The sequence below is a fragment of the Hippoglossus stenolepis genome, chromosome 4 (assembly GCF_022539355.2).
Source record: "Hippoglossus stenolepis isolate QCI-W04-F060 chromosome 4, HSTE1.2, whole genome shotgun sequence".
NCBI classification, from domain to species: domain Eukaryota; kingdom Metazoa; phylum Chordata; class Actinopteri; order Pleuronectiformes; family Pleuronectidae; genus Hippoglossus; species Hippoglossus stenolepis.
The window spans coordinates 27,022,222-27,166,400 of NC_061486.1; the positions used below are offsets into that span (position 1 = coordinate 27,022,222).

At 41.4% G+C, this 144,179-nt stretch overlaps 5 protein-coding genes across 13 annotated transcripts in view; all 5 read right to left on the reverse strand.

Annotated features, from left to right (window-relative positions):
* Nucleotides 1–3,746: 3,746 nt before the first annotated feature.
* On the reverse strand, nucleotides 3,747–30,037 carry LOC118105757 (large neutral amino acids transporter small subunit 4). Of its 3 annotated transcripts, none has more exons than XM_047339695.1 (15): nucleotides 29,847–30,037; nucleotides 25,906–26,117; nucleotides 18,194–18,392; nucleotides 18,039–18,094; nucleotides 17,713–17,789; nucleotides 10,150–10,242; nucleotides 9,853–9,986; nucleotides 9,188–9,399; nucleotides 6,262–6,405; nucleotides 5,959–5,976; nucleotides 5,644–5,770; nucleotides 5,418–5,550; nucleotides 5,027–5,100; nucleotides 4,169–4,292; nucleotides 3,747–4,045 (listed from the first exon to the last, which is right to left on the reverse strand). In XM_047339695.1, the coding sequence occupies exons 2-15, from the start codon at nucleotides 26,063–26,065 to the stop codon at nucleotides 3,884–3,886; spliced, it is 1,713 nt and encodes a 570-aa protein (XP_047195651.1). In that variant the 5' UTR covers nucleotides 26,066–26,117; nucleotides 29,847–30,037; the 3' UTR covers nucleotides 3,747–3,883. The 3 variants fall into 3 exon arrangements, with proteins under 3 accessions (XP_047195651.1, XP_047195650.1, XP_047195652.1); XM_047339694.1 differs by having other exon boundaries at nucleotides 25,906–26,120; XM_047339696.1 differs by lacking the exon at nucleotides 5,959–5,976 and having other exon boundaries at nucleotides 25,906–26,120.
* Nucleotides 30,038–31,456: 1,419 nt separating this feature from the next.
* Nucleotides 31,457–89,241, reverse strand: LOC118105802 (unconventional myosin-Ic). 5 transcript variants are annotated; one of them, XM_035153658.2, is made up of 33 exons: nucleotides 89,157–89,241; nucleotides 88,690–88,974; nucleotides 54,425–54,580; nucleotides 53,261–53,376; nucleotides 50,771–50,969; nucleotides 49,542–49,622; nucleotides 48,966–49,145; nucleotides 47,665–47,763; nucleotides 46,721–46,831; nucleotides 45,506–45,577; nucleotides 45,179–45,298; nucleotides 44,516–44,589; nucleotides 43,967–44,072; nucleotides 42,847–42,927; nucleotides 42,047–42,138; nucleotides 41,771–41,865; nucleotides 40,900–40,946; nucleotides 40,649–40,729; nucleotides 40,009–40,114; nucleotides 38,781–38,898; nucleotides 38,224–38,337; nucleotides 37,899–37,975; nucleotides 37,735–37,803; nucleotides 37,504–37,588; nucleotides 37,176–37,335; nucleotides 36,836–36,919; nucleotides 36,640–36,733; nucleotides 36,496–36,551; nucleotides 36,271–36,406; nucleotides 36,093–36,163; nucleotides 35,873–35,970; nucleotides 35,530–35,629; nucleotides 31,457–34,226 (listed from the first exon to the last, which is right to left on the reverse strand). In XM_035153658.2, the coding sequence occupies exons 2-33, from the start codon at nucleotides 88,777–88,779 to the stop codon at nucleotides 34,200–34,202; spliced, it is 3,195 nt and encodes a 1,064-aa protein (XP_035009549.2). In that variant the 5' UTR covers nucleotides 88,780–88,974; nucleotides 89,157–89,241; the 3' UTR covers nucleotides 31,457–34,199. The 5 variants fall into 5 exon arrangements, with proteins under 5 accessions (XP_035009549.2, XP_035009548.2, XP_035009554.2 ...); XM_035153657.2 differs by having other exon boundaries at nucleotides 89,094–89,197; XM_035153663.2 differs by lacking the exons at nucleotides 88,690–88,974; nucleotides 89,157–89,241 and adding an exon at nucleotides 84,410–84,793.
* Nucleotides 89,242–98,252: 9,011 nt separating this feature from the next.
* Nucleotides 98,253–108,659, reverse strand: ywhae1 (tyrosine 3-monooxygenase/tryptophan 5-monooxygenase activation protein, epsilon polypeptide 1). 2 transcript variants are annotated; one of them, XM_035154156.2, is made up of 7 exons: nucleotides 108,426–108,659; nucleotides 106,710–106,909; nucleotides 105,783–105,889; nucleotides 105,251–105,457; nucleotides 104,375–104,511; nucleotides 102,649–102,700; nucleotides 98,253–99,406 (listed from the first exon to the last, which is right to left on the reverse strand). In XM_035154156.2, the coding sequence occupies exons 1-6, from the start codon at nucleotides 108,487–108,489 to the stop codon at nucleotides 102,693–102,695; spliced, it is 723 nt and encodes a 240-aa protein (XP_035010047.1). In that variant the 5' UTR covers nucleotides 108,490–108,659; the 3' UTR covers nucleotides 98,253–99,406; nucleotides 102,649–102,692. The 2 variants fall into 2 exon arrangements, with proteins under 2 accessions (XP_035010047.1, XP_035010046.1); XM_035154155.2 differs by lacking the exon at nucleotides 102,649–102,700 and having other exon boundaries at nucleotides 108,426–108,658.
* A 5,729-nt stretch (nucleotides 108,660–114,388) lies between these two features.
* crk (v-crk avian sarcoma virus CT10 oncogene homolog) lies at nucleotides 114,389–123,842 on the reverse strand. 2 transcript variants are annotated; one of them, XM_035154733.2, is made up of 3 exons: nucleotides 123,289–123,842; nucleotides 122,066–122,655; nucleotides 114,389–118,097 (listed from the first exon to the last, which is right to left on the reverse strand). In XM_035154733.2, exons 1-3 carry the CDS (start codon nucleotides 123,506–123,508, stop codon nucleotides 117,960–117,962), a joined length of 948 nt encoding a protein of 315 aa, XP_035010624.1. In that variant the 5' UTR covers nucleotides 123,509–123,842; the 3' UTR covers nucleotides 114,389–117,959. The 2 variants fall into 2 exon arrangements, with proteins under 2 accessions (XP_035010624.1, XP_035010625.1); XM_035154734.2 differs by lacking the exon at nucleotides 123,289–123,842 and adding an exon at nucleotides 122,760–123,267.
* Nucleotides 123,843–125,727: 1,885 nt separating this feature from the next.
* Nucleotides 125,728–144,179, reverse strand: part of lrrc75a (leucine rich repeat containing 75A) — a 62,785-nt gene continuing 44,333 nt past the window's right edge. Inside the window, exons 4-5 of the mRNA XM_035155210.2 lie at nucleotides 132,550–132,823; nucleotides 125,728–131,236 (exon numbers count right to left, since the gene is read on the reverse strand). Coding sequence (XP_035011101.1) covers nucleotides 130,643–131,236; nucleotides 132,550–132,823 — 868 coding nt within the window. The 3' untranslated portion in view covers nucleotides 125,728–130,642. The remainder of the gene's footprint in view (nucleotides 131,237–132,549; nucleotides 132,824–144,179) is intronic.

Sequence of the window (144,179 nt, forward strand, 5' to 3'; positions counted from 1 at the left end):
CTCCAGATACAAAGAGCATAAAAGTGAGAGTGTGACCCCTGCTGCTCGAAAAAAAACATCGTCCTTCCATGCAGGGTGAAAGGGGCATGCTGCTGTTTTGAAAGAGGAGACACATTTATACAAATTATTGTGTTTATTTTGCTTTGTATATTGATCTGTCTTTTTTTCCTTTCAGTGGAAACAACATGATTTGAAATGTCAGTGACAATGGCTATACTGTGGCACAAGACAAATGAATATCAAATATAAAATATAGGACAATGAAGAAACATATCCTCGTAAACATCAGCAAACAAATAAGAATGAAGATGAAAAAAATAAATGGAAACATGGTACAGAGTAGAAAAGATAAAAAACATACATGCCAGAAGGGAAGTGGAAACAAGGCGTCAGTTTAAATCTCCATTTCCTATCATCACAAAGCAAAAAAACATCCTCGGCAAGCAAATGCTCACACTAGGATTCATCTTCAGAGGACAAACAGTTCATGAATACACCAGTCAATAAGCCAAACTATAATGTAGAATCTATATCCTAGGAAGATAGGATCAGACCGGGAGGGGGATGGCACTGGGGACGGATGTGTTGTTTAAGGTACCGCAGTAGAGGAAAGTGCGGATCAGTTTCCCACTGTAAGGGAATGAACTCATTCATCCAGGCTGCATTATCACAATGTTACGGGTTATGTCAGTGAACAGAAGTTTGTGGTTTGAGGAAAAAAACAGCCTGTAAATGTGTCACAGAGTTCAAGATGGGTGACCAAGCAAATATTAAAAACTCAATGTCCAACACCAGCCACATTCACAGGTAAACACTGCATCAGAGAATATCTGTACCTGCCTGTCACCTCCTGTGTTAGCAGCATATCAAGTAACACCAGCACACAGAGAGATGCTCTATATGGAGTTAAATTAGCGCCATAATGTAAGTCTAATGTGTTTTATTGGAATTACAAATGGAAACAAGTTGTACAATAGTAATTGAAGACTTGTTTTACAGCAAAAAGATTTATAATAATAATTTGTATGGTTCTATGTACTGATTCACATTTTTTATCTCTCCAGTACAAAACTGGTGTTTAGAGAGAGACGATACCACAACACAGATCTTGTGCCTGTATAAGAATCCCAGTGTAGTCATTTGTCCACGCTTTCCAAATACTGATAGAAAAACGAACCCTGTGTGTGTTTGTATCTGCAAAGTAAAAATAAAGATCCTCAAACTAACATTTTCAAATCTACTGTAGAGGAGAGGGACATTTGGGAAACCACCCCAGTCCCTGGGGTAAATGCGATGTAGAACTGGATGATTGATATCTGCTCTTTTAATAAGAGTTGTGTACTTTTGTACTAATAGAAAAATGTAAATGTATGGATAATGCAAAAACAACCACCCTATTGCAATCAGTAGAGTGCATACATCCGCCGAGGCCAAATAATCCTAAATATGTCTGATTTTCTACATCAATATCTGGACATTATTTCTGGAGTTACTGGTGAATATCTAGAAAATGCCACAATGTTGAGGGCAGTAATACAAAAATCTGGATCTGCCCCTTTAACTAGATTCACATCAAAATTGAATGGATTCCTTCCCAACCCATGTCCCATCCCTCCTACCAACGGTGGGTGCAAATCAGTTCAATGCTTTTTTCATCGTCATTCTGACACTTACATTTTAAAAACATAACTACCTTGGCGGAGGTAAGAATACAAAAGAACGTAATGAATTCCTGCATATTATCAGTGTATGTTTAACAGGATATCTGATAAAGATCTATAATTATAAAAGTTACATTTTTAATAAATGCTTTGCTGGCATTGTGTGAGGATTCATTACTTTCTTCTGCAATTTATTTTCCAAAGATCAACATTAAATTCGACATGAATAGAAATGTACAAATGTGAATTTGGTTTTATTCCAAATGTAGAATATTCAATTACTTTACTATAGTTCCTTTACATTTGACATCTAAGACAACAGTTAAATCATTCCAGCACCAATTTGACTCCATACAGTTCTCTGTGATCCTAGAGATAGATATCAAACTCATGCAGATCAATGAGGATGAACGTGTCCTACAGTTGTGATATGGTGATGTCCACATTTACGAAAGGTCCTGAGCCGAGAGACAAGACTCTACCACACTGTCCACGCACATAAAGGCAATATAATGAACATGTGAAGCAATTTCGGAGTTTAAAAAAATAATAGCATCTTTCCATTCCCATGTTCTGAATTATAAGTCTACATCTGAAGCTCGAAGTATACATTCTTTGAATCATGAGCCATGCACTGTGTGTCTGATGTAGGGGAGTGGGGGGGCAGGCCATTCAGAAATACATGACTGAGGTCCATTTTTGAGGTCTAAAGTGCATCATGTGCCATTCGTTTCTCACTTAGTCATTCACTGGGGGCCTCCAGTGGCAGCAGAGGCTTGTCTCTCAGCTCCGCCATCAGTAAACACCTCACAACTTGTTTGCGGACTGATGGATAGGTGGATGAAAACAACACAAAGATGGATACGTGACTGAAAGGAGGGATGGATTGTGTGCAACATTGAATCTACTCCTCCAATCGTCTGTACTCATGAAGAGGCACTCTGAGGGTCATGGCTGTCTTTGGAAGTGCCTCTGTGAGTTCACTGCCGGGCAGAGAATATCTGGAGCTTCACTCTGTGGCGTCTGAAGACAGCGGGCTGAATCCGAATGCAAATATTATCCCCCTGTATCATTCTCTACTCCTGCTTCCTGGGCTTTTCGGTCAAAGACAAAGTTCTGAATGTGTCTTTATAAGCCTTCTATCTTCAAGCTAATGTCCCTTTATGTCAGTCACTGGTGAATTCAAGTGGCTCCACTGCGTGTTATGGGGCAGAATCAACAATCAGAAACCAAGAGAAAAGTAGTCACGTGAAATGGTACCTTGATTGGTTCTTTGGAAAACCACTGCTAAAAATGTATGCCAATTGTGTTACCTTTTGTGGTAAAATTACTTCAACTGCTCCTAACAGCAAAAATACACAAAACACATTTCTGTGATTAATTAGCACCCGTTGTGGTTTAGAGATACAGCCCATAAACATTATATGCCTGTCTGTGTGTGTGATTGTGAGTCAACGTGTTGCCCAGCATCCCACAGAAGCACTTATTGCTGCGACGAATCGAAACTTCCAAAACCCGTGTGTGTAGCAAGCAGAACAACGGGGGCCTCCACCTCTACACCAAGGCAACCTTTAAAAACACACTACATCTAATGTCTTCATCCTGTCTAGATAGTGTAAAAACATAACTCCTCCTCCTCCACATCTTCAGATCATGTGTAGGGTAAAAAAAGATTTAACAGTACATCTGCAATCATATTGCAATAAATACATTTAAAAAGAAAGAAAAAAAACAACAATTAAAGGTTACATATTTCGAGCATACAAAAGGAATTCATGACCTAGAGAACAAAAACTTTACTCACATTCTGAGTGTGTTCCTGCACTACTAACTGAGTGAAAGTGTAATAAAGGACCAGTATGTCATCACTGGCATCATGCAGTGTAGTTTATCAAACATCAGAAGCCACTTCCTCACACTGCATCATGTCACACACACACACACACACACAGAGCTGCTGCTGCTGTGTTTTCCTCCAATTCATCTGTGCGCCATGTGCTGTCATACTGTGTGTTTCAATCTCAACTGCTACCAATACTGCTGTCTGTGGATTCTTATTTAGATAATGCCCTCCAGCACAAGAGTTGTAAGGGAGAGACAGCGTGTATTTTTCACAAGTGTCACCCAGGCTATGAAAACCTCCACCACCGTCCCGTCCCTCTCTTCTTCTTCTCTCTGTCTGTCTCTTTTTGGTGTATGAACTCTCCATTCTTTCTCCCGGTCTAGACGAAGGCCTCGGGCTTGCTGCCATTGTTTATCTTGACGTAGATCTTGGGATCCTCGTCGCGCTCGTCTCTGAGGCGCTGGAGGTGGCGGCTGTGGCACAACAGGTAGAGGGGCAGGCAGAACCCCAGCATGCTCACCACCAATAGGCCCACGTTCACCTGAAAACGACATAAGGGTCAGACCAAGATCATGATGTGAGCCTCTGGCTGAAACTCTCTTATATCTTCCACTGCACTCTCTCTGTTGTAAGAGAGACAGAGAGAGTGTTTGTAAAATCTTACCCATAGAGGGTCTCCTTCCAGGGGTCCCACCATGGCCATGAAGAGAGGCTGCTGGAGCAGGGCGAACAGAGCGCTGATCAGAGACTGCATACCGGTCAGGCTGCCAAACTGAGAGGACGGGTACCTGCAGGGGACAAACAACATAGACGGAAAATTCAAACAGGAGTCATGACTAAACTGAGCTCGACATGTACATACTATGAATATCAACTCTTTGTGTAAACTACACTTCAATTTCAGCTAAAGTCAATCAAATTAATTTTATCGCATAACGTATGTGGACATGAGTGACCACTTTGGGTTTCTATCATGGTTTGAGACAATTAAAATAAGACTATCTAACTAAACAGTGGTCATAACTGACAATTATGGGATAATGCTGAATGCTAAAAGCTACTCTACTGTATCATTAATAGAAAGAGTCAGAAACTCAGTCAACTTACTCAGTGATGTTATCCAATAGAGTATTAGACCAGTAAGTCAATGCTCGATCCAAACAAAGTAGAACTCATAATGTATTGAATAGAAAAAACGCTGCGTTTTCCATTTGTAAGAGGAAGCATGTGTTTCTTATTTCAAACATTTAGTTTTAAGGTGACAAGATTGTGCTTTTAACTTTTTTGGCAAAAGGCTCTTTCATTTAATCTGACATTGCAAGTTACATTAAGACAAAGTTGTCAAGTTCTTTCAAATTTGATGAGTCAGGCTGTTACTGCATATTAATGACTGCAGTTTTAAATGAGATAATCACATAATGGTGTAATGTTCAGTTGTCCACATACTTTCGTCCATGTTGTCTATCTAGTCAAAGTTTTTTTCAGTCGTTTATACATTATCAATGTGTGTTTTTAGACCTACACAGCAGCGTAAAGGCCTCCGACTGCCGAGTGGATGAAGCCTCTGACGATCGTGTGCAGGACAAACGACAGAATCTGAGGAGAAAAAATAAAACAAACACACCTTCCATTAAGAACCAGCTCAGCTGTCCTCACTGAGACATGGCTTCCATCTTTGATAAATGAGATTCAGGAACAGTAAATAACATGCTATGACTCCTTCTGTCCAGTAGGTGTCACTGAAGCACTAAGAAATATCTGCAGCTGCATTGCCATGTGAACGTCTCCTGTTTGAACATCATGTACATCTCTACAGTCTCTGCAGTGCTAACCTCTCTGTGAGGAGACACATGCTGACCCAAACATTTTCAAAGACATATTCTCCACCGGTGTGTGTCTGTGTGTTTGTGTACCTGAAGGGGCAGGTTGGGGATGATGCAGGTGAATCCAAAGACAACCAGGAGCAGGTTGGTGAAAATGAAGGCTCTGGTGGCGTTGACGATCTTCTGGATCTGTTTCTCAGGGCGGCGGGGCTCACCAGGCTCCCTGATGGAACAGGAGAGAATGAAATAGAGTCAGACGTTTTTTCAGCTGTTGCTTTTTCTTCTTTTTCTAAATGTGAGTGATATACACCCTCACCTCTTGGCACACTTGTCACTCTCGTCCTCACAATCTTTGAGTTTCCAGTCCATGACGTAGCCAATCACAGGAGAGGTGACCAGACACAAAAGCTGGAGCACGCCAAAGATGGACGTGTAAACACTCACTGAGAGACAGACAAAAGTAAAGAGGAGGGGGGCGTTATTATCATGTTTTTATGTTATATATATATATATATATACAAATGTATATTTAAGTTTTGCACATGAAATGAATGGCATGAAGAGTTTAGAGGGAAATGCACAAGCACAGACAGGAAAATAGTTTGTGTGTGGTTAGATCTCTGTGTCTTACCCACTTCCATCTTCTCCACTGCAGCAGCGAGAAGCCAGCATGACAGGAAAAAGAGAAAGAGCAAGAGAGGAGGAAAGGTACAAGAAAGATGGAGCTGGAGTTAACAATGAGCACTTTTAGCGAGTTCGCTGAGCATAGAGCAGCAGAGAGAGGATTGTTAGCAGAGAGACAAGACACAAACAGTCTGGATAAGAGGTAAACAGTCGGTTACATGTCTGTGGTCAGACGTTAGAGATCAGGAGGAACCATTCCCAGAAGCCACCTGTGTTTGCATTGACAGTTTCAAACCACGGCAACACACACCTGTTTTCAGGTTCCCCTCCGTCAGGGAATCCAAGATGGTGTTCATGGCGCCCATGTAGAAGATGAGGCGCAGCTGGGTCACGCACATGGTGATGAGGCTCAGCAGGAAGATTGGACTGAAGATGCTTTTCATGAAGGTCTGAGCTGCAGAGGAGGAGAGAGAGAGGTCATTGGCGTCAGGCCTCCACCAAACCGGTTTATACCACACAGAGACTAATCAGTAATATCCACAGTAATTAAAATGTTGCTGATGAGAGACAATTATTTTTCCTGCACAGAGCTTTTCTCAATTGCTTCTATAAGATACAGTGATTTTTCATTTAAAAGTAACAACATATCCCAGAGTTTCACAATCACTGGAAAGTTACAGAGCCCCATACGTGACTTCAGGACTCCATACGCTACTTTGTTATATAATCATCCCTCCGTTATATAAGGGTCCCTATGCAAACCCTGCGGAATAAAATCTGGTTTCTTCTTATAACTTGTCATCGAGCAGCAGGTTCTATATGAAAATGTATCTTTAGAATCTCACAGACATCTGCGGACTCCCTGGAAAGAGAAGAACATTTCAGTTTCCACATTCTAAGAGTCAGAACGAACCCTGGATTTGAAAAGTGGTTTCTATGCAGGCAAGCGTTTTATAATTCGTGTCTGTCTGATCGTGAAATTACCTCTGAATAACTCAGACTTTCTTTCATGTGTTAGCATTGCAAAATCGAGAAGGAGGTAAATATTTAGTTTTTCCGTCCTGTGTATGAAGACATAAGGGATGTTCTTATTAGTGAAATGAAATCCATTTGTGTTGATTTCCTTTGGTTGGATGATTTTTAAGACTTGTTATAGCAGATTCTTTTTCCAAAGCTTGGGAAAGAAGGCAGCATTTTTTGTTCAAGACCGAGCTGTTAAAATAATTAATGGCGCTCTGCAACTTTACTTTTGGTGTCCTGTAAACCCATCAGGGTTGAACACTTCTATGTGCATGACACAGAAAATAAAGAAAACAATAAAAAAATGTACTTAGACTTTAGTGTCGGATAAAAGTATGAATATCTCCTCAGAGGTCTTTACATTGGGACAGAGAACAAAATGTCTCTGCAGTGTGCAGGTGACGCAGCAGCAGAGCATTTTCATGCACAGGATACAGACACACATGTTTCTGATCCTGCAGGACATCTTCTATCACATCTCTCTTTCTAAACTCTTTTCATACGATGGAAAGCTACACTGATGTTCTTCCTCCCCAGAGTGCTGTTAGGGAAGAGGGGAAGAGATTGTCATCTAAATATTCCCACTTGCACTCGGGTGCCACGGTAACACGTCTTAGCCTGCATGAGAAGCTGTGTGGCCTGGGGGGGTTTGGCGATGGCTCAAAGAAAGAAAGGTTCTGGGAAAAGTTGATCATTAATCAAAGTTGTGAATATAAATGGAAAAAGGACACAACTGCCCATATGGCCAAGCACTGGACAAACCAATTAATGGTGGGTGCACAGACGGAGCAGATGGGTTTATTACCCAGAACAACAGGTATCCATGTGAAGCCTAATGAAGGGAGTCGTTCTGTAAAAGGTCAGGCTTGTGAGGCATTATTGGGATTTTTTTATAAGCACTTGAACCCACTCATTACTTCATTAATATCACAATCAGAGCATATTGTAAGAAAATAAAATAATGAAAAGTGTTTCAGTTTGTCTGCAGCCATGATGGCAGCTCTGTGAGGCTGCACTTTAGATGCTAACCTGCTCACAACGATCTATAGCAGGTATTATATTTGCATTGACCATGATCTTAGTTTAGCGAGTCAGCGTAGAAAAACAAAGTAATTACAATTCATCCTGAGGTGGGAATTAAGATTCTTTTCAACTGGGGTCCTATAATATTACTGCGGTGATCAAGGCAATAGAAGCAACAATGTACCATAAAAAGAATACCCGAAAAACCATGAAAGAAGAGGCTTGGAAATTAAAGATAGAAAATATTCAGTTTCTATTTTGTTTTGACGTAAAAATCGAAACGATCGAGTGGAATAAAGATCCTCCCTGACTGCCTTCATACTGGCTTGAGATGTAGTTTACATACCAAACTAGTACACTGTGGTTATACTGAGTGTCGTGATTTATGTTTGCTAGTGGTGATAAAAATGATGTGTTTAAAATGAAGTATCAATGAAATATTCACAGACGCAATTGAAGCAGGTTTGTGTGTGAGGATGTAATATGGGCCTCTGTAAAGCTCCTGACAGACGGAACATGTCCAGCTGTTATGAAACCAACCATGAGGGTCCTGACACACACACACACACACACACACACGCACACACCCTGGCTTGACACTTCAACCTACAACAATGCTCCTCGAGAGCTCCCTGCCAGGATGCCACACAGCAGCCGAGCAGCTTTTCTAAGAACAGGGTCCAAACGGATTCCACGGTCCGTTTGGTACCAAAGAGACCAAGAAGAGGGCAGCCAGAAAACCCCCTGCCCCTCGACCAGTGAACATCCGTGACCTCAGTGTGACAACCAGCAGAGGTAAAGGGGCAATTCAGTGACATTATGGAGTGTCAGGGGAGCTTGTGTGTGCAGATGTAGGTCCGGCCTGGAAGTATGTCTCTAATCTCCCCAGGACTGTGGGATGGACTGTTGTGTGGAAAGCTGTTGTCTGTCATGGAGTCAGAATACAGAGCAGATCTCCCATTCACTGAGTAAAACAGCAGATTGTCTTTTGAGATGCTGGGATGAATATTCATAAGTTTAGAAAAGGGGACACAACAAATACTAGCACTGCCTAAAGACTAAATAATTGAATACAAAGACTCATCTGTGTTTTTGAAAAGCACTGTGTGGCTATTTGGATTTCCTCACAGACGCACACAGACAACAGTGGCATTATGCGAGATTTTAAGTTTGAGCTTGTGTTTTAGACTTACTCTCCAGCTCGGACTTGCACTTCACCTCCAGGTCCACGGTGGACAGGCACAGCTTGTTGGCCTCCTGCGTGGCCAGGTCTTTGGGCTGGTGGTGCTGCTGCTTCATGGAGTTGCCGACACTGAGGCGGCGCCCCACGGTGGTTACCTGCCGATAAAACTGCTTCCCGGTGATCTTGTGGTCGAAGCCCAGCCAGCTGAACTTGATCTTCACCCTGAGGAGATGACAACAAGGTGAAAGATGACAGTCAGCAGTGGAGACAAAAAATAAAATATTGTGTATGAAAACGGGAACAGGGAACACATGAGGGAAGGAAAAGAAAACGTCAGCAGACAGAGAGGGGGAAAAAGAAAAGAGAGGAGAAAAAGAGATCCAGGTGAACGAGAGCAAAGCTGTTTGATCTTCTGGATTTATGGTCTTTCCTGTCTTTGGCCTCTGCTGCATTACTCTGGGATTTACTGTGCACGAGTGTGTGAGCATGTGTGTCTGTGCGATCTTCTACGTGTGTGTGCCCGTACAGTGATCTCTGTGGAGAATAAAGGCTGACTGGGCTCAGTCAGAATCCATTTACAGCAAGTAGAACCTGAGCTTAGCTAACAGCGAGCAAGGAACACTTAACAATGGCTGATGGAGGCTACACACATTCGTATTGTGTATTTTAACTTACGTGTAATCCATGTCCTCTGGGCCGGGGAAGGGTTCCAGAGGCCAGTTGATGAAGCAGTTGAGGAAGACGAGGCAGGCACAGCCGGCCCAAACCATTAGGATGGAGACGAAGGTGGCACCCAGATCATAGATCACCTACAGGCAGGCACCCAAAAAACATAATGAAGTAGTTATACTTCTAGAGTTCAGGTAAGAGCATCCTCTTTGAGACAAGTCCTCCTCCTTGTGACGGCTGAGGACCGATGATTGAATATTATTTCGGTAGACGGAAAATCAAGTGACGTAAAAACGACCTCACCTTAATACCAGGGAAGGTGACAGCGGAGGAGGCGTAGGATCCGATCATCAGGGCGATGAAGGTCGACCTCAGGTCTCCAAACATGTTTGGGAGCTACGGAAACAGAAGAAAGTTGAAAACAAATTAACAGACTTAAACGTAATACACAGTGAACACATAAACACACAATGTCTACAAAAAAACATAGCCTTCAGTCATGACCTGTTTCTGACACCCGAATGTGATTTACATAACTGTGAAACACCATAGGCTGAGGCCGCTGAGATAAAAATCAGTTTTCCACTTTATAACACAACTTAGTGACGCACACACTGGAAGTTGCTTTTGAAGACCAAAAGGGTGGAAAGGCCTCTGCATTATGTATAGATAGCAACTTCTAATGACATAAAACAAAAACCATACAGCTTTCAAGAGAAGACATGGAATGTTCATCCTTTTGCAAAGTCAAAGGTTACATCGTTTACAATAGTGTTGCATTGCACACTCACCCTTGTATTCTCTTTAATCCACAAAATCTAACAAAGACAAACACCTCATCCTAGTGCTCAACATTACTGGCTATAGGCTCGTCACCACAAAGTGAAACCAGTGCTGCCTGCAGCCAGGTGTTTCTCGCACTGTTGTTTCTGTTCTGAGGTTTAATGTGGTGCAGAGACACAACAGCCAGAGAGTCGTCTTGCACAATGACGCTCAACCCTTGACTGGAAACAAGAGTACACGCTGTTCCTAACAAGGCTACTTCAAAGTGTAAACAGCTTTCTTCAGGCATGAAGTCAAAACAAAGTGTCAAAACTAACCTGCAAAAAAGAGCCTGAAAGGAACATGGCTTAAAGACTTATAATGATGTTTGTCCTCTGGACAGTATGGTTCTAAGAGAGAGGTGAGGAAATCAAATCAACAATGAGTGAAGTGATTCCCTGGAGAAGGAGTGGGGGAAGGGAGTGACAAATTAGGGTGGAACATTATTATGGGTCATAAGCTGCAAAACTCCTGGAAGAATTCCCTCCAGTCCCCCTCTCATTGTCCTCATCTGTCTGTCAGCCCGTCCATCCAGCCACTGTGCTCACCACAGGGGAGCAGCTTGTTAGTTAGATGGCTGAACCCTCTCACCCAACACACAGACGTCACTCCCCGGATTAATTGGACCAAAGGTGAGCTACCAAAATCACTATGGTCATTCCATGGCAATCCAAAATAACAAGCCCCCCCCCCTTAATTCAATAATTCCTGTTTCTCAGGAGCAGCAGTCGAGAGGAGAGCAGAGAGGCTCAGCCTGTGCCCAGCTCAGCAGACCTGATGTGGTTATGACAAATCGAGGCCAACTCACGATATCTCTGCAGAGTCAACAGGTTCAGATCCCCTACTGTTGCTCTCTCACTTCCTTTTCCTTCAGGCTGTGATGATGGTGCATTTTTTTTTCATGGCCAGTCTGAGCTCTGTGAATAGCATACATTTTTAAAAAGACCTGAGCTTTGGGGTAATAAGGGACTGTATGGAAATTGTTATGGGGGGAGAGTGGATCAGAAAAGGTGTTTCTCTTTGGCTAAAGATAGTGAAGCTATTTTTGTGGGAACAGGAGACTGACGCAGCAGAACCAGAAATATTGGCCAAGAGGTATTTACTACAAAATGCAGCCAAAAATCCAAATAGGTAGTGTATATGTCAAATAGTAAACAGAAAAGAAGAATAACAACAGTTTAGCCCATTTCCATACGTATTCCAACTAAAACCATCTCTCCAGACTAACGCACTAACGTCGTACTGTAAAGACCCAATCAGCAAGAGGTTGTGAGTGTCTAAGTCATCGTTTCCAAACGTCTCAGTTTCTACCTGTCCAGACTAAAATACAACCCAACCCTAAAACAAGGCCCACATCGTTTCCAGAAGTCTTCGATTTAGCTGCTCTAAAACTACAGAGTACTGTGGACACCAGACGTATCCGTAGCAGAGTTGATGTGTTTCAAACAAAAAAGTATGGCTGTAGCCTTAAGTGTTTTTTAAGAGGAGGGTTTAAAAGAAATGTAATTTACCATATTAACCAAGTTCTTTTCGTACAGTTCCTCAGTAATTTGTTCATATGAACAAATTCCAGTTATTCAGTGGAAATAAAAAGGAAAGAGGCCTCTGTAGTGACATAACAACTCTGCCATTCACCTCCGTCTCTCCCACTGATACGCCTTGTTTATTAGTCCAATGGGTTCATCAGGAAGAAGCCACAGTGCACAGGTGAGCAGCAGAAAACAACAACATCACGTGAGTGAACAGTGCATTGCCAGAACCGAAAAACCACAAACCATCTGTAAGATTTAAAAAAACACATGTCTAGTCCTTGTGATGATACTGAGCTGAGCATTATTGTGTTGGAGCGCTTGCATCACATCGTAAGTTTTTCGGAGTTACCAGGCCTGAGTCACAGACATCTGCTGAGACAACCATTTCCCAAAAAACATGTCACAAACCAGTTTGGTCGGCTCATCGTGAAAGAAGAAGTAGGGATTAATGAGTTAGGGGTCGTCAGGATAAAGTGTGAGGGAGCGTGTTGATGGGAGGAGCAGCTGTCCGGCTTGACGAGTGACAGATAACAGCGTTTCAGTTGCTGGAGTCAATAACACATCCGTCAGGCAGACAGGTACGAGTGTGTGACCGTTAAACACCGGAGGACAAAGAATCTGCTGTGGCTTCAAGTGCAAACAGAACAAGCAACTGGCTGCACAGAAACTGTTCACAGCCACAAGACATGAATAATTGTACTGCCATGAAATATGTCATGAACATATATTTGCTCATACAGGTACTCTTTTAGAGAACGCCGTAAACAAAAACATGTGATCTCCGGAGCAGAATTAATAAGTTACATCCTGCCTCTGCCTGCTGCACCACCCTTCCCCTAAAGATGTCTGTGTTGTTGTGAACACGTCTGAGCAGAGAATCTCCAGCTGAGCTGAACATATGTGAAAGGCAAACTCTGGAGAAAGTCTGAACCCAAATGTGCAGATATCCTCTGGGGTTCATATCTGAAAATGGCTTAGGTTTTTTAAATATCCTAATCCCGTAAGGTGTCATCAAAATGTTCCACCAGATATTGGGCTGATTTTGTAACCACAAAATCAATGTATTGCATTTGCTTCTCAGATGCTGAAGTGTGGCATGTGATCACAGGCATTTCAAATGTTTATTCTGGAAATTTCCTCACCTATAACATTTGCTAAACCGCCTTAATCATTTCCTATCAACCTGCACACGCCTCTGAAAACCAATTAAATCACAAATATCAGAATCACTGTTCAAGTGAATGGTGAAAGAAAAGACAGAGAGGACTCCTGTGCGTAGACACCTCTTCAGGACTATGACGCCCACCATTGACTCTGTTATTGCTTCTATTCCTCAATAGCTGCTTTGTTAGCTCTGTGGTCGCTGTGTATCCATGCACCGAGCGGCAAGGTACACACACACAGATGGGCTCGGTGTTTGGACAGCCACTGAAGGGCTATTTTTTGCTTCAGAGCAGTCACCTGGAGATAAGAGATCAGGGTTCGGTGGCGGGGGCTCAGTTCACAGAAGGTGCATGTGCATAGGGGTGGGTGGGCGTCGGGGGGGTTGTGTACAGGCATTTGTAAAACGATTACAAGGTCTCCTGGGACACAAAGATATTTAAAATGAAGGGCTTTGTTTGAAGAGTATCCAGGTGACTCAATATCTATTAGTGCACAGACTGTGACCCACTTCTTTATAATGATCATATTTGCTTGGTGATGACATTTCAGCAGGGCGTCATGCAGGCTCTGACTTGTTTTTAACCTTGTGTCTTCATTGGGGACATGTCGTGAATCTAATAAGACGTAAATGTTCAACAGGTTTAGTCTGGAGCCATACAAACACCCTAAACTTTGGTTTCTTATCAAATCACTCTTATCTCCAACCACTTCTGCTTCTTGCTGTACAGATTCCCCTATGACTGCAAACATTTTGGCTTCACCGCCCTTTTCAAATCGTATATAAGACACTTGAGGTTAAGATTCTGGGCTGAGTGTTGAAATGACAAAGGAAAAGGTTGAGTGTGAGGTGACAAAGAGGCGTAGGGAGCAAGAAAACATGCTGAGCCTAAAGTCAGATGGGTGGGGGAGTGAGACAAAAAAAAGAGGAAACGGGACCGAGGCATCTGAGAGGAAAGAACAGAGGAATGAAAGAAGGAAGAGCGTTTGCTGCAGCAAGTGGAAACTTCAGCTGCCTGCTGCTGGACCACTGAGAACCAGCTCTGACCGGTCCTGTGCTGACGCACGGGAGAGGACTCCCATCCATCAGAGCACATAAATGAGGCAGTAAGATTAGCAAACACCAGCTGACAAACACCACACTGCATACCTCCATCGACCTGACCTCATGTTTTGCTCCCTCTTATTAGAAGTCTTGTGCTTTTATTATGACTGAACTTCATATATTTCGGACTGAAACCAGTGAACATGAGGGTTTGCACCAGGAATAAGGGCGGAGAAGTCTCTGAACAAGTGTTTTGACCCGTCCGTGTCTACAAATTCGATCCATGCAGCAGCCACATGGAACAGCCCTGCCGCCAGATTCACAACAGTACACGAAGCCTCATCCACATGAGCCTGATATCAGTAACGGCTGCTGTGTCTCAGCAGCTCCGATCTCCTATTACAGAGCGACTCCTGACCTTTGACATTCATTCATCCCTTCTTCCCTCGTTCTCCTCCCTTTGGTCCCTTCATTTCATGTGGTCACATGCAGTAAACAGAGCCTGTACTGTCCCTTTTCCATCTCCCCCTGCCATCTCCTGCATGGTAAAAATAGCCCTCAGCCTGATCTCAGAATGAAGTGCTGTGTGTGCACTTCATACATTTTCAATTTCACAAGAAATCACTCCTAGTTTTTTTTCCTTTAGCATTAAAGTTAGATGCCCATTCATCAAGAAGAAAATGTCCAGAGCATTTAGATTCCTCAACTGAAACCTGAATCGATGGCCAGATTGTTTACAGTTTCAAGCAGGGAATCTGTTAGATGGTCAGCCAATCAGCTAGAAGGTGCATAACAATGTTATAAGACCAACTGCTGGAAAAGTTAAAGAGTATTAGTAATAGAGGATAAACACACGCATCAGACAGAAAGTGGATTTGGGCAGTTAGCACAGACTCAGTCGAGGAAACCAAACCCAGGAAGCAGAGGGGCTTGCAGCACGTGCAACCAGCAGGATGAAGAACAAGAGGAGGAGCTTCATGTGTGCCTGTGGGTGTGGATATATGTGCTGCATATGTATGGATATATATGAAGAGGGGGGACTGCCATACTGTCTTCTTCTGTAACATGAAGCTGTTTATAATTCAGAATAGGAGGAATGAAGACCACCTCCCCCTCCTCCACTCCCTGTTTTCAAATTGCTGGAACAGTCAGTGCTGAGTGTGCATCCACAGGAGAGAATGAGGAAGTGAAGCAGAGGAAGATAAAGAGAAGATGTTTTACAAAAGATAGAGGGGGTAGAGTTCGATTTACGCTCGTCAGTGAACACAAGGACAGAAACACAGGACTCTCTGGTTCCAGTCTCATACAAAACATACACACTTGGCGAGTTGGGTGGGTCTCATTGACATGAGGAGTTTCACGGTGCCTGAGATGCCGCGTCAGAGCTTTCCCTCCCTCTCAGGAAAAAGGTTACAGATTACTTAAAATACTTGTTTTCCTCAGGGACGACCCCTGACCCAGAGTCTCAGGAAAGGGCAGGGAAGAGGCAAAGCTCCAACATCTCCGACACACAACAGAACTTACTCCATCTAGCTCTCTCACACACTCACACACACACACACACACACACACACACACACACACACAACCACTCTGATGCAGCGGCATAAATGAAACATTTGTTGAGGCTTGCAGGGAGCTCGGCTTACTGAGTGTTTTCAGGTGCTACACAGCTAAAACAACACACAGTGGAACACACAGGCACACACTGACATACAGTAAGACACAGCGCTCCTGCGTGTGTGCTCATGCCGCATGACATAGGTTGGGAAGTTATGTGCAGGTCCAGCCTTGTCGAGCGAGAGCAACTGACACTGGAGCAGACCAAAACAACAAGGCTGAGACTAAAGACTGGGAAACAGGTTAGGGCGGGGGGGTAGTCAGTCAGGGTCCCAGTAGGCAGCCTGAAAAGGAAACTGCAAAGCATGGGTGGGGTGGACGCACACACACACACACACACACACACTAAGTTCCCCTGTCGCTACTTCCTGTTTGTGTCCTCAGTGACAGCCTGTCTCTGCTCTCGCTGCTTTTTGTGATAAAAATAACAGACTGTTGGGGCGTCACACAACACTCGTGAAAAAGGTTGACTATTCACTGACAAAGCAACACATACATTGTCCACTTCATCTTTGATGTCATGGATACGACAGTTTTTTTGGCGGCAGAATCTGTAGCAGCAAACACTCTATTGTGCTGTTAAAGAACAATTACACATCTGTAGACTTGCATTGTCAATAACACAAACACACAAATGTCCTTTTGTAGATTAAATAGTAATGAGGAGTCTTTTTTTAGCATTGTGGGAGTAAATAATAAATTACTAATATTCTCTCTCTCTCTCTCTCTCTCTCTCTCTCTCTCTCTCTCTCTCTCTCTCTCTCTCTCTCTCTCTCTCTCACGTGTACTCTCTTGTGATGCAGCACTTTCTCCGACTGATGAGATCATCCTGTCCACTGGCTCTCTCCATCCCTCAATCCTCTCCTCCTCTGCAATGCACTGCTCATCCCTTTCTCCCTGTCGTCTCATCTGCCCAGCCATAATTCCCCTTTATCTCTCCTCCTCCATCCATCTTTCCTCTATATCCTCCCTCTCCCTCCCTTCCATGTGCCCTGCTTTTTCCTGATGTCCCCTCATATTACACATCCGCTGGGCTGGTTTGCTGATATTGACATAATATTAAAAACACAGATACAGTCTTATTTGTCTCCAGTTCATGGAGATATTTTGCTCTTCTTTTCTTTTCTGAACCTTCATTAGTTGGTCACACCAGAAAGTGGCTTTTTTAAATTCAAACTCATGTCCTAACAAAATTGGTCTCTATAAATCTTGCCAAATGGCTACTGTTGAAAATTAGTCCCTAGATAACACAGGAACATTTACATGTAGAAATGTGTAAATATATTAATTGAAATAAACCAGAAAAATGCTAGGTAACTTAATCTCTTAATATTAAACTTATATTTTTTCCTTATTTCATTTTTTTTTTTTATTCTATTATATCTATCTCATCTTATCTTATACTCGGTCTGTGGGGTTAGTTCCCAAGCTACTGTAGCTAATTTGAAACAAGATATCAACTATAAGCATCTTAAATTTGATTATTCTCCTCGACTTGTTATTGGAATGACTGCTATTAAATTACTTTTCAATCTAGGTCACTTGTGGACATGTTGGCAAACAAAAATGTAAATGCACCTTTTTGAAAGTATCTGACATCTATTTTTGTCTAGCATGTTCCTTCTTATTTGAAGTGAAACAGTTTGGCAACATTTTTGCTGATCATCCATAAGTTTTCTTACTCACCGTCAGAGAAGTGAAGGTCATGCACATGCCTCCAAACCCGTTCATCGCCAAAGCAAAGAAGATCAGCATGGACAGATCTGCAGAATAAAGAGTGGATTAGTGACACGGTCAGATGTGGCTACTCTGCTGAGGGTCCTACTCATTGCATCTGTTGGATATGAGTGCACAAATACACTGCATGCGCCTCTGTTTATGTGTCTTATGATTAATGCTCACTTGCAAAAGCACATGACTGAGAGCAATGTGTGAGGAATCTTAGCTCCTGATTGGACATGATGATGCCATTTAATTCACGTGTGAGCTATGACATGAGTAAAGATTCGTACTGTTGGGGTCACTGGCTCCGTAGGCGATGAGGAGGCAGGAAAAGGCAAAGCAGGCACTGAGAACACACAGAAGAATAAGAGGAAGGCGATGAACAAACCAAACAGACCATGACTGCCTGACACATATTGTGACAGTTTTTCTTATCCAGCCTCACCTGCCCAGAAGTCTCAGTTTCCGTGGTCCATATTTGTCCATGACGATGCCCATGGGCAGAGTGATGGCCGACAGCAGGAAGGAGCCCACAGTGAAGGCCAGGTTCAGCATCTCATCCTGGTCCTTGCAGATGGACCAGCCATTCATTTCCAGGTACTCTTCAGCTGAGGTGGATGTATTGGCGAAGCTGGATCTGTTTTCTGGATAATGCAAACAAATGAGAGAGGGAAAGACATCAGAAACAAAATGCAGAGGTATAGTTTTTTGTATTTTAAAGCTTTAAACAACACAAAGTTGACCAGTATTTCCAGTGTGTGACATTATATATCCAGAGGTGTTATGTAGCTACAGTAGTTGAATGCCACAGACATTTGTACAGACAGTCAAGGTTCCTACAGGAGAACTTATGACTCCTAATGACAAGTGCATGTCCAAATTGGGATTTGCTCCTGCTAAACTTGTTTTTGGTGCTAGTTTAAAAAATGATGGCTTGGTAAACACCTACCAACATTTAACGCATTCACATTTTAATGTGAACTTGTCAGATGTCTTGTCAGACTTTCATCCCTTGCAAACTGCACACTTTCACAGGCATCCAATACCATACTATCTAGTCAACACAGGTGTGTACACATTTAAAATTATTTATGTGCACTTTGCGTTTTATTATTATGCAAAAATTGGAGAGGAGTGTCAATGTTGTATAAAAGCTCTAATGGTTTTTCTACGGAGCACGGACCCTCCACATGGCAAGCGACTGCACGGATGGTTGTGCATATCATCACTGTAAAGCTGACGTTTGGCTCAAAGCACGGCAGTAGCTCACTACAGTGACTCTAGCATGGCTGCTGTCTCCACACAACATATGATCTATATGAGAAATATGATGCATTGTTTTGATTAAACATACATCTGTTACTAAAACATTAAAATGCATTAGCAATGCTAATAATCCAATACATACACTGTGACAGTTTTACATGTGATGCTCTACATATATATTGCTGATAATACTAATGTATATCTATTTTAATTGAATGCACATCATTTGCCTGTAATTAAAGAATTCTAAATGGTTTCATTGTTAAACTTTTTCAACTTTTACAATAATGATGATGATGATGATGATGTAACAACACCAAAGAAGAACCTGTTGACTTGTTCAGCCTGAGGGTCTAGGTTTACCCCTCCCTCTGTTGGAGCTGAGCTGCTGAGCGAAAGCCAGCAGACTTATTAAAGGTCAAGTCAACCCACTGGAGGGGAAAACAACACAATACAGAGTAAACAGCCTCCAGAAATAGTCACAAGTGAACCCCCCGCTCGGTACTGGGGATCTCTGAAACAGTTTCACTCAGTCTGCCTCCTGCTAAATCACTGGTAAACACAGTCCACTGAGTTAATGTGGAGTCTATTTTGGTCTATCAGCTCCAGTGGACGGCTGCCTCTGGTACTAATAACAGACAGACAGACAGACAGACAGACGGAAAACAACTCCTCGCTCACCTTGACTTGTTTTGCGTTAAACTGCCAGGAAAATAATAGAGGCAGTTACCACATGTTTGATGTCTGGAGGAGGGACGGAGCTATAAACTACTTAGTCATCAGTGTTTTCAAGTTGTCAACAGCAGCTAAAGTTCCTACTGCATCTAATAAACACTGCTTTGCCTTTGTCCTTAAAGAGCTGTGTGATGTTGATTATAGGGCCTCTACTGACCCAGCTTAAGGTAAAGGGGGGAGGGGTGCGGGTCTCCTGGTTAAGGCTAAGGAGAGAATTTAGAGGGTCAACAGGAAGTTATTATGTCATATATTAAATGCATCGTACTGCAGGCCGGTGACCTGTGAGGATGTAAATAGATGAAAGGTAACGTGCCCTGGGGAACTTCAGATGACTACAGTGTTTTAATACTCAGAGGGATGTGAGGACACTGGAGCAGCAGAACATTCAAAACAGTCTGCTGAAGGACTAGTTTGATTTGACACGAGGATGCAGAGCTGTAATCACTGAGAGTCGCCTCCTCTATTGTGATGCATTTTATTCATGTACATCTTAATCATAGAGGAAATCAATAGAACAGTTGCAGATGAGACATATCTTACCACAAGGTTGATTCAATAGCTGTTCTGGTTCTATTGAATCTTCCTGAGCAGTTTTGCTGGAGTTCAAATTTGTCATCCATGTTGACTGGATTCACATGTAACATGTTAACATAAATGCGTCATTGTGACCAGTAGGAGGAGTAGTAGAATATTAGTGTCTTGAAAAATGTTTGATTATCTTTTTACAGTTCATCGTATGAGGATCATGAATGTGTTCAACAAATTCAGTGCGACTCAATCTAATGTTCGAGACGTGTCACTTTCAACCTTAAACGTAAACCTGCCTCCAGTGATGTCACTCGAGTCAACATCAGTTGGGTCAGATCACTACAAGTTTGAAAGAGAAAAGAAAAATCTGATGGCAGGAGAAACTCCACAGAAGGTCCAGAGCCGCTCACTGGGACATTGGAGTTCTCACATACATTCTGCAGAATGATGGGTCTATCCAAATGTTTGAAAGCAGCATTATGAAACTTCATCCATAGTCTGGATGGAAGTTTTTACTGTGGCTAAAAAAGTCAAAAATAAGGGCACAGATTTCAGATTTCAGACGCCATTTGAGATCAGATCTTTGTGCTGATAAGTGGATTGCGTGCTTGGCCTCCCCGGCTGGTATTTGAGGCGTATTGGAGCATTAAGTGCTGACTGTTGGATTAACAGAAGGTAGCAGCATCTGTCCCCCAGTGGCCCCGACTGCTGACTAATCAAATGGCTGCAGCAAACTTGGGTCAACACGGGTAAGAGCCCTGACCACACAAACACACATGGGGGCAAACACACCCGAGGGTGAAAAGGCTGACTTAGTCTCCTTTGAAAAGTCCTCCCTGATGAATGTACACCTGCTATTTGTCTGAGGGTGTTTCGTGTCAACACTGTAAGGTCAAAGGCTTTCCTGTGTGTATGTTTCACCAAATTCCTATTTTTTCAAGCCGCTCCCTTCTCTTGTCTCCTATACAGCTGATGTTAAGCAGACTCACCTCTGACTTTCTGTCAACCAGTTCAAGGTCCCTTAGTTCGCCTGTAGATATCTAAACCACATAACTTCACATGACTGTCAGCATCTAGAAATAATGACGCACAGAAGAGTAATCACCGGAGATCTTAGGGGAGTTATCCTGTTGCACCCTACAATAAACAAACCTCATCCATGTATGATCAGTTCACATTGAGCTTGTGATTCGTGGCTTTTTACATAAAGAAACAGCCACTATTGTATAAAGAGGTCAACTCACGGTGAGAAGTTTGAACCAGTGTCTTGAAACCTCCAGGCAACATAAAACACATGAGTGGATACACAGAAAGAGGGTCACATTGAAAGAGTGTGTCTTTTTCTCATCTTCTACACTGTGTTTTCTTCCATTTAGGAATGCTGGACACGCTGCTCACACTGCTGAGCAGATACAAGTGACTGAGCAAACTGAGCCTGTAGCTTTCAAAGAAGGACACCTCAGTGAAAGCACCACAAAGAGATGTGACAGCAGTAAATGAGCGAGATGAGGGAATGTACGTTTCTTTCTTTCTTATTCCTGAGGGAGACAAACACACACACACACACACTGTGACACTTCACACCACCCGGGAAACCACAAGCTAACTGTGGGAGAGCGTCACTAACATAGAAACGCTATATGTGCAAATTAAACATGCAGCTATTTGAAACGTTGTATTTACTAGATGCATAATAATCCATATTATGACTCTAAAAAACCAACTCTCTCCTCCCTCCTATGCTCCTATATGGCCGTTCTGTGGTAACAGGAAAATGGCTGTTACTGTATCTCGCTGTAAATCATGGGACGTGCCACTGCAGCAGTGGGTCATGCCACTTGGTGGAATTCCTCGCCACACTCTAGGACGGTGTTTTGTTTCCTCAGCCAAAGACTGCACAGACTTTACAATGTGCTTAAGTGTTGTAGTCTGGCCAGCTCAGTTCCCTGACTGCCTTCTCAGTACTCATCACTACTGACCCGCTGCCCCGTACGTCCACTTGTTAACAGCTGTTTAAAGACCTGTTTACAGCTGTTAGCCAATACTATTGCATATGTGGAAAAAAGTTGTAAAAACCATATTGTGGAGGGGAGTCGACTGACTCAAGTCATGAGCATTAGTTAAGGCTGGAGATTTGAAAATGAATAAAATGTTGTGCTGGAGTAAGAAAACAGTGATATTACAGTAGCTCATTCCTCAGCTCTGCTTGAAGCTAAATTGGCAGCTACATGCACAACACAGCCCACGCAGACCAAACTATCAGAGGTCCAGTTGCATTGTGGGTAATGTGAGGTGCCAGGTTGTGATAAGAAAGGATGGATGGTAGTGCTTCATTGATTTTAATCATTTTGTTGCATGGAATTCATTATAAACTATCCCTATTATTTTACTATTTTAGTAAGTTAATAAGTACTTTTCATGTACAGATGGACACTAATTAAAAGAAAGTAATTTTATTAAGAGTGAGAAACCGTAAATGCAGCATGGTTTTTCTGTGTATATAATAATGTTTGGTAAGAGGCTCCCGTGGAGAATCCACACACTTTGAGAATCAATGATAAAGGAGCAATGAAGCTTCTCTTGACGGTTGTGGTTGAACAACACATCTCTAACATTTTATGTCATCTTCACCCACTTTCTTTATTGTTATCGACTACCATGCTAGATGAATCATTTACTATATTGTCTTCCCTTTTGTCGTGCTGTTAACTTGCATGTAGAGGCAACAAAGCCTTAATAAAGGGAACAAAGAACTCACTAACCTTCATACACTACCAGCATGCATTGTGCCTGACCTGCATTGTGTGTCACAATGTTCCCTTGTTTAAACTCACAGAGCATTCAGACGATGCATATTACAGGGTGTATAGAAAATACAATGTTGACCAAAAAATCTTTAATAAGACGAACTTTCAAATATGCCTTTCCGACAGCTTCACATTTTATTGCTAAATTATGTCCCTCATCACTCTTACAATGGGTTTTCTTACCTGCCTCTACAGGGAGGCCGTTTCTTAACAGCCACCAATAACTGTTTTAAATGTGGGTATCCTCTAAAGATAGAATTATGAAAAATATGAACTGATCTCTTTTTAGAATAAAATTGGACACGGCTCACATTTCTACCAACTTCTGCACAATGTAAACTTGACTACACTGTGTAAGTGTTTTTTTTCTATTTCTAGAAGACGCAGAGGAAGGTGTCAACTTGGAGCGACAAGATTTGAGAGCTTTTGGTGATAAACGCCGACACTGGTGCTGTAAATAAAAACACATGTCTTGCAACACGTCATGTCCTGTCCCCTGCTTGCTCTACCAGGCGCCAGCCCTCGCCTGAACGCTCCGGACATTTTCCTGTTGTCATTGTCCTGCTGCATTCTTCACATGTGAAAGTTTGATTAATGTCCGGACACAATTGTCTGGACATTTTCCAGAATTCATGTCTGCAGACGTCTCTGAACCTAATCCAATCAGATCCACAACCAACAGTGCATCCTCATTTGTGGTCTTTCCTCCTGATAGACCACAATTGAGAAAATAATCAGTGAGACAGACTTCCTACAGCCCTACAGTAATGTTTTGCAGTCTGGAAACATAGTCACAATGGCGGCGGTCTCCTCAGACAATGTCGTATGATAGATCTAATGAATCTGTGAGAGCGATCAAACCACCAGCAAATGCACAAATTAACCCTGCAGGGCTTTGATCGCAGCTCCTTTGAGACCGACAGAGGGAAAACACAGACAGAGACGAAGAGAGGATCAAAGAAAAGCAGTCTTCACTGTGGAGAATGGATGAATGGTCTCATTCACACATCCTTCTGCTCCTGGCAATGAAGATGACCCAAACACCCACTGGTGATGATGAAGTTGGCTTTTACTATGTTGTTGTTGTTTTTTTATAGGATTTGCTACCACATCCCTCTCTGGAGGAAGCAAAAGTCCTCATCTGACTTAGTTTTTGTCCAAACTGAAGCGATATTCTGACAGAAAACAACACAAACTAATAATGAGCCGGTGAGTGCACCAGCTCTATGCATCACCTTTGATCACAGAGAGTCAAGGACAATAACACTAATCTGATCGTCCTCTTCACTTGTTGTGCAGCAGCACTTCACAGCTGCTTTTCAATCTTGCTTCCAGTCCGCCTGCCGCTGGCTTATTGACTTGTTTTCCTCAAGGAACTCCCAATTGTTGGATCAATATGACTCCAGTGTGTTAGCTCATACACAAGCAGCTGATTCTTCCGAAGGTCACAGAGGAAATAACACCTAAGTAAAGTTAATAAGAGCTGCACAATATGCAGGAGGGTTTTAAAGTGAAACCTGAGCACAGTTTTTTTGGGAGAAACACTTGTTTGTGTGTCTTTAAATCTCCTTAATCTCACCACACCCACTCACAGTGTAATAATCCTGAGTGTTACAATCAATCTGCTGAAAGCCTTCAGAACAGCTCAAAGGACACTCAGGGTGTCGACAAGCACTATGGGCCAATTAGCCTCCCATACAAAAACTCAGATCACATGCTAACAGGCCTGATTGCTCCTGAGATGAGCTACAGGCAGCCTCTTTGCATGACAAACATCCTCATGTTAGTAGCAACAGTACTAAAAGGAGTGGTGTTCATGTGGCATGTGATGAATAAGGCTACATCCACACCACTGTTTTGGTTTGAAGATGCTGTTTTCAAACTAAATCTCTGTCCACACATGCGTTTTGTCTCAGTATCAGTTTTAATCCGTGTGCATACTAACACGCCTGAAAACATATATCATGTGATGCCCTTGTCAAGTACACTGGGCACGCATGTGCTGGTGTAGACAGGAAGGCATGAATGTGCTGCAGGACACAGAATGCTTGAATAATATCTTGTCTCCTGTAAAGTTGTATCTTTGTAAAATGCAGAATTTAACTGCACAACAGCTGTTAGCAAAGACAACAGAGTCAGCAACGCTTATAATTGATTCTCCATGTTGTGTCTGAAACATAGTTTCCAAACTTCTCTGTTTCTGCTTTTAAACGCAGCCCCAGAGTTTTCAAAGTGAAATGGGGCTGGTAGCGTTTCCAAACTTCTCAGAGTTGGCGGGTCTAAACCTCTGGAACAGTTTGGACGTCAGAGAAGTAGCTTTGATGCGTTTTCAAATGAATTGTGTGGATGTAGCCTTACAGTGACAGTTTCAGTCTCTATCAATCAGTTTAATCAACTAGAATATATGTGATTTATCTCTACTACTTATCACATGAAGTCACCTGTCTGACAGCAAATGTTATTACATGAAATAAGTATGAAATCATTTTCTTAAAAGATCTGAATGCACTGATTTCAAACCTCAAACACTGTTTGTGTTGGGAACTACTATTGTAGATGTGAAAAATATAAAGACTTAATAAAGGTTTTTGTGGCTCCGGAGGAAGTCTGACAAACTGCCTCCAGTGATGTCACGTGAGTGAACAGCACTTGGGTCAGACCACTACAAGTTTGAAGCAGAAAAGGAAAATCTGATGAAAGAAGAGACTTTACCAGAATCAAATAAATATAATGAAATATAAGTATTCCCCTCCACAGCTGGAGTTACATCATCCTGAAACCTAATTTGTCAGATGTGATATCCCGTGTGAAGCTGACTCACCTTGTTCTTTACACAAGTACGAGTAGAAGCCCTCAGACTTGAGCATGATGAGCAGGGATCCCCAACCGAGCAGCACGGCAGAGAAGAGCAGGTTCTCGATGACCGCCGTCACCGCCATCCACCAGCGGCGGGCGAAAGCTGTGGCCAGAGTGGGAGCCATCTCAGCTGAGTCGGAGGCAGCAGTGCACCGGCCTGACTGGAGGTGAGGGAGGCTGCTGGAGCATGGGACAAGAGGAACAGAAACAAGGTTGTGATCAGATATAACAGTAGTGCTCATGTTTTTATACTTCTGCATTTTATTATGTACAAACATTAGAATGTATCCATTTAACATTTTAGTGCTCTGCACCACATACACTTCTTTGTTCAGCCTGATGACAATGTTGATGATGGTCTACTCTACAGACTCAAACAGAAAACAGCTGAGGCCTTTGAGGTGCAAGAACCCCACATAAATATTAAACACTCCCGCCCACTGACGCATCTGATTGGTTTGATGGTTTCACAGCACGCCCCCCATTGGCTGTTGGTGACATACCGCATGCAGCTGCTACACGTGAGGTTGATGTTGCATTTATGTCCTCTGCGTGTGTGTGTGTGTGTGTGTGTGTGTGTGTGTGTGTGTGTGTGTGTGTGTGTGTGTGTGTGTGTGTGTGTTTTGGGATGGTAAGGGTTCCCATGTATATGGTAGAACCAAATTCCACAATTGAATTAAAAACTCTACATTTCAACGTCAACAAACAACTCATAAAAAAATGCCAATGCAACTCCCATTACTTTGGTGAGGACGACACTACTCGTTGCTACGGGATCCGACTAACTGCAGGATTTCCCCTCTGATATTATGAAAAGATCAGAGACAAACATTTCGAGCGAGTGTGTAAATCCATTGTGGTTTGAAAAATTATTGAATAACATGGTTTCTATAGTTGACGGGAAAAAACACCACTGCACGTGAAGGCAGCACGAGCTCCAGCCGGTTCGAACCAGTGCGGCGCGAGGTTTAGTTGTGAGCGCTCGCGCTGCAGCCTCTCTGCTCATATCCACAGTGTGTGGTGTTTGTTGTTGTTTATTATGTGTGTGTTACTTAACAGTGAGGCTGCAGCAGTAATTACACACGAGCTCATGGGACAACACGATGGAGTTAAACATATACAAATACACAACAATTAAGAAAGAGCTGTGGTCTAAATCAGATTGATCGATAAACAATATTATGTAATTTGAAGGCTTTGTGAATAATAAAAACATATTCACACAATTTATTTAGTAAATAAAAAACCCTAATGATAACATGGAAATAAATCATGAGCTATTTTATTGTGTAGAGTGAGAATTGTTACACACAAACATATGACATGACTTGTATCCACAATAGGAGTTAATGGCATGTTTCTATTGTATTGTATTCCAGCTGTTGTGTACAAGTGTGTGTTGAAAACGCTGCCGTTGTGTTTGAAAGATATGTGTTGTTGTTTTCGTCAGCGCAGGAACTTGATGTCACTCCTGTGTTACAGAGCTGCAGAGGACAACACACTCTTCCTGCAGCAGCTCACTCCTCCTCCCTCACATCTCATCACTCAACCAGATCTCACTCTGTTCACCACCATCATCATCACACTGAGAACAATAAGAATAACAACTATATTGCGGTGAATGAAGAGCAGAGCTGAAACTGGTCTGAACTGGACTGAAATCACCTCCTCCTCATCATCAACCAGCCCCCCCCCCCCAATTTGCGTCTCCATCCTCCTCCCTGCCACGGCGATAAGTCAGCGAGAGCAACACACAGCTATTCCGGTGACTCGTTTCAAAATAAAAGTTGATTGGAGGGATTTCCCTGCACTGTTTTGTAAGTGAGAATATACTTCTAAGAAAATATTGAGCCTGTAGTAACTTTATATAAATGTAACCATAAATGGAAAGATTATTGATCGATCAATCATCAGTCAAATTTCATTTGTATAGTCCATATTCACAAATCACAATAGCCTTACAGGGCTTAACAAGGTGCGACATCATCTGCGCCAAACCATCACCAAGAGTAAAGAAAAACTTCCAAAAAGTTATTTCTACCACATTCATTAGACAAGACAGCATGTGACATAAATGGAGAGGTTTAAAGTATTTATACACAAGAAAATGTCGAAAAGAGATGAAGGCAGCAGCCATGGAAATTGTAATGATAGATGTATTGACAGTAAGCGATTATAGTCACTGAAAAAAATCCAACAGATGTGGGATGTAACAAGGTACATTGACTAAGTTACTGTACTTAAGAACTTTTTCATGTATCTGTACATCAGTACATTAGGTGAGAGAGTTATATTTTTGGTGTTGGTCAAATTTTAGCAAAAGTTAAGTTAATTATACTCTGGAGTCAAAACTCTTTTATTTAACTCTCAGTTGACACATAGTTGGTGTCAAAGGAAGTGTCTTTAAATCAAATCTCTAAGTGTAAATGTATTATCTCTTTACTTTCTACTCTAAACTCTGAACCTGGCTGTGACATCTCAGGAGTGAATTTCAGTAAATGAAATGGTGAGGCTGCCACCCAAACCACTGGCACATTCACTAAGTTAGCTTGATCATGCATTTAGGTCGGCTTAAACTTTACATTTGAAGAATAAGAGCTATTGAAGAATTGAGTGATTATGTCCTAACCTAAGTAATGTTAACTTAAGTTAATGCTAACCAAGCTGTTTTGATTGTGGGCTCTTAATTATTAGCTCTTATTAATGCTAATGCCGTATCATACTGGGTAACCAGTCCAACAAAATCTAGGGAAAGGGGGAACACAATGTGCCAGCGCTCACATGGTGGTGTGATGTTACCTATTTTGCAAGACAGTGTGCGGCTAATATACCATTACAGCTGCATCTGCCTCACCATGTTGTTTGCCATTTTTAAGCTGTTCTATGAAGTGTATTGTGCTTTGTATTTAATTTAGTGTTGATATAGTTTTCTCTAATTTGTTACCACTTTGTTGTTGAGAATTATTTTTATGGTGTGAAATCTTAAAACCCTAGGTGCCCTCTATGACAAAGAAGTAACAGACCTTTCTGTGTTTAGGATCATCTTGAAAAAAACGACATGCATCAATGTCCTCTCCTGACATTTCATATGGTAACTTATGTTACTTTAATTGGATCACATTGTTTACTAATTTGGTACTAAATTATATTTTTGCAAGATAAATTGTACAGAAAGCTAACCTCACTCATCTTTTCACAGAAAATGTGGGCAAACGTGGACTAGGCCATGAATACAATTATATGTGTGAATTTATTTGTACTTTTTCTCAATGTTTGAATACATCTTTCACCGCTGATACAATATTAACCCCAGGACACTACACTCACGAACTGACAAAAATGATTTGTGGCTGCTTTTATTTTGAAGTCAAAGCCTCTCGTTTCCAGGATTATAGCAGTTTTGTATCCCAGCTGCTTCACGCACAGCTCCGCAAGTGGCGCTCAGCTGTTCAGCATCAACAACAGTCCGGGAATCACCGTCCCGCTGCTGAGACAAAGACACACGATGACAAAACAACACCTCCTCTGTCCCTCTGCTTTATTTCATGGATGTTTTTACAATCCACAAGTCCAAACCCAACTTCCACACAGGAGCAGCAGCTGATCCACACTGAACTCAGCTGTCGTCATGTGTGGGGATAAAGAAGTGACCAGACAAGTGTGACACATATGATCTGATCACACACACACGTACGATCAGGACTTTGTGCAAACACACCGCAGCGTGTGAAGTTGGTCCCAGGCTGTTGCAGACAAAGACAAACAGCGGGATCAGGACGAGATGTAGTGACTGACACAGGGAGATGGTGACTCCTTCTTCGCAATCACAATCATGACTCAGCCTCCCTCCTCATCCCCACCTCCACCTCCAGCAGCAGCAGCGGAGCATCCTCCCTCCCTCCCTACCTGTGAGTGCGGATTCAAGGGCAGCAGCAGCAGCGGCTCCGGCCTCAGTCAGATCCCTCTGCAGGATGTCCCTCGGCCTCAGACACACAGAGCAGCTCCGACAGCTCGCACATAGAAACACGTCTCTCCGTGATTCATCGGACTCTTCTTATTTCTACCCTCATTCCTCATTGCTGCTGGACTTTATAGCAGCGAAGAGAAGCGGCGCACAAACAACAGCGCCTCCCCATTGGTCCGTGGCTGAGCTAGAGACCAGCCGCAGCCAATCACAGCGCTTCCAATATTCTACATGTGTGTTGTTTCTCAATACCAAGAAAGAAAAAGAAAATCACACCGTTGAGAAAGCAGTTCAGCAAAGTGTGAGGACACAGACAGCTGATCATCACGGGACAAAATGGCTTTTATTTTGAAAATAAAACAATGGAGTGAACGTACCAATAGAAAAATGGATTGAATAATGAAGCTATTATATAAAAAAAACCTATTATGCAAGAAAAAATATATTTAAACTTAAAACTTTAGCTAACTTTAAAGCAATTTTGATTAAAAAAAAGTTATATAAAGTAATACACAGTGAATATGAGCCTGAAATAGTTGTATAAAACAACTATAATAAAACATTTTTAGAATCGATGGGCAACTGATCCATCATCTGCCCTCAAACAGAACCACTCTGCTTTGAACCACACGTGAACAACAGAATCTGGATTAAAAATCTCAAACACAGGGAGATCTTTTGTTCTAGTTTGACGGTGAAATGAAGAAACTCCACTTGAACCACTACTTGTTTTCAGAGTGTATAGGGTTTATACTAACACAGCTGCCACACCTACACTACACATATGTGCTATAAATTCTCCCCCCATGCACGTGACGTAATTCACTGTATACTGCAAACTTCATGCCAGACCTGTAATTCCTAGAAGTACTTGAGGGGGGGTTCACATGGTCCAGGGGAAAAACAGCTGTAAACTAAATCCACTGGTGGAGGAATTCAGACCAAAGGCGACACCTGCTGGCCGCTTAGAGCAAGGCCACTGACTCTGGTCTGCACTGTGTGTCTTTATGTGAAGTAAGCTGCAATATAAAATGATAATATTAAAGGGTCAAGTGGTCATTAGAGTTCATCCTTTTGCCAAGGCCCACCAGTCCCCTTATGAAACCCCATTTAAATATAATAGATTCAGATTTTTATATAGATCTGCAACCAAATGTAATAGGTTCATGGATATTAGTCCCCTAAGCATCCTGATTGTTTTCCCCATCAAAATCCATAAATTATACTCTTAAAAAAATCTAAGAAAAGATTGAAAATGTCTCATAATCCATCAGTGGACGGTGTCATTGTAGCCACCTTTCAAGCTTTCTTGCTTTCTGTTTTGATGTTAGATGACGATAAGTTGGTGTCACTATCTCCGTAATTATAAGTCATTCGGGTTCTGAGGTTCCTTCACTCAAGAGCTTTAAAACTATCATAATAATTAGATTGAAATTATACATTTATCTGAGCATGTGTAAATAAATCTTGTCCTTACTAACTTAACTAACAAACACCACTGAGACCCACACACAGGAGGCAAAAAAAGCAATAAAGAGCCAACAGCCATTCATCAGTTTGTATTTACTTTTGAAATTTATTTTTTCAATCTGTAGTATCTTATTTTTAGTGTGCTGTAATTATACATTGGTTTGGTGCATACAGTAAGTCAGGACTGATAATAGGAGTGCAATTGTAAATCAACAGACAAACTTTGGGTTTGGTTTGAATAAAGCTTATCCACGCAGAGAAAGCAACCTGCAGGGGCTGCTGGGAAACTTTTAGAAAGAGCCGGACGACCGTCTCCAGCCGACGACTCAACTCTGTCCAGGAGGTATATTTCTTTTATTTCCACACACATCTGTCGTATTGCTATCCAACAAGGCACGTGAACATGTCAACAAAACAATACTAAAAGCTTCTTCTCTCCAAATGTTTCACATCATCAAACCTCACTTGGCTTGAATCTCTCATTTATGACACAGGACACAAACTGTACAAACCCTCCTGAAATACAAAATTAAACACAACATCCATAATATTATCATATGAATCATACACAGAATCAGTATAAATCAACAGGGTCTTTGGCTAGTATAGGTTAAGTGCGACAGCACAGTCCTGCCTCGGCATATTGCACCTGCCTCGCCACCCAGAAGCCGCGCCAAGAAAAAGTTCTGTCGAGAAAACAAGGTCGGGAAATAAAGAAACGTTTTGGAGCTCCTCTCAAAAAGTTTTCAAGAACACAACTTCTTCACCGTCAGTCTTTGGTCTCACCTGTAGGTCTGAGGAAGGGGCCAAGGGTCAGAGTCAGGTTTGGACAAAGACATATCGAAAGTAGAACTGGTCTGTTAGAGGCTCTTAACTTCATATCATGTTTTCTTATGTTGTTGCATAAATATTTCACTGTTGTCATGTGTTGTATTTAATTTAATTAAAATGTTTAGTGCTCCACATAATTTGACGTTCTTTTGCCCTGAATGGGTCAAATTTCTGTGAAAATACAACTATTTCCACGTCTTTGTGCCCAATATGAATCTACAGCCAGGAGATGTTTAGCTGGTGTTAGCATAAAGGCTAAAAATGGGGAAACAGTGAATAAACTTTCCTTAACAGCAACACTAATTCTCATTAAATGATATCTTCTAATTAAACATTATGGCTTTTTTTATTATTTAAACAAACAAAATATCTTATATATATATTTAGTGTGTATTAAAACCCAAACTTAGGTGTCTTTTTTAACCTTTGGACAAAGCCAAGCAAGTTATTTTTCTCAAAGCTAAACTAGTGCCCAGCTCCTAAGCTAGCTCCTAACTCCTAGGATAGCACCTAGCTCTGAAGCTATCTCCCAATGCTGAGGCGAGCTAGCATCTCCCACCTGGATCTTTATACTTGCAAAGACACGCGAGTGGTAACAATCTACTGGAAAAATCTCGAAAAAAGAAAATCAACAAGTGTCTTAACCAAAATGTTAAACCATTCCTTTTAAAAAGTTCACATTTAGAGATGTAGAATATTTACGCACACAGCTGTCAGCAGCTTTAACCTAAAAAATATATAGTTTTTGGCCTTTGCTAGCATTTTTTGCTAATTCTAGATTTAATATGACTTCAAATCGAACTTTAGTCTCACGTTATGGGTGTCAACACGCTTTCATTGGCAAACAATTGTAAAAAAAAAAAAAAAAATGAGGGATCCACTTAAATGACAAAAGAAATGATGGCCTTTGGTGAAATTTAATAACTTTGGTCAGAGCCTAGTCAGACGTAGCCATGACAACGGTCGGTCAGGTCAGTTCAGGTCCAGACACACAAAGGAGGAAACTAAAGAAAGAGATGATGGGGGGCTCTGAACAAGGTACAGCCATCAGTCAGATGACTTTTGCGTTGAGCGTCATTCTTTCCATTAATCATCGGCTCTTGAGCGAACTCATTAGGAGTACATTAGTCAAGGAGAAAGGTACGAGGACCTGGTGATGAGGCAAAAACCACGGCTGCATTCTTTCTTCTCACATTCCTCTCACATTTCTTCACTTGCTTTGTTCGTTTCTGCAGCGTTGTCACTGCAACTCTCATTATTTCATGTAGTGAATCGTTCAGCTTCCTACCTTACAAATACAGATGTGTAAAATCTATTCAGTAGTATATCTAACTATTTGTTTTGATTGAGTCTGACACTACCGGCCTTTTTTTGTGGTTTTTTTGTGTCACCATTTGATTGAAATCCTCCTTGTCCCGGAAGCTCTCCACAGATTTCCTACACACTTTCAGCTTTGCTCTACACACCTTCATGCCTCAATAAGTAAAGAAAAGAAAAGAAGGGTCAGCGAGACGATCAAGTCTTCTAGTCAAGCAGGAAAAGTAAACAGGAAAAAAAACGAAAACAAGAGGCAACAAGCAACATCCAACCCTGATTTTCATCGACAACAATCGACTTCTCATTGTTGTCTCAAATTCTGACTGATCCCTCATCGTTCTCTTGGTCATGTTCCCAAATAAATCACAATAAACACAAATGGTGCAAGAAAAATGCACCAAAATATTTGTTATTCCTTGGCCTCATATATAAAATCAGAATATTCAAACAGCAACAGTATTAATCCCAAAAATATAATATATAAACATAAATATATCAATTAGTTTTGCTGGATTTTTTTTTTTTTCTTTTTTAATTGGAAGCACACGCCACCTTTGCAGAGACAGCTGGCATTTGATTGGCTTATGCAGAGCAGGTCTGCAGTCGTGTGATTGGAGTATGGTATGGAGGTGTGTACGTGTGTGCATGTGCATGTGTGTGTGCATTCAGAGTGGCCATCATCTAGAGTTGAGTCTGGGAGCCGTCTGGAAGAGATTCAAAGGAGACAAATGTCATGTCAGAGGTCAACATAGTAACTTTAGTTTCAGGACAGATGTAAAAAGTCAGTCACTACCTAATAATAATATTAATAATAATAATAACTTCAGTAAGAATATGCATCCGGTCACATGTAACACTGATGTCTCGACTGATTAGGTCGTGGAGTAAGTTGTTGAAATTTTCTGGTCAACAAAACTGTCAAAAGATATCAAAGCTACATTAACTAAATCTTTATACACCTCGGTCCAGTGCAATGAGCTGTAATCACAGAATAAAACACTTGATATTCAATTTTTTCCAATCCGCTCCACTAATATGATGAGGCTTAACAATAATACAAGATATTTTCTTGCTTTTCTTATTTCACATGTTATATTTTTATATTTTAAGAGGGCAATGTGTCCGGCACCAATCGAGATTTTGCAACTGACAAATCTGATCACACCACACCCACACAGTCATGATGAAGCAGAGGAGCTGAATCTTCAGAAGAGTACAAGTGCACACATGACCTGGATGGCTGAGAATTTTCACAGATACATAGGAGCTGAACTTTTGATTGTTACACTTAATAATAAGAAGTGAAAAAAATTCAGTAAGAGCCAATCTGTTGATATGTAACATGTGAATAGCTAATTATTGATTCTTCTCTTTGTGTAGTTTCTCTTTTTTTCTTTGTGTTTTTGTGTATGCAGTACCAGCAGATCAAATATTTTTTAGATTGTATCACAGCATGGGATGCGCAAAACTTATTGTCCTAACAAAGATATAAAAAACATGTATGTAATGATTTTTTCAAGAACTTGAACTTTAATCATTGTTCGGGAAAGAATATTTTATGTTCTAGAAATATATTTAACATTTAATTTTGTCTGGGGCTTTGACAAGTATTATTGGTTAACATATTACCATGTCACAGAGAAACATCAGCATAGATTCCGGGACGTGTTTCTGTCCAATCTTCCCTCTCCTTTTCACAGTTTCAGTTCCTGAGGGAAACTCTATGTTGACTAGCTAGTTGCTAACTTTTTCTGTCTCCTGTTTGATACTAGGGAGGTGGTGAACATTGTGTTTTTTTTTTAATTAGCAGAGTCTGCAGGCACTGAAACCAAAACACTGAGCTAGAAGAGGTGAAAAAGCTCTGTAGAACCGAGGGCAACTGAAGAGTCCGGTGATATTTCTTTGTAGGTTTGTCGCTACTAGATGCAACTTTCACATTTCCTGTAGTCACTTGATCCACCCTTATAATCTGTCTGAAATAAGCTGAGCATTATTAAACCCACTCACCACAGACAAGTGTCCATTCTTGGCCTTGGCAACCAGTAGTTCTGATCCAGGTGTGAAGTCTATGATCCCTTCTTTCCCCTGAGCCAATGTAAACTTTATACTGGAGAAGAAACAGAAGAACAGTTAGAGACGTTAACTGGTGTCTCTGCTTTTAACCACTTCCTACGGACTACAGTTTGTAAGTGAATATGTATCTCTAAGGAATATTAGACTGCGGCAGTGATTAGCATTGTGTGGGAGCACAGAGAAAAAAAGGTTAACGCTCTTTTTTAAGTATATTGTGGTAATGTAACACGTCATCCATTCATAAAGTGGATCTCCATGGTTGTGCTCTGCCTCTCACCTGCCCTGGTTGATGTTGATGCTGTGGATTTTGTCGGCACAGATTGCGATCTTGGTCAAGGTCTCAATTACATGGTCACTCTGCAGAACTACGTCTCCCTGGAAAGAAGACCATAGAACAGATACACTGTGAGAACACACGCATTCATACAGGCTAAGATCTGCTGAGGCTCTGTAGCGGTGGCGTTCATGTTGAATTTATGACACATCCTTGGCTTCACCTTCTGTTTGTTGTCGTCACTGGGCACGTGCAGAACAAACAAGCCGTCGCTGAGGGAGCTGACTGAGATCCCTGCAGGGGAAGGACAGTTTAAAGCTCTAATGAGCTCAACACAATCCACATCCATAAAAAATACATCCCCCTTAACAAATGATGACTCCGTCTAATTGACCTCTGACCTTTCAGAGCTCCGTAGTCGATGCGCTGCTTGAGTTTGGTTTCCTCTACGATAACGGCGCTGCTGCTGGTGAGGAGCAGCTGGCGGGGTCGAGCTTTGTAGCCTTTCCTGTCGTACTTGGTGACTGGCACTGCGTACTGGGAACAGAAGTCAAAACACTGATGATGAAGAAAAGTCACAGACGGTTTATAAGCTGCTGTTTGTTTGAAAACATTTCTCTACAGACCTTCATCTTCTCAGTGCCCAGAGCCTGCAGCACCTTGGGGTTGAGGTCCTCTCCATCTGAACCAGAGGAAACATGCTGTTACAATCAGTTTCATGGTGCAAGCTATAAAGTGTGTGAGGTTTCTCAAAAACATCTGAATCTCACTGAGTCTTGTGCTGACAAACAGTTTGGGCACACTCTGTGGGTAGTTGTCCTTCTTGTCCTTGAAGATCTCGCTGGCGATCATCTTCTGCTCCAACTATTCACACAGAGTTGATGTCAGTGATGTAAATGGAGGAAGCAGCAAACAGATATCAGATCACACAGAGCGGGACATGACAGGTGATTGGGCAATAGTTACCTGGTGTTTCCACTCAGGACTGATCTTCTTGCAGTAGCTCCACACCATGTTCTGCATGCACAGCTTACGCAAATGCTCTGATGCCTAAAGACAAAGATGGACAGAGTGTAGTGCTGTATGTGAGTGGGATCATAATGGAGAGACAACTAGGATCAGATTTCCCATTCATACACACTATTTTCATTTTTCTAATTTAATCAGAATATAGGAGGAAATCATGTATTTGTAAATATTTTGCACACAATAGATTTTCGCATTGAAAGGGTCCTTGATCAAATCCTAATCTGAGTTTCTGGTTCATATATTTTTTCTCCACCATCCGTATCTATTATTCCTGTACCTCGGTGAGAGCAGCTGGAGGTGTCGGCCAGCTCTTGTCCAGGACGTTCTTGGGCAGGTTCCTGTGCAGTTTCATGAGGAACGAGTAGCGAACATAATCCAGGAAATACTCGTTCTCTGGACAGCGCTCCTTGTGGCGATAGATGAAGCCCTTGATGAACCTGAGGGGGAGATGAGGGACAATATAAATATATTCTTTAAAAAAAGAGATTTAAAACACAATCTTGACAATGCATGGTCTGATGGCATCTAGTGAATGAATCCATTTGCTTGCTGTTGAAAGTGTACTTATCACACAGTGAATCAGATTTTTCCTGTATGGTCTGTACCTGCGGATGGTATCAGCCGCCTGACGCCTGCGCTGGGCCCTCCTCCTGGCCAGGATCCCCCTCCACCATGCCTGAATGGCAATAGCTGCAAGACACATCAAATACATTTCAGCTCCCAAACAAATACTATGACTACATCTTCGACATTCAGTAGTTGTTAAATAACCTATCAAGGAAAGAAAATGCAGCGTGATCTCAGTGAAGATAAGAGTAAGTAGTCATTTTCTTCACCTGCGGTTCGGAGCTTTTGGTATTTGGACCTCTGACTGTAGCCTCTCCATCCTGCCTGGAGCTTGGTGGCTGTGAGGAGACAGAGAGCGACGGGAAGAACAGTTAAAATCTCTGATACAAGAGCTGTTAGGTAGACAGCCATGTCACGACTCACTGACTCTTACCAATACTGTGTTTCCTGGTCTCTAGTGCCTCCTCGGTGGAAAACAAGGTCTTTGGGAAACGAATGAAGATTTTGGATCTGAAAAAAAGAAAACATTAATTTAATTGTGTTTGAAAAACATGGCTACATCGATTTCTTTCAAGAAAGAGCAGAAAGTGGATGTAAAAATCATGAGGGGGAAATGTTTTAAGGAGTAAAAATAGTTTTTTTTGCTATTTAACTAATATGGATATCTTTATCTGTGTGTGTGTGTGTGTGTGTGTGTGTGTGTGTGTGTGTGTGTGTGTGTGTGTGTGTGTGTGTGTGTGGGTGTGTGTGTTACAGACCTGCCCAGTTTGTACTCCTCTGGCTTGTATCCCAGGTGTTTGACCAGTGTGGCCACTCCCTCGGCCTGCTTGCCCTGCCAGTTAGGCCACGTGTCTGGACACAGGGACTTATACCTTCATACACATATGAAACAGGACACGAGCACAAGTTAAATTGGTTTAGGAATAAAGCCTAAAAGTCCCTTAAACATCACGTTATAACAAGAAGTGGCAGGATGAGCTAGTTTAAAAGCCTGTGAATGGAAAGTCTCAGGTTTAGAGCAGAAATATTTAAACCGATTAATCGATGGACAGAGAATCATTATCGTCAAAACTGATGATGGTTAAAGGTATTTTTCTGAAACAAACAGGCTGTATAATCCCTAGTTACCATCTCCTTTAGCTTTTGTATTGTACTCCTGATCTGAATAATTTGACTAAATTAGGAGTTGATATTTGTTGTCTACCAAAAGCACATGAAAGTGTGAATATAATTTTTTTGAATGTCAGCTGTGGTAAAAATAAGTGTCAAGTGCTGACATGTGATTGTGCCACACTAGTAGAAAGTGTCTGATCACCTCTGTAGGAAGACCTCGTAGCGGCGTCTGTAAGCGAAGCCGGCTCTCCTCACCCTCAGATTCTCCATCAGTCCCAGGTACTTGACCTGGTGACGGATCAGCACCTCATCAAATCGAACTGGGAACAGGGAGGAGAGGGAGAGCAGGGTCTGAGAGAAATGTAATATCTTGTTGGACAAAATGAACCAGAGAAAACCAGTAAATGCTAAACAGCAGGAGTAGGAGTGACAAGGGACAGATAAACTGTGTGAAATGGACAAAAGGCCGACTGTGGAGAGAAACAAAGGCCGGGTCAATATACTGACGACCACACGGAGAGTCACACTGCGGCCTCTGATGCAGCTGAAAACAAACTGTTTGGGTTGGAATAAGCTCACGATTATCAGGAAAATATCAGGGGAATTATCAGCTTGCTGAAGCTGCTAAGCTGCTTCTATTCTGTTTACAGGAACTGTTACATAAAACTGGCAACAAACCGCTGTAAACCTTTCGTGTGTTTAATAATAAATATTATAATTTGAATCAGTTGAGACTTGATAACTACTCAATATTCAATTAAATTAAAAAAATCTAATATTTCAGGAGGTTATATTGTTTTGGGCAATCTGTAAAAAAAAAAGAAAAGAATAATATAAGAAAATAAGAAAATTCAGACAGAAAATATTCAACAACCCTTTGCTTCTGGACTCAATTAACAACTTTGAGTCAATAAAACGTTTTTCAGAATGTCCAACATAAAAACAACAGATTTTCAAAGTAAAATATTTTAACATGAAGACAATATGTGGACAATATGAGGGAAAGTCAAACCATGGTTCAGTGCAAAATGCTAGAAAGCTCCATATTCTAATACATCGTTCCACAAAAAAACCATCTCCTCTCACACAATGTCCAGTCTCTTTTACTGAGCAATATTATGGTTAGTGCTTAAAAGTTTCCCTCCATTGTTAAATGTGAAAATAAATGAGTTCTAATAAAAGAGTCTTGAGAAAAGGTGAACAATCTGAATGCAAAAAAATTACAAGTACACACACAATGATTGAATGATGTTGAGCTGACCAGGTTTTTGGTCTCTGATTAAAATTACAGTATTTATACAATTTATGTAATTTAGCTACTTCATACCTAATAACCTCATACCACAATATGTGATACTGTAGGAGTCTATGCATTTCTTCATTCCTATTCTGCGCCAGACTGAGCAAAAAAACAACACTAGACTTTGTACCTGCTTGCTTGGAGTCATTGGGCTTCATGCAGCGCACGTACGACGGCTCCTTGGACATGAGGATCTCCATGAGTTTCGCCAGACTTGCTTTGAACTGGGTCGCTGCCTGGAAGGGCAGACACAGACAGACAGAAGCTGGTTAGGAAGTGATGGAGAAGGAGGTAAGAAGGTTGCGAAGGACACAAGTCAGGAAGTGAGGGACTTGAAGAAGAGCAGAAACTGAAGAGGTGAGCAGTGGATGAATGTGGAAGCCTACAGACAGAGCTGATGACCTAAGAAGAGCTACGTAAACAGAGGAGTGGCTGATGTGACTGTGACAGTCCAGTAGAGACTGAACACTGGGCCCAGTGTGGACGACTGGGACTCCTGTCTTACCAGGCTGTGACAGCACCCTGTTCCAACTGTGTGTGTGTCAGCCCGAGTGTGTATGTGTGTGTATGTGAAGGACATTAAGTGTCAGGGCATTCCTCAGTGAGTGGTAGGCTGCAGAGAATCCCCGTCAGACCCCCCACTCAACACTGGAGAGGGAAACACACAACTGTTTGTTTATCTGTGGGAAAGTATGCTGGGATGCATGAGAGTGTGATTCATAAGAGGGAAAAGCTCAGGACACACACACACAAATAATAAGGTATCTCACTGTATCAGGACGTTTCTTGTCACCCAGCTCCTCCCTGTCGAAACACTGGTTCAGGATCTTGTTCTCTGACATACACATGACCTGCAGACGCACACAAAGGACATTTTAACCCTAAATCACAACTTTCCATCACCAGCATCACACTGTCAAAGTAAAATAACCTTTGCAGTTAACAGGATCCAATGCTGCCTCCCATCATATTAACTCCCCTCATTAAGTTCTCTTCCTGTACATTCTAAACTCAGTCTCACCTCTTTTAAGTTCCTGAAGAGCAGGTCGTTGTTCTTGTCCAAAAATCCTGAGGAAGAGAAGATGAAATGTAACTTTCCATTCTTAAGTCTACATCCATCACTGAATGCATTCCAATATTTTGGAATTTGTTTTGTTCAGTTTAAACATTTTAAATGTGCAAAGCCCTTACTGATATGAAACTAAAACTTTGATATGACTATTTAATGTAATTTCTCATCCAACATCCAACCAAACCAAAAGACATGAGGCCATACTGGCCCTGCAGCCACACACCCTAAACCCACTTAAATAGCCTCTCAAGGTTATAATCCCTTGAACGGCTGATCTTCCTAACCCTATAACCACTCGACCTATAAGCCTGAACCTAACTGTCTTGATCAGGAACCTTGAGGTCAGAAGGTTAATACTGATCTCAAACTTCAAGTCTCTCTCACCTAAAAGTTGAACTATAACAGCACTTCAGATACAGGAATACAAGTCAGAGATTGGACTAAATCTGATCAACTGAAACCACAAACTATGACAACTCTGGATCTAACCTGACAGACTGAGCCTGGGAGTCAAAGATAGGATTTGATATATAGGAGATATGGGGGGGGCAGAGCTACTGCCTGAAGTGCGTCGGCCAGTGCAGTGCCTTTGGCTCCCGATTTCAACTGCCCAGTTACAAGGCATGGGGATTCATCGAGATAACTTAATACTCCCTAACCCCTGACCATCACACCTATTGTGTATGTGATATTTGATACCCTAACAATTACCTAACCTAATCCTAACCATACAAAATGGTCCTAACAAAGACATAGGTACAAGGACAAACGCACACGCACACACACACACACACACACACACACACACACACACACACACCGTTGACGTTGTAGTTGACTTCTCCAGCGTAATGCAGCAGTCTGAATTCATCACGGCCCATCATCTTCCGGGTCTTTGCATCAGCCAGCTTGTGACTGCAGAGAAACAGACACACATCACAGATACATCAACAAACAGACCGGACACATGAGCAGTTGTTCACAGTCTGGTACCACGAGCAAACAGCTCAAGTACCGTGAGAAGAAACAGGATATTATGTGTGTTATTGTGGGAGTTAAAGATGACAAGATTATCAAATCAATCGATCAGACTTACGTGACAAAGTGTGGATGTCCTCCCACAGTGCCCTCCAGCTTCTCTAGGAAGGTGATGTCACTGGCGTCCCCAGGCCTCAGACACTCCTCATCCTGAGAGAGAGAGAACAGCAGTCAGTCGCAATCTCACACAAGGAAAACAACATGTCAAAGACTGTGGCCAAATATCATTTTATCATTTACATTTGATACTAACTTTCCTAGAGCTCCTCTCATGTACATAAGGTACAAATGAATGTAAGGCGATTAGCTTACTGCAAAGAATATGTCAGCAGGGGGACACGGCTTGTATGGGTTTGTCCAAAGTAGAAAAAATGTGCCTATCAACACCTCTAAAGCACATCAATTAACACATTACATCTAATTTGATTATTCATCTCAACAGAAAAAACAACACGCTTCAGTTTCATTTCATTAAGAACCTGGACTATAAAACCTTAATTGCAGATAAACCGGGTAGGATGAACACAAAATGTTCTAACTTTACTCTGCAACATAGAAATCTGCACACAACATCCAGCACACAAACAATAACAAGTGACATTATATTGTAGAACTGTTTGAGGAAGACTCACTAATGACTAGGAATAATTCTGAAGTAGCTCCAGAGCATCAACACAGGACAAGAAAACAGCCCATTCCAAACAAGCAGGTTTAGAACAGGTGCTGCACTTTTTAATAAGACACTTTCTTCTGCTAATACGTCAGTCAGTATTTTATAATTTGGTCAAACTTCACTTCAACAATGAATCTAATAGGTGAATTATTTTGTAGCAGAGACAGTGCAGAGCGTCTCCTCACCAGAATGGAGATGATGCCTTTGAATTTCTCCTCCACCAGGTCACAGATGATCTTGTTGTTGAAGTATTGCACCGGCTCCCACTGAAAACACAAACCACTGTACACTTTAGACAACATAAAAAAATGAATCCTGTTCTGGGTATCACTAGGCCTTGTCTGGTGTAATTAGTTTATAATGACACAGTTTTCAAGTCTCTGCCAGCTACTTTTCCCAGTGCCAAAACTTTGGTATAAAAACTAATTTCATCTGTTCTATAATATTTAACGACCGTAAAGTCAATCATCTGCAGAATTACAGGAATCCTGGCACACATATACGTTGCTCACCCACTTGTATGTGAACAGACATGAACACAAAGCTGCACAGGCTGAGTGAGAATGTTTGGTTATGTTCGGAGTAACTGCCACATAATTTCCAGAGATGACCGACAGCGCGGCCCACAGTCCTGATGACAGATGATAATAGGCTCTTTGAGAGGTGAATCCAAGTTTCTCCCACAACCTGTTTGCTCTCTGACCAGTGCAATTATATTAGACAGAACACAAAAAGGCCCTTGTTCCAAAGAAGCAAAACAACAAAATAGAAATACAACAAATAGAAATGAAGGAAATGACAAAGAGAGAAGAAAAACTGAGCAGAAATTAAAATGGCATCTCCTTAAGAGGTATCATTCATGAGAGTAGTTGGGGGAAACTCTTTTCTTATCAAGGACTATTTAAATTCTTATAACATCCTTCCAGGATCATACTAAAATATTCAACACATATTTTTCATTCAGACTTAAATATTAAAAGGTTAATTGTTAATAAATAAAAGACCATTAACAGGGTTAAAAGTTTAAATTCTAATAGGGGCAGAATCTTCAAAATATGTGCACTTACTGTGAATCAATTAAATTAAATGATCAACTTCACTTTAGGAATAATAACTGCAACCACATTAGGAGCTTTTTATAAATACCCTGCGAAAAAAACATAAATCTAGGTACCAATGTAAAAGAGATGAATTTGAAGGAGCTTAAGAATTGAGCAACACAACTCAGGTTTTCACATCATTTCATTGGAGGGGGTGAAGAGAGTGAGGAAGCAGACAGTGAGGTGGAGAAGGAGGATGTCTCACCGTGATGCCTTCAGCCTCATACTCCTCCTGCTCCGACTTGAGGGTGAGCTCGATGAAGAGCTGCTGCAGTTTCTCGTTGCAGTAGTTGATGCAGAACTGCTCGAAGCTGGAGCACATAACAAAAACATCTTAGCTTAAAGAAAAAATAACTAGACACAGGATCACTAATATGTTGGACTGATGCTTTTTTGTTACTTCTCATTGTTTTGGTACTGAATGACTTTGAGGGTCAAGTCTCTAGTGTTATCTTGAGATGAGATATCAACTGGTTTGTACCACAAGTTCTCTAACATCATCAGAAATCACATGTGTTCAAATGTAAATTCATGAAATCAGATCCTTCCTCCCAATTTTCTTTTGTACTGTTGAGAATATCATGTCTCGAATTAGTCTTTAGACTATTGGCACCAGTAAAGACACAATATTACATTAATGACACATAGGAATCAGAGTGAGCTCTAATTAAGTTGTCAGTGTCCGTGCTGTATCAAAAATGACTTGGACTACAAACCTTTGCACTTTTTCGAAAATCCTTAATTTAAACTATACCTGTTGTGCTGGAAGACCTCAAAGCCGTAGATGTCCAGCAGACCAATGACTGAGTAATTCTTATAGGAGTCATCCTGTTAGGGAAACAGAACAAAACACATCCTTATTTCTATGAAAGGTCTCACTGTATGTATGTAAATAGGACATTTAATACATTTAAATATACATATCATCTGTCAAGGGCACGCTATTCACAACACATGATGTATGAATTAAACTGAGACATAAAACAGGCCCTTTATATAAATTACATTTCACTGCAGGCTTAACAGTCAAGGATATCATTTTCAGATTTATTGATTTATCAGATTTTATTTATATATAAAATATTAGACCCACCCTGGCATGTACCAAATATCACAGAAATGAAATGTTGTTACTGTCATTATTATATGATATAATGTTGTTATGTTCACGTTGTGGAATTGTAAATGTCCACAAGGTGGAGCTGTGTTGTAACAAAATAAGCAGGAGACATTGTTATGCTCTGTCTGTACTACATGTTAGCTCATGTTATGTCTGATCATACTTTGATAGTGTACAGTATGAATGATCTATGAATGTCATAGTGTGTGGTGTGTGTGTGTGTGTGTGTGTGTGTGTGTGTGTGTGTGTGTGTGTGTGTGTGTGTGTGTGTGTGTGTGTGTGTGTGTGTGTGTGTACCGCGTATGCCAGTGAGGCATTGATCTTGTTAACCAGCCAGGTGAAGGTGCGTCCATACACTGCCTTGGCCAAAGCATCCCGAGCTGATGATGCCTGCTCCAGGTTCAGTGGGCTCATCAGCTGATGAAGAAACAAACACATAGAGAGAGAGACAGAGTAGAGACGTCAAACACTGACAATAACAGACTTACCCAGAGTTCAGCCAGAACAGTTCAGACAAATTAAGATATAACTACAACACCGCAGACATAACACAGAGAGGAGAGCTCTGTTTACAAATAATTATCACACACTGGCTCTACAATGACTGTGTGTGTGCAAACCTACCTCCTCGCCCTTGGCAATTATCTTCTTGTGTGTGAGTGCCTCTGTGAGCACAGTCCCATTCACTCCTAACAACTGGAGAAACACAACAACGTTAGAACACAACACAGCTCCACTAGTGACAAACAAATGGTCTACATGCATGAAAACAGATGACGTCAGGCCACTCAGCAGCAGGGACATTAGGTACAACTGAAAGACTGAAGCAAGAATGAATGGAGGCTTTTGACAAGGCAAAAAGTCACATGAATAACTACATCTGCAGTTTTTACATGTAGGGCAGGATAAAATGTACTCACCAGCATTTTTAGATATAAGTGGATTTATTATATGGTATTATAAAACTAAAGACTGGTGAATAAGAGATTTGGACACTGGAGAGGATTCCTTGTTCCATAAGAAGCTCATAGGATTATAATACAGTGTAACTGGACAGAGGTGTTTAGATCATTTCAGCAACTGCATCAAATACCTACTATTTTATTACATTCATCTTTATGCCATATTTTAAGAGGCCTGTTGGTGTTAACGTTCAGCCCACTATGCAAATGGAAACTTGGTTAATATCAGATTTTAAAAGTTTGAATTTAAATGTTAATTTTGGCATCATCACTTTGCATTACTAACATCAGTTAAATTAGTCACCAATTTCAGTGACTGCAGACCACGGGTACTTGTACCATTGTATCACCTGAACACTGGATGTAGCAGTAGATGGTGCATGATGACTGGTATAAGTAAGTAAAAGGTAAACATAATTGCAATAGATAGCTAAAAGTAAAGGATATCTTTCTAAAACCACTTTTACATCATCAGCAGTGATAACTCAAATCCAAGTGTTGCAGAGGTTACTGTAGAATCCCACTGTAACATGTTATCGATGAAGGGAGACACAATGTAGCCCTATGTGATGGGGCTGTCAAAAAAGGTTTGGACCATTGACTCATTGACCGTTTTTTCCCTAAAGAGATTAAACTAATGGTGCTATCTGAGTCTCCAGTTTCCTTGCAAAAGGTCAGTGTAGTAGGCTTCATGTGAAGCACTTCATATCTACTCTGAAGTAGAATGTTCTTATATTCATAGTCAGTGCAGTTCCCAGGGGGGATTCTGAGATGCGAATAAATACGAACCCAGGCCTTTGTTGTTGTTTTTGATCCTATTCCCCTTGGTCAATTAGTTGTGTTAGTGTTCATGAACCTGTTTGGTGCAGCATCTTACCCTGGACAGGTACTTTATCTGTGTGTCAGAGGTGATGCAGGCATTGCCGTCCTCCGAGCCGTACTGCACATTCCCCACGTGGAGCACGCTGGCGATTATGTTCAATAACTCCTACAGGTAGAAAAACGCAGAGGTCGAAGGAATGGGAGTGAAAAAAATAGAATGAGAGGGTGGTGTTCAAGACAGAATAATATGGAGACAAATGAAAGAGAGATAGTCACAAAGGGGAGGGAGAGAACAAAGGTGAAGAGATGAGAGGCTGCGGCACAATAAGAACTGTAAGGTTTTACTGTCGACATTACCTTTATGAGCGACTTGGAAGATAAGCATAGCTTTGATTGTACTGAGTTTGAGGAATTGAAAAGGATAGGACTATAGTAATCTGCTGACCTCTCTCTCAAACAGACACACACACACACACACACGTATACTCCAACGTGTAAAAGCAGTGTGAGATCCGAAAAGCTTTGGAAGCAAGCCCAGACCCATGAACAAGTAGAGCGACTCCCACGCTGAGCACAAATAAGTTCTCAACATATAATAGCAGCCACACACACACACACACAAACAGACACAGAGACACACACAAACAGACACAGAGACACACACACACACACACACAGAGACACACACACACACACAGACACACACACAAACACCCTCAGGTGCGTGGAGTACTGTACATAGTGAAAGCTGTCCATTAATACACATAGTGGGGGTTGAAATATTCTCTTGGGTAAACCTTAAGTTTTTACTTTCAAGAATTTAGTAAAAGTGAATATAAGAAGTGGAAATTCAAGCCGTCAGATATTTAGGGCAAAAGGCATGGGGGCTTCCACCTGCTTCAACAGACTGCTGCTAATATTTTCTGTGGTTTACACCTCCAATGTTACTTTGAGTGTCCAAAACTAACATGATTTACACAGCTTGTACTTGGTCCTTACCTCCACATCGTCCTCGTTGAAGCCAATCACACTCAAGGCTTTCCTCACCACCTTCCAATCAGTGCGATCGTTGATGGAGCTCACTTTGGGACAGTTACCCTATGTAAACAAAAAACATGTACAAACAACACTAGTAAACAAGCTCTGTCGCTGTAAACATGGTCTTTATTTCACATCTAGTTTCTTCAGCAAAATCAATAAAGTAGGTGATGTGTAAATGGGTGTTTACACGTAAATTAAACACCCATTTAAATGTAAAGTTAACACCTATACACACACACACACACGGTGTTTTTCTCAGCCGTTAGTGTGTTTGTGTGTGAGTGTATTGAGGGGAGGGTGCAGTAAAGCCTTAAGGCAGAGTAGTTCCCCACTGAGAAAAGCTCCTCTCGCTGCACTGAGAGTCCCTGAGTAAGAGCCTATTAAGCAGAACTTGCATGTTGAGACAGATCAATACATAGGGTGCATTTGAAATAAACATCATTCCAACAACAGCATGTACCAAATTTAACCAACAAATCTCTTGTTCTGTCTGACCAACCGATCCAAAGCCCCCCAAAATTAAGTTTACTCATTAATTTATTCACAGGAGTTTTGTGATAATGATCTTATTTTCCCAAATATAATTCTGTTCGGGCTTTAGCCTTTTTTGAGAGAACAGTGCAATAGGGGAAGACACAGAGCAATGGGCAGAGTCGTAACCGGATCTGTAGCCGCTGCAGTCTCTAACTGTGAAGCTGCGTTCAGACATGCACTGGACTCTGGATAATCTCCGGACATTCTCTAGAGGGGCTGTATGTGAGAACGCAAATGTCCAAGTGTGAGGCTCCGGACTTTCTCTAAAGTTTCTCCGTCCAGTTCTCTAGAAAAAAACGTTAATGAACTTTCTAACACGACAGATGAAAAATTAAAAAAAATTAAACGTCAGGATGAAAAAGCGGAGCCATATATGCAGAAGACAGAGGAAGATGTCAAGAGAGCTTTCGGTGATAAGAGTCAATGCTGGTGTGGATGTCCTGGAGACAAAAACACGTGATCTCCTTGGCAGAATTATTATGTTCTCTCCTGCCTCTGCCTGCTGCTCCACCCCTCCGTGAACACGCTGGAGATTTCTGTGTTGTTGTGAACACGTCTGAGCGGAAAACCTCCTGCTGTGTTGTGTACTGTATGTGTGACAGGCAAACTCCAGAGAACATCCAGACCCCATTATGTCAACATTCTCCGGAGTTTAAATCTGAAAACGGATTTATTGTATTTGACCTAACGTCAGATAGAGAAAAACGAAAATACTAGACCCTTACTTTGACGAGGTACTGGTACTGCTGAGGGTTTCTCTCCAGGCCCAGGCGTCTCAGCAGGTCCTCCTCTCCTCCCTCAATTAGCTGATAGAAAATGTGGAAGTTTCTCTCTCCATGGTTCTGGTGGACCACGCGGGACTTCTCCAGCAGGTAGTTGATGATGTGGCCTCCCATGGGGGCACCCTGCCGACGGGACAAATACCAGGGAGGGGGAGGGGAGGAGGAAGAGCAGGAGTGGGTGAGGCTGGGGTACTGAGGAGGTGTCGAAGGGTTGATATAACATGCAGGTACAGATAGTGCATAGCATATTATGTGGAGGTACAAAAAACGTAGGAGTGATCCGATTAATTATACTTAAAAAAGTAAAATTCAATATTTTTGAAACAAAAACTGAAGTGTGAAAAAGTACATTTACAGTAATAATATTAACATGCAACAACAGAGAGTGGAAACATATTTTTTAAGTGACAATACTTTTGGTTCATGCAACAATCTGCCTCCCATCAAAAATATTTGTTGTTGACAATGTTCACTCATAGTTGAAGTAGCTAGCACAGTAAATCAGACTGTCCTTCTCACCTTGAAATCAAACTGAATGTCCATGTACTTGCCAAAGCGGCTTGAGTTGTCGTTACGCAACGTCTTGGCGTTGCCGAAGGCCTGTGGAGAGGATAGAGAGGGATGAGGAGAGAGAGGAGTGATGATTGACAGATTAAGAGGTGGAGCGATAACAGGGGAGCTGTCTAGGACAGTGGCACAGATTACAGGGGGCACACACACACACACACACACACACACACACACACACACACACACACACACACACACACACACACACACACACACACACACACACACACACACACACACACACACACACACACACACACACACAAAACAAGCACTTGGGTAAGCTCTGGCATTGCCTCCTTTCTCCAAAACACTGTCAAACAAACACAATCGCCACTCTTCACTGACCGTTCTTCACACTTCACTGTGAACCTTCCCCAGACTATTTTCAGATCCACACCTGAGCAAGAAATGTTCATGATGCTGTCGTATGTGTAGAAAACTGTGTAAAGTACACATCAATGTGACTTTTGATAGGTGACAAATAATAGGAGAAAACCAAAAGGCACCTAGATTTTGCTGTCTCTCCACTAATGTTTCCTGACTTTCCCTTTAATGTGTCACCCATCTGTAGAACATTATATAAACAGTCACTCGAAGCACTGGTTATTAACTTGATTACCCCTGTTGTTTTCATTACCTCCTCCAAGGAGGTTAAGTTGTTCCTCCTCCTATCTGTTTGTTTGTTAGTTTGTTTGTAAGCAAGATCACACAAAAACAACTTTTTACTGTTTTTCCAGGGAATAATTCTTGGAAAAAAATTAGGCATGTTTTGGGAGCTGATTTTTACAAGTGTGGGAAATTTGGTGCAGCTTGACTGACTTTAAGGAGACTATTGGGCCTTGGCTGAGAGCCATTCTAGTAGAGTGAATTTTTGCTTATTCTGAGAGTTAACAAGTGAAATAAAACAATGTCTCCTCATCGAACATGTAACTGAAAGTATGATGTCTTGGCTGTTCTCAAAATAACATCTATTGAAACTGGGATGACAGATTTTAAGCTGATTATCAGCTCCTTATTTAAAACACTGCTGACAGGTCAATATCAAATTTTTACTAAATCAGCCACTTTCTACTTTCTTCATTACTCAGCATCATGAGGAGTCGAGCATGCTGAGAATCTCTCTCTATGTGTGGTCCACACACTGAGTATGTGAATAAAGGGCCGCAGCGTCTCACCTCCAGCACAGGGTTGGACTGCAGCAGCCGGTCTTTGATGGTCTGCACCTGCTCGCTGGCCGGACAGGTGACAGCGTAGTACTGCAAGATCTTCTTGGACGCCTCTGTCTTCCCAGCTCCGCTCTCCCCGGAGATCAGGATGCACTGGTCCTTCCTCTCTGTTCTCATGGAGCGATACGAGTTGTCAGCCACTGCATAGCTGGAGGAGTGAGGGGAAAGATGCGGACAGTCAGCAGGATGTTTGGCAGAGCTACAGACAAACGCTAAAACACAAAACATGTGTTGTTGAAGCAGACCTTGGACTGCAAACAGGAAAACATGATGTCAGAACATTTCTTGCTCAAGGTCTTAAGGTTTTTGACTTGCCAAGAATTTGAATGATGCAGCAAATATTTGTTATGGCTGATAAATTTTAAGACATCACATATTGTCAAAACTATTTTCATTAAGCATCTTAAATCAGAAAAGTGGTGTTTTTCCCAATTGTTGTTGACTTCTGAGAGAATCTTGATGAAAATCAGGCATATTTAGGTGACTGATATTAATGAATGTGTGCTATTCGGTGCAGATCAAAATAAAAATCTGAATCTAATGAATATAAATGTGTTTTCATAAGGGGACTGTTGAGCCTTGGTACAACACTGAATACTATTTATCACCTTATTTAAGTGATACAGATCAATTCAATACCCACTCTTCTATCAGATCTTTTTTTCCATCTGCGCTAAATCCAGAAAAGTGTGTGACTTTCAATGAGCTTAAAAAATGCTTAATAAAATCAGTTATCAGTTTAAGAGAAGGAGAAGTTAACGTTAAATATCTATTTAAATATTAAAACTCAACATACTAAATAGAGCTCAGAAAAGTCATTGGAACCATTCAGAACAATAGAGTGATTGCCAAATAGACAATTATAGCAAATTATTACAATGATGATGATGTTGTGTTTACAGAGAATTGCCCTGTGATGCTCTTATGTCTGGAAAATATCATATGAAAGCATCTGTGTGAACCTGGACAGATAATGGACGACCAGTATGAATCATAGAGTCCAGGCTGGAATGGAGCCTAGTTGTGGTATCACTTGTCAGCCCTGTGCCGCTATCAGCACTGCTATGTTGTTTCAGCCTGTTTGGACATATTTCTGACATCAGACATATTGCTGGATAAGAAATACAGAACCTTGGACATAGCTGTATCATACTGTATGAGTGTGTGTGTGTGTAGTCTATGATGGAGAGGGCGCGGAGCTCGGGGTCAGGTTCAGGTCAGGGGAATTCCCTCTCAAGGGAGGAAAACTCTTTCCTCGTATCATCATTTGCATACTTTTCTTTCCATCTCCCCCTCCCGTTTTCTCTCTCCAGCCCTCCACCTCTTTTTGGAAAAACACATCTTTCTTTCCACTCGGAGGGAGAGAAAACATTGGCCCTACACTCAAGTGCTGAAAAAACAGCGAGGGGAAAATAACTGCCAGTAGAGCAGAGCGAGAGAAAGAGTTAGTGAGAGATTCTGAAATGTTTCGATGACGCCACAGAGTCTCTATAATGCACTTGATTGTTTTGTATCTGACCTATGGAGTCTAGAAGGATTTGACAGGGAATTTTTCGGCCATTCCTGTGGCAACGCTTCAAACAAACACTGGACTCATGAGCTAACGTCTGACAGAAAAGAACTGTCAAAACTATGAGAGCATTAAGCAGCTAGTCAGCTCTATGAGAACGGAGGTCAGGCCTCTCTAAATGCATTTCAAACACACACACCAACATTTAGCATACAGGTGCAACCCGTGTTCTGTCATTCTGAGGTGGGAAAAGCTGCACCAAGCTTCAACAGACTCCTTCTTTTAGGGTGTGGAATCTCTTAACATGCTGTCTGCTATGAATGTGTCTCCTGTGGCAAATTCTCCAAATGCGCGTATCAACTCGCATGCCAAGTATCTTGAAAAACTCAAAGAGCATCAAGCAGGTGCTGTTCTAAAGGTAAAGGTTGTCACTTCAATATTCATTTGAATTAGTTGTTTTCCATTTCTGAGTATTAGGGCCATGTTGAAGAAGAAAATTCTTTAAGAAGATTTTAGGAAAAAAGTCATCTGTGTAATATTCAAAGCGGTTTCATAGTTTCACCATGAGATTGATCAAGATTTTTGATTCAGTATTTTCTCAATACAGCTCTATTCTCATAATATTGCAACTTTATTCTCGAAATCTCAGCATTTTTTATTCTTCTACATGGCCCAAATACTCCATTGAAGGACTTTGATTAAAAAATATGCATTTGCTTTTATGCCTAAAATCTTTGCATAATACTGTATCATTTACTGACAGGCATGAAAACACATGCGTTTCACATAAAACAACTAAAAAGGATGAACACGACAAATATTTATAATTCTACTTTTAGAAGAAGGATTATTTGTTGTGAGCTTTTCACCATTTGACTGTTGTCTTTAATGACTTTTAAAGAAGTAGATGTTTAAGTGTGCGTACTTACATATGTGGTGAGACCTCGTAGAAGTTGACTCCACGGTATCGCTCCATGTGGTTCTTGGTGTAGATCTCCAGGTCTTTGTATGGGTTAACAGACACCAGCACTGAACCAATGTAAGTCTGATGGAAAGGGAACATACGGTCACATTAAATGACTCATATGTACTATAACAAAACATTAGGCCTAGGACCATCCATACAGCATCAATTTCATATACAAATACACACTGTCTTTGTGCATCACCTCTTACTTGTCCATATTAGCTGTGTCAGTATGGGAGAGTTAGCAACAAGTATGACGTGAGCAACGAAAACTTAAGCTCTGGATTTAATTTTGCAGTGAGAAGGGCAGACAAAATAATTGTTTTTATTCCCTTTTGGAGTAAAACACACAAATCATAACGACCACAGAAAAACAGCCCCAGCAGGCAACATTCAACAGCAACAAAGGCTGATTATTGGCAGCTGCTCCATCATGCTGGGATGAGGAGCGAGACAAGACTTTTTATATACTAAACATTTAATAGACGTATGCACAGTAGCCCTTTCTGATACTGTCTGATGTTAGCTTATCACACTTACATACATTGACATTGATATCAGCACAATAAACTGCATTTGAGATATACCAAAAAAGTATCAGTATATATCTTAGTCACAATTCTTTAATAAGCAAAGTTAAGGGAATCTTTATTAAGATGCGTATTTTATGGGATCGTTATTAAAAGGTAGGGTTGGAATTTGTTTGCGGAACACTTTTTATCTTATTTGTTGAAATCCTCTACATGTCCAAGAAAAAAAACACGGTGTCTGTAGCCTTCGTAGGATATTTCATTCGGACCGAATGAAACGATTGGCTGGCCTACCTGTCTGCTGTCTGTCACTAACCGACCACCCTGCCTGTGTGCACCCTGCCTGTGCTCTCACTGTGCATGACTGTAGTCTTCAGCTGCAGAGGAGCCCACTGCTGAAGCACAGACGATAGTCAGAAGATAGTGAGCAGGTGTCAGGCAGTGCTCCTTTATGTGTTTGAGTGTCGATGGGAGGGGTGGGATGTATTGGTTGCATTTTTTGTGTATGCTGCTCTTGCTAACTTTTTCATGGGTACCAAGCCTAGCTTTAATATAGGACAATCTATATTATCCAGCACAGATTGCATTACACTCACATAGATGAGGTTCTCTTTGAAGCGCTTGCGCAGGTTCTCTATGAAGGCGGCCTCGCTGGTGTAGTTCTCCAGCAGGACAAAGTCCTGCACCCCCACCCGGTCTCTGGCTGTCAGGGCCGACTCCATCATAGCCCGTACCCCGTCACTAGCCACCACCTAGAGGAGGACAAAGAGGGAGTAGGTGCGGTTAGAGACCCAACATATTAACATAACCTCTGTAGTGTATCACTTCATCCATCATACTCTGCAGGTCCCACACAAGCAGAAATTACAGAAAGAAACAAAGAAACAAAGAAACAAAGAAGGGACCAAAGAAAAACACCAGTCAGTGAATATATCATGTACATTCACACAATCCATCCTCATTAAGGAAGAAGGAAAGGGCGGACTAAGGGAAACCAGAAACAAAAAAAGCAGTGGAAGATGGGTTGATGAATACCCGACCAATGTCAGACACAGGCAGGTATAGATATGAGTATCAGGTGGGAGTGGAATGTAAATCTGAAGCAGGACAAACACTAAAATGTGATCTCACAATAACTGGAGGAATTATGACTCCTTCCACACAAGTGCTTTCATGATTCATAGTTAATATTCCTTGCTTTTGACTTTGGTTGGGCTGAAACAAAAAATGTATTAATTAATTAATTGAATTACTTTCTGAATTGATCGATAACTTCTGTTAAAATATGCCCATCACAACACTTCTGGACCAAAGGTGATGTCTTCAAATGTGTTGTTTTGTCTGGTGAACAGTTTACAATGGTTTCATTTCTCATAGTTAGGCCAAACAATCAGCAGCTTTAGTCCAATAAACACTTTTACCATTTCTCTGCACAAATAAATCCCAGAAGGTTCATGAAGTCCTTTCTGTCCCGTAAGCTCTCATCACATATTTGTGGACTTAGAGAACATCCTCACCCTCACAGCGTCTCATCCCACAATAGAGCACATTCAGAGCAATGCCAAGAAACACTGTTTGAAGTGTAAAAGCCGTTCACAGAGCTCACATTCATTGAAACACACACAGCTAAACAAAGTGTGGGGTTTTCTGTTTGTACATCATCCAAAGTTTTCTTTAAAACTTTAAGTGATCTTACCACCTCTAAAAACTGACACTAAGCCAAGTCCAAATGTGGGAAGAAAAAAGTTATCACATCCAAGTGAAACAAACCCTACCCAGGTTGGACAAGCTAAAAAATATATAGCACAAATATTGTATAGGAAGTGAAGTCACGCTGCAGCACTTACATGTTGAAGCTCACTGATGCGTTTGTCCAGGAAACCCTTTTCTAAAATCGAGGCCTGAGTTTTACGCAGAAAATTGCGAATGTCACCCACGTCCATGATTAAGATGAACTGAGCTGGACAGAAGTAAATGCTATGCAACTTTTACTGGATGTTAGAGGCAGGGACAGACACACACACACACACACACACACACACACACACACACACACACACACACACACACACACACACACACACAAAGTACAGCAGGTGTTGTTGTTGTGTTATGCAGTACAGCAGTCTTCATCCCTCAGGAGACCACAGAGATGAGATGGAGAAAGAACAAATTAATTAGTGCTGTGTGAGACAAGAGGAGCAAATACATGGAGATAGAGATGTAAGAGGAAGGAGGAAAAAAACAGAGAAGAGAGAGGAGATGATGGATGTCTGGTCCTGCTCCATCGCTCCATTTAAACCGAACTGTACAGTTAACAATACTCCCTGAAATTCCTCAGAGCCCACTAATCACTGCAACGTCTTTTCAGTGCAGAACGCAAAGACATGCACAACACCTTGATCAGATTTCACAGAAGTATGCAGGAATATGTTTGATCAAATGTTTCAGAGGAAACTGATGTCAACCTGCAGTATGTATCTAGGTCAATCAATCAATCAAATATTATTTGTATAGCCCATATTCACAAATCCCATTTGTCTCATAGGGCTTTACCAGGTGTGAAATCCTCTGCCCTTAACCCTCAACAAGAGTCAGGAAAAACTAAAAAAAAAAAACTTTTAACAGGGTAAAAATAACTTAGAAACCTCAGAGAGAGCCACAAGGTCCATAATACAGGTTAGGGGAAACAGAACTGACTCCACACAGCACATTCCTATTAACTTAAAACATTAGCTAACACTCTGTGTTATGTTCATACACTTTCATGAACTGAACCATCCACTTTATTCTTTACAGCCTTTCCAAGGCACAAGTGGCCTGGCACCAGCTGGCTAACCTCTGCATCTTTATGATCTGATGATCAGAGCTCTACTTTCTTCCAGTATTCCTGGAATATGTATGTGTGCATGTGTCAACACAAGTCCTCACAAAGACACAATAATGGCAGAAATTGAAAGTCTGGACTATTTGACTCAAGGCTTTTACAGATCTTATAACACACTACAATATATAAGTCCCACATTAAAGTGACTCTAAATAGAAAATGCACTAAAGAATAGTTCAGCATGTGTGTTGCCACCTGTATAGCTCTACTTACGTCTCCTTCTCAGGCTATAATAAAGCATATCAGTGAGCACCCACTTTTAGTATGGCTCTGGTTCCGGAAGTAAATTTCCCATTCATTTATTTCATTGATGGTTCAGAAAATCCGAAGAAATAGAGTTTTAAAGCATGGAACCAGAGATGAATTGTGACCATGAAACATTTAATTTGGAGCAAAATAATAAATGTAAAAAAGGCAAAAGTACAAGACTGTGTAGATGATTAATTAAAGAGTGAAGGAACTACACATTCCAGAAACAATTGCAAACCCACAAGCTGGCCCTTACTAACACTCTCCAGTAGCCAACATGACTTGACTTGCAGTGATTTTCACCCCTTTGCACGTTCTTTTCCTTATCTCTAAACAAACCACAGAATGTTAGAAAGGGGAATCATGGTTACTCTGAGGTAAACGAAACTGAACCATCCTATCGTAGCCGTCATGATGTTCACGGTTATGGTAAACATTTCCACGGTAAAAGCAAGATCCACCATTCAGAGACTTCGCTATTACACCTGCGGATTGTGGGTAGTGTCGTACTTCTCCTTGACATTGCGAAGAAAACACGTTTTTCTTGAAACACAGTTGATAAACAGACTTGTGGCTTCTACAGCAAAGATAATAAAATAATCAAAGTCAAAATCTCTGTTCAGAAAATGAATGGGATTTTTCTTCCCCGAAATCGTGTTATCTACCTATTTTTATTAACGCTCTTTACATCAGACTGGAATAAGTTATATGAAAACATAACATTTACCACATCCAATTAAAGCATCCAACTGACACAACAAAAAGTGGTTTCTATTGTCGAGCGAATCTCTCTTTGATGTTGGCCCTTTTCAGCTTTATCCATCCATCCATCCATCCCTTTTCCATGGCTGATTAGTAGCAGCCAGAGTGAGCTGAGACCAGCAGGTGACAACACAATCAGCTCCTCTGACTATGTCCTGCTGTTGTGTGGAAATTTGCTCATACCATCATCAAATCACAGTAACTAACGGTATGTTCGGCTGCTTCAGTGGCTCTTTATTTCTGATAAATAAGCTGCTCAATGAGGAGTAGGTGGCCGCTGTATTAGACCACAGTTGGTGTTACCGTGGTAACTGTGGGTGCTGCCAGAATCAACCCAGGAATTAAATCTTAAGGATTATGACTTTAAGGGAAGAGAACTAGGAAAGCAAAGAGTTCTGGAAAACTCCATCATTGTGGTAGTGAAGCAATACTAGAGTTTGTATGTGGTAACTCTATACATCCCTATTCCTCTCACCCCTGGACGTCATGATCTCTGATGACCTTTTGTTTCACACATCTCTTCAATAAGCAAAGAAACTGCAGCTGTGTGTAGGTGTGTGTGTGTGTATCATGAGAGCTGAGTGAGTGTGTGACCAGTATTCTTTGTTCAGTCATTGCAGTGAAATTATTTGCAGTGCACTTGCTGCATTTTTGTTGATGTGAAAACTTTCTGCCGTTGTCTGTTCAGGTATTTCTGCTCTTGCTGCTAATGCTAACTATCTGGTTCTATTTCTTGATCTAAAAATTCTGCTGACTTTGAGGATTCTTCTGAGAAAACAACTTCCACACAGCAGGTGTTTATACCAAACGTAAAGAAATCCATCATCATGAGAGCAGCAAAACAGCTATTCATTTACATTTAGGTGTCACGCTTTATTACAAAACCCTCCAAATATTATGGTGCCTGGGAAGAAAGAAACCAGAGCCTTATTTCCTCACCTCTCACCCTCCCCTTCCTTCTCTATACATTCTATCTTTCATTCACTTTCCCTCCTTGCTTCAGTCTTCTGCCCTCTCTCTCCATTACTTCATTGTTTTCCAGCTCTGCTTTCACTGTTTGGCTTTCCTGCGGGTAATGCTGCACACCGGACCTCCACCCGGTCTCAGGAACTACATGCCTCCCCGGTTCCTAAATGTCGTCATGTTTTCCGAATCCTGTGCAGCAAACAAGTCTCGGAGTCAGGTTAGGAGGAAACTTGAAAAAGTTGAATTCCCTGCTAAGACGTCTAAGCCGACGACTATTCACTCAAATGACTTCTGAGAGCAGGTATAAAAATGTAAAAACAAGAACCGTAGCACATTATTTACATCAGAAGTTAACAAGAATGATTTGATGATTGTTGCTTTTTTCCAAAGATAGGTATCAGTCCAGTACATTAGTCCTCTATACTGCCCCCTCTGTTCCATCCATCTCCAAAATTGTCAGCCCATCATAGAACCATCAGCACTAAAGCGACAAAGTTCTTCAGGGTATTTAGAACATCGGGACATGATAATCGCAAAAACTGTCCGACTACAGTAAGGGATATGTATCATTTGAAAGGTTAAGCCATTCTAGCAGCTCAGCTCTTGGGATGTCTTGGTCCATCATCAACAAGTCAAAGTTTCAGTCGTTCAAGACTTTGATTTATGAAAGTAGGAATGGAGTCAATTGTTTTTTGCAGGTTTACCAACGTTTACATAAACCATTCCTGCTGATTTTTGTGTAAAGGAAGTATAAATGTGAACATGCCAACTCACTAAAGTAAAATAGTAAATGCCATCAGTATAACATGACATCAACATGTTTACATTGTCAAAGTGCAGCCCCACAATTATTTATGTATTTTTATCCTCAATATTTTAACAACAGAAAATACACTTTTGAAAACTTGAAAGAAAGAAGCAAACTTTTGGTCCTTGTCAGTTTTTGAAACTGTATGGAAACTTTTTGGTAGGAACTGAATAGTATTGAGGTACTGAAAAGTATTTGAATCTTGGTGTGTGTGAACACTGATTTGAAGAAAACTCACATTATTCAGGATACCAGCTGATACAAGCAATGACTTTCTTTACACTATGTGGTAACTGCACCTCTTTTTAATCATTGTTTAATCTCATTTTCTCTCCTTTCTTTTTTGGTACTGATTCTTTACATGTTTATGTTTCTCTCTCCCGTGAGCTCTGTTCTGCCTTTAGTCGTCTTGGTCCTCTGACAGACGACAGATTGAACCACATCTGAGAGACGCAGAGAAAGCGGGAGAAAGTGGAGGGATTTGATCATCCAGCCGGCCTGTGAACAATGGCAGCTCTCTCCTTGACCTTTACATCGCCCCGGGCACACTCGCAGAGCTCAGATGTCACACTGTTTATATAAACCTCGACTAACCTGCTGCTTTCAATGCACCACAGTGCACAGGATGGAGCACGGATGGTAATGATGATGATGTTAAGATATAGCAGTCATCTAACCTGCATAATCAGGCCTGATGAGTTTGACAGTGTTAACACCACACTGGTATGTTTGTGTTGTACCAGTGCAGCTTCATCATTAACGATTCTTCCATACTTTCAAAATTTTAGTGTGTCTCCATGGCAACTGTAATTAAAAAGACAGTACCAGATCATGGATTAAGAGCGTTCAACTCCACATGGTTACACATACAGTGCAGTAAATCTGCCTTCATAAGCATCAAGTTTAAACTACATCACAATTAAGCATGTTTATTATACTTCTAACATGTTTAATAACTTAGAAATGAAAATAATTACCCAATAAAAAACAAAAATAAAAAAGCACAGTTTTGATCATTGTTCAATTGTTTGAGAATATAATAAATGTAAAATCTGAAAAGCGTTTCCAGAGCCACAGAAGACATGATGCAACTGCTTTCAGAATATGTGTGTTATAAAATGTGCAGTGGAAAACTTTGTGTGTAAAATTGGTGGTGTGGCCCTTTAAGAACTGCATTAATCCACAGACACTAAAAAAGAACCAATACAAAGTCTCACTTCTGATGGATATCAAAGCTCATAAAACTATTATAACACTGCTCAAAGATTATTTTCCTCTTTTTATGATTTAGCAGGCTTACATGTAGTAGCTCCTCTTCCGACTGGACGGGATTCAAAGAGCTAATAAACAAATCGTGTCCCAGAGCGCTTAAACCAACTGGAGATGAATATTTGTGTATGTAAAATCCATGTTCAACTTGTGAAGATGAGAACAGATAAGTTTAGCAGTCAGAGTCATGTCAGAGAAAAAAAAGAGCTTGTTTTTTGTTCTGTTGCACATTAGTGTGAAACTTCTGCAACAATAACCAAATGAGTGAGGTGTACGGTTCTGATAAAGGAACTGTTTACTCGCAGAGGGTTTCACTATTTTAGTCTGCATTTTTCTACCACTCAGTTGTCTGGCTCTCATTTCTCCTCTTCCCTCATCCATTCTGCACTTGCTGGTAGAAAGAATTGATTTTTGAAACATTAATTTTGCCCTTGTGAAAATAAAGCAAGGCCATTGCGATGCCAAGTGTGACATCAGAAACTTTTCAGGAGTTGACGGGGTCCTGTTGGTGTTGACGGAACCAACCATGGGTTTTAGGAAGTGGCCAGCAAATCATAACTAAAATCTTCATAGCTAAATCTTACTTTCAGTGACTACATTTACATGGACAGTGGACACAGAACAAGTCTGAATAAGACATAAACGGCATTTTCTGATTACCTTAACCAGAGTAAGTGAGCAATAATCAAATCAAGACGTGAAGTATTCTGACCTTCGTCACATTATTTCGACATCTATACATCTTATAATGTCCTATTGGAGTTTTCACAGTATTTTGTGTCATCAACATAGGGAGAGTTGTAGCTTTTGCAAATTTGGAAAGAAAAGACCCAAAATGGTATACAGTGACATCAAACATTGAACTATTTCAGGTTGGGGTTTTAAAACAGGCAGAATAATGTTGGACGTAATGATGTGAGTCATAATCAGGCTTTGCACTGTAACATGTAAACGGGAATATGAATTAAATAGTATTTTAGCAACTCATGTAAACACCATTGTTAAAATAATGTCTTATTCAGATTAAGGTCAATAATCTGAATTTGGTGTCCATGTAAACAGAGTCAATGAGATTGAAGACAGTGAAAGAGAATGCCCACGTTAAAAATAAACCTCTACTCTATGTCACCATGTGAGTAGCAGGTGTGATTAAACACAGACAAATCAACGCTGAATGATTTTCCCATGTCGCACTTGTAAAGGATCCAAGCTAAATATTGACACTTTGACAATGATTACCATAGAAACAACAACCCCTCTAGACTTAGAAGAGACTGTGAAATCACCCTGCAGAGCAGTCAGACAGGTGGGACGAGATGGCTGAGTTTCCGGTATCCGCAGACATGAACCGGCCTACGTGAGGACATGTGGGCCAAAACAACACAAGCAGCATGGGCGAGGTTCAATGTCGTACTGTTTCACTATGCCACTTAAGAATCACCATGGTTAAGTCCTCAGCAAGTCACTACCTTCATGCATTCCAGTCTGCTCGGGGTGTGCCACTTCATAGCTTAGCCTGAGTGCTGATCTCCTTGGAGGGGGCAGTAAATGAAGGGAGTGGGAGTAAAGGTAAAGATAATATACCTACTGTGGATTAACGCAAGTACCGGGTTTTGTGACAACTATCATTTTGTGTCATTGATCAATACCGTAATGCTGCTGGTGACAAAACCACCTTCAGTAGAATGTAGCTGACTTTAAAGAACATATTAATACATTATCCTAAATATACTAATCTGACAGTTGAGTTTCACCTTGGTTTCACTGAGACTGGCTGGAAACACAGAAATTCTAGCTTCAATGGACTTTAATCCTTTACTTTTAACAATCATATCACATATTGATTATAAGTTATGAGACAAATATAAGTTAGTCAGTTTGAAAGACTTAGCAGCTCTAACTTACCTGATTCCTACGATTCTCCATGGAGGAAAAGCTTTGATTTGTTTAAGCCATTATTCCAGGTAGAATAAACTGGTTCACTGTGCCCTTCAGCAGCTTTTACACTTGTCGCACCTCATCGTGTCTTAGTGCCGAACAGAGACGGAAGTGAGTCCTACATAAACTACCTATTGAACTGAAGTCAGATGCCCAGCAGGCAGTAATGACGGCTGTGTTAGAAATCTGTCTGCATTGCATTGCCCTGACAAATCTGTCAGTCCTCCATCACACACGCACGCACATGCACGCAAACACACGCACACACACACAGATTTTTAGAAGGAAGAGGTAGCTCGTAAAAACAAGCAGTTCCTTATGGATGCACATGTATGTGTCAAAACGTGTAGTTTCTCTAAGTTTAACTGGAGGTGTTCTGCTAAAGAATGAGTTCCAGTGTGTAATATAGTATTCGTTATCAGTGAGAGAAAATGCATGCAGCACCACAGAGGATACATTGTCATGATCAGTGATACTCCAGCACACACTTTTTTCATTAACATGCTCACTCTTACTCTCGCTGAATGCCAAAGAATGCTGCCCGGCCACACAACACCCCCATGTGATTGCCTCGCCCTGGGGCGGTGTAAGCGCGCGCACACACACACACACACACACACACACACACACACACACACACACACACACACACACACACACACACACACACACACACACACACACACACACACACACACACACACACACACACACACACACACACACACACAGCAATGAGGACACACCTTCTTGCATATTAAATAAATACAAATAGATCTAACATCAGCATGACAAATACAGAGTCACGGTGAAGAAGGATGCTGAGATCAAGGAGGAGACTGACTAAAATACAGCGAAGATACTCAGCTGTGAAACCTCTCTCTTTCACCTGTGAGTCTTACCTGTGTCCTTGAAGTTCAAGAGCACACTATCAAGGTTGTTACGCAATTCAGATGCTTTGATACTAATAAAACAAACTCGATCCTGCACTTCAATAGCCTGGCCAGAGAAAAACCCATCTCCCACGTAACTCCTCACTCTTCACACTCTTTAATGCAAACCTGCTTGTGTAGATAAGAGACTCCTGTCTAACACTAAACCATAAATAGTGTCCAGATTTCTCCGACATTCCGACTGACTTTTTCTGCAAGACAAACGAGTGGCTGGTGGAGGGGGGTCTTACCAGAGGTCTGTACTTCATGGCTCCTGCCCTGCTCTCTAGTGATGTGGACAGGGATTTTCCTTTCCAACCGAGCCGATCGTCCAGCTATAAGAATATGGCCTCCAGCGCCGCGCCACGACCACTATTTAGCCGAGAGTTTGTTTTTAGAAGCTCTCCCCTCGGTCCTGAGAGCCAGCTGCCATAGCTTCTCCTCTTACTGCTGCTCACAGACACTTACACACCTCACTCTCTCTCCCTCACCACTCATTCACCCACTTTTCTTCTCCCTCCCTCCCTCCCTCCCTCCAGAGGAAATAGTCCCCATGTAGGGTGACACATAACCCACCCTCCTTCCTTCTCTTTCCTTTTTTTCCCTGTCGACCTCTCCTCACTCCAACAGGCACTTACACTGTAAAACGTACCCCGATTCCTCTTTTCTTGCTCTCCCTCTGCCCTTCAAAGAAGGGAGACGATAAGAGAGCCAACACATCTATCACACATCAAGTCCTAATCCCACCTGGACAATAAAAAAGGATGAGATAGGAAAAATGTGTCCTGATGCCAAAGGGGGTGTGTAGTCTTCATCCAAGCATGGTTATGTGAAAAGGGGAAACTCTTGAGTAGTAAGCGTAGTAGGAGCCAATAAATAATCATCTGTTTGAGCCAATACAGTTTCCTCTTCCTTCCCTCCTCCATCTTTTCCTTCACTCCCTGCTTCCCCTCTTTGAGATTAACAAGCTGAAGCAGAAACCAGACAGGCAGCCAACAATCCCACCGTCAGCAATATGGCCGCATGTAACATACTGCCACACCTGCATGTATACAATGATGCCCGCATGCATGCACAAGGAGTCTCCATCATTAGTCCAACATCATTACAAAGAGTGTAATTACTCTAGACCAGTGTTGTACGCACGCACGCACGCACGCACGCAGACACACACACACACACACACACACACACACACACACACACACACACACACACACACACACACACACACACACACACACACACACACACACACACACACACACACACACACACACACACACACACCTTGTTGCAGATCAAAGGCCAATGCATGTGCTTGTTAACACTAATAACAACTGACATCCAACAGGCGATGGCCATGTGTTTCTCAGAACAAAGAGGAGGACAGGTTTGCACTACAGTAGCTGGATTAATACGCAGACATTAATGAGGGCTCGTTTGAAGTGTGTGCTTAAAAGGCAGAGCCACCTGTTAGTGGGCTTACAGTGTGTTTATTACTGTGTGTCTGTGAACTTCAGGTTTAGCTGAGGTGAGAAAGAGTTTGATATTTTGTAATACACATTCGCTTTCTTCACAAGAGTTACAGTAGATCAGATCAGATCAAAAGATCGATACATCACAATCTTTACACGCAATTTAGCGGGGGTAGATGTTTTTTTTAAATGCGAGTAAACCGCTACAAACGTATTTGACTCTTTTCTACTTTTATTCATCAAATTCACCCCGAAAAATGAGGCGCTCTCTCACCTCGCTTTCTTGCCAAATTAGTGTGTTGACCCAAGTGTCATGTTGCCATCACTGCAGATCCGAGGTGGAGCTGATTAAAACCTGCGTCTACTGTAGAGTCATTTGACCCGGGAGTTAACTCAGATTGTATCCAATCCCATTGCAGACAAAAGTCACATGTTAGTAGGTGTTGGTGGGTTTTTTTGTCCAGAGGAAAAGGGGCTTGTCTGTTTCAAGTAAATGGTGCTGTAGGTGGGGAATGTTACCTTAGCTTAGCATAAAGAATGGAGGCAGGAGGGAGGAGCTTGCCTGTTTCCAGTTGTTATGCTATGCTAAGCTAACAACCACCGGCTGTAGCTTAGTATTAAATAGACAGATATGAGAAAAGGAGAGAAAGAGTCTCATTTGTCTCATCTAACTCTCTGTGAAAAAAGGTCAATATGTGTATTTTACAAAATGTTGAATTAATCCTTTCCTGTACTGAGATTCAGTGCAGTATAACTATTCATTAAGAGAAATTAAAACAGTATGAAATTAAAACGGTTTATGGACAAACGGGGAACCATGAGACATGTTTAGGACAAAGTGGGACATTCTGGCCTATGGAGGCTACAAGCTGCAGCTTCAAAGAGCAGAGCAAAAGCAGGAAAGCCAGGCCTCATACAGGCCTCATTAGGATGTATTGCTCCTTCCTGCGGATCTAAGAGAATAGGCCCAAAAATTTAATGGAATAGGGGTTGTTGGTAGTTTATATTCCATATCTCATGCTCCAGCTTAGCTGTCCTCATCATCTACCTACAACAACCTGTAGACGGCAGACTTTATACCAGTACCGCTTGTGTAGTCTCAATATGATGAGAGACGTAAAGAAAAACAGAAAAGGGAGCTGGCGGTGAAAGGGAGAGAAGCTGGAAATGAGGGAGGAAAGAATTCTCTTGTTTTAGAAATCTGAACTGCAGTCACCTACATTTCACCTTAGTCAGATGACTTGTTTTATTCACATTCCTAAAACTCACCAATTTTCAAAAAGATGAAGTGAAACCTGGCTCCTCACAACAGCTCAAACCCACCAAGCCATGACACATTATTAAAAGCAGCAATAAATAGATTGAGTGGGCTCATACAGGCAGCAGGATTAACCTTCATCTTTTATTAAAGAGATCATAGGGACAATATAGGAAATCCATGCTCCATGATAACTGAAGACACACACACACATTCTTTCTCCTCCACACTGCCCTCTTCTGGCCACCTCTAACAAAGTGAAACTCAATAATGAGCTATGAGGGTTTTGCTGAGGCAGACATCAAAATGCCTGAAAATAACTTCATCCTCAGCTCCCTGTGTGATCGAGGAGGCAAGGGAAGACACACACTTTCGACCAGACTCAGCAGTGTACAGACTCTTCACACTTCTCTGATCTCTCTGATCTCTCTGATCTCTCTCTCTCTCTCTCTCTCTCTCTCTCTCTCTCTCTCTCTCTCTCTCTCTCTCTCTCTCTCTCTCTCTTCCCCTTTTGCCAGTATAATCAGAGCCCCCGCTGCAGGAATCTGAGTAATGTTTTCCAGACGCTCTCTTGCTCTCTCTCTACCTTTCTGCGTGTGTCCTTCTCTCTCACCACAGTGTGAGAGCACACTGGGCAGACAGCAGGAAACAGGCAGAGATAAAGGAAAATATAGTGGGTTACAGTCATTCAACACATCAACCACAATCATTTGTTTATCGGTGTGTGTTAATGTCTCTGGCAGAAAATGACTTTTTTGGCAAGTGAGCAGACAAAGGTGTGTGTATTAGTGTGTGTTTCTGCAGGGTCATGCTGAGGCAGCATATTTATGCTGAGTTGGGGGGAGGAGGGGCTGTATCTGACTCCCAGTATCTCCCTCAGCTGTCAGACTTTAACCCTTTCTTATCCTCTATCTTATCCCAACTGACACTTACAATTCTATTCGGCGATACTAGATAGATAGATAGGTGCCTGAGCTGGAGCAGACACCGCAGAGACTGGAACACATTCATCAGAAGCACTGTTGCATTATGGCTCCATATATATTATATTATATGTGTTGGGTTTCCCCACACTGCTGACTCGTCAATGTGTCATCTATCTTGAGCGAAATTAAACTAGTCGTAGTTTCCCCTCTCGATATGCAAATGATCAAGACTGTAATCTGTGTTCATAACGACCAAATTATGTTGTTTCTACCCAGTCTGAGTTAACAGATGATGAAACTGAGTCAGTGTCGGTGTTTCTGCGTGTCAGTCCATATGACATGATTGGTTGTGTTGTATATTGGGTTTTCAATCAAAGTTTTATTCTCAGCTTCAGAATATATGTGACAGAATAACATATTATCACCTGCCTAATAATTGTATGGAAACTACCTGAAAGTCCTTATGACCTTCACACACTAAATGACAGCATATAACAATATGTCCTTCTGACCTTTATGACTCTGGGTCAATAATTGATATGATTTCAAAGCACTTTTATGGACATAAAGCCATGGAAACAATTAAACATTGTTTTACATTTGGCCAGCACTGCAAAAAGCAAGTGCATGAAATGTTGGCACAGGATTGTGTTTTTTCTGTTTGAGGTCTGAGCTTGATGAAGATTTATTGACTTCACTATTTACCAAATATTGTATGTGCATGTTTGTGTGTGTTGGGCTTTTTAGAAAAGCCCAAAATGTGTATAATTACCTCGATAGACCTCCATTCTTGCTACAGCCTTTCCTATAACACGCACAAACCACTTTGGGGGAACCACCAAATTAAACATCATGTTGTTTTAGTTGAGGGAAGGAAAAAAAGCTCAAATCCCACTGACCACATTCAGGGAAAATTCATGTGACCTTGACTCCGTGGGAAATCAGAAGTGGGAACTTTACTTTCGTCTCTCTCTCTCTCTCTCTCTCTCTCTCTCTCTCTCTCTCTCTCTCTCTCTCTCTCTCTCTCTCTCTCTCTCTCTCTCTCTGCTCCCCTCCCTTTAAATTCCTCTTTCCTCTCTCACTTCCTCTCCAGAAGAGTTTGCTCAGAATGATCTTGGATATATATATAGTAATTTTCCACTCTCCCTGCATTACCCATACAGTCCAGAAATAAGGGCTGGGAACGTGTCATTATGTAACATCCTGCCACACCAATAGCTCATATTTATTAGGAGCTAATGGCAAACTGCACCATACTGCACTGGTACAGCTCGGCCTGTGGAAGACTCATTTGCATCACTGTCCTCTCTCGTTTGAAGCTCAAGCCATTTCAGCTTAACACAGTGTTATGTGGAAATGTTGTGTAATCTTCCCTTTACACTATTACTCCACATCAGCTTGTCTTTGCCTCATTCATTCATTACACAAATGGAATCTACAAAGTAATTCAACTAAATGTGATGTCTGCAGCAGCTGCTCCGTGTACAAAAAACAAAAGAGAACTCTTACCACACATGGTGTCTTACCCTCTGGGTACCCACAATGCAGCATGTCGCCATACAATCTGAATGCTAACACTCGAGTCTCAAGCTTTATTACAGCATCCTGGAAGTGTTAGATTGAATTGTGTCAAACTGTGTGCTCACACCAATCACATTTACACCAAATATTGCTTGTTACATTTTGTCATATGACTTGCATATTTTTACAAGTGCAACAAACCAATGGTGGACATACTAATTCTAAACATGTTGTGTATGTGGAGTATGATGATTCTTCATTTCACAAACCATGGGTCTAACAACATCTAAACATACTACAGAGGCATGAAAACAATTTAGTTTTCCAATATAGTATAGACCATTGTATTGTTTTTCTCACTCATCAATCACATATTGGTCTTTCAATGAACATTAGGGATGCAACAATCTGATATGCACTGTAAATGTCATTATAAAATTCCATTTTATCCTCTATTAGTTATATTAATTCTATCACAGCAGGCCCCTAAATCACCTAAGCAAGGTCTAACAAGAATCTGACCAGTACACAGAATATATTTTTGGAAAAAGAACCTGATAATGCCACTGAATCAAGGCTGCGAATGGGAATCAGAGTCAGGAGAGAGAATCTGTATTGTGAGATTAAGAGTTGAGTACACTGGATTGGTGAATTCTTAATAAATATCATGATCAGTGTTGCACAAATTCGAGTTTGATCTACTTATTTAAAAAGGTACGCTATGGAGATATTGACCACTAGTATTGCTATAGAGCGGTGGTTTTATGAGTGGATCTGTGTTTTGTGTTTAACATACACACACAAGTCCACTGATCAAAAGGTGGTGGCAGGAAACGTAGCCATGCGACAACATGGTAGTGAGGATGAAGACTACAAGCAAGTAAACATGTTTTTTTTTTTATATATACATTTTTTCTTGTACACGTTTTTACAAGAAAACTACACAGTGTACTTTGGGTTTGAGTGATGACCCCAGTCCCTGAAATAAGAGCATTATATTTTGGAGGGTACGGGAGTTTGTTATTTGACTAAATATCCTGAATACATAAGTGGTCTTAAGCAAAAATCGGCCTTCAAAAGCTTAAACCAGTGAAATTCTAGTGTAAACCTTGATACGTAGGATTAGCATAATTATGGGAGGAGGACTTTACCACAGTTGTGTCATACAGAGAACACCCTTCATCACAAACCTGCAAGCATTCATTTCTCGCTGATGCTAAAGGTTTCATCAGACTGACAAATCCCAAGTGCTATGGATACTGATATGCTAGGCTATGACATCAGTAATACAACATGGGACCAGTCCTCCAGCTCAGTGAACCAAAATCATTCTCCCCACCACTACAATTAGCCTGGGAGTGAACGATAAAAATTTGCACAGCTTAAATTAAGACAAGACAGGAAAATAATAAGATGTTAAGATTTCGGTTTCATTTTTTAAATCTGCTGAAGAAACAAACAGAGCTCTGCAATTACATCAACTATCAGACATATATATGGTCCATATGATGACCCCACCCATCACTATAACAACATACCCTACAATTACTTTGCATGTCATCTAAAACTTCAGTCCCAGTGGGCAGAATTACGCTATAGCTGGCTTTTAACCAAAGCCAATATGTCCGCTACTCTGAGCAGAGTTACGTTAAAGAAACACATATAATTTGGTCGTCATGTGATGACAGACGGTCCAGCGATTAACCGAGAACACCATCTCCCTGGTAGATCATTGGCTTAAGGGCTGGGATACCAAGAGATAATAATCAACTATGCCGCAATAAGGAAATAAGCAGTGATATCAGTTCAAAGCTACGTGGAAAGTAAAAGGGATGAGCTGCAATCAGGTGAGTCCATATTGTGTTTCCCTCTAAACGTGAACACACTGCAGGACTATATGACTCTATCATGCAGTCTCCTCCATTTGTCTGACTGTTTCTGTGCATTGTTACTTTCCAGCAGGCCTGGCTCTCTTCCTGACACTCCACAGGTTTATTCAACCATAACAAAGCCGGTCTTGTAATCGGTAGTAATAAAAGTCATTAAAACTGCTTTCACAATAAATATAACGTGAACTTTTGGCCTTTCTCTGCTGCCTGGTACAGCTGTCAATGCGAGCTGTGAGACAAGAGCCAGAGGAGGATCAAACCTTAACCCTCTGGCTACAAATCAGAAAGGAAAAAAAAGACCAAGTTTCCCTTTTAAACCATTAAATACCTGCGTTAAGCTGTGGTAAATCTGCACCCCTCTCCCTAAACTAAAACACATTCATCCTGACATTAGCCAGACTGTCGTCCTCTCACCATCTCCTTCCCCTCACCTTTCACTTTACCTCTCTCCCACGCTCTTCTTTCACTTATCTCACTCCTTCATCATGATCATACTCAATCTTTCATTAGCCATTTTCAAACATGAACTCCAGAGGATGTCCGCAGAGTTGGGTCTCCTCCGGAGGTTGCCTTTCACACATGAACACAGCGGTAGATTTTCTGCTTAGACGTGTTCACAACGACACAGAATGTTCAGGTGAGGGGTGGTGCAGCAGGCAGAGACAGAACGTAACAAATAATTCTGCTGTAGAGATCATGTGTTTTTGTTTTTGTTTCATCCTGAGATATTTGTTTTCTTTGTGTTTTAACATTCACGCACTGAACTCTGGAGATTCTCCGCACTTTCTCCAGAGGAGGTGCATGTATGAACTCAAATGTCTGAGTGAGAGCCTCAAGATTATCTGTGGACTTTCTCCACCTGGCCCCAAAGTATTAAGTCCACAGAAAGTCGAGAGAACCCGACGTGAGAACACAGCAAGGGACCTGGATTCACTGCGAGCAAGTGGGGGGGTTGATGATGCAACAGATGCAAAAATGAATAAGACTAAAAGAAAACAAATATCTCCTGGTGACAAAGCGGGGGCCATACACGTAGAAGACACTGACGAAGATGTCTAGAGAGTTTGTTGTGATAACGGCCGACGCCGGTGTCTGTGTGAATAATGCGTAGGATTTGTTGCTGTTGTGAATGTGTCTGTGCAGAGAACCACCTGCTGGGTTTTGCATGTGTGAAAAGCAAAATGCGGGTAAAGCCCTTTCATATCTGAAAATGGCCATAGAAAGGTCATCAGCATCCCATTCTCTCACAGTGAATCCTGTGAAGGATCTCCTGATGTGTTCTCACATAGGCCCCTTCAGGGAAACTCTGGAGAAAGTCCGGAGGCTCTCACCTGGACATTTGCCTTCACACGTACTGCCCCTCCGGAGAATGTCCGTAACGTACAGAATTCAGTGCCTGTCTGAAAGAAGCTGTACAGTTACACCTGCTGAGTTATGTTGCATAATATCAACTATTTAAAACTAAGTCCTGCATCAGCCTTCAGTGGATATATAACCCAATCCGTAGATTTAAATTTTACAAAAAAAAGTCAAGAGGAATAGGAGGGAAGAATCCAAAATTAGCCAATGAGGCAAGAGACCAAAGACGGGAAGACAAAGAAAAAAATCAAGAGAAAAAGTAAATGGCAGTGTGGGGCGGCTGTGATGTCAGAGCGAAAGAATGTGAGCCATGTGGGCGGCAAACAAATCTGGAAACAGAAGAGAGGGCAGAAGAGACAGAGATACGATGAAAGAGAAGTATCGAAAAAGAGGATGAGAGGCAGGATGTTAGTGACAGATGGTGAAAGTGTCACAGTGAGGAGATATTAACATATCAAATAAAGTGTGTGTGTGTTCTCTGACATAACTCGCAGTCAGTCAGTTTATAGTGGCACAGCACTGTATTGACACAAGGGGGATCCCATGGGCCAAATACACTCACTCAAACTGTTCCCGTTTCTCTCAGCCTTCTTACTGTGCCTCGCTCTTTCTGCCCTCACTGCTCTGGGTTAAGTGAATCACCACAGTGTGTGTGCGTGCATGCGTGCGTGCGTGCGTGCGTGCGTGCGTGCGTGCGTGCGTGTACCCGACCATAGCAGAGTTAGATGTTTCCACTGTGAACAGATGTGACACCGAGACACAAAAGAGTAAAGCAGCAGGCTTGAAATTAAATTAATAAGGGAAACCAAGTTGTAGGTTCTTTTTTTTTTTGTTTAATTCAGACTCACACCAAATAAGGAGACACTCCCTGTCCCTCACACACACATATACACACCCACTTTTCCACTGTGGCTGCACTTTGGTCATGCAGGCATTTCCTAAAGAGTCTAGCGTCTTCCATAAAGACAAAATCCTCAGCTGAGCTGGGAAAGCGGATGAACCAGGGGAGGTTACTGATTGTGTGGATGAATGGAGGTGGGCCACATGTCCATTCAAGCCTTTACTGGAGAGTTACAACACACTGGTTCCTCGGCAGAACTATCAGACTGGTAATAACCTCATAGGCTCTAAATTAACAGCCTATTTTAAACTTGAGGTTTTCACAGCTGCTGAACGTGGTTTAAGTTTGACACATGTCGACACACATAGAGGTACAGAAGTGATTCTATAGATAGTCAAAGAGTAGCTTCAGAAAGTATTCAGGCCCCTTCACTTTTAGCACACTTTATTGTGTTGAGGATTCACATCTTAAATGAAAGTGTTTTTGCCCATCAATCTTCATCTAAATTCAATAACTTTTATCTTTCTTTCAGAAAACTATTCTGTGTTTATAGTAATACTTCAAACTGTGGTCAGGTGCATTTGCTCTAATTTTCCTGTATGGAATGTGCCCGGAGCCTGCCTGTGGCAAACTGAACTGAATAGGACATAGTTTCGAAAGATATACCTGTCTATATAAAGTCCCCCAATCCACACTGCATTTCAGGATAAAGAGGTCCGAGTAACTCTCTGTAGACCTCTGTGATGAACCTGTGTTGAGGTACAGATCAGGGCGAGCGTGTGTGCGAGTCTCTACTCTCCCAGTCTACAGGGCAGGTGGTGACTTGCTGAGGGAAGGAACTCAAAACATTGTCAACATTCTGTTTCTCCAACCCACGTTCCCACGATTTTCTACCTGCAGTGCGTATCTTCCCTGCTACTGGTCCGGTCTCTCACTTGTCCTTCACTGCCTCTTTGTTCTTTTCCACACCTCCCCATCTTTTCTTATACTTGTTCTGTCTCTTTTACATCTCTACTCTCCACTCCTATGGACAGAGGGCCTGTAGGTCTTATTTTATCTCCAGCAGGCCTTATATGGAGAGGAGCGCTGGCTGTAGGTTAAAACAATGTTGGCCTGGCTGCACTCTGCAGCCCAGCCCATGATTCAGACCCGAATCTGGATTACTTAATATAAATGTGCTTTCATAGGGGGACTGTTGGGCCTAGGCGAAGGTATGTTCTCTACTGAGTGCCATTCTACTTATATAATCCAATCATCAACTTCATGTTCCCAATGATAGACAAACTTCTAAGTAATCGCAATGATAGACGTACGGTGGCCCTGAGATCAACACATGGCAACTTAAGACAACAAATCCAAACGTACAAAACACATCCAAATTCAGACAGAATGAATGAATCTGCGATTGCACTAACAAGATAAAACAGAGGAGAGGAGTTGTTAATGCAGCTTATGTGTTCTTAAATGAATAGTGATGTTTTCTTCATGCTTTCAGGGCCACCATGCAGACAACAACATGCAGCCACTACTGTGAGGAATGCACAAAGTAAACATGGTAGTATTTCATCAGAGCTGAGTGACTGTAAAAAATGTGGGACCTATCAACATGTATCCAGAGCACAGTTATTATACAGCATCATAACAGCCTGAACCAAGTTGCTAAACTTCCAAACAGTGAGTTTCCTGTTTACTCCAAGCACTTCCTCTTAGCTGCTTAGACATTAATAACAGCTGAGCCACAGGACAAAATAAAACTAGACCATTAGAGAAAATAAATAAATGTTTTCCTCCCTATTTACATTATTTTAAAGCCATTTGTTTTATGTCCATCTGTGCCTCTGTTCTTTAGCTTCCATGTCATTTCCCTCTATTTTAATTTTGGGGGTATTAATCTGTAGTTTAGATAACAGGAAGGGGGTGTGCACACCTGCATGTGCACATACACACACATAGAAGTGTTCAGCTGTCCACACAGAGGGGCTGGGTGGAACATATAGTGCTTGGACCGGAGGCAAGAGCTTTTTGTTAAAAAGATGAAAAAAAAAATGGAAAAGACAGTAAAGAATTGAGAGGAAGTGTGACAGTTTGGAAAGATGGCTCCTCAGAGACCATCGGTTTCTCATTAAAGAGCTGTTGACATGTCAGGATCCAACTTAAAACTGACAAATGGATGGGAGTTTATACACGAACTGCTTCAACTCTGAGAGGAATCTCTGGAGAAAGTAACTTAACACAGACCATCTCCCAACACGAGAGGATAGCTCAGCAATTCGGTCTCAGACACACACTTAATTGTAACATCTCTGGAATCTGCACAGAGATTTATTACACAGGGTTGGGCTGTCGAGACATATACACAACTGCTCTGAAGGAGGGACACAAACATATGTTGGATGCTTTACTGAGAGGATTTCCATTGACTTCAGTCATACAACCTTCAGCTCCAATTTTAAAATAATTTTCATTGAATGTTTCCCACTTACACATGCACAAATGCACACAGTTTCCAGTGAAATGAAGGCTCTGACTGGACCAAACCAAAGAATCATAAAATGATGCTGCAGTGCAAACACACTACTGTTAAGGATGTTGCGGGTCAGCCAGCACCGACCAGTCAGCTACACATCCCTCACAACACACACACACACACTATCCTCCCAGCAATCCCTGTGATGGTATGTGCAGTGTTCTTAACTATATCAATAAATAATAAACTGTAAGATTTCCATTTTACATTGAACAGTAAATTATGGGCTTGTGTCCTCTGTGAAGTTCACACCAGTGTCACACCCGCAACAATTTAATCCCACTGGGTACGGATATAAATGAACAGTTGTTCCAGCAGAAGATTCCTTCACACACGCACACACACACACACAGTATAACCTAGGATTATTTGTGATTGTTGAGGAGGTATGCCACTTACTCAGCTGTGTTGAGGACAGAAATACCTTCATTAAGAAACAACTGGGAAATCCTGGTTGAGTGGGGGTTTGACATGCTGACCATGTAATTGTATTATTGCCAGTTTTAAAGTTTTTAAGAAATTTCACAATATGAGCAAGTCTGACAAAAACTTCCAGTGAACATGTGTCTACAGCCTAGCAGCTCTGTAAGGCTGCTTTGACCAAAATGCTGAAGTCAGCGTGCTTATGTGTTCACAATGACAAAGCAACATGCTGATGTTGAGCAGGTATAATGTTGTCTATGTTCACATCATAGTCAAGAGTGTAAGCCTGCCAACATTTGTTGATTAGCACAAAACACTAAATACAGCTGACACTGGTGTTTTGCATATACTAATTCATAAAGAAAAGTGTTAGACAGAATAACATATTGGGCAAATCTAGAGTGTCCCATTTGTGAAAACTTTGACCTGCTGCTGGCACCAAATAGAAGTTGAGATATTCCACTTACAGCCAAAAATGTCAACCTGCTTTAGAGCTGCAGGGTGGGGAGATTCAGTATGACTCATCTCATGAGGACCATGAATGTCTGAACTAAATTTCAGCGCAATCCATGAGGTGGATTCAGTCTGGATCAAATTAAGATGATGGACGACCAACCAATCAAAAATGCAATTTCAAAGCAATGTTGCTAATCCTGCTAAAAATGAAATGTGAAACACACTTTTCAAACTGAAAATAAGTTTATTAACCAAAGCAGGAAAACCACGACGTGCAGCCATGGAAAAGATTACAACACGGGTGAATATTAACCTCCTAAGCCAAAGAGTGAAGCAGTTTCCACAGGAGGTTAGCGCAACACTACAAGTGAGAGAGAGTGGTCTGATAAGGATTTCACATGGCACCAAGACAGCCTGTCCTTTATACACTTTACTATCTTTGTCAACTTTGTCATTTACAGCTCACTAAGGGCGTTACCCAGTGTTGCACCTTATGCATTCTGGGATACAAACCAGCAGATTTCCACCTTCAATATCAAATAGAAGGATAGAGTAGAGGAGTGGATGGATATTGCTTAGATATCAATATTAGACATCAATCAAATTCTTATTTGCACCAGCCACTCTAATCTCATTCATCAGCTGTGTTTGCATTCCTGGCTGCTTTCTCTCTTTGCTTTCTTTGTGTTGGTATCTGATGCTTTCATGCTATATTTCCTTTTTCGTTTCTAAACCTCACAACACCACCCCAAGTTATATGACATGTCTATTATGCCCCATTTCTCACATTCTTCCTCTCGCTCTTATTTTATGTCAATCCTCGTCCTTCTCCTCTAAATCCCTCTCTCTTTCTCTGTCCAGGTCCAAGGCCACACCTTCCTGTACTGTGCTGACGTTATCAAAGCTCCATGGAAAGACCTGGTTAAAGGTTAACAAACAGTACTGAGTGAGAGAGTAAGCCCTTATAACCTTAACAATTAAATCATGAATAGGCGGCATTTAAATAGCACCATATTCCCGGCTGCCTAAATGATGCTGATGTTTGCTGTATTGTCCCCATAGGAAAGGCTATGGAAAACACACATAGACAGAGACTCAGTAAAGAACTCCAGCTGAATTGCAGAACTGGATTCTTCTTGATCTGCAATAAGCCCAAATAGAATCATGATGAAAATAATTGCTAAAGGCAGAAGTTGATGGATTAGAATGAATAACGTCAATGTAAGCTATATCCTGTTAGCAACTGAGCTAACTAGTGGACTGCTGGCTGTCCCGCTCAGAGAGTTTGTTTTTTACTTTTTTATAAAATTAAATTATGTTGAATCCTGAGAACAAAATGTAAACAGCTCAGTAGTGGGCGACCATTAGGCTTTTCAATGGCCTATGTTGATATTCAGATGGCCTGTATATGAATATTATGCTGTTCGTATTTATAAGATCTGATCAAATACAACAATTTAATAACAATAACAAATGAGACACAAAATTGCTGAACTAATGTTAAGAGAATAATTTCTTTGGTGATAATTTGTGTCTGTTGGATTCTGCTTGTGTGAGGGGTCATGTTTCAGCAAACACTGAGATTTTCCCCTTTTGTGTGATATCACAACAAACACAGAGTGTGTGGGTGTGTCTCAACAGTCGACAGCATGGTCTGGAAGCGGTTGGAAAATCACAGGTAGGCGACATACACAGGAGAGGAGCTGACATAATTACAGGTATGAGGTGGTACAAGATCCAGAGGGCTCAGGTAAGTTTGTCATGATTACAATGATGAGCGGAGAGGGAGGAGGGACGATCAAACACTCATTGAGTGTACAAAACACAAATACTCATCAGAACATGCTGAACAGGCAAAGAATAAGCTGGTTGTAAGTGGTGAATACGTATAACTCAATTACAAAAAGGTGTTCCTAATATTTTATCCACATGGAGATATTTACAGGTGTCATGGGTCTATTTAAGGATTGTCATACACAGTTTACTGAGGGATTTCTCCTCCTCAGACCACCTATCTTCTCCATGTGTGAGAGGCAGGGCTGGAATACAATGACTCACATTAAATAGGCATTCAAATAAACATCAGTCTATTATTGTACATGGATTATTTGTTTTAACTCAAGTGGGGCCAAGCGGTTGAGGAACATCAGGAAAAACTAAAGAGTGGTGCTCTGATGTCCTGGTAAAATGTCAAAAATAGACCCAAAGCGCGCACGCAGCACGCACGCACGCACGCACGCACGCACGCACGCACGCACGCACGCACGCACGCACGCACGCACGCACGCACGCACACACGCACACACACACACACACACACACACACACACACACACACACACACACACACACACACACACACACACGGGTGTGCCTTGGCAGTGTACACAGAAGATGTGCAAGAGCAAGTGAAATAGGATTAGCACTTATCTGTCATTATCTGGTTAATCTGAGTGAAGGTGTGCAGCTAAGGGTGTGTGGGACAGTGTAGAACTGAACAAGATTAGGAAGTGAGCTAGTCAGCACTGTTGCAGGTAAATATGAATGAACAGTTTCATTGTCTCAGCTGATGCCAACATCATTCTGTCAGATGAGAATGTGGCAAAGCAAGAAACTCATGAAATGGACTTAAAATTGGCCCTTCAAGCCTGCTTTTATTTTATTGCCAAGGATACATGCAGTTATTACTTAAAAACCACATGCCGCTCCATTGTCCTGCAGGTTTAAGTTCCACTCTACTCTACTTTTAAGACTCAAGAATAAAGGGAACATATACGGTTAATCCCTATATCACATAATAACTCCTGAACAGGTTCAGCAAGTAAGTGAGGAAATTAATCTAAACCTAAGCAGACAAATTGAAAATTATAGTAGATCGTTTTCAAAGCCTTTGTCATATTGCATTCATTCATGAGTCATTTGAGGACTTCCCATATCCTGCAGACACACTGCATGTACAAAAATGGCAGTGAGGCTGGCATGGAGTTTGACTCATTTCCAGGGTGGTTTCCAGTCCCACAGCAGTCAAGGCTGTAATACTGAAGAGAAGTAGGACTCAGTCACTCACTTTTATTCCCAGCATTTAGGGCGGGGCTGGCTCTACCGCCGGGCTAGCTCTGGGATGTGGGAAAGAATCGCATGGAAAAGCAAAAGCAGCTGCCCACAGCAGCAGGCTAAAAGCAACCAGGCATACACACACAAAAACTGTACATACACACCCTCAAACGCTGTGAGTCATCATCATACAGGTAACACATATTCTGACTCACTGCCAAACACATACTCTCATTATCTCCATTCAACTAGATCCTCTTTTTCCTTACAAAGTGTTTCTGTAGAATTCCCAACACATTCTGCCATCTGATGCAACTACAGTAAGACAGCAGTGCTCACAGTGTTTTAATCTTTCACTGTTCATACTCGATTTACTTGAACTGCTTTCACTGCCTGTGTCTTAGTTTACACACTTGAGACAATGTTAATTTATTTCAGAACATCCACCACAACTGCTACTTCCATCTCAATTTATTCAACTATAGATCAAATTACACCTCTATTCCTTTCAGTGCTTGCATCTAACTGACACTTCCTTAAAGCTAAGGTTGGTACCAAAACACTTTTTATTTTATTTGTTGAAATACGCTACACATCCCGATAGCCATTAATTATTAAAGTCAACTGTTCTGTGGCAGAACTGTAATAAACATAACCAGTAATTTAATTCAGACCCAATGTAATGTGCTCTCACTGTGCATGACCGGAGTCTTCAGCTGGAGAGACATACACTGCTGAAGCAGAGGCGATAGCCAGAGGTTAGCTAACGAGTGACGGAAAGGTCAGTGCATGTTCCTGTGTTTACGGGGAGTAGCTTTGACGAGAGGGCCGATGGGACGTTGTGGGATGTATCTGTTGCAAGTGTAACCTGCTCTTGTGAACTTTTCCAGGATTACTTACCCTAGCTATAATTCAGACCAGTTTACAACACCAAATAGTCAAGGTTTTTCACAGCAGCTTTTAAGTTAGTGTGCATGATGGTGAACACTTATATTCCGTAACCACTCAAGTTGTGAAAGTGAAATTAAGCCTTAGAAAGATGGATGCACACTGAAATAGGTGAATACACTGATTTAATCTAATCAACCACTAGATCTCTGCTTGAGGCAAACATGTTCTCAAATAGTAAAACACACTGTTATGTATATGCTGCTTCTTATCCTATATCCCTATCTCTCCGTCTCCTATGTCTGCCCGGCAGAGCTGAGAATCAATAACCATCCCATCCATTGTCCCTAACACATTCCCAACTCAATGTGTGACTCAACTCCCCATGTACTCACAGTCTGTATCAGCAGTAGTCATCATTTAAACAAGCTCCCACACAAACCACCAACATTATGACATCAATTTATGCATGACTTAGCCTGATCTTTGACTTATCTCAGTCTCATCCCTTAGTTTTACCAAGCATATATCAGATTATGGACATCTGTCTTTTTTTTCAAGATCAGATATTAGCTATTAGCCTGTTTGTTTCATTAACCTCAGATGGAGATTCCCCCATGATCAACAAATACTGCAAATGGTTATAGATTCAAATATAACTGTTCTTTTTAACAGCTCTTACTGTAGCTTCAAGGGCTGGGCAATAAAATGTTAACAATTATTCAAGTTCAAAGGCCATGAATCCACTTTGTACTAAGAAATGCTGTTGCATTGGGACCTTATCAGTCCTATTCTAGGCTTAGTCTAGTGTGGTATCAGTACTAAACGTTATCAGAGCTCTATGTCCAAGGCCCTTCACATAACTCAATGGTTGGGTTCACACTGTAGTCACAGATTCCTGGTCTTAAACTGGGCATGGCTGTAATGTGTATGACATAGAACAGCTGTAGAACTCATTAGTGAAGTTATACATAGAGTTTTGCAATTTTAGTAGTAAGCTAGTATGCACTACGCCTTTTCTCCTTTTCCTGCCCGCTCTCCCACTTCTTCCATTAAAAGGTAGTATAAATGGCTTCTTCAAGGATTAGTTTGACAGTTTGGGAAATACAAGTTCACTTTTTTGTAGGATACCAGTTTTGTCTGTGCGCTAAATATATGGCTACAGCTAGCAGGTGGTTAGCATAAAAGACAGGAATCTGAGGGGGAAACAGCTTGGCTCAGTGCAGGGTAAAAAAAAAATCTAGCTACCAGCATCTGTAAAGCTCATTAATGAACATGCTATATAATGTTTGTTGAAGTTGTTTAAAAAACACAAGCTAAGCTAACCTGCAAATAAGTGGATGGTCTAAAACATCGAACTATCCCTAAAACATCTATAACTAATTTCAATAATATGTTTGTAACATTTCTATGAACAAGAATATAACGAACCAAAAAAAAAGACTTTCAGTCTCTGCGTAAAAAAAAAATGTTTTCTACCCACTGGGATTAGTAGAAAATCCATCAATTGGCCCTACATATAGAGAGTAACATTTTCCGCTGCAAACTAAATAGAGGAATGTTAAAATCTCTGAATCAAAAAAGGCACAAGTACGTGCAGGTGGCCAAGGGGGAGTCACTTACTCACTGGCTTCCTACCTACAAACTGGGCCAGTGTTTTGCCCACTTCTTTCATTTGTATGGTGTAAACTTTCTTCATCATGGCGGCTGTATCTTTAGCAGACATGCCATGTGTTGATGTCCACTAGTTTGACATGACAGTTGCACACTAAAAGGTCATGAAAGTGGAAATAAATCCCCTGCTGAGCAGTTACGATAACACAGGTCAAGTACATACATGTGTATGAAAAGATATGCATGCAAGAGTGTCTTTCCTGTTGTAGAGGTGATGGTGGGAGTCTGGCTAACAGCCAGGCCATCAGGTGTATCCTATGGGTTCCACCCAACATGTAACTGAGAGATGACCGGGAGAACCTTCACCCTGTTAACATCAGTTCCTGTGTCAAACTAAATAAAGTGACACGCTCCTCATAGTAGGGTCCAGGGACAGCCAGGTGTCCAAAGTTAGGGGTCCAATATCACATTCAATTTCACAAAAATGGAGTTCAGCAGTTTACCTCTCCAACATGTCCATACTCCATGAACTATGGATTAGTAAAGATAGAAATCTTCCATGAAGGAATCCACTAACTTCAATAAGAATGAAAGCAAAGTCAGATAAATAGTCAAACAACTGGGTAGGAGTAAAATATCTACTTTCCCTCATCTGTAAAACCTCCTCAAGTAAAATGAAAAAGACAATCATAAGCCTCTGTGTTTGATTATTCTTACATTAATGTGAGCATCTTACAACATACAAAACCAGTTCACAAGCCCTTTTTATTCTATTTATGCTTACATGGGTACTATCTATACATAGCAAAAAGACTCACTGTGTAGAAGCAGGCAGACTTTGAGGGTGATTCTCATTCTAATCCCAAATTTCCCAACACCACTCTAACCAAAACAGCCACGATCCAGAAATACCATGAAAAAACACAGCCTGTCGAGACTAAAAACAGCCTGAAGCACAGCACTGAGGGAAAAATCTGCCTTTGTGCATCTGCACGAAATCCGTCCAATGGAAACAGCAGCTAAGTGAATCTCAGCAGGGAGTCCACAACACATGCATCTGCTTTGTAAAAACGTATTGACACCAGTACATTGATGTGCGTTTTGTTCCAAGCTGGATAATAGTGCAGGGCTATCACGCTGAATATTCTGTGCATTCAGTGTAAACGGCCACAGATGTTCTTGGATTAGACATACTCGGCTGTCATCTTAAGAAGCTTAAATCAAATTTACAGCAGAGTGACAGGCGGAGTGCCTGGAGGTCCTGCCCTCCACGTGACCTCCAAGCAACAGGTCAGCTGCCCTAAGCAACTTGAACCCAGATGAATATCCCGCTGATGCTGGCTCATTTCTTTGCACGCCTCTCCCTATGGGCCTATGTTTTGGCATGAACAAGTTTGCACGGTATGCCAGGTGCCTTGTTCCCTTGTGTTTACTTCATGTCCAAACCACACACACATTAACAGGTGGACAGGCTTGTTGACAAAGCCTTTGACATCCACAGAGTAACTTTCTCAGGGAGAGCTGGGACAGCTGAAGTCAGGCCAGCTGCTGGCAAGACTGCAAGGGGGCTTTAAACATTGCACTCGGGGATGGGATGAGGTCAGTTTAGCTGTTTTTTTTCATTTGTGGACACAGGTTTGCTTGCATTTCAGAAAGAAACTGCCATCACTTCAGTGATCAATACACCTATGATGGAGATGATTACCAGCTATTCACCTACCACTACAATACAGATGGTGGCTGTTTTTTTGCACTTTAAATCAACGAGAGGGAGAGAGGCTGTGAGATTAGCCATTTAGTGAACTGTCTTAATCTGTGTCTGTCTGGCGTCCATAAAAAGACTGGACCCAACCTGGAGGATTTGGAGTTGTAGGCGACATGACGAATCAGTACGTGGCTGAAAGTTCACCACACTGCACTGAGAGGACACAGGGAAGCTGCAGGTCCTGGACCACACGTCTCTCAAACATACCCATAATTTATTTTTATTTGCCAACTGCTCTTTAAATTCAACGGAAGATATGCTCAGAAACCACAGATAGCACGGATTCTTTAAATCGGCATTAACAGAATCCAAATAAAGTTGTCAACTTCTGGTCTGAGCTACGCTTGTTCGCAATAACCTCTGAAGTATCTCCACGCTGAGAGGCGTAATCTAAGGAGTAACAGGGAGAAGGTCAAGTGTAAAGGCTTTAATAGCGTCAACGAAACAAACCATTCAAACGTTAAAAACACGCAGACCTCCTCAGTGACTGTCAGTGATTTGTCGTAGCCCTCGATCGCGTGTTTTCACGTGTAAATCGGTTGCTAACCGGCCGCACGGCGTTAAATTGTGCTATTTTTGAATGGAATTTGGTGAAGCGCTATCGCCATATGGCACACATCAAGTCACTCATGCTACAAATCCCACAGCAGAAACTTTCCAGAGACACAACTCGCTCGCCATTACAGTGACCAGTGAACAGATAGCATCAACACGGTGGAGCTAACAGAACGTGGACAGTCGCTGGTTCAGGTGTTCAGGAGGGAAACTTACCTTAAAAACAGCCGAGGTCAAACACGGTCTCTTCTCTCACTGGGCTCGTATCGTCCACACAGCGGAGTGGAGGTTTGTGAGTCCGCCGGTGACTGGTGTGTGTGTGTGTGTGTGTGTCTGACAGAGGAGGGTGCCGCTGAGGGTGTGTGTGTGTGTGTGTGAGTGAGTGAGTCCTGCGGGGTTTCTCCCTCCGGACCCTCCCACAGCAGCGCTTCCACCGCGGGCTCTGACCGCCTGTCACCGCCGAGGCTTCCCTCCAGACCGCTGCCCCTCAGGAGGACCGCACCCCCTCCTCCTCTGGTGGTCCACCGGCTCAGCCACAGCCACCCCACACTGTATGTACTGGTGTTAATGGGAACAACTATGGAAGTAGTGTGAGGTTTCAATGTGACTTCCACCTCCTATGGGAGTGGTGTGGTCATATCCACCTTCCTTTTCTTTCACTGCCCTGCTGCACCACCAGGAAGTTCAGCGACACAACCCACGTCTCCAGCACGGGTTTAATTCAGCGGTGATCGGTTATTTTACTGTAAAATGGACGATAAAGCCTTTGGAGTTTGGTGCGAGGCTAATGTGGAACAATAATACACGTAGGAATGGAGGGGGGGGCAATCTGCACACACGGAAGCTAAACTCTATTCAAATATGTCCACGAGGCTGGACATGAGTGACAACCCCACATTATATCAGGAGAAGTCAGAGGACAGAGCGGCATCGATCGGCGTTTAAAAAAAAAAACATTCATTCATTGATTCATTAATAATAACCACATCTGGACGGGGGCGTTGCACTACATACGAGTCCATCTCTTCCACATGCAGATGTCATCCAGCTGTGAATTACACCACAGTTGCAAAATAAAGTGCCAAGGTTGCAAGAAGCTGTGCCACAATATCCAGTGACATCAGTTTGGAAGAGTTCTCGTACCCTCTACTGTTACAAGAGGCGTCACTGCACCTTCTGTCGCTGCGGACTGAGTGACACACACACACTGACGATGTGAGCGTGAGGCAATATGTTGAAACTGTGAGCTGAGAATTTATTTTTTATTTTCAATAAATGAACACCGTTATATCCTTAAAAAAAATGTACTTTAAAAATACACTAAAGCTTTTATTCTTATTAACTTACTGGAGGGCCTGTGAGGGAGGTCATTGGGGTCATGTGTCTTTACCATGATTTCACCCACTGTAATTCTCTATGACAGAAAAAGTGGGATCATAAATTTAACTCTCATTAATGCCTTTTCAAATTTTTTGATTTTTAACATTTTAATGTTTTTCTCATTATCTGTTTTTCTGTTATTAGTCAGGATTACGCAAAAACTACTTGACAGATTTCCACGAAACTGGGTTAGGGTGGGAGGGGAGAGGGGGTGCAGTATGGGTCAGAGAAGAAGCCATTACATTTTGGGGTGGATCCGTATCAGAGGGTGGATCACTTTCTTTAAAATGTGATATAGGGCGTTTTTAAACATTTCTATGGATTTCTCAGAGGATAATGCATGTCATGTCAACATGTGTACGGGACTGATATTCATGAGTGTGTGCAATTTGGTGCAGATCCAAATAAAAATCCAGATCTAGTGAATTTAAATCTGGTTCTATAAGGAGACTGTTGGGGGCTATCTCAGTGGCATTCTAGTTAAATTATGTTTTGCTCTTATTTTTATTTCTACTGACTCATCTATCCAGTCTTTATTTTCATTGGCCTAAAATAAATCACATTCAAAAAGCAATGTAACAACGTGTAACTCTTTAAATGTAGACTGGAAAGCTTGTTGCTAGGTACTACAGCCATGACCTCAGTGACATTAATGACAGATTGCATCCTCGTTGTACTTCTGTGTGGTATGTCCAGAATGAAAGAGAAGGAAATACTTCACTACAGAGCTGTCTGTCATCCCGGACATGGTTGCAGACTAACACAACTTGTGTCATGCTCATGTGAAGGTGACCTCACCCTGCTGGTAAGCTAGCTGTCAATGTCCGAGCTGAAGTGCAATAGGTCCATACTGCCGGAGGGTGGGGTGATTGATTCAGCGACCCACAACCAATGGCATTCACAGAAAAACAAACAAACACACACACAGGCACACACACACACACACACACACACACACACACACACACACACACACACACACACACACACACACACACACACACACACACAGGTTGTATCCTGTTGACAAGGCAATGTCAGACAGACAGACTGTACTGGAAGGGAAAGGCCGGTCATGACACCGACACCCCCGACCTCTTCTTCCAACTCTTTATCAGTTCCACTGCACTAACAAACTGACAAACCAAGACCAGGAAACACTGCCAGAACTTAGCCAAACAAATTCAACGTTTCCTCTTGTTTTTGAGTCAGTTACCTCAACAGCATATTTAAATTCCCCTACTTTTCAGAACCCCGCTTAATTTCAACGTTCACCATATTTCTGTGAATAATATAATAAATAATGCAGGGAGACAGAAATTGTGAAATCAAAACTTGCACATGTGCACACACACACACACACACACACACACACACACACACACACACACACACACACACACACACACACACACATCCAAACATACAGGGTGATTTGACCTTGTAGGAATGTAGGAAGGAGGGAAAAAGTGATGCTGTGTACTGGAATGTCTTTGTCGCTTCCTCCACGTCCAGGCTACAGTACATTCCACAACTCCCCAATCATCGCTTACCAGCAAACAGCAGGTTGCATTAACCACGCCACATTCCTCTCACTATACATCCTAATCAGGTGTCGGCCCACACTAAACTGTACCAAATGGTACCCTCTACCACGGGAGGTACAAAAAGCCCACTCCCTTCATTCCTTAGATACTGTTTATATAGATATTAGACATCAGCTGTCTTTATTACTCCTATATGAGGCAAGAAAACATACAGTGTGTGGCACATGTTTAAATGTTTTATAGCAACCGATTTATGTTATATGTTCCTGCATGGACACGGTTTTGAGGTAATAAGTAAACCATAACATGCCAACAAAATTTCCACATTTAAAAATGTGAGTACTTCAAACTTTAGAGCCTGCGGCAGTAGAGACGACAGAGTGATTTAATCTGACCTTCCCTGCCTGGTATATACACATGTCTGTTAAATCCTTTCAAACAAACTCCAATGCTCATAATGTAGGAAATGCCCTGTAGCGAGCTCGGGCAAAGTAGAGTGTGTCTGTTACCACACCTATCACTTCAACCTGGTATAAACGCCACTTGGGGGCAGCGGAAACAAGCTGTAAACTTAACGCACTGACACATTATCACTTCTCTAGATATGGCCAAGTTGTGAGTTAACAGTTGCGTTTCAGCAGAAGGATCAGCACTGGCATTCATTTCATTTGAAGTTTCATAATGAAAGTTAAAACTACAACATTCTGTTTGCAAATCCACCTGTTAGACATATCAGTATCTTTTAGCTGCTAAATGCTACACTCTGTTCTTGAGCTAGTCGCTAACTTTGTTAACTGTTAAAAAACTGTTAAAAAACTGCACTTACTCTGCAGGGGAACTGCAGAGTTAGTGCTACATTTCACCAACAGGAGGCCTCCTTTCTACATACAGTAGGCTACAAGCTAATGGACCAGTTGTTGATATATATTGATCACATAAAATTCAATAGTACACGCACTGAAAGTATCTTCCTGTGACATTAGATTTCTGTGTTTAGTCACTAACGTTGTTAATAAACTGTGTAAATAAGAAAAAAACAACAACAATGTGGACCCATCAATTCATCGTGCATTTACCAAAGTATGTTTCAAGGTTGACACCTTTAATGTGGAATTTATCTTTCTACATACACTGATCTTTGACCTCTTAAAGAAATGCTTCTTATCTGCCATATGTAAATCTCGTCTGCAGGAGTTTTACTTATCAATGTTGCATGGATCAGGACTTTTCATAAATTACTAATAAAGTGTTTGTATTACAAGGAGATTTAACCCTTTTAAAAGTAATGAACTCTGAATAATGCCTCTTATCATTCTGGGAGCACTGCTTAAATCATACCACAGTATTTTTTTTTATGCTTTAATCAAATTAAAATGGTAACGGTGTAAATTGAAGCAATATACCATTTTTTAAATGTGCTAATGTTTTCCAACATCATCCCCATGGATGGTGATTCCTATAACGTCAACTGTGCCAGCACATACCCTCTGAGCCCTGTAAAGATCCACTGAACTGAGGGACAAGTCGGGAAACTCTGACTCCAGATGTGGACACTGTGTGTGAACTGACCTTGCAGTGGTGGCAGTAGTGTTCTCCATTTTTCCCTGGAGAAAGGATTATTTCCCCTGTCGGGATAAGTTGGATCGTCAGTTCCATCATTGTTTCTGCTTTTCTCTCCTTCCTCTTCCCGTCCTTTTTTATTTCGTTTATTTAAAAAAAAAGGGATTCTGTCTTTCTGTTCCTTCCCCACAGATGAGACAGATGAAAAGTATTACACCTCTCCCCTCAGGTCCGTTGGCAAATCCTTGTTTCAGGGCAGGGTGAATGTGCCAAGAAGACCATCCCTAGACAAACCTGAAAAAGCACAAATGGGACACTTTGACTCTCATCAGATTTATGTAACAATAAATCATAAATCTCTCCCTACATGCATATGAAGAGAGGCGGGTTGTCTTTTGAGTGGGGGCTCTTACCTTAGGATTAAAAGAGTGGAGAGTAATGATTAGAGGTTTTTAGCTGTGGCGTAGGGGTGTTACCTGTTGCAGAGCGAAGTGTCTCAGTGAAGCCAGCTTCCCCTCACTGCTGCCAGAGGATGTTGCCTCTCTGGTTGAGGGATCATGGGGAGGATATGGAGCTTAGCCTTGCTCGAGATGGATGTCACATGCAGAGGATATGTGTCTTTTGTCTTACTGCAGTGTGTGTGTGTGTGTTTGTGTGTGTGTGTGCGTTAGAGGATAAAAGTGTGTGCTCATAGTGTGTGTCTTAAATTAATACTTGCCTGTCCCTAAACTTAAACATGTCTTAATGTCTTTAATGAATTATTTTAAGGTGACTTGTACCCCTGTAAAAGGTTCATGTCCCCACAATACGAGTATTCCCTGGACCAGACAACACACACGCTCATATGCACAAGGCAGGTCTTAGGGAAGACGTTGCATCCTGTCTGAGACATTACCAGTACCCACCCAGTAGATTTAGACTTAGTGTGTGTGTGTGTTTGTTTGATGCAGAGCCACATGTGCCTCCCATAGGATGTTCAAGCAAGAGACACGCGTATGCACAGCATGCTTTCTAAAAACAAAACAAGCAACTTGTGCTCTCATGGCAGCGTGCTTCCTGTCCCCGAAGACCAGACTAACCAGGTCCTTGACACTGCATTCCTGTTTGCTAAATGTCAGCATACATCCACCTACTTGTATACATTATGCAATGTGACATCTTTGAGAACATCATCATGATTTGTGGGCTGAAGGAGGGAGCTAAAGAAAAATATCCTTTAGACCAGTGAATCCCAGCGGAGGGGTCAGGACCTCTGAGAGGATTCATGAGATCCATGTGAGGGAGTGTAAGTCCAGTAAAAGGATGGAGCAACAGAAAAACTATTCATATTTCACAATTGGAATATATTTGAGAATCAACTTATATTACAAACTCTTAAGGCCGCTAAACATTCATATAAACCAATCTTAGATTACAGACTCTTTTGGTGGTTGTTTTTGTTGTTGTTGATAGTCCCAAGTAAACATAGGTTTGTGTTAATATAGGTAGAAAAAAGCAGAAAACCTCTTTTTTAGTTTTCAAGTGCAGGTAAGAGCAGTGAACAATGATCAGGCTGTTGGAAAAGAAAAGAGATGAGATCCAGTTTGGTTTATCAGACTTTTACTTCAAACCATGTTACAACTATGTTACAATGATGGATTGAATGGGACTTTTGACAGTTCTTTCATTTTTGGATGAACCCCCTGAAGCTGCCCGGTCCATGTCAAATCTGTAATAGAGCTGAATGACGGACTGGCTTTGCTCAACTTTGACACCCGGTATACTAACTAGGATTCTGGGGTGGGGGGGGGCGACCGGATAGCTGAATGGTTAAAGTGTGCACCACATGCATATACTGTACATGGTGGATGTGGACATTTAGTGCATATGCTTCCCCTCCCCTCTCCCTATGTTTTTGGTCTCTCTTTACAGTCACTATCCAATAAAGGTAAATACCAAGAAAAATGGATTTGAACACATGCATGTGGTTTTAACACAGGATCTTTATTGTATTTTGATATTAAACATTTTATTTTTGTTTTTTGCTCGGATTTTACAGTGTGTTGCATCACTGCAGCATTCATGCTCTAACTGCTGCTTGGCTGCTTTGTTGAGCAGACCACATTTCAGCAAGTGATTCCCACTTGAGACATAATGCATCTTGTCTGAGTGAATAATGAACGAGCAGCAGTATTTAAAAAAAGATACTTGCCTTGAACTTGCACAATCTACAAGCTACAATGTCGGCGGTCTGTCAGAGTGAGTGTGCCACAAGATAAGTGTGTGTTTTGTGTGGAGGGGCATTAGTGGTCAGAGCAGGGAAGTGGCAATGACACACATCCTTTGAACTCTGACCCCAGTTGGAGGCATTCCTGACAGCCGGGTATCAACAGGAAACCTGCGGCCTTGACACACACACACACACACACACACACACACACACACACACACACACACACACATACACAGCTCTGCCCAGTTCTATTTTAAATTAAACACATATTTTGGAGATGACTGACATCCATGATAAGTGCAGATTTTTGTCTTACTCTCGAATGAAAGTGTAATGACACAAATACAGATTATCTGTTGTTAAGTAATACCGTGGGAATATTTTTTACATAATCCTAATCCTCCTGTAGACACAGTGCTAATACAACTGTAACTGAATTCATAAATTTTTGTCATAAGTTAACATGTATTTACCGTTGACCTGATGCCAAAAACAATCTTAATGGTAATGAATTTGAATGCTGACATGGGTTTGTCTTTGGAAAGAGGAAACTCTACCTTATTGTAAATCCATGTCACACAGCGGCTGTAAAAGCATTTTGTTTTCCTACTTCCCTGCCCAGATCATCACATCTGTTAAGACTTCTTTCCCTTTTACTTCCTATGGAGAAATACTGGATGACTGAGGTTGCAGGAAAGGATGACAGGTACGATTCATTCGCTTGAAGGGCAGCACCACAAAGGATTCATTTTTTTTACTTTAGTGTGTCTGCTTGTGCGTGAGTGTGTATGCCTCTGTATTCCTTAATGGAAAGAAGGTGACTCACGATGAGATGACAGAGGGGGATCCGTCCAGAGATGCTGGAAACAACCTGACACATTGCCCACACACACCCATGTGATTTTCAAGGCCACTACAGGTCGTCTGACTCTACAAACAGCTGTGATAGCAACAATAATAATCTAATAACAATAACAAGACCATTTTAACCCTTAATTATTATTATTTTCATTAATACTTGATTATAATCTTTCTGTGTACTATTGCATTAACTACTAATGGAAAATGTCATCTTTAAGTCATTCTTTGTTTACAGTTAGCCCTATAGCTTTGAACAAAGCCACACATCATTGAATATACTATTCCAGTGTCTGTTCTAAACCTGCCTGTTTATGATGTTCTGTTCTCTTGTCCTGTGTTAAATCATTTTTCAGTTCTACACTATACTGTCACTTATTATTGTTTGTGAGCTGGATGTTTGCTGGATGTTGTGTTCAGAGTTTAATATAAACAGTCTATGGTGCAGAGTGAAGTAAGACAACTTTGTGTTCATCCTACCTGGTTTATCTGCAGTAAAGATTTCATAGTCAGGAAAGTTATACTGAAAGAAACTGGATATGCTATTTACGTGCATGGTTTATGTATACGTTCGAATGATTTACTTAACTAATATTTTGTAGCCATATCATGTTGGCTATTTCAGAGGTCTGTTAAGCAAGCAAAACAATATTCAGACTCAAGTTCACAACTTTTCAAAATAAAAGCTATGTAATGCCGCTCAGTATAAAGCATTACAGCAATAAAACGGATATTGTTTTTTCTATGTTATTGCCATGACAGAGATCAGCACCTGTTGAGGGTCAGTCTGTTTGTGTCTGTGTCTCAGTCAGATAAGGGGAAATACTGAAATCATCAAAATGATCTGGTGGCGATTTTGACCAGCAGTTTGACCCAGTTACTGACCACTGCTGTAGTTTATCTGTGGATGTAGAAGAAGACATATTCAACTCGGTCCAAAGAATGAAGGCACAACCCAAGCGTCAAGCCGATAAGTTGAATGATTCGAGAGATATATGTTCCACATAACGGAATTTGTGCAGTTATTAGATTTTGAAAATTGTGGAATCTGGATCTGCAAACGATAAAGCATAAGGACTCCGGTGGAAGAATTGAAGTCAGTATGCTGCATGCTTTATGCATCTCACTGCAGATTTACTGTTGCATCCAGAGATTCTGCAAATAGAATGTTACAGTATATGGAGCAATGTATTTTCTTAACGCTCTCATCCGGGTGCGGCTTCCTTTTCTTGATTTTCTTTGTCATGTGGTTGATACGCCAATGGCTTAGCCAAGAGAAGTTTAAACTGTCCAGGTAATGGATGCGTCTCTGTAACTACACAGGTCCGATGAAATAATGGCCACTCTTTATACAGACGTCTTTGGAGGTTTATTTACCTCTCTGTTTTAAGTTTTAAGAAATGCACTACCTTAGTCCAGCCAACACATGAGCACAAGAGAAAATAACTAACAAAGTACCTTAACATAATAAACAACACACAACATATTCAAAAAAACTATTAGCGTGTGCACGTCTTGTAATCCAGTTACATTAGCGTATTTATTACATTTTAAATCACTCCATCACATTTGCCTCTAAAGTTGGGCGAACTCAAAAAACTATGAATACACAACTGAAATATAAAACACTGTCACTGGGACAGTTGCATTTACTTTGCGGTCTGGTTTATATTCTGCTTCCTCTGCAGGTCTGGAGATTTGGACCCGGTTGGAGAGAGAGAGAGAGAGAGAGAGAGAGAGAGAGAGAGAGAGAGAGAGAGAGAGAGAGAGAGAGAGAGAGAGAGAGAGGTGCATTGGGATCAGAACTGTGTGCTCATTGTGCACGGACACACTATAAGACTCAGTGAAATGAAATGTATGTGCAGTGTTCCATGGACAAAGGGCACTTGCTGCAGGGCGATGTGAAGGGCGTGGGGCAGAGCACAGTGAGCTGCAGTTCACAGGTTCATCCTGCTGTATATTTGCGGTGCCGTCCTGTAACCAGATGCCACATGGAGGCTCAGGCCCAGGCCGGATCAGACCAGGGCTGAGCAAATCTCACAACTGCTGCCTGAAAATAACCCCGTCTATTTATAACTGCTGTCTCTGCAGCAGGAGAGGAAGTGCATAATATTTCATTGACGTTTGTTCCCTCTGCGAGCAGCAATCTCTCTCCGACAACAGAACACCACGGCAGTTTCCAGTTTCCACAGGAAGGCAGGGGAAGCTTGAAGACGCCGATTAGGCAGCAAGATGTAGAAGAGGAGGCTGCGGACTCTAGCACCAAAACACACCGTCTAACGCAGTGTCCTGGAAAGTTGCACTTTGTTATTACCCCTCTCAGCACATCCATTACCAGCCCCTGTGGAAACATGCAAATTATTTTAGGGTGATGTGGTGCTTTCTCACGTTAGATGGAACTTGCTGCCCTCTTGAGGTTTCATGTTACAATGGAGGAGAAATCATGTGGTGGCCATGGCAACGTGCCTTTCAACACCTCTCCTGAAAACTCAGGATGATCTGTTAGCATGACATGTTTCTGTATTTTAAAATCACTGAGTTAACAATTACCAAAGAACCCTGAAGGTATGTTGTGCCAGCTGTAACCACATAGCCCAGTCACATGAACCATCATCAAATATGTATATTAAGATATGTTGTATTTTAGATGTAACACAATCAATCATATACAAATTAATTGTCTGATTTTGATTGTACTGTAATCTGGTATTTTCATTCATGTTCAGCCATTTCTCCTCTGTATTTAACCTTATACAGCCTTTAGTTAAGTATTTGAACAAAGTATCCATAGGTACCCAACTACTTTCATTATTTTTCACATCAGTTCAATTCAAGACATTAAGGCATTTAACAGATGTCTCAACTACAGTGGCCCTGAAGTGAAAATCATAACAGCAAATCACAAAACACAATGGCAAATAAGATAACACAACAGCAAAACATGGTTTATCAGCATTTCCTTCCTGGCATTGAGGAGACTTGTCAGCAGGTAACTAGCTTTTCCAAGGGAAGTTGTTTTGTAATCTGTTTAATTTGCTGTTGTGTTTTGCACTCAAGTGCCACTGTATTCATCTGTCAAATTACATCATCTTTCCACTCAGCCCCTGGTTACCGTCGAGGTTTCCCCTGTTGGTTGTCAATCACTGCTCTAAAGCACTGTGTTTACACCATGTTTACACAGGCCATACATGAGGTTCTCTATCAAATGTAATGATATAAAATCAGTAGTGACAGTAGTGGAAGCACAGGGGGGAAAGCACAGGGGTTACAGGTGAAAGGCAAGAAGAGCTCCTGGTATGGTGATAATGTGATGATACTGCGCAGAGAAATTCAATCACAAAGCTGAAAGTCGACTGGAAATGTTGATCAAATAAAGATGTGCAACAGCTAGGGAGGTAATGTTGTTGTGCCTGAATGTCTGGTGCCATCTTTCACTATGGAGGCAGATCACCCTGCTTTTACTGCATGTCTGCCGTTTTTGGTCATTTCACCTGCATTTATTTTTTTTATCTTTTTTAAACAGAGGAACCTGAAGTATGATCTGAGATTTATTCTATAGTCATGTGGCCCTAACTTGTAGTGGGATCCTGTCTGAAACTTAAACCTAAAATGTTGCTTCTGCCAAGGAGCTTATTTTTATATTATTATTATTATTTGTTTGTTAGCAGGATTTCGCAAAGACTACTTGACAGATTGCCACGAAATGCAGTATGAGTCAGGGAAGAATCTGTAAAAGTTTGGTGTGGGTACGGGAATCTTTAAACTTTGTTTAACATTGCTAGATAGGGTTTTTTTTAACGTTTTTGTAGATTTTTGTAGAGAACAATTCATGGATTTTGAGGAAAAAAATGTAAGATGTTTAGGGGACTGATATTTATAAGTGTGTGCAATTTGGTGTGGATACACAAATAAATACAGATCTAGTGAATTATAGTTTCATAAGCGGCCTGTTGGGCCTTGGCGGAGCACTGTATTTAGTGACATTCTGGATGTATTTCAGACTGACGTTAATTTGTTTTTCATCACATTACAACAAACCAAGGCACAGAAATCAACCCTGGTCCAGGTAGAACTCACTGTGTATGATACGCACTGGGGACCAACAGAAACCTTTCAGTGTAATTTGTGCTCCCTGTTATTTCAGCCTTCTCCCTATAGCCTGGCAATGATTATGCCAGGGTGTCCGTTAGTTCTGCAATAATCTAATATGGTATGGAGCTGCTGTCCGAAGGCCTTGGGGGAAGGGCGGTACCGCTGGTGCCATGACCAGGTCCTAAGGTTCTTGGCAGACACAATCCAAAGCAGCAAGAACCAGCATGCCCCCAAAAAGTCCATCACCTTCATCAGTGCTGGGGAGAAGGCACACCATCAGCCTAGCTCTGCAGGAGGACTTCTTGCCACGGCACGGGACTGGCAACTCCATGTCGACCTAGGAAGTCAGCTCAAGTTCCCATGAAACATTGCAACCACGTCGCTCCGCCCAGACATGATGTTAACATCGGAGTCTGCAAAGCAAGTCGTCCTGATGGAACTTACCGTCCCCTGGGAAGACCGGATCGAAGACAATGAACGCAAGAGGGGAAAGTACAGCCATCTTGTTGCAGAATGCAGGGCCGATGGATGGAAAACCCGCTGGGGCTTTGCCTGCCACTTTCTAATAAAGACACTGAAACTCCTTGGTGTAAAAGGACTGCAGCCACAAAGAGCATCCTGGAGGCTGCCGAAAAGGCCTCACGATGGTTGTGGATCCGGAGGGGGGATCTGTGGTGTAGGCACTTGGACACAAGTCGGGGACTGATCCACCTCGGCTGGGTCGCCCGGGCGAGGGTTTCTGATAATCAAAGACCCGAAACACCCTATGACCTCGGGTTCATCACTGAAGACGTGTCCAAGTAGCACCAGTAGGTGGATTGTGGAACTGGAACAAATAGACTCAAGAACAGATTCTCCCCCCCGGTTCATCAGAACACTAAACTCCACCAATTCATAAATATGATATATTGACCTATACATGTGCAATAACCAATAGCTAGCCACTATTCTATTTACAGTATTTATTAATCTCGTATTAATTGGTTTGTCTTTTTATTTTATTATTTTGAACTTGTTTTTATTAATCTGCAATGATTTCAGAAGTAGTACCTCTAATTTAATTTGACTGCTCTCTCTTACAATGAAGGCTTGATTCTATTCTATGAATTTATGACAGATGAATTCATTAATGAGTCCAACCGATTAACACTAATGTACTGCTAGAATTATATGGATGCAAATGGGTGGAACTGGTTACAGCATCCTTTCTTTCTACCTGCTCCTCCTGCACATTTGGATCTCTGAGTGACAGGCGACTGACTCCACCCAGATCTCACTGCACCAATATATAGTCATAGGGTTGACATCTTTGAGGCTGTGATCTGTGGGAAACTCCCCCTTGTGTGTGTCAGACTTGACCTGCAGAGGGCGCTTGACGGGCTGCTGTACAACCACCCAGTCAGAGGAAAGTCTTGTCTCCTCTCACAGCTTTAGGAAAAAGAAGTGTAGTGTACTTCTTCCACATTACTCTTAATAAACCTGCAGACCACCCCCCACATGTATCCTTATCAATTGTTTTTAGTGTCAGCTATCTATGGGCTGAAGCTGGTCCCACTGCAGACAGGAAGTCGCTCTGCCTAACAAGTTCCCCCGTTTTCACCTGTGAGTCTAAATTTAGGCTCAGCTCTGAGCTCAGGCTGTTATTACGGGTGATGTAACAGTAGAACAGCAGACAACTGCTGCAGAGGTTACAAGAAACTGAAAGTGGGGAGGCAAAGATTAAGGCCTCAGGGTACTTTCAGAATGAACATGTATGAGTGAAAGGTGGATGAGCACACATAGCACCCATCATAATTATGACATATTCAAACTACTAATCTATGATCCATGTTTGTTTTCAGCCACATGGAAACATTCCTGACAAAGTAGTAGTGATATCTATTGTAAGGGGTTGACCTCAGCTGCCTGCTAGTTAAATACTTCTGTGTACGTCACTCCACTTCTGACCATCACTTCCATCAGCCGGTCACACAGTAGCAGGCCACTGTGGCAGCAAAAGCGCAGGCAGTAGGATTGCATTTGTCTCTCGAACACTATAAATAGACCATATAAATTTATGATTATGCTCACAGTTGCCAACTCAGAATCGAGCAGCAACATCTGCTCTGTTTGGCAATGCTGTTAAGGTCTGTCTGCTTTTGTGGTGAAGAAAAGAGACACTAACAACACTGTCTTTGAATTGTGAACAAACACCTGCGAGTTACTCATCAAAGTCAGTTTATACAAGATTTTGATGCAAATTCTATCTGGCAGAAGCTTCAACAAGAAACAGGAAAAGCAAGATTCCCCTTTACTTCAGTCCTGACCATGTTTGAACAAACTGTTCCCTGGATTATATTTGTTCACATAAGACAAGATAAGCAGCAAAATCAGTCATCTAAAGGCAAATGAAAAAAATAAAAGCAACCAGTCAGTTTGTAATGTTTAATTTAGATTGTTTAATGTTAATTCCATGCTGTGTTTCAGTAAGAACAATACAGATTCCCTGTCTGTGGCTCCAGTCAGATATCCAGTAGTACAAATCAGCTCCAAGTTACACATAATGAAGCAAAACAAGAAGAGAAACAAAGGAAACAAAAAAAAAAAAAACCTCTGGACCAAGAGGAGCTTTAGTGAAGAGTAGGGGAGAAGCAGCAGAGATGTGTTAACGCATGCAAGCGCTGACTATCTTGATTTTAGAGCTCTCTGTCGAGGAGCGGGGCCAAATTGAGACTCGTCTTTTACACAAGTGAGAAATCTCCCAAGTTTTGAAAATTAAAACCACCAGCTAGCCGCAAGTCGACCTTCAGAGATTCAGCATGTTTGCACAGTTACAGTATTTCAGCACAAGGTACAGTCCAAGGACAACTACAAAAACATGATGACAGAATCACTATGGTGTAAAAGTTTAGCACTTCTTTGCCCCACATGGATATCGCGAATTTTGCCAACTTCCACTGAAAACCTAAGTTAACAAAAAGGGCACTTGTAGTTTTCAAATTGCCCATAAAAAAAGATGATTCGCATTCGACATTTCACTAAAAACAGAGATAAAATAGCTCCCATAACTAATAGTCAACATTATCAGTAATAAAAGTTAATTTCTGTAATTACATTAAGAAAAAAATCTCAATACATCCAGCAACTGATAAAAATATTGAGGAAAAAGCAAAAAAACAAACAAAAATACAACAATGAAAACAAAGATAACATCTCAGAACTGCTTGTACCAGGACAAAAAAAAGGGGATTCTTATTATCTTTGTCTGTCTAACATTGTATTTCCTGTCTCAATTAAGTGGTATTTACTTGAATGATGTAAGGGCTAATATAAAAATAAAAAAGAAGAGAAAAATAAACCAGCTTAACTCCGTGGCTCTGCTGGGCCACGGAACTGCAGAGGTGGAAGAAAGGAAAAAAGGGGAAGGAGAGGAGGAAGGTGAGTTTGAGAGGGGGGGAATGAAGTAGGAGGGATGAGGAGTGTGAGGTGGTGAGGGGAGGGTCTCAAGTTGTTGGCTGTTGGTGGCATAGTCTCACTGGGCCTCGTCCTCTACGTCTTGCAGTACCTCTTTATTCTGTTCTTCACCTGGTGGAGAAACAACATGGTTAAAAATAAACAAATCACTGTCGTCAGAATGTGATTGCTCTGTTTAAAACAAGGTTTCTACTGTCAACAGTGAGTGAGAGACAGACAGGCTTTATGTTCAGTACAAAGCCAGATGAACTCAGTGAAATTAAAAATATCCAGTTTGGAAACGAGCAAAATGTCAAGGCAATTATTAAAAAATTTTTATGAAAAGTGCTAAATACCAATTACTATCATTAAAAACTGGTGAAAAAAGGGGCTTGTAGCCAAACCAGCATTTCATTTGTGTCTCCCCCCTGATTTCTGTTCTGAAGTCTTTTCTGAGCCACTTCTGCCACAAGAGGATTTTGTTTGCCGAGTCTGGACAACAGGGTTTAGATCACTGACTGGTATTTAAGTCGCAATTCTATAGTATGTAAATGGTGGTCATTTAAAATTTTTACTTGAAGATGCAGTATACTGGAATTTTTCAAAATACAACATCTTTATGTGGAGAGGAGCATTATGAACCAAACACACAACATGCATATAGATATCAGTTACTGATGCATTAGCACATCAGTAGCCTTGTGCTAGGTGCAGCATAATTATGAAAAATGTTTGTATTGAAAACGTGTAGAAATATTCTTTTAGCACTGACACAATTTTCCTCTTTTCTAAATAAGGCTTCAAGAACTCAGCCACAGCCTAAATGACAAGATGAGATTTTGAGCGCTATCCAACACATTATACAAGAGGATTTCTTTGAGAAATCTTCATCTGTAAATCAACTCTCTATTAAGCTGTCATATGACAGCATAGTGAGAGGCTCCGAATCAGCCAATGTGAGAACATAGCAAGAGATCCTCCACAGGATTCACAGCGAACAAGTGGGCGTGTTGACGATGTTTCTAACACGCAACAGACCTGGGGTCTCATTTATAAAACAGTGCGTAGGATTCATACTAAAAGTGTACGTACGCACAAAAGCCGGAAATGGCGTACGCCAAAGAAAATTCCGATTTATAAAACTGTGCGCACGCACACCTGAACGCAATGTTCGCTTTATAAATCACAGTCCACCTGGAAACTTTCGTACGTGGATCTGCCTCCAAATCCGCCCTCCACACGCCCACTTTCAACCATAAATGGTCAATGCAAAGCACGGCATGAATATTAAATTATCCCTCTCAGAATATGAGGGAACTTGTTGTATTGTCTGTTCGTATTTTAATCATCCAAAACTGCAGGATTATTAAATTCAGAGACAGCTGTGATGTCCCCTCTCTATAGAATTTAACAGAATTATTATTATATGCTCGTGTTGTACTGGGATGGTTTGGTTCTGTCGGTCGATCTGTGCGATACTGGACTCAGTTCAGCTCAGAGATCACAGATCAATAGAATCTATATTAGCTGATCAGACACCGCTGAACCCTCGCTTCCTCCTCATCCTTCCATTCGCGTGCATCCATCACGCAGAATCACGCACCAGTGTCACCGCAGTATTTATTTATTTAGAGCATCGGACCGATTCCCTCGCATCAGTGGATCCTCACCTCCACTCTGCGATATTATTTGGAAAGTTTCTTCATTTCTTGTAAGTGATCTCCAGTGCGCTCTGTGCGCCTGATGGCACAGTCACGTTCACTGCAGCGATTTGATGATACACGCACAGTGTTAGAAGATATTATTAAAACCTATTAATGACTCGGCTCTGTAACGCCGCTGTTTAATGGAATCTGAACGTAATTTGCTGTAAGCTGTTTTATATATTTTTCAATTAAAAGGTTTGTGTGGAACAGATATGTCGCGTGACCACAACTAAAGCTGTTGGTTTTAATGTAAATGATGAAGTGGATCAATAATCTGCTTCAGTTCACCACCTCACGTCTGTGTCGCCACTTTCCCGTCTCCAAAACGTTCGTACGCATGGGTCAGAGTTTGCGTGGAAATACGCACATTTTCCCGTCAAGTTTGATTTTATAAATCCCAACGTTTGTGTGAGAAGTGGCGTACGCACGTTTCAGGCCCCGTTTTGTGCGTACGCAACGGTTATAAATGAGACCCCTGGACTGGACCAAAATACATGCTGAACCCAAACACATCTTTCACTAGTGTGTGTCACACTCATTCAAGTAGTGTTTAAATAAACTGATCAAAAAGTGAAAAAATAAATAAAACTCCATCAGCATAGTGGTGAGTAGTTAGAGTGAATTTTCATTTTTGGGTGAACTATCCCATTAACTGGGGTTCTGAAAGTGTTAATTTGTACAGTGTGCAGTCTACCATGCCAAACCTCTGCTGCTTGATGTGCATACAGGTTTAATAGGTAACCAAGTGAACACTGAGTGGAACTACCTACACTCTCATGAGCAGGACTGCCCCCCACCAAAGATTTATTGTAGTCGACAAGTAGTTGTTAGTTCAAGCCATCAGATGATTTTAATTTGAAATATTTAAGGGGGCATCAGAAGAGTTTGCATTTCAGGGCTGAGGAAGAATGTTACAGGTAATATTGTTAGAGAGAAATGGTGATAAGTCTTTAAAATGTTACTTTTACAGGCACAAGCATAAAGCAAGTGAAGACTAGCTGCTTGTTAATGAGACAGAAGCGCTGATGAGTCTGAAAGTGATGGAAGAACCAACAAGGAGACTGTACATTTTGTTGATTTATTTTGATACATCACGCAACTTCTGAATTTCTAACACCAACACAACATATGCACAATGTGCATTCATGCCAACGAACATTTAGATAGACCACGTTTATCTATGCTATCTAAAGTTAGCGTGATACCATGCTAATTGGCTAACATTAGACAACAATGTTTGCCTCCAGAGTTTGCAGGATGTCACCTTCTCAGGGTTTAACGTCTGGAAATTAATCCTACATTTTGGATTTCCTGGATACCCCACGTACTTAATTATCTAATAACCGCAGGGAACAGCCATGTAAACAATGTCTGTCCGTGCTAATTGAGCGTTTCCACTTCCAGGAGTTTAATGTTTTTTTCCCGTCTTCCACCAAATGACAGATTAAACCTTGGTCGACTTAGACCAACATTAAGTCAACTATTGGGTGGCAGCCCTAGTCAAGAAAGAGTTTCAACTGACTGTGGTGGGTAGACCGAAGATCCAATGAATGAGTGAGCGACAAAGCAACAGGTGAGTGGACTGCATTATTTCACCACGAGTTAATTCATGTTGAGGAAAAAGAGGTGAGTCACACACACAGCAAGGCTTGGGTGAGCAACACTTACAAAGTACAGTTAACATGGGAAATGAACAGTCTGGTTTGTTTCCCTTAGGACTCTACAGCAGAAGGAATAAGAAAAAGACAAGAGAGATGATGAGAAATAAATATAAACTACTGGAATGACCGGAGGAAGAGAAAGAATGAATCAAATTTGTTTCCCTTACATCAAAATCCTATTTTGAAAATTTTTAGTTCTAGGAGGTAATTTGTCAACTTATATAACTAACTGTTTTTAACAAGCTGTAACTTGCAGCCGTGCACAGCTTTCATGACTATAATAACCACTATGTATATTTCTTTCAGTTTTGGGTGAATTAAGTAGTTTAAGAAGACGACTGTATTAAGCAACAGTGGTGACAAATGTCAGAACTGATGGGCAGAGTTGAAGAAAATTAAGTTGTTTCAAGCCAATAACCTTAAAAAGGTCTGAAATCATGATCTCTAGTACAAAGAAGTAGTACCAAACTGTAGACAATAGCATTTGGGGTTGACAGTCCAAAAGAAAGATTTTAAGATTTGAATGAGACTTTGTTACAGCTTCATAAATGTGAGCTAAATATTTTTAAGAAAACTATTCAAGAGCACTTTGAAGTTTACTTTTCTCCTGCCTAAACAGGAAGAACAATTCTATGAGGTGCTCAGCATCAGCTGCATTAATTCATCCGTAGTTTTGTAACATACTGTTATTTCTGTCAATACCATCCTCAAACAGTTCAGCCCTAGAATATAAAGCTGCAAGGTGGAGAAACAGGTGATCTTAGTTAGGTAGAATGCTTGTGAGTTTTTGTTCTTAATGGCTGATTTCACTTCAGCCTCTCTGGATCCTGCACTCTGTACATGGACATGCAGTGTGAGCAGCATGATACATGCACTGAAAGCTTGGGTTGTTGGATGTGTATTCAAACCGTTTAGCTTTTTGGTCATGGCTGCACTTCTCACAGTCATTGACCCTCATTATTTGATTATTCCAATTATGTCAAGATTGTATCTACAAAAACATTTGCCTTCAGGTGGATTACCATGGCTTGGAGCAGATGTTCAATGCTTATTTAACTATGATATAAGGAATGCCAGGTAAGCACAAACATCTGCTTTATTTTATAATAGATAAAAAGAAATTACACAAAAAACTAGAGACCCAGTTTCTCAAATTGTACAGGGGTCGAGTACAAAGCGGTGTCACAGCCAAGTCAGAATCAAAGTCTGTGCACACAGTGGCAACACAAGTCCAAGGGACGGGATATTTATATTAAAAAATGACCATTTTGATTACTATTTAGATCGTTGCTATAGTTATTTGACAGATGTGTCCAAATATAATTCATATGCTTGGTAGCTAAAGTATACTAATAAATATTCAAGTAAAGTAAAGTCATGAAATCGGATGACAACACTACCACAATCAATTAGAAGGCTTACTCTTCCTGGTAAAGAGCACAATATTATAATCTAGCAATGCATGGGTGTTGTATTACTGCTGACTCAACAGATCAGCCATCAGGCTGCTCGGAGTTAATGACAAATGTTATAAATTCAGTACAAACGTGTTTAGGTGTGTAACAGGAGATGAGTGAGGTGTGGGAGAATTGATCAACGAGGGCCTAGTCCTTGAAAAAGACGTTGATCAGAGACCATAACAGATAGACACAGTGCCAGTGCAGAGAATATGTCAGTGTATATCATGTACGACAGAAGTCTAATGAATGGGCACCATGGCATGAGCCTCTTACCTTCTCCCTGCATATCTGAAGTCCATAGTGTCAGGTTGTCACGTAACAGCTGCATGATAAGTGTGGAGTCCTTGTAGCTTTCTTCACTCAGTGTGTCCAATTCTGCGATGGCGTCATCAAATGCAGCCTTCGCCAACCTGAGCAAACACATTCAGCACTTGGTTTGAAATCACTATATATACAAACTTAAAGATTCGAGCAGATTCAAGAGTTCTGATCAGCGATATGAGAAATTTGAACAAATGCCTATGAGAATTTTGCTTGAATGTTTATACATTAAAGATTTAACTGCTATTTTTCAAGCTGTACTATGCACATCTGCCACACTAAATATATAATGCTATATATTGTATCATGTATCAGTTTTATATTAATTTATGTGTGAACATAAAGCTGATGCTACACAGATGGCTTCAAAACTATGTCTAGCAGTTTTAAAGATGAATAGGGGAAATAGGATTTTAACATGATTAACCATTTTGTCTTACATTTAGACAAAGCGTGTTTAAATTGACCGGTGTCAAAACGAAGCCTAATAACATCCATTGAAATTAATGTGGTAAGACAATAAAACATGAAGGTCAACTTGGTGAACACAATTTTTTTTCCAAATAGAGCATTTAAAGCTTCAGCGTCACTTGTCAGAACAATACACATGATTGATTAGTGATGCACTGCAACTGAGACTAATGAGTAAAGATTCACTGAAATCATCAGATGGTTCCTAAACGGTTGTTGTCAGTACACTGACACTTTGGATCCTTTCCAAACCCCCTGTGATGACATTGATAGGCACCCAGAAGATTACTCTGCTTTAACATTGTTAATCAAACTTAAAGATATACAAGAGAGAAAATGTATTGAAGAAATAGTGACCTGCATGCACGGTCGGGCGAGTTGAGGATCTCATAGTAGAAGACGGAGAAGTTGAGGGCAAGGCCGAGGCGAATGGGGTGGGTGGGAGGCAGCTCGGACATGGCTAGGTCGGTAGCTGTTTTGTAGGCCACCAGGCTGTTCTCTGCCGCCTCCTTTCTGTCATTGCCAGTGGCAAACTCTGCCAGATACCTGTGGTAGTCACCCTTCCTGCAAATGTTTTAGGGGGAAAAATTACTAGGTGGTGCATGACAATATTAGATATAAATTGTTGCATTGTGATGGTCTTTGGAGCAAACTGTTCAAGTTGTGACATGAGCCTTGACTTTACACAACACATTCCTTTCAAAAAATTCTGAACTTTCCTCATATTGCCAGTGTTCTGACTTTGTTTTGCTGTCAGTTTTTTCCTATTCAACTATATAAACATGTCAAATAAAGACACCAGCCCCAAAAGTTATACAACATTATGTGTAAGTAATAGAGGATTCATGAAGTCAGCTATTAAGTAATATTCAGACCACAAAGCTCTTACATTTTGTTGTAAAAGACCTTAGACTCTCCCATGACAGCAGAGGGGAGTAGGTGCCTCTCCAGTGCATCCAGAATATCATTACAGATCGCCTTCAGCTCCGTTTCAACCTGCCACCAAACAAAGACAAAAAAGTAATTATTCTATCGGCAAAACATTATTGTTGTCATACATTTGCCAATAAAGCAATTGCTATAATCCAGATTATAAATTGGACTGTCTGCAAGTGTCTTAATATGTTCACATATGACATCCACTGTAGCTGTCCGTGTCCTCTTCTGGGTTCCACGATCAGCCACAATATCAAAACCAGTTTTTTATTTTACTTTTTGCAAAATATGATTTAAATGGCATTCCTGATGCTTCACAATAAACATATACACCAACCTGCAACAACATTACAACCAGGTACTCTTTATAATGCTGTGATCAGTTTTTAAATCAGCAAACATATTTCTGATAGTCTGCTAGTTGATTGATTATTTAATTCCTGTTGATTCAATTTCAATGCTGTTGAATGCTTAGCAGGTAATGTGGCAGCGATAAAGAAATGTGTCCCCCTGAGGGAGTTAGAGAACTACTAACCAATAAAGTTACAGCAGCAGGATAACTCATCTCTGAATCCCATTAGGTCATTGACTGCAGTCCAACTGCCTCTCCCATCTCTCTGACACACCCGGCCTCTCCCATAATAATAGCCAGCTCTTGTTTCCCTTCATAAAAGCAAAAGAGTGCACCACTTGCCAACTATGACTCAGATGCAGTCTGTCCAGTAGGTGCCTCATGATGTGCATTATTAATATGAGCAAGTGATTTCACATCAGCAAAGCTAAACTGAAATGCTTTGAAATGAGAAAGATAGAGGGGACAATGGGACATGGTAACTTCATGTGTTCCTGAAAGACAGAGTCTAAATAATGGCTGCTTTACCGTTTGCCTGTAATCCCGGATCATCTTCAGTTTCTCTTCTCCGCCCTTGCTCTCTTCCCTGGATTCGATACTGCTGATTATCCTCCAGGAGGCTCTCCGAGCTCCGATCACATTCTTGTAGGCCACTGATAGTAGGTTCCTCTCTTCCACTGTGAGCTCCACGTTCATACCCGCCACGTTCTTCATATAAGTCACCATCTCTGTTAAGGAAACATAAGTAAATCTCATTTATGCACTCTGCTGTTTTATTTAAATATTTTATTTCCACATTGTATCTTCAGAGTGCACATCAAGGTGTCTATTATCTCGACATGTTAGCTGAAGACATGGTGGTCTCAAGTTGTGAGAAAAATTCTAAATGAATTCTCAAATCCATTATTATGATGTGTTATCAAGCCTGCAGGAGGCAAACAGAGATTCAGATATGTTCAAGGAACCAGCAGCAGGCCAATTATATCTGCTTCACAAACCCTCAAGTTTTTTTTGGTTGGTTGTTTAAAAATGTGTCAGGTGTGTCATGCTCAAGGATAAATATTGGTAACTTGCCTAATATGCTAGGGTTAGAGGTGACCTGATATGGTGTGATAAGAATACATGTTAAAGTGGCTTCCTCGTCAGTGTCAAACCTCCACCTATTCAACAACCAAGCAAGCACACCCACATAAACCACTCACTTCCTTAATCTATCATTGCTGTTCTTTTTAGGTTTAAATTATGCTGGATGTGGAACTGATTTCCGATGGCAGGGTATACATTGCACTTTAAATATTAAATAACTCGTCATGACACGCTGTTCTGCGAGTGTGAGGCCGATATCATTTTTCGCAGTATACGACTTTAGAAATGCATCTATTGAGTGTCAGGATTAGTGTTAACACTGGACAGGCTGTGACAGTAGAACAATACGACTACATTTCCAGCCAGGATACCACTTAGCCACTTTAAATCACTCTGTAAATACACTCGGTCCAAATCCCTTGAATGAGTCATGGCACATTCACTTCACGTTTCTGGGCAAAGGCAGGCGTCTAAAAACAGCCACTGTCCGGCCTGTAATGGTATGACAGTGTGACGGGAGCGTTTTCTCCAATCGATCTGTACAGCCCGTGTTCAGGGGAACACCCCACCAAGTGCACAGATGCCCTCCCACTCACTGCTAACTCACTTAGCGTCAAGGAGCTAACGCCTCGCTAGCGTCTAAATTAGCTCTCAGCATTCTGCGAAAAAAAAAAACATAAAAAACGGATGGATGTTAAATTGTTAGAATGGTGACAAAAACAGCACAGTAACATTGGTGCCGATTGAGAGAACAAAGCGAAGCAGTAGCTCAAATGTTCCGCTACAGAGCTAGCATGGTGCAGTGGGGGTGGGGGGGTGGGGGCAACTACTGACAGCTCACGCTCCAGTAATCCGCCATTTTGTTACATCCCCTTCGCTAACGTTAGCCACTTTCAGTCCAGCTCGCGCGAAATCCCCCAAAGCTCCAACAATCCCCACAATTAGATATTTTGTTCACGTCACGTTAGATTATTCGGTGAATTAGTCCCTTGTCATGCCAACGAACAGCAAGCGCCGCGGTCGTAGCCACATTAGCTGTTAGCCGCGGCTAACAGTGAGCTGCTACCGAACACTGCACGGTTACCATTAGCTAGCATGGAGAAAAAAATACCAGCTGCGAACATGTCCCACTCGCAGCCAGCGCTAAGAGAGACTTACCGTCATATCGCTCTGCCTGCTCGGCAAGCTTTGCCAAATAAACTTGGTCACTTTTCTCGTCCATCGTGTCTGGGATGCTGGTAGCGAAGCGAAAATGATCAAACTGGCTAACACTTAGTGAAAAACACGGTGGCGTGCCAGGTCTGTCGGAGGATCGTACAATCCAGCAGGGTCGATGAGTGGTGTTCCGCCCCACCGGCAGCGCTGCGCTGGGCTGGAGTAATGATGGCGACGAGCTTCATCCGGGTCCTGAGTATACGCACATGAACCACCAGCTGTGATCCGCCCATCAGAAGCTAACTTTAATGTGAGGAGCTAAGCTGCAAGGCTGTAATCTTATTTAAAGAGTAACGCTAAATACACTTTATTGTGTTTGCTAATTATTTCCGCATTTAGACATTATGTTGAAGTCCAAATTGACACTAATCTCTGTCTTTCCCCGATGGAAAAACAATTATTCTGTCTGCTAGACAAATAAGTACATCTGTACTAATCTGTGACCTCTTGTACTCTACACCCCCAAAGTCACGTGACTAATTCTGCAGCTCAAAATGAAAAGTAACTCAACAGCATCAGGTCTGTCTGACTAAGACAAAGTTCCTGGAATGACACACTAAGAGCTCTGATCACAATGGACTGTTAAGTCTAACTGTGTGTGCTTTCACCTGGGCCTAACATACATCATGATCGTCTCTCCTGTGGTGACTTGTGATCGGATCTCACTTTGCCGCTCTTTATAGCCTTCTGTAGAAATGACCTCCGGAGGAAGTCTGGAGAATTCTGCAGTTTGTCTTTCACAAAGGTACATGGCAGCAGGAGGTACTCCGCTCAGATGTGTTCACAACAACACCGAAATGTCAGGTCGGAAGTAACATATTACTTTCACTGTGAAGATCACGTATTTGTTTACGTCAACATCAACACCAGCATTGGCACTAATCACCAAAACCTCTTGACATCTTCTACATGCATGGTTCTGCTTTTTCATCTGGAGATTTGTTCTCTTTCTGTTAGTTTTTCTTTCTTCATGTTTGAGTCTGTTGCTTGTCAGAAACACCATCAACACGCCCACTTGCTTGTGGTGAATCCTGCAGAGGTTCTTCTGCTGCCTTCTTACATCAGCTCCTCTGGACTTTCTGCAGACTTTATACCAGGGGACTGGTCAGCAGAAAGTCTGCTGACCAGTTCAGAGGCTCTCACTCAGACATTTGCGTTCACACACACAGCCCCTCCACAGAATGTCAGGATGATCTCCAGGTTCGGTGCATGTCTGAAAGCAGCTAATGCTAATAATCATAACTCTGATTTGTCTTTGTGAAGAGCAAATTATTTAGTTTTTACCTAGTCAGAGTTTACAGATGTGTCTGATGTAACTGTATAAGTGTGTGTGTCGGTGTAGAGAGCAAGCGAGAGAGAGGAGTCAGGAAGGGCATTATAATGTGTTCATATTGTTGCTAAAAAAATCAATACATGGACAGTGATTCATTTTGAAAGTGTATCAGTTGAAATGTTGAGAACATTTCAAGATTAAAGTCAAACGTTTCTGCAAACATCCAACTACAAACATTAGCACATTTGACTGCCGCTACAAAATATCTTGTGTGGATAAATTGATGAAATTGTACCTCACATTCCATTTGATTAACAAGGAAAATATTTCTCTTTTAGTGCATAAACCCAGTGTGGGAAAAAAGGTTTGATGGAGTTGACATTTCTTGATATTTTGACTTTATTCCCAAAATGAAAAAATGAAAAAACTCCCTCCTATAATTTCCCCCTCCGGCCTGACCTGAATACTCTTCTGTAGTGCTCCACATATTTACACGACCAATGAAAATATCAACCAGTGGGAGAAACTGAGATGCTAACACCTATCTAGGTTCAAGGAGTGGTTGTCTTGAATCACACACAAGAAGAGTTCAAATGATGTTGACCAGTTCATAAATGTATTGCCTTACATCAACAATCTCAACATACACAGCAGTGTAGATTTTATTTCAACATTTTAAAACAAGCTCTTTGAACAATAAATGAAATAAAACAACAATATAAAACAACAAACTTAGTCCTTTTGGAGTGTAATCCTCAACCCCAGGAGTTTGAGATCCAGTAATTCAGTTGTCGCTATGAATGTATGTGTTGTAAGTTCTCTCACAACTTCTTTCCTTACTACTACCTGGGTAGAGCTTATAGTGTGCAAGTGTTCAAGCTAGCCACACGTCTCCTGTGGACTGATCCTATGGTTGTCCACACAGCGTCCACTGTCACAGGCTGGGCTCGCCAACCTAGTTTAATACAAAAAGTTATCCACACAGTTATAATACTAACTTTATTTGTATAGCACTTATCTAAACAAGGTAACAAAGTGCTTCACAAAAATCCAGGCAAAAAATGAATGAACTAAAATAAAAGGTATTAATTTAGTACAATTTTAAGCGTTAAATCATAACATAATAAGGTCAAGACCTTAAAATTGATAGAGGAACCCAACAGTTCCCACAATGAGCAAGCATTAATTAGTGCAGAATAGTAAATTCATCTTTTCACTTCTAACATAAAATCTCATTAACTACATCAAGAACATAATGTACAATATAACCAATAACTAATTATATACTGTAATTTCAGTGTGATGAATTACCACAATGCAACATTCTGTGTTTTAATATGAACAGATGGATTATTTATCAGGAGTTATCAAACCTCACCACATATCGGTCTATTACCACAAACAGTTGTTTATCTTTTTAAACTACTTTTTATCTGTAATGTATCCATTTTTAATAGAGTCTGACTGATATGGATATTTGGATGCAGATGCCATTATTAGGAGTAATGAATTTCTGATATTAATATATTAGCCATTATAAAGTATATATTAAAATGGAAATGATTCCAAAGGTGTCATTATCAAACCTTTATGACGAAGAAATGTGAAGTTTCATATTTTATACTATAACTATTAATAAAAATAAAACACCAAATATATGGAGGTGTTTCACGCACAGGGCTGTCAATCCACAAATACTTTTTTCACCAAGGTCTATTATATTCCCTGAGAAATTGGTGAAATAGTCAAAAATGAATAAATAAATAAATCTAGCAATGTTATAGTAAAAAAAATCTGCCCCTTTGTCTAAATCTGCACCAAAATCTAAGGGGTTGTTTATTGGCCCATGTCACATCCTTCACAAGCTTCATGTGCTCAATTTCAAAAAACAATTGAGAGGTATTAAATTTCTTTTTAACTTAACTGTACAACTTCCACTTACCTGCTCATTTAATTTTCAACATACATTTTATTCCTAGTAGTAATGTAGATTTATTGTATATTTTAGTTTGTGCTTCTCAATTTGTGAAATAGTGCTGTGGAATATTTTATTACTGCACATAGTCAGTGCAAACTAGTAAAGCTAACATGGCAGTTTTCTTACAAGCTGCACTGTAAGTCCACATTAGACTCAGTGTAGAGTAGAAATGTATCTTTGGTTTTACAGGCTTCTGACAACACAGTTATCCTAACGTCTTGTCAAAAATATACACAGCTCTAAAAAAATGTAGGGAACACTTAAATCACACATCAGATCTTGATGTACAAATTATTCAAGCTTTAAATCTTTACTGATGTACATTGTATAATTTGCTCAGAACAAATTGATGTAACAACGGTCAATGGAAAACAAAATCATCAACCCACTGAGGGCTGGATTCAAAACCACACTGAAAATCAAAGAAAAAAATGTAAATCACAGGCTGATGCAACTTGCGGGAATTTCATCACGGCAACTCATAATGTGACTCAGTAGAGTGTGTGGCCTCCACGTGCCTGCAGCTCCTGATGAGTCGGGGATGGTGTCCTGGGGGGATCTCCTCCCAGACGTGAATCAGGGCATTAGTGAGCTCATGGACTCCTGTAGCGGTACTTGGTGGCATCGGATGATACATAACATGACGATACATAACGTCTCATAGGGGCTCAATTGGATTTAGATTTAGTCAATGGCATCAATGCCTTCATCATCCAGGAACTGCCTACACACTCTGGTCACATGAGGCTGGGCATTGTCCTGCACCAGGAGGAACCAGGGGCCCAATGCAACAGCGTAAGGTCCGACAATCACTCTGAGGATTTTACCTAACAGCAGAGCACAGGTCCCACTAGAGGACTTCGGGCCCTCATGCCATGTCGTCATGGAGTCTGTTGCTGACAGTTTGATCAGAAACATGCACACCAGTAGCCTGCTGGAGGTCATTTTGTAGGGCTCTGGCAGTGCGCCTTCTGTTCCTCTTTGCACAAAGGAGCAGATACCGGCCCTGTTGCTGGGTTGATGACCTTCTACTGCCCTGTCCAGCTCTCCTTGTGTAACTGCCGGTCTCCTGGTGTCTCCTCCATGCTCTTGAGACTGTGCTGGGAGACACAGCAACACTTCTTGTGGCCGCATGTATGGAATTTCCATCCTGGAGGAGCTGGATTACCTGTGCAACCTGACTGGGCTGCAGCTACCGCCTCATGCTACCAGTAGTGACAAGGACACTAGCAGAACACGAAACTAGAGAAGAATCAGTCAGGAAGGAGAAGAAGAGAGCAACTGTCTGTGGCCACCACATGTAAAACCATTCCCTTTCTGGGAAGGTAATCGACGTCATCGATTACGTAAATACGACGACTCGCGGAACGTGCGTCGACACGTCGTAAGGAAGGTGGCCGCGCACAGTCAAAGCATGGACTCACCTGAAGAGCAAGCTGAAGCAAAACAAATCGCTCACGATCATCTAGCATAGTTCCCAACAGTCGGGACGCGGTCCGGACCGGACCCAGACTCCGCTCTATACGGACCCAGACGCTGTTATTAGATTGTGACGGAGCATTGCTATTTTAACCTCACTTACGGTAGTCTTATTTTAACATGCGCCGCTATTTTCTTCATTACGGTAGTAAATCCTGGCAGCACACGGTAGAGTTCACTTCTGTCACTGAACAAGGAACAAAGAGAAAAGGTGTTAAAGCTGTTAAGTTGTTAATGTTTTTTGGGATTGTTTATATGTGAAATGTAGTGATATATTAAGAAGAAATATAAAAAGAAAAAGAAGACATGGGGAAACTCAAACTACATCTTTTTTTTTTCTTTCTAAAATTAAGCACTTTATTTTAAGATGTCCTTTTTTTTAATGCAAACCTTATTTTTCTTGAAGAAAATAATATTTATTTTATTAGTAGAGTAAACTTCAGTTCAGTGTGAAAATTAATAGTAAAGACTGTTGAAATACTTACTTTATTTTATTTGACAGATACAACTACTATGCTGCTTCAAGATTGTGGAGCAGCAACTGCTGAACTTGAATTTACACAATATTGATATTCCTCCAGAAAGTTACCTGACTTTTACTTTGGTTATCATTTATTTTGTTGTTGGACAGCTTAATTTAGATCTACAGTATTTCTTTACTTTAATAGAACAAGCTTTTCCACAAAATTTATTTTGGAGAGATTTTATAATATATTTTTGATAAATTCATTATTATATTAATTAAATAATCAAAAATAATTGTTAGAATATTTTTAAAAAATCGTTAGATTAATCGATAGGTGCAGCCCTAGTTGTCACTTTCATTTGCACCAAAGCAGGTGAAATTGATTGAGGATCACTTGTGCTTCCTAAATGGACAGATTGATATCCCTGAAGTTTAACTGACTTGGTGTTATACTGTGACAGTAAGTGTTCCCTTAAGTCTTTTTCAGCATTATGCTAGTATGAATGGCTTCTGTAGTGAGGCAACTGGCATGTACAGCATGAATGAAAAGGCTCTTTGGTCATGGATTGTAGAGTTAGAACAGTCAGAATTTAAATACATGTTATATTTGTTCAGGTGGTAGCTGTTGGAAAATGCTCAGTAAGAAATTCCTGACTCAGGGGCACATCATTTTCACAAGCATACAAACGGCTAAAAAAACATTAAACAAATTATTTGTCATGGGTTTGACTTTATTTACTAGTATATTAACACATTACATGCTACAGAAAATAAAAAGGTAATTTCAATTGTCTTGAAAGAATATAGTGTTATAATAAAATGGCACATTTTGATATTAACACAATTACCACTGGCATTTTGACACCCCTTCCTTTTTATGAAAGGAAATGAATGACTTCATGCAGGGCTACTAAAAAAATACTTCTTGGTGGTTTCATTGGCAACACAATTTATAAGATAATGATTTATGTAGCTAAGCACTTGCCATGTGCGATGTGAGTGACAAAGAAGCTTGATTTGATCACAACTACACAGATAAAAAGGGACTTTGTCAAAAAAAAAAAAAACTGGCAGTAAACACAAATGTTACTTTCCTAGACCACAGACTTTTCCAAGAAGTCAGCCAAATATTTTGAAACCAGAAATCTTTTAACACGGGTGTGTGGAATATGGCCAACTTGAAAATACAATACGTCAGGCCGAGCTTTAAGTCAGGGAAACTTGTGTGGGAGCAATCAGGGATCATTGAAAACCATAAAAAGGAGAGCATAGAGTCAATGCAAACACTGCGTAAAAGCAGTTAAGTGCATTCTGTTAAAAATCTAATTTCATAATCTTAAATCTCATGAACACTGGCAGAATATGGTTTCCAGAAGGATCCCATCTTTCTGAATGTTGCCACAGTGCCACCTAAGGGTGGCATGCTGTGCTGGCCAAAAATACTGAACCATGACATCTGAGAGAAACCTTCACTTGAAAGACACAGCAAGTTTTCACTGATCATATTCAAAGTGGAGCAGCTTCACTCAAGCAAATGTCTAAGCTGTACATCCAGCCTGCTTCAATCCAAACCAGTTTATGCGTTATGATAAATGTGGGTGATGATTGTCAGGTGTCAAAAAGTAGATTAATTCAACCTCAACAGAATTCCAACCCTTTGAGAAAAAGGGCAGTCTGTACTATATGATTTGCCTGATCTCTTGGCGATACGAAAATGGCAGAGGGAAAACAGTGAAAGAAAAAGTCCACGTTGGCATGTGCATCGTCAAGGCTTTGAATAAAAGAGGGGCAGAGGATTAAAAAAGTGAGAAAGCACAAGGAAAAGGTTTAAAAGAACAGAATATAGTGCAAGGTGGCAGCGGGATTATGAAGAGGTTAAAAACAAAGGGTAGGTACCAAATAACACCACGTTCTCTTTTCTTCAACACATTTGACAAGATCTGAACATGGAGCAGTCTGTTTTCGCTAAGGTATTACTCAGTGAGCTGAATGGAGAGCACTAATATAAAGAAGACATTACTAACTAACATGGTGGAAAGCCTATTTTCATTCTGTTCAACTTCATTCATGCATATCAGATGCAGAACTGGAACAAGTGGTATTGCGATGGCTGGGGGCAAACAAATGTGCCCACCCATCCCCACCCCCAGTCAGTTGATCTACTTTGCACCAGCAGCCAATCACTCCCTTGCAAATTGTACATTGAAACTGTTTTCCTGCAGTCGAACCCAGCCATAAAGAAAACTACAAAATAATAATACAAATATTTTTTAGCATGTAATGACAATGACACAGTTCATCAATTCATAGCAATATGTTCTTTTTTCTTACAAAAAGACTACTTGGTGGTTGTAGGTGATGGGTGGATGGGGTGAGCAGAGAGGTTGAATGTAGTGTTGCCTTCATCTCCACCTCAACAAAGGTTTCCTATAGATTCACTGCTGGGGCCTGCTCTACGGCTGTGGCTACATGAGCTCGCTACTAGTTGCTGGTCTCACTTTTATTATTTGGCATGATGGTGGTGGTGGTGGGGGGGGTTAGGGTTGCTCCTTCTTAACAACTGTTCCCCCCCAGGTGACTTCACTTTTTCAGTTCTTTATGAGACATGATGTCTCTTGTTAATTATCCCAGTGATAAAATGCTGCAGATGTCTGGGCATTTGAGTCTCACTACGTACGTGTGTCACTCACAGTCTTGGGTTGAACCAAAAATAATAATGCATTCATGTCCAATAAAAACAAAAGCAGATGCATTGTTTTTTTAAACTTCAAAACACCATTCCCTTGAGCTTAGGTAAGCTGGGAACACGTCAGAGAATTTCTTCTGTCCAGTTTTTGGAACTTAAATATTAGGTGTTGTAAGCTCCTACAAATACCTTCAATAGCACTCAACCCCTATTTCTTTCATTTCCTGAATGAAGATATTACCACTAAGGAAATACCAGTCTGGAAAAATGAGGCGCAACTGTAGAAAAAAAAACACTGCCATAGCAGGTTTTAGTGAATGACTGTATCCTGTGTGGTGTCAATGCAAGTTTGATTAGCTCACTACAAACATGCACGGTTAGGACACAAACAGATCAGAATTAAAAAGAAAAGCTGGAATTTTTGGGAAATGCACTTTTTCACTTTCTCTTTTAGAGTTAGATGGAAGATTGATACCACTCTCTTGTCTGCATGATAACTGACAGCAGACGGTTAGCTTAGCTTAGCATAAAGACTGGAAGTGGGGGGAATCAGGAAGCCTGGCTCAGTAACAATTTGATGTTTTACAGGTGATTATGTGCCTGACTTCTTCACCAAGTGGAGTGACTTACTCTCTGCTAGTTGCCTGACAACTGCTCCCAGCCAACAAGTAGGTACAAAACACTTGTGAAACTGAATTGTGTGAATATACTTTATAGTTTGTTTGGTCTAAACAAACAGGATATAACTCGCTGATTGGTGAGCTTTAACGGTGGTGATTGGTGGATTCGCTCAGAGCCAAACAAGCCATTTCCTCCTGCTTTGAGTCTTTATGCTAAGCTTAGATTATTGGCTTCATATTTAATGTTCAGGCAGGAGGTGTCTCTTCTAACTCAAGAAAGTGAATAAGCATGCTTCACAATCGGTCAAACTATTCCCTTAACAGTGTGCAAAAAAATAAAATAATAGTGCCATAACAGCTTCAAACAAGATGAAAAGACATTGAAGTGTATTGTTACTCTTCAACTTGTTACTGTATTCCCAAGTGACATGATGCAGCATGAGTGATCCTACAGCGGCGTAAACATGGTGACGGATTAGGATGAAAAATGACACTGTGCTGAGTGTCATTATCTACTGGCTCCAACACAGGAAGAGGAAGTGGCTGAATTCTGTGGCGACGGGTCTCCTGAGGAGTGAGTGTTGATAATGTGTCCACGACAGGGACATGACGAGGGGAGGATCTGAACAGTGTTGCCATACCCGCAGAACAGGAGATGCAGTTTATCTTCCGTTTCCACTGTGGAGTATATGACCCATTCTGACGTCCGTCAGTCAGTCAGAGCAGGCAGTGGAGGACGGCAGGTATGATAAATCAGAGGGGTAGAACTGGAGGATGTTTGTATAACAAGTGACCAACAAGGGTCTGTTTATTTTAGCTCTCCGTCATTCTCGGAAATTGTACTTGGTGCAGGTAAGAGCTGGAGCAGACGTGGGGGACGACAGAGCAGGTGAGTGTGTGGAAAAGGAAGTAAAGGAGGGAGGGGTGAGGAAGTGTTGAATACTAGTGTCCAGGTCTCAGCCCTGCTGTCCGTTCTCAGCTGAGTTCATCCTCGGCATTGTGCTGGTCCAGCAGTTTGACATGAGTGAAGGGAAAGTGGCCATGCTTGCCTTTACATTCCCCCTCCCACTGGCCATTTACGTTAATTTTGGTCACCTTCACCATGTCGCCCACCTAAATGGACGGAGGGGAGAGAGGAAAGGTGTGAGTGCAGAAATAACCACAGCAGAAGTAAAAGTAATCAATATATAGAAAACCTACTGTCCTCTAAAACACATAACTGTCAGATAAAGCTGTACATTTCCAGAGAAAGGGCAGTGCAGAGTTTGGTGCGATTTTAATTTATATTTCAGTTGCTTACAGATTTCTGAAATAGCTGACATGGAATATATGAAAAAACAACAGCAGTTAAGTAAATCATTCAAACTTATATGTAAACCAAACACGTGAACAGTAATAAAGCAAATTCGGTTTCATTTTATGAAAAACATCGACTATAAATCTTCATTGCAGATAAACCAGGTAGGATGAACACAAAGTTTTCAAACTTCAATCTGCACTATAGACTATATGTTTATAAAAAGCTCTGCACACAACGTCCAACACACAAACAATAATAAAGTGACAGTATATTGTAGAACTGTTTGAAGAGGACTCACTAATGACAAGCAATAATTCCGAAGTAGCTCCAGAGCTTTAACACAGGACAAGCAGCAGGTTTAGAACAGGCACTGCACTTGTTCATGTTAATGGGAAACATGACAAAAGCATCTGGCTGAAACCAGGGAACATTTATCAATTTCTCTTGAAAAGAAACTTATCTGAAATCAATTAATCAATCGTCCAATAAGCTGGTTATTAATATTCAGCAGAACAACCGAACCATTACATTGACTAATTGTTGCTGGAGTGCTGAAATGGAACATTCTGGACTATTCATCAGAGGAAAGGAGAAACTTGAAGCCGAGATTTTACAGACTAAATGATTGGAAATCTATTCAAAACATATTTGGTGATGTGAAAATGCTGCTTAGCTGCAGTCCCGCTGTCAGGAGGACACACGTATGGTTACAGTTGACCTGCACAGGCAGAGGAGTGGCTTTACCTGTGTCATTGAACCTGTGCAAACAAGGACCAACAGTCAGTTCCAAAGTTCAGATCTTTGTGACTGATGACTGAACAGTCAGAGGTTAAAGCTCTTCAAATCTTCCAAGAGTTCTTGTATCAGTGTGATAACCTGGCACCAGCCCTGACACCTGTGTTTAATGTGTAACTGGCAGCATTCGCATCACAGCTGCCCGTGAAATAAAACGAGTGCAGGATTTAAGATACATTTGACAGGTGAATACTTTGCATCTCCTCCAGTGATTTCCTGTTTTCTAGTATTTCACGCAATAAAATGTCCTGCATTGCTGTTGTGTGGGGCTGGAATATACTGTTGTTTTCATTAGTGACTAATCTGCTGATTCTTTTAAACATTTGTTCTATAAATGTGAGTAAAAGAGTAAAAGAAATGTAGCAAGCGTCATCTTCAAAGTGGTTCTTTATCAGACCGACACTTTCTATCTCCACTGGATGGTATTTGTTCTCCAAGAACTGAAAAAACTGAACTTTAGTAAAGAGATGTTATGTTAGGGTCAACTGAGATGTTGGTAGATAAGAGAGCCATTCGTGGGTACAAAGGTAAAACATTCAAAGACTTATTCACTTTAAGGATCTTGGGAAAATGTGGGTATCATATAGTATGTTTTGGAGTTATATTTCAATAGTAAATTTCTGCATACAATTATTTGAGTATATGTGTATTTTTTTTTTTTAAATGAAGAAGTTCTGTACACTTCACACACAACCATCGAACAACGAACTAATAAAACTGCAAACCACCTCCAACACCGATTAAGACGACACCGTCGGAAACTGATAGAGTAAAGCATGATGGACTGGAAAAGATCTGTGGGATGTTTTCACTTTGATGTCTGAGAAAAACTCAAAGATATTTTGTTCACCATCACATGTGATAATCAACAGCACATGTGAGAAGAGATTCTCGTTCAAATCCAATCCAAACGGTGACACAGTTGCAACACGACAGTAAAAACTCGACATGACTCTGCTCGCATGCCTTGCTGCTGCAGCTGCAGCTGCTGCTTGTGGATTTCATTAATTAAGACTGCTGTTAGTTTGTTATGTGGGTCACTCTTTGACAACAGTGTTGTGTTCGGGAGGAGCTCCAGGGTTTTGACAGGGCAAATTTGGTGCTTCTTTTGTTTGTTTGTTTGTTTTACAGAAGTTTACCTGGAGACTGAGCTGAGGATTAGAAATTGATGAGGCAGCAGGTACCAATGCATTGAAAAACTATTGACTTGCCTGCATGTTGGCTCAGGTCATCTCTGGCTATTACCAAGTAGGCACCCTATCATCATTATGCAACAAGCCACAGCCATTTGACACACACTGATCACAGCTACTTGTTATTGTATCCATCACTAAATACTATGTAGGGTGTTTTTGCTACTTTGGATCCCTGTTTGTACAGAATATAGGGAGACACTAAACACCACAAACAACAAGATGCAGTCACGTAAAGCAGCACCACAAACTGAGGCCTAGAAATTATCACAGCTGATCCAACACCTCTTTGGCACAGCTCCAATTCAACACGAAAAGCTTCACAGTGGTAGTCATCATTCTACGGATGAAGAGACTTCAAATTAATCTTAAAACCGAAAAGTTCCAGCTGTTTAAATGTGGAGATTTGCTGTGATTGTCAGTGTTTACGTCATAGTTAACTGAATAACTTTTGTAAGGGTCTGTTAGTTTTGCTCGCCACATGGACGGTTTACCTGCACGCACCCAATGCCTGCTCAAACGTGGTTGGTCAAACTAGATACAGAAACCAGAAGGCTTCTGGCCCATAACTCTTGTCCCTCGCCTACAGATTTCGTACTCACAACACGCAGAATCTGTTTTTAGAAATTAGTTGTAGGACTACTCTATACTAGGACTGATTTTATCGCAGGTGTCTGTCAACATTTTCACTGCCTTTATTTCAAACTATATGCACGGATTTCATCTTCACAGATCTAAAAATAAATCAATGTCCAGTTTTTATAAAAGTCTGTAACCACCGTCACAACTTTATGATGCTGAAAAGTTTCGTTTAAAACTTACAAAACATGTAGTAGAACATATCAATTCATATGAAACAAGGATTACATGTATATATGACGGCAAGTTAGTTTCAGTTGCTGAACATTAATCTTCACGATTGGTGGGTTTACTGAAGACGACACAAAGAAACTCGAGCTAATTATTAACTGTCCAGTATCACAGTGCTGAGTCATTACTGGAAAACTAGAGCTGAGAAAACAAGCAGCCTCACACAGGTCAAAGCCAGAAAAGTCTGCCACAGGTGGGAGTGTTAGAAACTAGCCCAGACTCTACACAGGATCTACATGACAGGTGGGACTAAGTAAAGTTCAAACAGCAGCAGTGGTTCGACTCCGCAAAAAGAAATGACGGTACAGTTTAGAAAACACAAAGGAGGGATCTGTATCTTTGGCAGTAATGTCCAGCAGGGAGGGAAGGAGACATGAGCACACAGCAACTGCTCCGTCTCCCAGTCAAACTCCAGGCTCAGCTGGACTCCTGGCTTCACAGAGACTAAAGGAAATGGTCCTGTTCCCAAACACAAACTATTTCCTTCCCCCAACGACCTGCTCCGTGGGAGCCTCGCTCTCGCTTCCGGACACTTTTAACAGTCCAGCTACCGGGAGCAGAGCTCAATGGCAATTTTTATATCTGGGAAACCCTTTTATCTTTTACTGTTAAAAGGTAACATGAACGCAAAAGCAAGTCTTTGGTGAATGTTGAAGCCTCTTCAGACTTAACAGATTAACTGTACTGTCACTACACTGATCTCTAAAGAAGAGTTATTATGACGCTTATAGATTATTGAGAAAACTACACAGAGGGTTGAATGAGTATTTTCTGACCTTGATTCCTGCTCAACAAATGCAGAAGAAAAAATCTAAAGCATCAAAAAACGTGAGCTCAGACTTGATCAACTTTACAGGGCTACTCCTACATCATGGTAAGAGGATGCTTGGAGCCAAAGCGAAACACAACACCTCCATATTTACCTCTAAAGCCAGGGCTGTCTTGTCGTAAGCATTGGGCACCCTCTTCTGTATGGCCCTGGCAAACACAGGTCCATTCTGGAGGTTTGGGAGAGGGGTGGGCTGGGCGTACTGGCTGGGGTCTCCCAGAAGCGGAGTGCTGGACTGAGTCGTGGAGCCGTCAGAGTTCCCTAGCATCCCCATCCCTCCCGGCGGCCCCCCAGGCACGCCAGGCCCGGCCACCGAATTGGGAGACGCCGGTCGGTACTTCTCCACGTACGGCACAGGGATCATCCCCGCCCGGCCCTCTGAGTTCTGGGCATTCCACCACTGCTCTTCTGGCTTCTCGAGAACGCGGAGGATGTCACCCTTCCTGAACGGGAGATCCTCCTCATCATTGCCAGGGAAGTCGAAAAGTGCTCGGACGTACTCGTCTTCCAGGCGTGGTGGGGGGCCTCCGCCAGGGCCCACGCTGATGAAGGAGGTGTGTTTGGACTTGTTGATGGGTTCTATCAAGGTGGTGGTGTCCAAGTAGTGGATTTTGTAGAATTCTAGCAAAGCGGGGAGGGCGTCGAACTCCTGGTCACCGATACGGAACCTGGGATGCACCAAACCTGATGAAAACAAGGGAGGATGGAAGAGGTGTCAGAGAGACAAGTTACCAACTTCAGCATGTTCAAATGTGTCAGATGTGAATCCTGTTTATTTCTGTAACTACGTGTGATGGTGGTGATTTCCAGAATGACAAGGATCTCTGTTTCCTTATTTTGCATTTTGTTCCTTCCAATAAAGCGCACTGCATCTCTGAAAAGGTATGAGGAAATAAAAAGACATTCTGCTGCAGCACAGGCAGGAGACAATATCTGGTCAAAGTCTGTTCAATCCCGTCTGACTTTGAAACATTTACAACTCTTCCGGGGTCAGCTGGTGAATGAGACTCATTTTAATGGTGCACCAGTCCACACATTGCTACACTCACACCGCCCATCAACGTGCATCAGTGGGATCTACTGAGACACCGTGTTGTGTAACATCTAGTGAGCGTCCTGATCAGAGGTGTGTCTGTCTGCTAACAAGCCATCATTACATCAGCACGTGTTTCGGGGTGTCTGGCCTGCTGTATCCTCCACTCAGGAGGGAGGAGAAGGGACCCCACTGCGCACCGCCTTTGGTGCAAGTCATGCAAGAGTGGTCGCATCAGCATCTCCAGCCCACAGAGGCGCCTCCACAGCCCGCTGCTCTCTTACCTGGACCGGACTGCCGGTTGTTGCTGATGCTGTTGATGATGTAATGCGAGACTTTGGAGTTCTCCGACACCGAGAGCACGTAGTCGCCAGGGCTGGTGATGGAGTCCCGCACCAGGAACACGCCGTGCCGCTGCCCCTGCAGCAGGGACACAGCCTCCTGCCTGCTCAGCCGGCCCCAGTACCAGCTGCCGCGGTCCTCCGCGTCAAAATTTCCGGCCATGATAACCACTCCAAAGCCGAGGCTTCACCGGGCCTTCCCTGCTCTCCCTCCCGTTATCCACGAGCGGAGCCTTCAACTCATACAAAAACTTTAGCGCCTAGAGCACGTTCAGTAAACAGGAGACATCCGCAGCCGCTCGTCTGGACATCAAATCTCCGACACACCGACTCCACCAGGAAGCACAAAGCACCGGAGTCTGGTCTGAGAGCAGATTTCTGCCCTGTTCGTCTCACCGGAGGTTTGAGCCGCACAATTCCTGCTACTACACCGCGGCCGATGACAACTAACTTCAAAAACTGAAATGGCGGATACGGGAAAACAAAAAAAGACAAATCTCGCCGGATGTGACGCGATAGTTATGTGCGCCAGACGCACGTGGTCAAGCTGGGGGACAGTAACGCGACACTTCCGTATGAAGGGAAACGAGACAATAATCCTCACAATACAAGTTTAAACCAATCAGAGTCTAAACATGAGAGACAAGTTTCCTAAATATTCTAATATTACGCTTGTTTCGTTTCCCATCCAATAAAATAGTCTATATTTTCCTTTTTTATGCTTATGTTCTTTTGCTTTTATTTTGGAGATAAACCCAGTAAACCACTGTTTCCGGGTCTGACTGTCTCTGTTTGACCTGTCCGTCATGATGTGTGTGATGTGTGTTGTTGTGAAATGTAAAGTGTGTCTCACACCCCATGTGCTGCTCTGCTGCAGACACACTGCAGACACACTGCAGACACACACTCCTCACATGTGTGTGTCAAGCTCTTCTCTCCATCATGTGTTTAACTACATACCTGCCTAGTTTATAACGGCACATTTGCACTTTGCAAAACATTCCACTAGATGTCAGGCAAGGACCATCCAAAACAAATGAAACGTTCCAGTATCAGTGTTGTCCACACCTGACTGTTGTGGTTTGATGCCTAACACCACCATCTCTGTCCACAATAAATCATATGATAAATGAAGAATTCAATTTGTGAAAATACAGAAATTGTTTATCTTTATCCTCTGGAATCATATAAAGTGTTTGCGTGGGTGTGGTCTAGGTATTACCTATTTTGCGGGTACCAAAATCTGTTTGCACATTTTGAAGACTTGCAAATAATGTAAATCATTAAATTCTAAGGTCAAGACATGTTTTAAGGGTTAGGTTTAGGTTTAACTTTAGGTTAGGATAAGGTAAGGTTAGGTAAGGTGAGGCAAGTTTATCTGTATAGCACATTTCAACAGCAAGGCAATTCAAAGTGCTTTACATAAAATATAAAAAGCATCATGACAAGTTGTAAAAGCGACATAAGACAATACAAAAAAAGGCGCATTTAAAAAGAAATTAAAAGTTAGAAAGGAGTTGAATACAGAATATAAAAAAAATAAGTACAATAAGAAATAAAAGAGTGAAAATAGGAGTGCAGCTAAAGTATGATTTTATTGTATGATTTAATAAAAGGCTGAGGCAAAGGACGTTTTCAGCATTGATTTAAAACAGCTAAGAGTTGGGGGGCTTGTTCCGCAAATGTGGAGCACAGAAACTGAACTTAGAAAGCAGACCTGTTCCATACGACCTGAGGGGTCTGAATGGTTCATAATTTATCAGTAGATCCAAAATATAGTTTGGCCCTAGACCATTCAGTGTTTTAGAAACCAACAGCAGGATTTTGAAGGTAAGGGTTAGGGTTAGGTAAAATAGTAACTCAATGTAATGTCTTCTGAAGTCAGGGAGTCATTGTTTGTTTTGTTTTGTTTTTAAGCTCCTTAATACACCATGCAGACTCCTGTACCAGGTTGTCTGACACTGGTCTTCTGATCTCAAAGAAAAACTAACCATGTGCTTGCATGAATTCTGGATTGGTGCAATGTCTATAAAAAATTATTTGGTCATTAGTCATTAATGTAATATAAACACACAACCAAGTTAAACAATGGGAAACAAAATGCTCCATTGCAATATGTGTTTAACTGAACTATTATTACATTTGATAAAATGCTGTACTCACAGGACATTACCTTGAAAAATGCAGTAACAATCCAAAACTAAAAAGCAGGTGTTTAGGTGGTGGTGGAGGCTCCTCCACGCTGAGGCCTGGGTAGTTTGTGCTGCTCTCCGGGCCTCCACACTGGATGCAGCTGACACATACAATCCAAACATTTGCTGTGGGTGGAACAGACCTGGAGCAGTCGTCACAGTCAAACACAAAAAAACCCCAAACAGGATATGTTTTTATATCACAGAATTTATTGGCAAGATCCATGGCATAACAGAAAAGGTTAGGTTGTACAGTGTCACCTACTGTTGGCCTATATAGCAATCCACAGAGCATTTGTTCTGTTGTATTGTCTCAGTAAGCTGGCTTGAAAATAAAAGATCCATGGGAGCTGTTGAAAAAGGTGAGCGACAGAGGAACGTACTGTAGAGAGAGTAATTGAGAGGTATACTGAATATAGAATATATATAGAAGAAAGACTCATGGGGAGAAAACATCCAAGGCCACAGACAGTCGCGCCTTCGGAATCACATTAGTTTCTATTTTACATCTCACAATACATCACTCATAGGGCAAGACGTGCACGGCAGTTCCGCATCCTCTAGTCACTAATAGCATCCATAGTTCATTCCTGCTCAGTCAGTGCAGCTAAACAACATGTTGATCTCATGTCTCATTGCGATATATGAAGGGAGTGGTCCCACTGCGTGTGGTGACAAGCAGCGACTCAAACAATAGACACATGGCTACAATGGGAGCAAATGATAAATACAGTTACAATGAAAGAAGTAAAAGTGAATCAAGTGAGATTGTTTGTTCAATATTCTCACTAACAGGTACAAACACAAGAGTTTTAGTCAGTTTGCATCTTCAGACACTTGATTCTTACTGGGTTCTTATTCTTAATCAGTGTTTTATCTCCATGAAATGACTTGTTGAAACCCAGGGAATCATTTTAATAAACCATGGTCATTCACACGTGTGTGGAATCATATCAAAATATCTGCAGGAGTTAAATTTGATGTCAGTGTAAGATCAAACTGCACTGAATCCCTCATATCATGGAGTGATGGATCAAAGGTTACAAATTAAAAGCCCAGTCTGTGTTCGTACATCGGCCTAGTTCCAGTAGTGATGTCCTCGCTTTGATTTGCCATGACCTTAATATGAAAGCAGACAAGTGCATGTTTTTTCCGCACATTAACAAGCATGTACACATCCCTCTCATCTCCACTGACCAACACTGTCTGTCTGCAGTGAACCTGAGAACCTGTCTATAAAACCAGGGATCCACTCTGATCCACCATACATGATATACAAACGTTTAAATCACAATATGAACTCATTACTTAATAATCAGTATTTGACGTTCTTTCATACAATAGCTCCAAATGCTAATAATCACTGTGGTTTACAAGGACGTTCTTCCTGTGTCTCACATGAATCATGTGTGATGCTGCCGGTGATTGTATAGAGCACGGCGGCTCGTCTACTCTCTGTTTAAAGGGTTACACACAATGACTTGTGTGTAAAATCCATCTCAATGCAGCATAAGCTCAGAGCTCTGTGTGAAGCTGCTGCAGATTAAAGGGAAGATTCTTCTTGTAATGAACACGTAATGAACATCTGCATATTAGGATCACAATACATTCAATGAAAAACACAGACCATACAAGGTTGGTTAAAAGACCTTGTTGCACAGGCTTTACATGGACTTGTAGGCTCAGATCACTTTTAATATATATCTTTTTAATGATTATATAAATATTTTAAAATGTGCCAAAAAAAGTATTTCGCTATGCACAGTTGATTTCCTACATAGTCTGTGCACATTAATTTAAATTCATTCAAAAAAGTATCTTCATTTAGATGTTAGTCTTTAAATTACACATTTTATAACACAGCCTGTGATTTACATTGTTTTTATGTTGAATGAATCAAGTACAAACTCGATAATTTTTGCTTGTCAGAATGTGGTTTCAATAAAATAGTCTGGCCATCATTCGGTCCAGTGCTACTAATGCAAATCAGTTGTTAAGACATATAGCTCCACATGTTGGATTCTCATCATGTGTACCTGACCTTTCCACAAAGACATGTGCAATTCTATAGAGCTAAAGTAAAGCTGATAAACTGACGGGTAACACATGGCATGTTTTAATTCATTTCACATAAATAAGCAACAACTTCCATTTTTTAAAGGGGGACTCTCCTGATCCTGAAAAGCAGAGGCCGAGGTTTCCTGACTTTAAAGGCGTCAGTATAATCTGTCAGAAAGGCTCAGACGATCAAAAAGGGTCAGGAACCCTCCTACCCACCACACACACACACACGCACATACACACACACACACACACACACTCTTTCGACATTAGGATTTGGTGGTCTATGTGGGTCAATGGGTTTGAACTTTTCAAATTTTTCCCTTTTCATTGTTTTACAAAACAATTTCTGCCACTTGTCATGTGAACAACCAAGGTAAAAATGATAAATGTCTTCATAGAGAGATTGAAAATGGAGATTAAATATGGGTATAACCCCATATGTAAACAATGCTCTCTCTCTCCAAGGTCACTGATACTGTGTTTGTGTTAACATCATGGCTTTTCTTGGGTGTGTTGGTTCCCAATGCTATGCGACGTATCTATAAAAAGCAGTTCATCACATGACCAGTGGGGGGCAGTAACAGAAAGATAGGTTAGCAGCAGTTATGGATCACTACGACTATGGCAGAAGAGAAGCTCGTCCACATGTAATACCATCTACGATGTCACAGCTGTCATTTTCTCTGGCGTGAGCTCAACATCGACAATACGATTCCCTTATCGAGTCGTCGTGGCTTCTGTTTATGTTGTGCAAAAGTGGATAATTGGATGGCACGGTGGTGCAGTGGATAACATTGTTGCTAACCCACTGGGATCGAACTGTATTGTTCCTCTATAATTCTCCCTGTGCCTACGTGAGTTTTCTCTGGATACTCTTCCTCCCACAGTCCAAACATGCATCTTAGGTTAATTTAAGACTGTAAATTGCCCATAAGGGTGAATGTGAGTGTGGATGGTTCATTGAATTGTGACCTGTACTTCCTCTCTTGCCTCATGTCAGCTGGGATCAGTTTCACCCCCCCACCCCCACCCCAACACTCAAAGGATAAGCGATATAGATAGCGGATGGATGGAAAAACGGATCTGCTGTGCATGAACTGCCCCCTAGTGGGTATTTATGAATCCATAATATACAGACAAAGTACAAAACCAAACATATTTTACTATGGAGTTGCAGCACTAGTGTGTGTGTATATGTTCACTGTCTATTTGGAGCAGAACACATCATACAACACGCTGGTTCGATTTCTTTCCTCATAGCATCGTCATGGTTACTTTTTCAGATTCAAGAGAGCTCCTCTAGTGACAGAAAATATTATAGACATTTTTCATAGGCGGAGGAGAGAGGTACTTCTTACAACACTGAGCATCACATGTAAAATCAGTGGAGGGGCCCTGTAAAATATACACAAACACCTGAATATATAATACAAAACAATTCAACAGCTCTGTTTTTTGATGATATTCATTACAAACGAGTGTAAAATAGGTGTAGTGAACTCTTGTGTTTTTGGCATTGTTGTATTGCACTGAATGATACTGCCCAGTGTTTGTGTTATTTCACACACCCCCTGTACTCAGGCATTATTCCAGCCTCCATGGTGGAGTCAGCTGAGGTGAAGATTTGTGATGCAACAGCAAAGCCTCACAGGCGCCTTCATTTTTAATGCCACACACGTTAACGGCTGCACAGGCTGAAGCGTATTAGTGCTCGGGACAGCTGTCTGCAGAGAAGCATAAACTGTATACGCACTTTTTTTACACACATTTTAAACTGCTTGAGCATGAGCTTCTATGGGAAGTTAATATTCTCTGCCTTAATATAATCCTACTTTCCATATCAATACAACCTTTTCCAATGGGGTTCCTTGGAGAGTGAGGCTCAGCTTCACCCCCAGGTTTGAAGTATTACTCATGCACACACATATGACTAAACCCAGACCACAAAAATAACAAATATGGTTCCTTGAATTGTGCGGTGTTCCTCTTGAAATGGCTAATATAAATGACTGCATACTGAATATACAGTGTATATACACATATATACTGTACTATGCACTGTACATCCAAAAATACTGTTAGTTCTTAAAGCTTTGCATGGACTATAAGTGACACATGGAGGGAAAGCACTTACTGGGTGAGAGCTACATACTACATAAAGATATCTGCGGCCTATATAAAGACACTGCATTGTAAACATGTGATTTACAGTAGTGTACAGTACCATGGAGTGACACATGACCTAGATTATGAGGAGAAAGGCTACTAAATATTTCAGCTGAACCCCCCAGGACTTTGGGACACATAGCAATAAGACCACTGAGCCTTACAAGCTGTTTACTTCTTTTGGTTTCAGCTGACTAATTTCATCCTCGCTGCACTTGTCTTCCACCAGAGGACCGTGCATCTGCTCGTTTCTTGAGTAGCAACGGATTTCTACAAATTTGTTGGCCTGACTATTGAATCCAGTCGATTTTCTTCTCCATCTGGCTGGATGTGGGAGGGAAATATTTTAAACATTTCCACTAGTTTTTTTTGGCAAATCATTTTTTTTTCAAAAGATTGAAGGGCCCTGATTACGTTGTATGAGTCTCCATTTCTATATTTTCTTTGAAATCTCTCTACCAGTTATGGGAAGTGTTACAGGCACATGTAGGTATTACCAGGGTTACCAGGAGGAAGGACCTGAATAAAGATTATCATTCTATACATAAAAGCCTCACGTGATATAATTAGTCAGTCTAGTCTAGGTATAAGCATTTTCAGTCGATGAAACAACAGACAGTTAGGATAAAGCTGATGTCCTGTTGGAGATTGTCTCCTCATGTTACAGTCACCAGGGTTCAGCAACAGCTCGTCCAGAATCAGATCAGTGGAGGCAGTATCGAGTGGCGTGTTCATTTTGGATCACATCCTGCCACCGCTGCAGCCTGTTTGACTTTGAGCACACTCCGTTGGCCTCTGCAGGAACCCTCTCTCGTGTCCTGTCACAACAGACTCGATACAGGATGGGGAAGTATTACCAGAGTGTGGAGCAGCAATCAGGTCAAGTGGTCCAATTGGTCGGTCAAGTCGTCCTCCTCCACCCTCATTGGCTCAACGGCCCCGGAGGAGTGCAGCGACTGGCTGGAGGAGGAGTGGCTCTGCGTGTCGTCATCGTCCTCTGCCATCACAGCCCTCCTCCCCGGCTGCTGCGCTCTCCTCTTCGCCTCCTTCTCCCCACCCTCCTCCCCCTCTCTCCTCCCCCGCCCCCTACCAATTTTCCTCTGCTCCTGCACTGTCCACATGCTCTCTTCCTCGTCCTCCTTTCCCTGCACCTCCCTGTCGAAGTCCAGCAGCTCCTCCATCATCTCCTCTATCTCCATCTCGCCATCCAGCTCCTCCTCCACCTCCGACCGCAGATCGCCCATGCTCTCTGTCCGGTTTGTGTCATCCGTCTCCTCCTCTTCCTCGAGGCCCCTCAGTCTCTCAGGTGGGTCGCTGGCCTGACTCTCTCCAAACTCCAGGATGGTGGGCAGGTTGCCCTGCTTGGGGCAGCGCTTCCTCAGGCTCACCAGGAAGGGCTGTGGCAGGGAGAAGATGTCAACGTTGTTGCCCAGGTCGATCCATGTCACGCTGGGGAAACTGCCTGGATCCTACAGGGAACAAAATATCAACAAACTGATCACCATCGTCTTATTTTAAGTAAATAACTGCAAACAAATAAGATCAATAGGATTGTCCAAATGTACCACCTTCACACACTTGCAATGCAGGAGGTGCCTGCATGACACATGGAGCGAAACTCCTCAGTGTTTCTTCTCGTAGCTAGCACAGCTGAAAGTGAATGTGAATTAGAGTCTGACAGGAGAGACCTCTGCTGCATATCTTCCCAGCCTCTCTCCCCTCTCCTCCTGCCTTCTCTCTACTGCCAAGTCAGACAAACACGCACACCAATCAAAGACCTTGATTTAGTATGTGTAGACTTGTACAGCCTACAGGAATGTTTTTAAAATCTTTAGGGAATTTCCACAATTTCCTAGGGAACATACAAAATCTCAGGGAAGTCAGGAATTGATTTGAGGAGCCAAGTTTACTTCATTTAGCATTTTTCTGGTGCCACAAATACCTTTACTCTGGAGGTAGAATATTTTAGAATGTGTAGGAAGTACTGGGCCATCAGATGCATTTGTCATAAATGCGTTTTAGTACTCAATTTAGTCCCTAACTTTAGTTTCAGGGTCTTGTTAGTATCTAAATATATTTAAAGGGCCAATACTGACCTAAAATTGACTTATTTTAGTGTTCTGTACTATAATCATATTGTTTTAAACATAATATACTAAAAGGTAGTTTTTATACCTTACAATAACAGCTTCAAAATCTGGAGGCTTGTAGCTACACTATGTAACTCTGGCGTGTCATGCTAGAAGTGTACGACTTGATTTACAGAAAACGTCACACACCAAAAACCAGAGCCGGAGCTACCAGCTAGATATAGGAAACAACTAGTTGCTATTCTCAGTGTGGACATCATGTCAGAGCCACTTAAGTAACTGAAGAGGACATTGTCGGTGGAAAAAAGAAACCGAGAGCTAAAAGAGGCCAAAGGATACGGGACAGATTCCGACCTGGTGTTTGCGAATATAGCTGAGAGCAAATCTTACATTGTGTCACCCTAAGGCTCAGAGAGAATAAAGTGGTGGGACCAAGCTGTGCATGATTCTAGGATAACATATTTTTCTGACTTTTGATTTAGTGGCTCTTGTGACCTTCATTTCTGTGGTATCTGTGGACATAAAGTGCGTGGTTGATGGAGGTTGTAGGAAATCAATTGTTCCCTGAAATTGTTCTCCAAAGGTTTTTGCTCTTTAGTACACACAGGGTTACAAGCAACAATACTATATTGTAATGACATATTATCAGTACATTTAAAAATAGAAATCTAAAAGATAGGTGACTCCCCGACCTTCAGTGCATCAGTGACCTCCTTCAGAATAGTTCTGGTCAGCCTGTTTCCATTCAGTGCCAGGGTCTCCAGATGTGGCAGAGCAGCCAGCGTGGGCAGGAGCAGGAGGAAGGCCTCGTCCGTCAGCTCGGTGAAGCCCAGCTCCATGCTGGCCACCGTGGACGCGTGGCGTTGTAGGTGTGCACACAGACGCTCCATGTCTCGAGCCACCAGAGGGATACCGGACAGATCCAATGCCCCGCTGGACAGAGGGGCTGACAGCACCGCCTTCAGGCTGGAGACAGACACATGAACATTTTTAATGTCACTAGTAATTGTGTTGGTTTGATGCTGATATTTTGTGATGTGTGTTCATACATGATTTTTCTTCATTATTGGATCATTTTCTGCCTGTTTGTAATGGGCTGTTCTCTTGTGCTGTGTTAATGCTCAGAATTATTCCTTGTCATTAGTGAGTGCTCCTCAAACAGTTCTAATAGAATGTCAGCTATTATTGGCCACATGCCGCTAGTTTTGATCACTGCTGTAGTTCATTTGAGGATGTTAAAGAAAAAATGTTCAACACAGTCCGTAGACTGAAGGCACACTGCCCCACCCACACTGACTGCCACAGAGTGCTGGTCGTCTGTTTATTCAAATTTTATTCATGTTGAATGTATCACATGTCCAAATTGTACCAAACGCGGTACTGTACTGTTTGCGAGATATGCGTTCCACATACAACCAGACACAAATTTTTGTGATAGTAGATAGATACATTTTCATAATATTTCATTATTGTACTGCACTTGTTGCCCTTTTACTCACTCTTGGTTACTCAATCCATATGAGTGGCTCCATATAATAACTATTTTCAGTAAACACTCATTTTGAACCTGACACTTTTCTTGCATCCACAATCTAGGGGTACAATCAATACTGTTCCTTGTAAAGTACTTTTAGTGCTGGTCAGTTGTGTTAAGGATGTGTGACAATACAAACCAGCTACACATTTGTTATTGGAGCACTGGGTAGAAGTGAACCAATTCAACCAGTTTTAAATAACTCTCTCTCTGCTAAAAATAAGCCCAGAGGGACGCCTGGGTTTGGCAAAGAATCTTGTGAGAATCCATGGTCCGGTCCATCATCTGACTTAAAATTTTATTTTTTACAAGTTACAAACAAAAACGACACTAAAAATGGGACATGAGGGCCAACACTAATGATCACACACCAATAATATACACTTGAGGGAGGTTTGGGGACACACATGCACACAACGCCGGCTGCCCCTTTCAGCACAAAGGTTTACTGAGAAACTAGCGACTGTGGCACAGACTGTGGGATTCAACTATTATCATCAGTTGACAGAAGATTATATTTATTTATTCACATACCAGAGAGACTCCAGTGGAATCTAGGCCAGAGCAGCTTAAAGCAAAGCAGCGACCGTCGGTCAATTTAGCCCTTAAAGGGGACATAGCATGCAAATTCCACTTTGTTAGTGCTTCTACAGGTTAATGTGGGTATCTGGCATGTCTACCAACCCAAAAACTCTGGGGAAAAAACACTCGCGCATTTTGTTATAGTTCCTCTAAGTCAGAAACGTCATGCTTGAGCGACTGGATTGCGCTTCCTGTGTATTGTGTCGTAACAAGGAACTGGAAGTCTCCTACGTGGTCTTGGCCCACCCCCACCCCCTCCCCCACTCCTACGCCGGGTTTACACCGGAGGCAGCGAGGCTGCGCAGGCAGCGCGCCGTTCCCAAGCACGCAGCCGGGCTGTTCACACGGGACGAGCATTTCTCCGCTGGTCAGCCCGCGATTCACTCACATGTGGCATTTGTCTGGATCGTTGGGACTGGGAGGCTGCAGCAGCTGCTCGGGAGCGACCGCCCGCTCTCCCTGGCGTGAGCTGGAATTTGTGTCAGCGCCACACAGCCAGCAGTGTGGAAGACTTCCGCAGTGTTCAGCGCTACTGTAACCCCCGAACCCCGACATTCAACGGGTACAACAACAAGCGGAGAAAGCAGAATCGCGGGCTGACCTTATATATACAGTCTATGGGGCTGACCAGCGGAGAAATGCTCGTCCCGTGTGAACAGCCAGGCGGCTGCACGCTGAGGGAATCGCGCTGCCATTGGGGGAGAGGGGGAGGGGGAGCTGGCTCATTAGCATTTAAAGGAACAGGCACTCAAAACAGGTCACTCTGTGGAGGGCTGTTTTATACAGGGTAAAAAGGGTGCTGTTTTATATGATCCTTGTGGTATTTTGACCAAAGTATGTTACAGACATTTCATTAAGACCCCAAGGAACCATATCAACTTGTGGTAAAATGGGCATGCTATGTCCCCTTTAAAAAAAAAAGTTTCCCTCACTTTCCCCAGGGCCACAGCAGAGTCATCTGTCACCCTGTTATATTTCTGGTTTAAATTTTAGGGTCAAAGTATGTGACAGCTTGTCAAATCCCCAATTTACCAACTTCAACATTTAAAGGCAGATATTTTGACTTGACATAGCAGGAGGAGCACAGGAGTTAATAATAACAGTTACATTGGCTCTGTTCTGTTGTGAGCCAGCGTGAAAAACACCATGATCCTGAAATGAATTGATATCTACCCACTATCCCCAAACATCTGTCTGTCTGTATGTAGAACATGTATCTCGCTAACCGTACAAGTTATTGGCTTCACACTTGGCATGTTTATTCTTAGTGACACAGGGAAGTGCAGTGTCAAATTTGGTGAAATTTGGACACGTGATACGTTCAATATTAATACAAATTCAATAAACAGACATTCAGCACTGTGTTGCAGAAAGTGGGGACGGGGCAGTGTGCCTTCAGTCTGTGGATGAATTGAACATGTCTTCTTCTACGTCCTCCAATATACTGCAGAAGCAGTGGGCAAAATAGTCTTGTGATCATATTTTGATAATCAGGAGTTTATCTCCATCATGGCAACAACATTCACAGAATTACTTCCTCTTTAGCAAAATGTCTGCAGAGTAAAAGCACATGTCTGTTTTGTTGCTGCAAAGCTTTATATCGAACTGAAGTATAGAGATTCTGATTTGAAAAGTTGTGAATTAAGGTCTGAAGATTGTGTCGATGCTTTACAGACCTCTGAAATATCTGACATGCAATGTATGAAAAAATAACACCAGGTCAGTAAATCATTCAAACTTATATATAAACCACACATGTGAACAGTAATGAAGAATTATTTTCTGAAAAACATTGACTATAAAATCTTCATTGCAGACAAACCAGGTAGGATGAATACAAGGGATGAAAGCTTCTCTAACTTCACTCTGCACACTTCCAGCACACACACACAAAAAAGTGACAGTATATTATAGAACTGTTTGAGGAGGACTCACAAATCACAAGGAATAATTCTGAAGTAGTTCCAGAGCATCAACACAGGACAAGAGAAGAGCTCATTCCAAACAGGCAGGTTCTGAACGGACACTGCACAAGTAAATACAATCCATCACATCATTCGTTTGAATATTTAAGCCTGTGCTTTTCCTGCTGGACACGGCAGTGTTTTGTTTATGTGCCTGAGTGAATGAAGGGCAGGTTAATGGGCTGTCTGCCTCTGGCATCTCTGCCCACTTGTTGCCAAACCTAATCCTGTCCCAGCACACCTTGTTTAGAACACAGAACCACATGCTGAGTCTGCCTGTGGGTCGATACTATGTTTACAAGACAACCAAAATATGAATATATGAATATCGGTCGGTAAAACCAATAGTAGAGGACAGGCTCAGGAGGTACAGTGGATCGTCCATTAACCAGAAGGTCAGAGGATCCCCAGTCTGCATGTCCTGAGGCACTCCTGGAGGCTGTGCCAAGAGTATATGGTGTATATGTTCAGTAAATGGTGTATGAGGGAAAAAGCTCTGTGTATGGAAGCGCTGTATGACTGTGTGTTTGAATGGGTGAATGTGACTCGTACTGTAAAGTGCTTTAAGTGGTCGATAAGACTGGAATAGCTCTATATAAATACAGTCCATTTAACATCACCATAGCAAGGTCAAAATACTAATACTAAAAAGTCATACTCCAGAAAGTAAAAGTAAATATTTGCAGCAAGATGTATTTGAAGTGTACTTCACCCCTTATGTTTGGCTGAAGTGTATGTGATATCAAAACCAGCATTCATGTATCATGTATAATCCAGTTTACAGCTCAAAAAACACATTGAGGTGTGCAGTATCTCTTTGCTGTATCAAAAGTAAAAGTACTCATTATGCAGTACACTGTCCCTGTCAGGGTTATTATTATGATCTATGGGGAGAACGCACAATTTTATGTTGTAGCTGTTCAAAGTTCAATTCATTTGTCCTAAACAAATCTCTAACAATGTTTGTCCTTGTCAGAGATTTATAAGTTGGAGTTGAGTAAATGGAAGCATAACATGGAAATACTCAAATTTTGCTTCTCACAATTGTCTTTTCTTTGTCTCGCGAGAAATGAATCCTTCTCTTATTTGAAGATTACTTAATTCTGATGTGACTCTCCTAAACTACCCCAGGAGAAATAAGGAGCAAGAGACTAGAGCCTCTAGTATAGAATTTGATCACTGTCACAAATTTCAGAAATTGTGTCGGCTCACATGTAAGACAATAAAGTTTGGTTTAGCTGCGTAATACTATATCAAGAATCTAATTATTTGAGATGAATATTGATGAGTGGTGGGAGACAGAAATATGGATATATGGATAGAAATAAGCATCAGGTTGCAAAAAGAGGAAAGCAATTGCTCAAGAGCAAAATTTAAGAGGTAGGAGAAAATAGTCTAAATGTAATATTGATCCTAAATTGAGCTTCTAGGAGAAAAATAAAAGACAAAGAACAGAACTTATTTTGAAGTTTCTTTTCCCTGGGTAGTAAGTACAAGTACATCAAATATCTATATGAGTGCAGAAATGTATATAAGTAGATAGCAAGAAAAAAAAAAGTAATTTAAATAAACTATCGTTAAATCAATGGGTTTAGTTTGGAATACACATTTTAATTCCACTACCACACAACACACCTAACACACCAGGAGGTATCCATGATGGTATCCAATTCTTAACAACCTGTTTGTTCTGGTCAAATCAACTTACTTCTACATGTTTCCCTATGACTCCAGCAAAATAATTTAAAACGTTTAGAAAAGTTGACACTTAGTCATATTCTTGAGTCAAAAGCTGTGCAGCTGCATTCTTTTTTAGCCTCGGGCCTACAAATATGTGTATCTCTGGTTTATGCCCCTTTCACATCACTTTTGTGTTTGTCTGTAATGGTGTTACATTACGTGATGGGATTTGAAGAAGTCTCTCGCCGACCTCACAGTAACCTCAACATGTCGCTGCAATTTCTTTTGCAGTTAATTACATGTCCAGCTCCCATGTGACAGAAACAAGACTCTGGTGCATAAATCTGAAGGTCAGGGCAGGAACTCTAGCAAAAAATACAAAAATATAAAAAATGTATCCATAATCCATATTAAACTAAACTGACAATAAAATATTGTAATAATGTTTCCATTGAACTACAATAGGTTGTTTTTTTCTCTCTAGTCCCTGAATCATTGTCACTACCACCACCTTAACACACTTCCTCTGGGAAATACAAATATTTATGGGTCCACAGCTGGATGAACTCACGCTTGAAGATCAGCATCCTAAAAAAAAGCATTGGTTTTGACTTCGGCCACACCGAGATGCCACAGATTCAATATTCACCCTATCTCTGTTTGCTCTCCACCAGCTCCTGAGGGGACTTCGGGCTCTGAACCGGCTCCACCATGTTCCCCAACTAAGGCCAACTTTGTCTGTGTGCTTTTTGTTGATGGGCTGGAAATGAACATCACTGCTGAGAGCATTGACAGTGAAGTGGCTCTAAAACCAAAACAATGAGCTAAAAATACTGAGGAACAGAGTCAGGTTATAATTCTGTTTGTCTAATGACATCTCAGTCATTAGAGCCATTGTTGTTACCTACAGTAAAGACATTCATCAGAGCAACTATTAACAGATGCATAAGTGTTATAGACATGAAGGGCTGCTTCCTGCCAATCATCAGTTGGAGACTCTTCAGATTCTTCAAGTATCACTCACTGTCCCATCAAGAGTCTCTGTCCACTTGGTGAAGATGTCTGCCACAGGTACAGACAGCTCTGGACCCAGACCCAGGGTGAGTCTGAGACCCCGTTCAGACCTGGTATTAAAGGGGACATAGCATGCCCATTTTACCACAAGTTGATATGGTTCCTTGGGGTCTTAATGAAATGTCTGTAACATACTTTGGTCCAAATACCACAAGGATCATTTAAAACAGCACCCTTTTTACCCTGTATAAACCATGTAGGGAGACTTCCAGTACCTTGTTATGACACAAAACCCAGGAAGCTCAATCGAGTCGCTCAAGCATGACGTTTCTGACTTAGAGGAACTATAACAAAATGCGCGAGTGTTTTTTCCCCAGAGTTTTTGGGTTGGTAGACATGCCAGATACCCACATTAACCTGTAGAAGCACTAACAAAGTGGAATTTGCATGCTATGTCCCCTTTAACATCTGATCACAAGTGTCCGAACACACTAACATGAGTCCTGAATGCGTCTTGAGATCCGATCACTCAAACCACATTTGGAGATGGTCTGGAACACATGTTGCCACATTCTTTTTCGCTTTGTGAATGCAAATGTTGTCCTGGGCCACATATGAAGGACCACCTACTCAGCTGATGTCCCCTGACCCGCTACAGTTTCACAATGAATCAAATGTATTTTGATGCTTCTCAGTGACCAGTGTTGATTTGCTAGTGGACACCACCACATTCTCAACACAGGTCACCACATAATGGCTGATACTTGTCTTCCATTTGTAAAATCTTTCTTCATAGCACATTCATTCATTCAGTTCCTCCTATCTCCACTCTCTCTCTCTCTCTCTCTCTCTCTCTCTCTCTCTCTCTCTCTCTCTCTCTCTCTCTCTCTCTCGTTCATACTGACGCACACAAACATTGTCTTCAGACAAATCTTTAAACTCATAATGGGTTAAAACAACACAAATAGGTCTTTGCAAACACAACTGATGAACAACATTATTTGTATCCAGAGCGGGGACGTGAGATACAAAACCAAGTGGTCACAGGAGACACATCCAGGACACATTTTAATACCAGATAAACAGATAAACTTAAAACTGTCAACTTATCATCGCATCTCTCATGATGGATGTTAATACCAGGGGTGAACAAGACCTAAGAGACGACCCTGATATGAATTACTCTCTGGCTTTTGTTTCATGTGTACCGTAAGAAATTTGTTTTGCACATTTCTTATCTGTTGTTCGCCTGCTTTGCTCGGAGGGATCTCGGAGGGATAACAAAAAACTGGCAGTTTAATATAGCATTGCTTGATAGTCTATATGGAAGAAACAATCAATCATTGAATATTAGTATTGAAAAACCAAATCTGACTTGACTGAGCATAATAGTAATAATAAGTGTAATGCAGTTTATTCCCATGTGCCATAAACCTTCACTGTTATCCAGCCACTGTAGTTTATTTTAAATCAATCCACCATACACCTTCCTGGTGCAGTACAAACTCATCAGACATGTGTATTCATCCGCTGGAGAAAATAGTCCACAGCCTGTAAACAATTTGCTATTATGAGTAATGTAAGAGATTCATTAATGGGATAGCTGGTTCTCGGAGGTTTTGAACACTTGTTACCAACATATCTTGTTTTGTTTTTGTTTTTTAATTAAAAACTTGCAAATAAATGCAAATAAAGTGTAAACAACATCTTAAGGCTGATACAGCCACCCCTCACTGTCTGGCTAAGTGGTCTGAAACCACTTCCCACAAGAGGCCCTGGAGGTTTGGACACCAATCCATCAATGCAGGAGGCCATTTCCTCCTCTCTGAGAGAAAGTGTTGTAATTAGTTAACACAGCTGGTGCAGCCATGCCCTCTGCCTCCCGCTTCACGTGGTCTGACGCCACTGATCTAATGGTTTCAGCTCATATTCTCCTCCCAGTGCTCCACTCATCCTCCCCACACCCAAACCAGCTCCTCTGGTGTGTTTTTTCTGCACTCAACAACACTCACACACCCCCACACACACATGCACTTTACATTGACATTACATCGATCATAGTTACTACTTGCCTAACCCTAACAATTACCTTAACCTAACCTTAACTTAAACCTAACTCTAACACTAAACCTAACCCTAACCCTTAAAACACATCTTCACCTGAAAATGTAAACACATCTCGGCCAGACTGCCTGTGTCTGACGTGTTATCAGCATTAGGAAATGTCTGGGGACTTTCCCAAACATCACCCCGTTGGCTTTAGCCATGCAAGCTACGACTTCCAGCAACACTCCGCCCACATGTTAAGGCAATAAACAACAAGAGGCAGGAGTGGAAGTTTGCAAATAAAAAGCAGATGAGAGGCCGAGAGAGATCATGATGCATTTTGGCTCCAGACCAGGATCCCACACTACAGAGAGAGACACACACCCACTTTGAATGGAGGTCATCCACCCTGGTCTAGACACCATCCAGTGGGATTGTGGGATTGTGGGATCAAGAGTTGGGTATGTCATCTGTGACATACTTTACATGGCTATAAACTCTGGCTTGTACACTTATATTATAACGATTCCTGAGAGTTTCACCAGTTGCTGTTACTATTCTTGTCTAGCTTTACATTCTGGTGTAGCAGCGATGACTGATTAACTGTGTCTCTATTCAGGGCTACATCCTTCAGAGGCTGCATTTGAGGATCGATTCTGTCACAGCGTTGCGACTAGACTGTCCTAATTTGAAGGCTCCTCCAAATGAGGCTGACAAATGTGTGCATCCACCCTCGAGAAATAGAGACTTCACTAGGTGGATCCTTCCCGGCCCAACATATCCCATGATTCATTGCGTTTCCGTGACGAATAGTTTTTCAAAGAGGTAAAGGCGGCAAAAGTGAGGCGAAAACGTCAGAATAATTTATTTTTAAATGTAAGTACTCAACCAAACCACTAACGGTTCACATTTATAAAAAAACATATTTTCAATGTTTTTAATCAACCAAAGAACATTTTCATCCCTAGCTCTGTAGGCGATGGCTTTAAGGGACAAAGGGATCATAGTTAAAGGGACCATTTATGCTCATTTTCAGCTCAATATTTTTATTGTGAGACTTCACCAGTATCTTTGCAGTTAACAGAAAAGGTCCTTATTTTTCTCAGAGCACCTGCTTTAAAGCTCCTCAAATCCTGCATATAGCAAATATCACCCACATTATGTATTATGTCCAATAACAGTGGATTCAGTCTTTATTCTAAGAGCAGCGTGTGACCTCAACATTTTATTTTGAAGATTTAAACAATCTGGCAAACTCCCAAAACACCAAAAGCTAAAATATGTTATCTGGGAAATAATAAACAGAGGGTAACAGAGGGTGAAAGCAGATAATTTGGCTTAAACTGGCAAAACACTGATTAACACTGGAAACTACATAAGGCAGGGGTCTTCAACGTTTTTCAGGCCAAGGACCCCCAAACTGATAGAGAGATGGAGCAGGGACCCCTACTATATATATTGTATAAAATTGTGTTTTATATTAAACTGGGCCTAGTGCCATGTATAAACATAGCTAACCTGTTATTGTGCATTCAATACTAAGCTATTCAAATATTACACAGGTTCATATATTCATGTTTTTAATTTAAACATGTGCAAGGTACAGGGTGGCCATGCCACTGCTATTTATAAACATACATGATGCATACAACACTGAGCTATTAAAATAATTCACAGATTCATGTTTTTATTTTAAACATACATGTAGAAGGGACAGTGAATCCTCAAGCCATCTGTGGATGGCACACATACTCCCACATTAGTGAGATGTCTGACCCTGATGAGTAGCACACAACTTATCTAACCTTGGATGGATGGCGGTTGTCAGGCAGAGGGTCATATCAGCCTCACAATATGTTGAATGCATGTTGATGTGTATTTAAAGACATTTAAATTTGTGGAAAAAATATATATATATATAATAAATTGTCTAATCAACCAAAAATTTCGCGACCCCCCGGCAGTACCTCCACGGACCCCCTAGGGGTCGCGGACCCCCTGTTGAAGACCTCTGACATAAGGCAAAATGTGGCCACTGCCTTTTATCAAATTAAAAAATAATTAATTTCTTACATGTCACTGTTATGGGTCCATGTTACTCAATTAAAATTTCTTGTATTGTCTTATGGTCCTTTTAAAAGTTGTCATGACGCCTTTTCAATTGTGTGAAAACACTTCCAACTGCCTTGTTGTTGAAATGTGATGTACAAATACACATGCTTTCCCTTGCTTTACTTTGGCATATCTTTCTGTCTGTGGACGGATTTTGTCCCCTGGACAGTGTCACGACCCAGAAGATGCTGTGATCAAAATGTAGGATGAGTTTGAAGATGGTCGTGGTCTAAACCATGAGATCTGAGTACCCATGTAATAATGTAGTAATCACAAGCAATTGCTAATTGTTGGAACAATGTCTTAAATTTCCATTGTGGTCATTTCTTTCTTTTCTTTCTTTCTTAAGTCTAAGAGATTATAACACTGATCCATTATAATCACAGCATAATCACATGACCTGAAATTTCCATTAGTCTATTTGAAACCTGAAGGGTCAGTCATGCCCAATGTTCCCCTTCATGTTGATATTCTGATATCCTATACGTGCCTTGAATTATGAAATTGAGGAAAGAATATCTTGAGAGCCAAAATCTGCTCCTCCACTAATCCCCAGAGGTGTAGAATGAATAAAGATACAGCAGGGACTTCATATCACCCCTATGAAAGTGCTTATTTTAACTCTTCTTCACAGCAAGGCTTAGCTGTGTATCACCTCCATACCTGTATCATCCTCCCAGTGTCTGCCCCTGTCTGACTGCAGCTCTCTCTATTATCTGTCTCGTGTGTGTGTGTGTGTGTGTGTGTGTGTGTGTGTGTGTGTGTGTGTGTGTGTGTGTGTGTGTGTGTGTGTGTGTGTGTACTGCACAGCAAAACATGGCAAGTCTCCTTTTGCCCCTGTTCTCTGACAACAGAGGTTGCAAACCATGCTCCTCTCCCTCATCCCCTGCACAATAAGACCAACACAGGAATTACAGAGGCTGTAAGCAGTTAGGTTTATGTCAGCCACACGCGGCTGCTGTTAATCCTCGACAGACGAGCAGGAGCAACGAGATCATTCTCCACTGAATGGACACTTGTGACATATTTAAAGAGACACTCCTTCAGTATGCGACTATGTGCCATCGGGTGCTGCATTTATGCACAGCCAGATTCCATGCTGTTACTGCAGAGTCGGATTGCACTGATTAGGTCAACTTCATCCACAGAGGAGGTGCAACGGAAATCAGAACTTGAGATACAATTTGAGACTCTTGTAAAGTGGATAACACCACTTCCACACACTTTTAAAGTCACCTCATTATTTGAAACTTTGGCTACATTTGACATCAGCATCCAGCATTGTAACAGTATATACACGAAGTATCCAGGGGCTTCAAAGGCTGCATTTGAAGACTGATTGTGTCACAGCAGTACGACAAATACGTCCTTCCATTCCAGTGAAACTAAG

What these genes read in the sequence shown, in the direction of transcription:
- ywhae1 (XM_035154155.2), bottom strand. Translation starts at nt 108,489, where the DNA reads ATGGACGAGAAAAGTGACCAAGTTTATTTGGCAAAGCTTGCCGAGCAG. An exon ending in GCAGGCAGAGCGATATGACG is followed by an intron (nt 106,910 to 108,425) that starts GTAAGTCTCTCT and finishes TTTCCTTAACAG; the next exon opens with AGATGGTGACTTATATGAAG. An exon ending in TCGCCCGACCGTGCATGCAG is followed by an intron (nt 104,512 to 105,250) that starts GTCACTATTTCT and finishes GTGTTTGCTCAG; the next exon opens with GTTGGCGAAGGCTGCATTTG.
- LOC118105757 (XM_047339695.1), bottom strand. Translation starts at nt 26,065, where the DNA reads ATGGCTCCCACTCTGGCCACAGCTTTCGCCCGCCGCTGGTGGATGGCG. An exon ending in TCACCTTCCCTGGTATTAAG is followed by an intron (nt 9,987 to 10,149) that starts GTGAGGTCGTTT and finishes GCCTGCCTGTAG; the next exon opens with GTGATCTATGATCTGGGTGC. An exon ending in AGTGACAAGTGTGCCAAGAG is followed by an intron (nt 5,551 to 5,643) that starts GTGAGGGTGTAT and finishes CTGTTCCATCAG; the next exon opens with GGAGCCTGGTGAGCCCCGCC.
- crk (XM_035154733.2), bottom strand. Translation starts at nt 123,508, where the DNA reads ATGGCCGGAAATTTTGACGCGGAGGACCGCGGCAGCTGGTACTGGGGC. An exon ending in CAACCGGCAGTCCGGTCCAG is followed by an intron (nt 122,656 to 123,288) that starts GTAAGAGAGCAG and finishes TGTTTTCATCAG; the next exon opens with GTTTGGTGCATCCCAGGTTC. An exon ending in AGACAGCCCTGGCTTTAGAG is followed by an intron (nt 118,098 to 122,065) that starts GTAAATATGGAG and finishes CCGTCCATTTAG; the next exon opens with GTGGGCGACATGGTGAAGGT.
- LOC118105802 (XM_035153658.2), bottom strand. Translation starts at nt 88,779, where the DNA reads ATGATGGAACTGACGATCCAACTTATCCCGACAGGGGAAATAATCCTT. An exon ending in TCTTCAGGAACTTAAAAGAG is followed by an intron (nt 40,730 to 40,899) that starts GTGAGACTGAGT and finishes GTGCGTCTGCAG; the next exon opens with GTCATGTGTATGTCAGAGAA. An exon ending in TGGGCACTGAGAAGATGAAG is followed by an intron (nt 36,407 to 36,495) that starts GTCTGTAGAGAA and finishes TTCTGTTCCCAG; the next exon opens with TACGCAGTGCCAGTCACCAA.